Source organism: Oncorhynchus masou, chromosome 32 (assembly GCF_036934945.1).
Source record: "Oncorhynchus masou masou isolate Uvic2021 chromosome 32, UVic_Omas_1.1, whole genome shotgun sequence".
NCBI classification, from domain to species: domain Eukaryota; kingdom Metazoa; phylum Chordata; class Actinopteri; order Salmoniformes; family Salmonidae; genus Oncorhynchus; species Oncorhynchus masou.
In genome coordinates this window covers 38,535,342-38,679,520 of record NC_088243.1, presented here as the reverse complement: position 1 = coordinate 38,679,520, position 144,179 = coordinate 38,535,342, and the positions used below count along the sequence as shown (strand labels likewise).

Sequence of the window (144,179 nt, the reverse complement as noted above, 5' to 3'; positions counted from 1 at the left end):
TAATTACAGCATTTTAACAATGACAGGTTTGTTTAGACCATTAGTGAAGTGTTTACTCACACACAGAGAAACACACACAGACACCAATTCATTGGAAACATCAATAACACACACACCAATCCACTGCCCTGCAGGGTTAGAGGCTTGGCTTAGGTTCAAGTGAAACTCCTCTGTTTTCCTCTGGCTGTTGTCTCGCCGTAAGTGCATGGGTTGTCCTGACATTTTCCGCCAAACATTTTTCACTTCAAATTAGCACAGACATGGCAGTGGTATTTGATCTAATCCCGTATGAAGATCCTTCTTACCAGAGGGATTTTAGACAAGTTGGACAAGGGGTTAATTAGATGACATTGCAGTAAAATGGTGTCTCACACAGGAAGACTGTAAGTATCTTGAGAGGGGAGGAGAAAGAAAGAAGTTGAACTTGATGGGTCATCGAAAGGTCTCCATAAGTTTGTTTTTTTCCCATTTTTTTTTCACAATCAACATGAAAGGTCAATGGTCATCCACCTGGCTCATTGTTATGGCCTGTAGTTTTCTTTTACTAATGAGGACACAAGGTCAAGAATGCATTTTTTAAATCATTTTATTTAAACCTCATTTTACCTGGTAAGTTTACTTCGAACACATTTTCAATTACAGCAACAACCTGGGGAATATGTGAGAAGAGGGGGATGAATGAGCCAATTGGAAGCTGGGGATGATTAGGTGGACATGTTGGCATGCGGGCCAGATTGGGAATTTAGCCAGGGCACCGGGGTTAACACCCCTACTCTTACGATAAGTGCCATGGGATCTTTAGTAACCACAGAGAGCCTGGAATCAAGTTCTTAGTTTTTCCTAGAATAGGATTAATGAAGATACAATATAGGCTCTCTCATCATGGGTATTTTTCCTATAGAGAATACTACTTCATTCTAGAATTCTCAGGGATCGTGGGAAAAATTCCCAAGCTCACATAATGGCATGAGACATGGGCTGTTGATAACTACAGTATGTATGGAAAAACACTTGACTTTACTGAAATGTTTAGTCTGTTGTGAAACGAGTGACACCTTGATCGCCCTCTGTTTAAACCACACTATTATGTTAAGGGATGAGTGGTAAAGGCCTCTATAAAAGCCCTTTATGAGTATGTGGTTTAGCTCTCTGTCCTTTTGACAGTTGCTTTCTTCACTCTGCTACACCCACATGGGAAGCAATAGACTGAGAGTAAAGGATAAATGGCTTTCGGAGCACCGTTGTGGTTCCTTTCTCTCCACGTGAAGATGACAGTAATCAACAACCTGCTGAGTTTGGCTGTGGAACAACAGAAACTCAGCTAGGCTTGTTCCTACCTGCCCTGAGATCTTTTACGAACTGGATCCAGTCTGTTCTCTCTCTCACCTGCCTCCCAAACCCTGTCCCGACACACACACACACACACACACACACACACACACACATGCAAATGAACAAGCAAGTACAAACACGTTGCACACACACGTCACGCAAATACACACACAGACCTACAGTGTGTGTGTCTGTGGTTAATGTGATTAGGGGGGATATTGTAGGGCAGGGAACAACCAAAGCGCCCCTCTTTTACACCCTCTCAGTCAAATGAATATAAGGACTGCTGGTAGCAAAACTGATATTTTTTTGTTTCGCTTCTGCTGTTACCTTTCATTCACCTTCGCCCAGAATCTGGTGTTGACTGACTGACAAAAGTGTGACTCCCTTTGAGACTTACGGAACAGTTTTTTTTTCTTGATTTTTGATTGGCACGTGAGAGTCTCTCATTTAAAGTGGTTGTAAAGCAGAGATGCAGAGAAGAAGACTGTAAAGCTGCTTTGTAAGCAGGAAACATGTTGATTTGTAGACAAATTCAACATCATCCGTTAGTTCAATCTTGTTCAACCATAATTTGTTTCAGCAGTAAAGAAAGACGGTGAAGGGTTCTTAAAATGGATTCTGAAAAAACGAATGTAACCGAGTGCTTTTGCCATAACAAAAAATGAGTTCCAACTTCCTCTAAGATAACTTCAGGTTTGATAACAAATCTGTGTACTGCACGCGCGCACACACACACACACACACACACACACACACACACACACACACGTATTTCATAAATCTAATCGCACAAGACAAGGTGAACTTTTTGGTGGCCTCCCACGCATACCTAACACAAACCTACCCTGACACAAACCTGATTATTTGACCCAGCCTGATGAAATGATAAATTCTCCAATAGTTATGAATATTCATTGTCTGTAGGATGTCATGTTTTGCTCTCCTAAGTAGCCTGTGAGTTAAAAAGAAATCAAGTTTTGTAGTAGATACTGTATGCTATGGCACACAGAGTATGTCAATATTCCACACAGAGAAAAGAAAGAAAGGGTTAAAAAATTGCCTTGTGTGTCTTTCCACCTCTGGAACAGTTAAGTGATAATGCCCTTGAAGCTACGGTTGGAGGATATGCTGGCAAGGGTGTTGTTAGGCCCGAGACTAAGTCGAGGGTCGAATAATAATTATTGAGATGTTTTCATTAAAAACATTTTTATGAATTTACAGTGAGTTTGGAAAGCATTCAGACCACTTGACTTTTTCCACATTTAGTTACGTTACAGCCAAATTCTAAAATGGATTAAATAAAACATTTTCCTCATCAGTCTACACACAATACCCCATAATGACAAAGCAAAACAGATTTTTTATTTTTTTTGCTAAGTTATATATGTGTGTGTGTGTGTGTGTGTGTGTGTGTGTGTGTGTGTGTGTGTGTGTGTGTGTGTGTGTGTGTGTGTGTGTGTAAAAGATACCTTATTTACATACGTATTCAGACCCTTTGCTATGAGACTCGAAATTGAGCTCAGGTGCATCCTGTTTCTATTGATCACCTTGAGTCCACCTGTGGTAAATGCAATTGATTGGACATGATTTGGAAAGGCACACACCTGTCTATATAAGATCCCTGATATGACAGTAAATGTCAGAGCAAAAACCAAGCCATGAGGTTGAAGGAATTGTCCGTAGAGCTCCAAGACAGGATTGTGTCGAGGCACAGGTCTGGGGAATTGTGACAAAACATTTCTGCAGCATTGAAGGTCCCCAAGAACACAGTGGCCTCTATCATTCTTAAATGGAAGAAGTTTGGAACCACCAAGGCTCTTCCTAGAGCTGGCCGCCCGGCCAAACTGAGCAATTGGGGGAGAAGGGCCTTGGTCAGGGAGGTGACCAAGAAAGCGATGGTCACTCTGACAGAGGTCCAGAGTTCCTCTGTGGAGATGGAAGAACCTTCCAGAAGGACAACCATCTCTGCAGCACTTCACCAAACAGGCTTTTATGGTAGAGTGGCCAGACGGAAGCCACATTTATACATTTTCATCTTCCAAAGAACATAATACAAAATGTACCTAAATGGGTGTGAGTTTTCAAACGAACATGTGAAAATCCCATGATCAAACTGGAATGGACTACGTTCTTGTTTGCTTGCTTTCTGAAAGAAGGCATCCGTCTCGAAACATTAGCGAACCAGTTCCCTTACAAATTACATGACTGTCACCTCATCTACAGGACATTGTCACTGGTGGTGTCACCATATGATCACAGATAGTGTGTCAACAATTCATGGTCATATTTTTGGGTAAGTTCCTCACAAAGGTAGCCTAGTTCACACCGCAGAGTCACAGAGAGAGAAATAAATGGAACGCAGCAACTTTATACCATTGGCGTAGCAAGATATCCCAAACCTTGTAAATGTTATAACCTGAAAGAGATCTCATAGCATGTTCCACCGTGATGACGTTTCAGTCATAGGCCAGAGAGTGCCATGATCGTCACGGCGATAATGATAGGTCCGGTGCAGTGGGGCGGCAGGGTAGCCTAGTGGTTAGAGAGTTGGACTAGTAACTGGAAGGTTGCAAGTTCAAACCCCCGAGCTGACATGGTTCAAATCTGTCGTTCTGCCCCTGAACAGGCAGTTAACCCACTGTTCCTAGGCCGTCATTGAAAATAAGAATGTGTTCTTAACTGACTTGCCTGGTTAAATAAAGGTAAAAAAAAAAAAAACACATACAGTTTGTAAGGACACAGTGAAGTTTACAAGGACCAAGACAATCTCAAGTCTCTTCCTCGAGCATTTTGAGCTGATCTATTTGCCTCGGCAGCTGGGCCCATCAAGCCAAAAGAATATCAAGCTGAAACTGATAATAATGGATTGCTTCTATGGAGGTCTTTTCAGGTCTCATTACACTGTAAGAAAGCTTCAATGTATAGCAACCTGTCTAAAGTCCTAAACACTTGACATGACTTGTGAGGTAGTTTAATTTTCTGTCAGTGTTCGAGTGAGATCAGGGGGCAGAGGCTGATTTTTGGATAAGTCTGTCAGCCGCAGCAGCGCCACGTTTACCCACGGAAATGTCTGGGCCTGTAGCACTCCACTGCTCCGGTTACTCTGCTGTTGTCCCACCTCACCCTCTGATGGTTGGGGCGCTTGCCCGTCGTCTTTCAACGTTCGTCTCACATGCTGAAATCTGTATATATTTCGGGCCGCCATGTTTTGTTTTTTTTAGTAGGGCCATGAACAGACGAAAACAAGAACTCCTGCAATAGTATAGCAAACATACTTGTGTATATACTGTACGGACCATACAGTTACCTGTAGCTAACTTAATAGAGGTACTGTTGTACCTTAAGTTTCTGTATATAACTGACTTTCACAGACACTCTGTTTTGATTATATTGTGTAAAATACATGCACGAGTCAATATTAGAGAAATACTTGCATTCATAGTACAGCATAACCTAGGGCCTGAACAAACAATGTAATCCAAGTTTGACGTGGACCAGCACTCTTTGAATAATAATGTGTAATAACGTTATAAAGTTGTTTACTTGGTAAACTCCCTTTCCTACAGGATTCTGATTAACATAACCACCACAATAGCATCCTGGTCCTATGGGATCTGTGCCAGGGTTAAGATGGTGCTTTCGGAAAGGATTCAGAACCCTTGACTTTTTCCACATTTTGTTACGTTACAGCGCTATTGCAAAATGGATTAAATAAACAAAAATCCTCATCAATCTACACACAATACCCTATTATGAAAAAGCAAAAACAGGTTTTTAGACATTTTTAACGGATTTATTACAAATAAAAAACTGATACCTTATTTTGTCACATCTGCTCCCGCTCCCCCTCTCTGGTGCGCGAAGGCACCAGGCTGCCCATCAATACGCACACCTGTCACCATCATTACGCGCATCAGTGCTCATTGGACTCACCTGGACTCCTTCACTTAGTTGATTTCCCCTTCTATATCGGTCTGTTCCTTAGTTTGTTCCCATGTCAGCATTATTGAGTTGGGCATCTCCGGCGCGGCCCACGCTTGGATTGCGTCCTACCTGACAGGTCGCTCCTACCAGGTGGCGTGGCGAGAATCTGTCTCCTCGCCACGCGCTCTCACCACTGGTGTCCCCCAGGGCTCTGTTCTAGGCCCTCTCCTATTCTCGCTATACACCAAGTCACTTGGCTCTGTCATAACCTCACATGGTCTCTCCTATCATTGCTATGCAGACGACACACAATTAATCTTCTCCTTTCCCCCTTCTGATGACCAGGTGGCGAATCGCATCTCTGCATGTCTGGCAGACATATCAGTGTGGATGACGGATCACCACCTCAAGCTGAACCTCGGCAAGACGGAGCTGCTCTTCCTCCCGGGGAAGGACTGCCCGTTCCATGATCTCGCCATCACGGTTGACAACTCCATTGTGTCCTCCTCCCAGAGCGCTAAGAACCTTGGCGTGATCCTGGACAACACCCTGTCGTTCTCAACCAACATCATGGCGGTGGCCCGCTCCTGTAGGTTCATGCTCTACAACATCCGCAGAGTACGACCCTGCCTCACACAGGAAGCGGCGCAGGTCCTAATCCAGGCACTTGTCATCTCCCGTCTGGATTACTGCAACTCGCTGTTGGCTGGGCTCCCTGCCTGTGCCATTAAGCCCCTACAACTCATCCAGAACGCCGCAGCCCGTCTGGTGTTCAACCTTCCCAAGTTCTCTCACGTCACCCCGCTCCTCCGCTCTCTCCACTGGCTTCCAGTTGAAGCTCGCATCCGCTACAAGACCATGGTGCTTGCATACGGAGCTGTGAGGGGAACGGCACCGCAGTACCTCCAGGCTCTGATCAGGCCCTACACCCAAGCAAGGGCACTGCGTTCATCCACCTCTGGCCTGCTCGCCTCCCTACCATTGAGGAAGTACAGTTCCCGCTCAGCCCAGTCAAAACTGTTCGCTGCTCTGGCCCCCCAATGGTGGAACAAACTCCCTCACGACGCCAGGACAGCGGAGTCAATCACCACCTTCCGGAGACACCTGAAACCCCACCTCTTCAAGGAATACCTAGGATAGGATAAGTAATCCTTCTCACCATCCCCCCCCTTAATGATTTAGATGCACTATTGTAAAGTGGCTGTTCCACTGGATGTCAGAAGGTGAATTCACCAATTTGTAAGTCGCTCTGGATAAGAGCGTCTGCTAAATGACTTAAATGTAATGTAAATGTATTGTCGTTATGTTTCCCCTGTTCAGACGCTGTACTTGTCAGTTATTTATTACATGTTCACTCCCTGTACTTGCTTCTTGTCTCCCAGCGTCTGTCCTTACAGAATGCTGACACTAATATTTGAAGCATCAGGGATTCTTTTGTTTTGTTGGTGACGTCGGGACCAGGTGCCACTGCTGAAGGATCCAGGGTGCCACAGCTGGCTCGTCGGGCTTCCACGCCTTAGCTGGCTCGGGAGGTTTCTTTGCCTTGGTTGGCTCGGCAGGCTCCCATCTCACGTCATGCCTCAGCCGGCTTGTCAGGCTCCCGCACCTCAGTGGGATTGTCAGGCTTTCACGCCTCAACCGGCTTATCAGTCTCCCGCACCTCAACCGGCTCATCAGTCTCCCGCACCTCAACCGGCTCATCAGTCTCCCGCACCTCAGTGGGATTGTCAGGCTTTCACGCCTCAACCGGCTCATCAGTCTCCCGCACCTCAGTGGGATTGTCAGGCTTTCATGCCTCAACCGGCTCATCAGTCTCCCGCACCTCAGTGGGATTGTCAGGCTTTCACGCCTCAACCGGCTCATCAGTCTCCCGTACCTCAGTGGGATTGTCAGGCTTTCACGCCTCAACCGGCTCATCAGTCTCCCACACCTCAGCTGGCTCGTTGGGCTCCATGTCAGGAAGGGTATCAGAACAGTTCTGCAGCATTGAAGGTCCCCAAGAACAAAGCGGCCTCCAACATTCTTCATCATCCATCATTCTTAAATGGAAGAAGTTTGGAACCACCAAGACTCTTCCTAGAGCCGGCCACCCAGACATACTGAGCAATCGGGTGAGAAGGGCCTTGGTCAGGGAGGTGACCAAGAAGCTGAGGGTCACTCTGACAGAGCTCCAGATGGAGATGGTTGTCCTTCTGGAAGGTTCTCCCATCTATGCAGCACTCCACCAATCAGGCCTTTATGGTAGAGTGGCCAGACAGAAGTCACTCCTCGGTAAAAGGCACATGACAGCCCGCTTGGAATTTGCCAAAATGCATCTAAAGGACTCTCAAACCATGAGAAACAAGATTCTCTGGTCTGAATGCCAATCTGGAGGAAACCTGGCACCATCCTTATGGTGAAGTATGGTGGTGGCAGCATCATGCTGCGGGGTTGTTTTTCAGTGGCAGGGACTGGGAGACCTGACAGAGCTTGAGAGGACCTGCAGAGAAGAATGGGTGAAACTCCCCATATACAGGTGTGCCAAGCTTGTAGCGTCATATCCAAGAAGGCTCGAAGTTGAAATCGCTGCCAAAGGTGCTTCAACAAAGTACAGATTAAAGGGTCTGAATACTTATGTAAATGTGATATGTCAGGTTTTTATTTCTAACACATTTGCAAAAATGTATAAAAACACATTTTTGCTGTGTCATTTGGGGTATTGTCTGTAGATTGATGAGGGGGGAAAACGATTTCATCCATTTTAGAATATGGCTGTAACGTAACAAAATGTGGAAAAAGTCAAGCGGTCTGAATACTTTCCGAATGCACTGTAGCTTCGTTGTGGTTGGTAACGGTCCTTTCTTTTAGTCCGTTAAGAGCCCAGTTAACTTCCACACAGCTGAGGGCATTAACATCTCCTCTGTTGTGTAAAGCAACAACACACTCCGTTAAGGATCTCAGCGTCTCTGACACACACACACACACACACACACACACACACACACACACACACACACACACACACACACACACACACACACACACACACACACACACACACACAGGTCATTGTGAAGAGGGCTAGGGTGGAGAAGGGGTTAGTATACAGGCCTATGGCACCCTCACTGTCTCCCAGTGTTTGCACTGTCAGCACAGAGAGCAGTGTGATAACATCTAAGCCGAGCCTCAGCAAAACACCTCCTCAACTCATCATATCCGTATGCCCTGCCTTAGTCATCATGTTTGTGTGCACCAACTCTCTGTGTTATTTCTCCCTGGCCAAACGTGGAATATTGTGCATAGATGATTGCTATGGTTTACTTCTACAGCTTTTCCTACCTGTGTTTTACCATAGGTGATCGTGTCTGTTGTGACTATATGGGTTTAATTCCTATTACCTGCTCCCCTCTTGAGGCTATTGGATGTGTGCCATTCATTTTTGTGTGTGTCTTAAGTAAATTAAGTATGTTATCAAAAAAGGCATATTTGGAAAAGGTGTGTTAATTTGTCATTTGGTATGGTTGAGGGCAGAGCATTTGGCTTGTTTGGGGGCAGAGCTCATTAAACTAAAAGCCATATTTCTACCTTTGTGTACCTATTTAGGATACATCACCATGAAGAGAATAACATTCATATGCATAATTATGCTTTGCTGTGTAGTACAGATCAGGGATCCATGATGAAATTATGTTACTGCAATTCCGTTACTGGGTGTTAATCCACTTCACTTACTGTAGTTCAATAACCACAATATCATTTTTCAATGTGTCATGTCAAATCTTAATTCGGGAACAGACATTTAACAGAGTTTGGGGAAAAGGTGGACATTAAAAACTGAGGGAGATTTTACAGAAATTATATTATCAATCTTTGTGTCTGTTCTTCCAGTAAATGTGTTTTTGTCAAATATTCAGTGTAAATTGTTAAGTGTTTAGAGTTGTATGGTTTGTTCAACTTTGAAATGAATGGTTTTTTGTTTGGCACACATTTTTTTGTGACAAATCTGAGTCTCAGTATAATTCTGTTACCGTGGCCCTAAGAGGAATACTGTCTGATAGAGATCTTCAAACAAGCATACCGTTGCTTTGTTCAAATAGGAAACTCTATTAAATAAATAGTCATACTCAGGTTTACTTAGTTTCATCTATAATACAGGAGAATTTACATCCACCCTCGTGTCAGGGACAACGTAACATAATTCACTCACTACGGTATAAGGCTCAGCTAAGATGAGCTAACAAACCTGGATAAAGAGGATTCATTTGCATGTCATTTCCATGAGATCCTGGTTAGCTGTCGAGTGCTAGGAGTGTAGAGCAGGCTGTAAGTGCCAACGGTCAGGGATTCCAGGATGAACCAATGGGAAAGGGGGTGTGAGCGTGAACGGGATATGAGGCTTTTCCCGAACAAAACAGATATATCATCCCAAACTCACTCAATAAATAGACCGTTTAACAGATAAGGATCAGGCAAGCACGGTGAGCTGGTAACTGTTGGAAACCTCAGACAAACTCATGAAGAGATGATGTTATTTCTGATTTCACAAAGATAACATGATTACACTCTTCACTGATTGTGCTTTGTGCCTTAGACAGACTCAAGCCCAGACAATTCCCAATAAGACACTGAGAGCTTATAATCTATGTCAATACTTGGTGAGGTAAACGAAACTATCAGATGTTGCTAGTGAGCTTTAAATGGGCTCCCCAGGATTCCGAGCGGTCTTTTTAGACGGTTTTGGTGTTGCACTAGCAAAATAACTATCTGATAATAATTCATATCAGAGATGCTGGTTTGGTGATTGATATAAATCAAGCGATTTGCCTTTTGATCTGCTGTATAGTACTGTATTTGGTCTGAATTTTCCACATGCAGTATGTACAGTAGTCATGCGAAGCAGCAAAAAGCACCTAGTAGCGTATCCCGCGTCTCTCTCCACCAATCAATATGACATCCCTTTTGTTGGTTCAGTTGTTTTGCGGCAGAGCATTCTTTATCAAAGCTTGCCAAGACTTAATCCTTGGAACAATTTGAAAGTCTTCAAAAGAAAGAAACAGTTCGCTTCTCTCGCTGTCAATTCCTGGTTATACTCTAGTGACTAGTCATCGTCTGGGGGCCTTGAGTTTCTCCTCACCACAGTCATACCGTATGCTAAGGAAAAACCCCAGGGACTAAGTTCTAATGAAAGCAACGTGTCTGTTACTCAACTGAATTTAGACGTTGATGTTTCATATAAATTGTTATACATTCGCGTTGGAAACAGTAATAGATTTGATTCTATTTGTCTGAAAACAATGTCTCAAGGTAGGATCACCTTATGTGTAACCTATACTCTCCTCATGAGTCCTATAGGTTGATCCCATGGGTTTCTCCTGCCTATTTCCCCCACCATGCTTTCACTCTAGTCTACACGCGCTACTACTTAGTCAACACCCAGTGTGTCTACGGCCAATCTCCAGACCTGGCTGCATGGCGGATATTCCTAGCTCTCTCCCTGCCTCTATCCCTACCCTCTGGTTCTATCCCATGCCCCAAGTGCAAACAAAAACAAACACGGCTGTCGGGAGAAGCAGGTGTCTTTCCAACGGGATAGATAAACAATTAAACAGGACGTGGGTGTGTGCATTCGGGGAGGGGGGAGGGTGTTGATCCCAACAGTGCGTCAACTTTGCATCTTGCTGATAGCATCTTTAAAGCCTCCTCAGACTAAGAAGAACTGCTGTTTATTTTCTCTCTATATGTTTCTTTTTAACTCTGATCTGCGTAAAAGCTGGGTATTGACGATTAGGGGAGAAATATGTTCTCAGTGTGGAATTCCATGTGAATGACGTACTGTATGGAGCCAACAGTGTAAATGGTTGTCACGTTATAAATGCATACAATTCATTCATTTATTATTCACAAATGGATTGGTGGCAACATATTACATTTCAGTGCTTTGTGTAATATCAGGAGTAAATCGGCCATAAAATAATAATATAATAAAGACCAAAGTAACTCCCTTGTATTATTATGACGGTGGTAAATGGTACAGATGTTTTGTTGTTTATGAATTAGAATTTTGGGCTTTTCTCTCAAACAAATTCCATTTCCAATTGGGTGTCATGTAATTGGTAATATCCAGGGCTTGGGCAAGAGCTCACTGAAACTGAGTATCTGACCGCACCTCTACTACTTGAGTTCCTGCACCTCTACTACTTGAGTTCCTGCACCTCTACTACTTGAGTTCCTGCACCTCTACTACTTGAGTTCCTGCACCTCTACTACTTGAGTTTCTGCACCTCAAGTACTTGAGTTACTGCATCTCTAATAGAATATTAGCTAAAAGGTATTGTTGAATTCCTGCACCTAAATATAAACTATACCAGCACCCAAAATGAGTACCTCCACCCATTTCAGTCCAAGTCAAGCCCTACTAATATCCCATCAGGTAGCTTTGAGGTTAGAGCGTTGGGCCAGTAACCTGAAAGGTTGCAGGTTTGTTTACCAGAGCCGACAAGGTAAACAAACAAAACATCTGTCTCTGTGCACTTGAGCAAGGCATTTAACCGTAACCCTATTGGTGTCTCAGGGAGAGTTAGGATATTAAAAAACAAACACACATTACCATTACACACTTGTGTGTAACAGGACAAATATAAGCACCCCAAAAATTATAGTATTATCACCCTACAAGCCTTTGGTGAGCTTGACCCCAGACACTCTGATATGCCTTTTATGTTGCCTGCTGTTAGCTAAAGCAATCAATCACTTTACACAAGTGAGGTCTAATTAAGTGCTGACGCTGGTTGCACCTTGTAGTTCTTCTATAGCTTGATGGTTATCTTAAGCCAACATGTATGCAAACTAGAATTGAGCGTTTTCTTATCCTAAAATAGTACAAATAGTGATAGATAGTATAGGCTACAATAAAAGCACTGTATTGTGGGTCACCTTTAATTCTGTCACGTTCTGTGTCACTCTCTTCCACATTGTCTTACTCTCTTAATTAAACAAGCCCACAGGTAGAGCAATACAAAGTACCAACACATGTTATTGAGTATTGGGCTCCACCCCTTACCGCGTTGTAATCCAATCCGATGCCCTGTCACAGGTAAAAACCGGCCTCATATTCTCACACTATACCCCAAAAGCGAGAAAAGCCGACAAAACCCGTTCAGGACATTTTTACTGTGGCCCTCATCTCAAGTCGTAATTTAGTTTTTCTGGGGAAAGAAGACCGGATCGGATTTACAGTACTAACTAGAAAGTCCAGTTCCACCAACCGAGATGTCACAGGAGCATGACAAGTAAGTGTTTTTCAATCACGACTGGAAGTCCAGCGGAACCAACGTGTTGAACTCCTACAGCATTCTCTACTCTGGTGCAATAATGACCCGTCGATATTTGACTGTTTTTTTAGGGGGTTTACCTGGTGCATGTCGATTCTAATAAGAGTTCCCTGGACTGTGGGAAAGTGTACTTTTTGCCTGTCTGCCAAAACGAGTATGATTCAATATCTGTATTTATCGTGCTTGGGATCCGTGAGAGCGCCATTGAGAGCTTTACAAGCAGTTTCACTTGTCGTGTTCCAGCCTGTACCGTACAGGTGTACTGTATCTCTCCACCTGTCGTGCGAGATCAGGCGCCTGTTCCTAGCAACCTTCTGCCGTTCCGTGTGTGTTATTGTTGTGCGGTTCATTATTTGATTATGTGGTTAGACTTTAATTTGAAGAAATTCGCCTTAATACCCCTGGAGGTGTTTGATTTGGCTTTACCTTAGCGAGGCATACGTTTTACCTATTGTTTTAGGCTACTTTATTGAAGTTGAGGCATTATGCATATATTTTCCTATTTATTTTAGGTTTGAAATGCACTGTGATTCCTAATCCGTGCTTGTAATGGCATTTTTAATCAGAAATTGCATTTTAATCCAAAACAATATGAATAATTCTTAATATAATTTATTTTTAATTTTTATATTTGCTCAAATGTGGATGTATTTTGTCTGAGGGCAATGACAATGAGACTGACTCCAGTGAAATCGTACACCTGTTAGGCGTTGGCCACCATAGTCAAAGGAACAATGTAAGCAAGCTTTCTCTCCGCTGTAAATTGCAGACAGACATACAGTCACTGGACGAATAATTTCTTCTGACAGAATTATTTAGTTGATTGAGATGGTGAATGTATTTTTTTTTTGTAAAAATAAAGGATTTTGATATTCACAAACAGGCCATTGTTGAAAGGGGGGAGGGGGCTAAAATATGTTTTTAATGTAATTCCAAATTTTAAAATGTGTAATTTAGGCCAGTTTATTTCCTGGGACGTCCAAATACGATATGAGAGGAAATTAGGGTTCCTCTTCAACCTTTCTGGAAAAGCAATGTAGACGACGCTATTTATCCAGTGTCCAATTCAATAATTTTTTATCCGAGTATAAAATCGCTCATGCTCCTTTTGTTTTAACAATGTAACGTGATTGCGTATCCTGTCAATTATCTTGCCAGTTAATAGTGAATCTATCGGGTTGCAAATCACTAACGCCTCAATTTTACCCGGGAAACAGCTCGTGAATGAAACAATTATATATTAGATTATTAATAATACATTGACTTTAACCAGCCATAATAAAAGCATTTGTTGTAGCAACTATAGCTTAGAAGCTAAAGGAAATCAAACCGTAAATTCAACGTGTGCCACTCTGGAGAAGCGTTCATGTGAATTGAAGATAGAAAAGCTCTAGTTGTCTTATCTCACACTACCCTTTTATTTTCTAGGATCATAGGAGACCTTTTTTTTGTATTGTATTTTTATTGAAAGAAAGAAATATGCCTAGTGTAGCCTTTAGGTCTGAGAAGACTGTCTTTCTTTGCACTCTCAATGTTGTTCCCACATCCCACTTGAAAGATCTAGGGTTCTGTTTGTGACTGTAAAATAATGTGGCTAGAAATAAAACTACTGAATAATTGTGTGACCATGCCATATAACACATACTGCACTATTCCAAGTTTGGCCTTCACCCGCAATTGACAGAAAGCCTGCATTGCTTCTGATAATACAATGGTGTAGTCCGAAAAGGTGCCTTATCAAGTCCTAGAAGAATAAGATTTGTATTGATTTCCCCCATCCAACTCTAGCCCCTTCACTAAATGCTAGAATAAGGTGTCTTGTTCCTCTTAGACCCTGACTGTCTGATTTTAAAGGATGTGTAATTTGCTTTCTGTGGGAGAGTATTCAGTTAAGTTTGGAGTGATGATGATGACGACGACAGCGACAGCGATACAGGTTCTCTAGATATTAAACAACAACCCAGTCTGGTAAACCCTGGAATGTTGCACTAGATCCTTCTGTGTAGATAACAGACAGGTGACCAATAGGAAACACTTAACGGCAGACGGATAACCAATAGGAAACTGTTGATCATCATGAGCTGTCACACTGGAAGAGCCAGTAGAGGTTCTCTCCTCCGAGAGACGCCATAATCTCACAAGTTGCTGAGATTTGTTGCGCAATCGTCTTGCTTGTACAACAGGTCTGGAAGATAAAGTGTGACACTGTTGATCTCTCCAACCTGTTAGTCGGTTGTGAACAAGGCATTGATTGTTGCTCTGACTGTCTGGTGATTTATGTGCTGTTAGTCTGGCGTATGTCTGATTTTTGAAAAGACCAGGTAGAAAAACAGGGCCCTCTTAACTACATATTTATAACTCAGTCCATCTTTAATGTGTAGCTTTTTATTATGATTATCATGCAGCTCCTGGTTTTGCCATGTACAGTATGTAGCACGAGTTTCTCCCATTTCATTGTGACGGCACTCCTCCTAACCCCCCCCCCCCCCCCCCGCCAGTAAGAGGGCAGTCCTGGTGCTGCAGAATGAGCCCAGCTATGGTCAGCGCCGGCCATTCACCAACGAGGACGAGGCGTGGAAGTCGTTCCTGGAGAACCCCCTGACGGCCGCCACCAAGGCCATGATGAGCATCAACGGGGACGAAGACAGTGCCGCAGCCCTGGGCCTGCTCTACGACTACTACAAGGTGACATAGAAGTGACCGAACCAATGCTGGTTATTACCGGTACAGGTACTGTGTTCCCACACAGGTGTCATGACACTCCTGTAAGGTTACGGCTGCACTGTGATTGATTATTATCAATTGACTGTTAAAAGCAGCACAGCCACAAATAAGCACCCTCCTTCGCAAGCATCAAAATGACAATCACACAATTCGAACCAATGTGTTTATTAATGTTTTTTAAACCCATATCCACTAGTACTATAAACTAAATGACTGAAGTAGCTTTACTTAAGACCTGTGTCTTACAGACTTCATTTGTGAAGCAGCCACAGCACAGACTGATTTGTCATTTAGTTTTCCATGCAGACAGAGATGGTGCTTTTGGATGTGGTCAGACTCACACAGCGGCTGTGTTTACCTTCCCATGCAGGTTCCCCGGGAGAAGAGAACAATATCTCAGACCAAGACAGAGTCCCTGGGCTCTGATGTAGATCCCAACAAAAGGTACATGTAGGTATAACATCCCTTTTACAAACCAGAATTTGCCGTGTGTGTAAGTGAGTGTGATACCTTGCCACCACACTGTCTATGGTCCTTATTTCATATTAAATTAAACCACTGACATTTTACCTGCCCTGTTTTTTAATTGTTCTTGATCAGGCATTTGATGACCCCCCTGCAAGAGGCTTCAATGGTGTCAGCGGAGAGCAGGATCCAGGTTTTGAAGGGCCCCTTTAACATTCTCCTGCCCAACCAGCTGCATGGCCAGGACAACAAGAGGGGAGTCCCTTTCCCCTCCCCGGACACCACTGTCACCGTCTCCATCGCCGCCGTCCCCAACTACCCCAACATCAAGATGGAGGGCTCCTCCAATGGCTTCTCTGTCACAGTCCCCAACCACTGCTCTGAGTCCGACAGCCACACGGTGGAGTTCGCCCGGCAGCTCACCCACAGCCAGTTCAGCCCCAGCACCCAGACCCGCACCCCCGACTCCACCTTCCCAGAGAATTATAAGGACAGTTCCCAAGAGGTGTGTACACATACACAACAGCAAGAATCCAATAGCCTCTTCTCGAATCTAAACCCCACCCCCCCTCCCCCACTTTCAGATATCTCTCTCCCCCGTCAGACATGACCCTTTTTACCTGAGCCTCTGGAGCCTACAACGGTGGGTCTCAGCCCTCCCTGTTTTATTTCAACATGCCAAAATAGCAGACCAGCGTGTTATTATGCCATTGTCTCGCCCACACAATAAAGTGCTGTACTATTTCCCTCCTACAATAGCCCAAGCCCTTTCTCTCTTCTCTCCTCTCGCTCTTTCTCTATTTAACCTGGAGGGGGATTACCTTGGAAAGGGATAACCCAACACAAACCCCTTCACACAGGGGAGGGAGGGATTGGAAGGGAAGAGGGCAAGCGAGAGGGAGGGAGGGAGAGAGAGCTCCCTAGACTCCCTTTAACACCTGAAAGCACTAGCTACAGCCTCGTCGTGGATGCTTGTCTAAATCCAGCCCCTCTCCCTCTCTCCTCTTTGTGTTCCGCAGGTGTTCTCCTTCCCAGGGGATCTCCAGTTACGCCTGGCCTCCATCGCGCCGGAGGAATACAGCGCTTTTGACACCGTGCCGGGGTAAGCCCGCTGTCCGCCCGCCGTCGCCATTTAGGCCCTGATAGAAGACTCCCGAGAATAGCCTCATTCACTACAGTTACCTGGGAGTCACCAGATTCTCCTCAGTGTAAAAGGCACAATGCCAAACCCAATGTTAACAAGGGCCTCTGTGACACTATGAGGACTTGGTCAATGGGAAGGGCTTGATGAGTGTGGCCTAAATGTGTAGGCCTTCCCTTTCCCTAGCCTGAAATCCAGACCTGTTTTGTGCCAAACATATGACAGAGTACAAGTAGTGGAATGTCAACACAAAACAGGTCTGGATTTCAGGCTACTCTTTTCCCTAAAGGAAAATACATATGTACTATTGTAACCAATACTTATTTTTCTATTAGGAATAATTTTGAGTACACCGTGGAGGCTTCCAAGTCGCTGCGTCAGAAGACCGGTGACGGCACCATGACGTACCTGAACAAGGGCCAGTTCTACCCCATCAGCCTCAAGGAGATGGACAACAGCAAGCTGCTCCACCACCCCATCAGCAAAGTCAGGGTAAGACCACGCCACCAAGCTAGCTCGTCTAGCCTCATCGTTCAACTACCAATACATGATATGAGTAGGTCTCTCGTTTTAAAAGATGCCTCTAGTGAAAAGTTATACGGAACAAACAGCGAAATCTTAGGCTCGTTGTTAGCTATTATGCTAATAGTAGCTTTTAGCTACTAACAGGTCGGATCTCGTTAAATTGAATGTGTCTGTTGAGCTAACATGTTTGATGGCTCTGGGATTGTGTGCTCCATTTTAGAGTGTGGTGATGGTGGTGTTTGGGGAAGAGAAGTGCAGAGACGACCAGCTGAAGCACTGGAAGTACTGGCACTCCAGACAGCACACAGCCAAGCAGAGGTGTCTTGATATTGGTGAGAGCCCATACTGTAGTCTACATCACACAAATCTCCACGAACTCTTAAAGGGGAGTTTAAAGGCCTAACGAATACATTCAAGGCCAGATTTACGGTGCGAAGCACAAGTTACGACAAGTTTTCAAAGAAAAGCCAAAAAAACTGGCTAAAACATGAATTGCTTTACCCTTAAAGGTTGTTCATGAACCTGCTTTTATTACCACGGGGAAATAACAGGTGCAAAATTCGCATTACAACTGCTTATTAAATCAGGCCGTAGTTTCTTATGTCACATAAAGTCTCCAGAAGTACTGCCTGAATGGTCATGAATGCATTTGATCATATCTACCTAACACTCTTTACCATACCTTCCTGCACTGCCACTGGTGTGATTCACTGTTGTTCCCTGACTTGTTGTGCAACCATCACCCTCCATTTCCTCCCTCCTGTCACATGCTGTCTGTCTTAGCTCAAGGAGAGGGAGCCAGACAGACAGATCCACCCAAATGAGGATCAACTGGGCCTGTATTCAAAAAGTGTCTCAGAGTAGGAGTTCTGATCTAGGATCAGGTCCTCCCTTACTCCATATAATCTTCATCTTATTCATGAATAATATTCTGAGACTCTTTATGAATACAGTCCATGTTCTCATTGGTTGAATCTTAACAAACCTCTTTAGAACAGTACACCTGATTTGGATGAGAGTGTGGGTGGAAATGGGACAGGGCCAGTTGCCCTGTTTGTTAGTGATACCTGTGTAAACTGGGACCCACGGTGGCTCCCTGTCAGGACAATACAGCAACTTAGTTCTCTGGAGGTAGACTGATCAACCTTACTCTGCATGCACACACAGTGAAAAGAAAGGTTTGTTCTGCTTGACAGAGGAAAGTGCATTGTTTCACTTGCAATCTGACTTTGATGGAAGGACTATGGGTGAAAGGTAACTGTTGGTACTCTGCTTTCTTTGGATTAAAGTAGTCAGTCAGAAGCGTAGAGGAACCCTACTTAAAATAGTGTGGTTTGTCGTATAGGGCTATAGGCCAAGGTGTGAAAGTGTATTGGTGAATCCTAGTTAGGAAGTTGGTTGGGATTGGTCAGAATGTGAAGTTGGAGAACCAAGCACCTAGATTTCCCAATGTATTGTGTTATTTGGAAAACATTTCTGAGAGACTTAGAAGTACGATAATGCGAGACAAGAAGGCCAATGCCACAGTTTTATCCACACCTTTGAGGACAAAAAGCTTGTTTGTTTATCAAACAGCTAAGTTGTGGGATGGGTCTTCACCAGGGCAGGAGCACATTTTCAGTAGTTGTATCTAAAACAAGCTACTGACCTGCACTTCACTCTTATGCAACTCTCCTAAGACAATGAAATCAACCTTATCCTTAAAATATTGCCATCCCTTCCTCCAATAAAATATCAGAAGTCTCCTTCCGCCTCTCCATACATCCACTTAGCCAACTTAGTTTCATAACTTAGCCACCACCACAGCCCTTTTTCATTTAAGTCTAATGTCAATGCTAACAGTACAGTCCATTATGTGTCCTGTGCTTCCCAGCTGACTACAAGGAGAGCTTCAACACCATCAGCAACATTGAGGAGATCTCCTACAACGCCATATCCTTCACCTGGGACATCAACGAGGAGGCTAAGGTGAGACAGGAAATGCGAGGAAAAAGGGAGTTGGAGAGAAAGTTGTAGGGCAACTTGAATTTACTTAGAACACATCAAATCTAATTTTATTGGTCGCACACACATATTTAGCAGATGCTATTGCGGGTGTAGCGAAATGGTTGTGTTCCTAGCTCCAACCGTGCAGTAATATCTAACAATACACACATCTAAAAGAATGGAATTGAGAAATATAGAAATATTAGGACGATCAATGTCAGAGTCCGGATTAATCCTAGATTTAATCCTAGTAAGATTTCCCTGTTTTAGGTCAGCTAGGATCACCACTTTATTCTAACAATGTTTAAATGTCAGAATAATAGTAGAGAGAATTATTTCTTTCAGCTTTTATTTCTTTCATCACATTCCCAGTGGGTCAGAAGTTTACATACACTCAATTAGTATTTGGTAGCATTGCCTTTAAATTGTTTACCTTGGGTCAAACATTTTGGGAAGCCTTCCACAAACTTCCCAGAATAAGTTGGGTGAATTTTGGCCCATTCCTCCTGACATAGCTGGTGTAACTGAATCAGTTTTGTAGGCCTCCTTGCTCGCACACACATTACATTTACATTACATTTAAGTCATTTAGCAGACGCTCTTATCCAGAGCGACTTACAAATTGGTGAATTCACCTTCTGACATCCAGTGGAACAGCCACTTTACAATAGTGCATCTAAATCATTTAAGGGGGGGGTGAGAAGGATTACTTTATCCTATCCTAGGTATTCCTTGAAGAGGTGGGGTTTCGGGTGTCTCCGGAAGGTGGTGATTGACTCCGCTGTCCTGGCGTCGTGAGGGAGTTTGTTCCACCATTTTCTATGGGATTTTCTATGGGATTGAGGTCAGGGCTTTCTGATGGCCACTCCAATACCTTGACTTTGTTGACCTTAAGCCATGTTGCCACAACTTTGGAAGTATGCTTGGGGTCATTGTCCATTTGTAAGACCCATTTGCGACCAAGCATGAACTTCCTGACTGATGTCTTAAGATATTGCTTCAATATATCCACATCATTTTCCTGCCTCATGATGCCATCTATTTTGTGAAGTGCACTAGTCCCTCCTGTAGCAAAGCACCCCCACAAGATGATGCTGCCACCCCCGTGCTTCACGGTTGGGATGGTGTTCTTCGGCTTGCAAGCCTCCCCTTCTTCCTCCAAAACATAATGATGGTCATTATGGCCAAACAGTTCTATTTTTGATTCATCAGACCAGTTGACATTTCTCCAAAAAGTACAATCCTTGTCCCCATGTGCAGTTGCAAACCGTAGTCTGGCTTTTTTAGGGCGGTTTTGGAGCAGTGGCTTCTTCCTTGCTGAGCGGCCTTTTAGGTTATGTTGATATAGGACTCGTTTTACTGTGGATATAGATACTTTGTACCTGTTTCCTCCAGCATCTTCACAAGGTCCTTTGCTGAAGTTCTGGGATTGATTTGCACTTTTCGCACCAAAGTACTTTCATCTCTAGGAGACAGAACGCATCTCCTTCCTGAGCGGTATGACAGCTGCGTTGTCCCATGGTGTTTATACTTGCTTATTATTCTTTGTACAGATGAACGTGGTACTTTCAGGTGCTTGGAAATTCCTCCCAAGGATGAACCAGACTTGAGGTCTACAATTTTTTTTCTGATGTCTTGGCTGATTTCTTTTGATTTTCCCATGATGTCAAGCAAAGATGTACTGAGTTTGAAGGTAGGCCTTGAAATACATCCATAGGTACACCTCCAATTGACTCAAATTATGTCAATTAGCCTATCAGAAGCTTCTAAAGACATTACTTAATTTTCAGCACTCCGGGATGCTGGCCTTCTAGGCAGAGTTGCAAAGAAAAAGCCGTATCTCAGACTGGCCAATAAAAATAAAAGATTAAGATGCGCAAAAGAACAGACACTGGTCAGAGGAAGATTGGAAAAAAGTGTTATGGACAGACTAATCTTAAGTTTGAGGTGTTCGGATCACAAAGAAGAACAGTTGTGAGATGCAGAAAAAAAATGTAAAGATGCTGGAGGAGTGCTTGACACCATCTGTCAAGCATGGTGGAGGCAATGTGATGATCTGGGGTGCTTTGGTGCTGTTAAAGTGGGAGATTTGTACAGTGTAAAAGGAATCTTGATGGAGTGCTATCACTCCATTTTGCAACACCATGCCATACCCTGTGGACGGTGCTTAATTGGAGCCAATTTCCTCCTACAACAGGACAATGACCCAAAGCACAGCTCCAAACTACGCAAGAACTATTTAGGGAAGAAGCAGTCAGCTGGTATTCTGTCTATAATGGAGTGGCCCGCACAGTCACCGGAGCTCAACACTATTGAGCTGTTGTGGGAGCAGCTTCATCGTATCGTAAAAAGTGCCCATCAAGCCAAGCCAATTTGTAGGATGTGCTTCAGGAAGCATGGAGTGAAATCTCTTCAGATTACCGCAACAAATAGACAACGAGAATGCCAAAGGTCTGCAATGCTATAATTGCTGCAAATGGAGGATTCTTTGACGAAAGCAAAGTTTGAAGGACACAATTATTATTTCAATTAAAAATCATTATTTATAACCTTGTCAACTTCTTGACTATATTTCTTATTCATTTTGCAAATTATTTTATGTATGTTTTCATGGAAAACAAGGACATTTCTCAGTGACTCAAACTTTTGAACTGTGTGTGTATGGACATTGTGGACAGTATATGGATAGAATATGTAGTATATCTGAAGGATACATAGGATAGAATAGTAGTTATATAGGATGGCCTTGACTAGAATGCAGTATGTACATATAAAATGGGTAAAACAGTAAGTAAACATTATTTAAGTGACCAGTGTTCCTTATCTATGACCATAGGGTAGCAGCCTCTAAGGGGCAGGGTTGAGTAACTGGGTGGTAGCCGGCTACTGACAGTTACTAAGTTCTGGGCAGGGAGGAGACCGGCTAGCGATGGCTTAACAGTCTGTTGTCCTTGAGATTGAAAAACAGGTTGTATCTCTTTGCCCCAGCTTTGATGCACCTGTACTGACCTCACCTTCTGGATGATAGCGGGGTGAACAGGCTGTGGCTCTTGTGGTTGAGGACCTTAATGATCTTCTTGGCCTTCCTGTACCAACGGGTGCTATAGATGTCCTGGAGGGCAGGCAGTGTGCCCCTGGTGAAGTGCTGGGCAGACCGCCCCACCCTCTGGAGAGCCTTGCGTTCGATGCTGTTGCTATACCAGGCGGTGACACAGCCCAACAGGATGCTCTCAATGGTGTATCTGTCAAGGTTTGTGAGGGTCTTAGGGGCCAAGCCTGATGTTTTTCAACTGCCTCCTGTGGTTGACGAGGCACTGTTGCGCCTTTACCACATTGTGTGGGTGGACCATTTCAGATTGTCAGTGATGTGTACGCTGAGGAACTTGAAGCGTTCCATCTTCTCCACGGCGGCCCCGTCAATGTGGACAGGGGCGTGCTCCCTTTGCTGTCTCCTGAAGTCTACGATAATCTCCTTCATTTTGTTGACGTTGAGGGAGAGGTTATTTATCTGGCACCACTCCACCATGGCTATATTGTCGTTGTAGGTAATCAGGCCTACCACTGTTGTGTAGTCTGCAAACTTGATGATCGAGTTGGTGTGTCATGGGTGAATAGGGAGTACAGGAGGGAGCTGCGCACGCACCCTTGTGGGGCCCCTGTAGTGGAGGTGTTGTTGCCTACCTTCACCACCTGGGAGGCGGCCTGTCGGGAAGTCCAAGACCCAGTTGCACAAGGTGGGATTCAAACCCATGGCGTCAAGTTCAATGATGAGCTTGGTGAGTACTATGGGGTTGAAGGCTGAGCTGTTGTGAATGAACAGCATTCTTACATAGGTATTCCTCTTGTCCAGATGGGGTAGGGCAGTGTGCAGTGCGATGGAAAATGGCATAATTTGTGGATCTATTGGGGCATTGTGACAAATTGCAGTGGGTCTAAGGTGTCGGGTAAGGTGGAGGTGATATGATTCTTAACTAGCCTCTCAAAGCACTTCATGATGACTGAAGTGAGTGCTACAGGGCGATAGTCATTTAGTTCAGTTACCTTCGCTTTCTTGGGTACAGGAACAATGGTGGACATCTTGAAGCAAGTAGGGAGAGCAGACTGGAATAGGGAGAGATTGAATATGTTCGTAAACACTCCAGCCAGCTGTTCTGCACATGCTCTGAGGACGCGGCTCGGGATTATGGGGAATGTGAGGACAGATCTTTGTCCTAGACAATGATAAGTGTTTTTGAAGGATTAGGTGTAAACCTGATCACTACTTCCTTAATAAACCATAAACATTCTTTGTGACAGCGGCAGAAGACTCTTCCAAAAATAGACTGCATTTCCTTGATCTAAAGGTAAGGATGTGTCCTGGCCATCAAAGGTGTCCAGGTGATTCAGACCAATTTGTCAAAAAGATATTGTCACATTTTTATTTATTTTACCTTTTATTTAACTAGGCAAGTCCGTTAAGAACAAATTCCTATTTTCAATGACTGCCTAGGAACGGTGGGTTAACTGCCTGTTCAGGGACAGAACGACAGATTTGTACCTTGTCAGCTCAGGGATTTGAACTTGCAACCTTTCGGTTACTAGTCCAACACTCTAACCACTAGGCTACCCTGCCGCCCCGAACACTTGCTTTGTCCTTTTATTTTCTTCTAAATGCCCATTATGGAAGTGGTCCCTCGAGTTTTGATCGAAGAATAAATACGTTTATTGTGCTTAAGGGAGTTTTTCCTGTGTGCTTCGGTTGCATAGAGACCATAGACACAGGTCGGAGGTAGTCTATAGCTGCAGAGGTAGGTGTTTGTCTGCCCGTTGAGGCCACATTCTTGACTCGTTTTACCTGTCATCCCCATTGTTGAGCTGAAGTGATGCGCATACAAGGGAGGCCTTCGGGGCGAAGCCGAGCCTAACAATGGGAGTTGGAATGAGGAAACGCAGCAGGGGGGCAGAAAACTGGATTTGACAGCTAGCGATGGAATCCTGTCCGACCGGGTTCAAGGCAAGAGCAGTATTTCACTGTCCCTGACCAGTTTGTTTGGTTGTGAGGGATGGCGTCAACTGTCAACCTCCCGGAGGTTTTAGCTGGCGCTTTGTGTTCGTGTGGTGCTATGACACTGTTACTGTTGACCGTTCGACTGTTAGACTGGGATGCTAACAGAATTAGGCTAACAAATAGACGGGTAGACACGACAATTCATCTATCCCCCTCGATCCCCTGAGGGAGACACACAGACACACACACACACACACACACACACACACACACACACACACACGCATAACCAGGATGTGGGTCTTCTCATCTTGTGACCCGAGGCCTGTGTCCATAGGATAGAGGATGTTCATCCTTGTGTGTGTACTGTGTATAATCACCTGTTTGTACTGTGTACAATCACCTTTGTGTACGCACCACACTGCCTGTTTTGTAAGAACCACTGATGAGCCAGGTGTAAGGTTTCGCACTAAGGATGATGTGTAAGACTGATGGGACACTTAGTCACTGCGTTTTGTGTACGTGCGTGTGTGTGTGTGTGTGTGAGACGCTTTACCTTCTCTCGCTGTGCCCTCTGGTGATTTGAAACGTTGGCTCGCACACCGTTTACTCTGAAGACGGAAGTGAAACAAACAGGAGCAGCCTTTCCCAAATGTTCACACTTTTTGAGTTTCTTGATAGGACATACTCCTAGGATCATGAGAATAGCTCATTGTACGATGAGATCATCTTTACTGGAGATTGAGTAATAGCAAAAACGTTGAAATGGAACATGTCGCTCATGAGACTATGTTGCGACAGACATGACTTTATATGAAGTCAAATAATGACTTACTACATTGGTTAACCAGTCGGCTATTTGATTAAGCCAAGCATCATATATAGAAAACAAGTCAAATTCGGCTTAAAATGAACTACAAAATGTAGTTAGTTACTATGTCATTATAGAAATGAACAGTTGTGACGACATGATATTTGTGCAACCTTTTTTAAGTTAAAATGTCTGTGTAGTGGTTAGAATATTAAGGAAGCATATCGAAACGGTACATTCCAAAGAAAGCCACGTATTGAAATTGCTTTCAGTAAAGCCTTGTTTTAGTGGTTGTCAGTCGAACTGAGTGGACGTGTAATTACCGCGGTCTGCCAAACGAGGGAGACGCACACTAGTTCAGTGAAGACGGCGCATAAACAAGGAACCGGACAAAGAGATCCTGTGCTCCTTAGAATTCAATGGGAGTGGAACCAGTGGGAATGCTCTTGAATAAATATGACCTCATTTACTGTGCATGGAACATCAGTCAGGTTTTATACCGACTGAACAGGGTATAAAAGTGTAAGATACTGTACCATGCATTGTGCACAATCACTATGGTGTTTAACATAGTGAGGCAATGTTACACCCCCCCGAATTACCTGAATTACCCAACAACTAAAATGACCACTTAAGACAACGTCCTTAATCTTCTTCCTCAGATCTTCATCTCGGTCAACTGCCTCAGCACAGACTTCTCCTCCCAGAAGGGGGTGAAGGGCCTTCCCCTGAACCTGCAGATAGACACCTATAGCTACAACAACCGCAGCAACAAGCCAATCCACCGAGCCTTCTGCCAGATCAAGGTGTTCTGTGACAAGGGAGCTGAGAGGAAGATCCGAGACGAGGAGAGGAAGCAGTCTCGTAGGAAGGGCAAGTGCACTGACCTCGGCGCCAGTATGGGAGCATGTGAGTGCCCACTGAGCATAGACTCACGTAGGCACACACACACACACACACCAACTTTTTGTGCATATGGAAAATTTTACATGGGACCAACCGTTTACATGTTACGTTTATTTTTGTTCAGTGTTATAAACTCAGCAACAACAAAAAATGTCCCTTTTTCAGGACCCTGTCATTCAAAGATAATTTGTAAAAATCCAAATAACTTCACAGATATTTATTGTAAAGGGTTTAAACACTGTTTCCCCTATTTGTTCAATGAACCATAAACAATGAATGGACATGTACCTGTGGAACGGTCGTTAAGACACTAACAGCTTACAGACGGTAGGCAATCAAGGTCACAGTTACGAAAACTTAGGACACTAAAGAGGCCTTTCTACTGACTGAAAAACACCAAAAGAAAGATGCTCAGGATCCCTGCTCATCTGCGTGAACGTGCCTTAAGCATGCTGCAGGGAGGCATGAGGACTGCAGATGTGGCCAGGGCAATACATTGCAATGTCCGTACTGTGAGATGCCTAAGACAGCGCTACAGGGAGACAGGATGGACAGCTGACCGTCCTTGCAGTGGCAGACCACTTGTAACGACACCTGCACAGGATCGGTACATCCGAACATCACACCTGCGGGACAGGTACAAGATGGCAGCAACAACTGCCGAGTTACACCAGGAATGCACAATCCCTCCATCAGTGCTCAGACTGTCCGCAATAGGTTGAAAGATGCTGGACTGAGGGCTTGTAGGCCTGTTATAAGGCAGGTCCTCACCAGACATCACCAGCAACAACGTCGCTATGGGCACAAACCCACCGTCGCTGGACCAGACAGGACTGGCAAAAAGTGCTCTTCACTGACAAGTCGTGGTTTTGTCTCACCAGGAGTGATGGTCGCATTCATGTTTATTGTCGAAGGAATGAGTGTTACACCGAGGCCTATACTCTGGATCGGGATCGATTTGTAGGTGGAGAGTCCATCATGGTCTGGGGCGGTGTGTCACAGCATCAACTGACTGAGCTTGTTGTCATTGCAGCCAATCTCAACGCTGTGCGTTACAGGGAAGACATCCTCCTCCCTCATGTGGTACCCTTCCTGCAGGCCCATCCTGACATGACCCTCCAGCATGACAATGCCACCAACCATACTGCTCGTTCTGTGTGTGATTTCCTGCAAAGCAGGAATGTCAGTGTTCTGCCATGGCCAGCGAAGACCCCGGATCTCAATCCTACTGAGCATGTCTGGGACCTGTTTGATTGGAGGGTGAGGGATAGGGCCGCCACCCCCCCCCTCAGATATTGTCCCAGTTGTTGAACCTTGTTATGTTCATACAAATATTTACACATGTTAAAGTTTGCAGAAAATAAACACAGTTGAACGTGAGAGGATGTTTCTTTTTATGCTGAGTTTATGATCTATTCTTGCAACAAGTCTCATCATTTGTCATTTTCGACCCCCCCACAGATGATGTCAAAGTCCCTATCCTTCAGAAGCGTAATGATGTCACATCCTTCAAGATGATGACTGACTTTGAGACTCAGCCGGTTCTCTTCATCCCTGATGTCCACTTCTCCAATGTCCAGCGTCATGTGAGTACCCCTATACACTGATCTATGGTCCGTCTTGCATTTGACCTTCTGTTGGTTAAGGTTTTGGGCAGGGTAAGCTGACCCTAGATATGTATCAAAAGGCAGCATCCTGGGCCAGGTCACCGACTGCAGGGTTATGCAAAGTATGCATACCACACAAATCATATTATGAAATGGTACCTGTGACATTCGAACTGATATTAAAACAGTTTTGTTTTCCTGATATACTGTAGGTGTGGTGATAAGGCTGTTAACAGATTAATTGGGACAAAGTGATTAACGCCAACCCTTGTTTTTATTTTGCTGATTCCAGAAAATTGCTTTGCATTTTAACATTGGGCTATATGTAGGCTGCACAAGTGGACCACACCAGCCATGCATGCAATGAGAGTACATCGTAGTTATACAGTTGAAGTTGGAAGTTTTATATACATGCATACATGAGGTTGGAGTCATTTAAAATTTGTTTTTCAACCACTCCACAAATTTCTTGCCAACAAACTATAGTTTTGGCAAGTCTGTTAGGACATCTACTTTGTGCATGACACAAGTAATTTTTCCAACAATTGTTTACATACAGTGAATTATAAGTGAAATAATCTGTATCACAATTCCAGTGGGTCAGAAGTTTACATACACTAAGTTGACTGTGCCTTTAAACAACTTGGAAAATTCCAGAAAATTATGTCTTTAGAAGCTTCTGATAGGCTAATTGACATAATTTAAGTCAATTGGAGGTGTACCTGTGGATGCATTTCAAGGCCTACCTTCAAACTCAGTGCCTCGTTCCTTGACATCATGGGAAAATCAAAAGAAACCAGCCAAGACCTCAGAAAAGAAATTGGAGACCTCCAAGTCTGGTTCATCCTTGGGAGCAATTTCCAAACGCCTGAAGGTGCCATGTTCATCTGTACAAACAATAGTACGCTAGTATAAACACCATGGGACCACGCAGCCGTCATACCGCTCAGGAAGGCGACTCGTTCTGTTTCCTAGAGATGAACGTACTTTGGTTCAACAACAGCAAAGGACCTTGTGAAGATGCTGGAGGAAATGGGTACAAAGGTATCAATATCCACAGTAAAACGAGTCCTATATCAACATAACCTGAAAGGCCACTCAGCAAGGAAGAAGCCACTGCTCCAAAACCACCATTAAAAAAAGCCAGACTAAGGTTTGCAACTGCACATGGGGACAAACATCGTACTTTTTGGAGAAATGTCCTCTTGTCTGATGAAACAAAAATATAACTGTTTGGCCATAATGACCATTGTTATGTTTGGAGGAGAAAGGGGGAGGCTTGCAAGCTGAAGAACACCATCCCAACCGTGAAGCACAGGGGTGGCAGCATCATCTTTTGGGGATGCTTTGCTGCAGGAGGAACTGGTACACTTCACAAAATAGATGGCATCATGAGGGAGGAAAATTATGTAGATATATTGCATCAACATCTCAAGACGTCAGTCAGGAAGTTCAAGCTTGGTCACAAATGGGTCGCCCAAATGGACAATGACTCCAAACATACTTCCAAAGTTGTGGCAGGTGCCATCACAAAGCCCTGACCTCAATCCTATAGAAAATCTGTGAGCAGAACTGAAAAAGTGTGTGCAAGCAAGGAGGCCTACAAACCTGACCCAGTTACACCAGCTCTGTCAGGAGGAATCGGCCAAAATTCACCCAACTTATTGTGGGAAGCTTGTGAAAGGCTTCCCAAAATGTTTGACCCGAGTTAAACAATTTAAAGGCAATGCTACCAAATACTAATTGAGTGTATGTAAACTTCTGTGATGAAAGATATTAAGCTGAAATAATTCTCTACTATTATTCTGACAGTTCACATTCTTAAAATAAAGTGGTGCTCCTCACTGACCTAAGTCAGGGAATTTTTACTCTGATTAAATGTCAGGAATTGTGAAACTGAGTTTAAATGTATTTGGCTAAGGTGTATGTTAACTTCCGACTTCAACTGTACCTACTTAATTGCCATGCAATTGCAAGGTAGAATTTACTATAGAGTACCGGTAAAATGGTGGGCTCCTGAGCGGTACAGCTGTCTAAGGTACTGCATCTCAATGCTAGAGGTGTCACTACAGTCTCCCTGGTTCGATTCCAGGCTGTATCACAACCGGCCGTGATTGGGAGTCCCATAGGGCGGTGCACAATTGGCCCAGCGTCATCCGGGTTTGGCCGGTGTAGGCCGTCATTGTAAATAAGAATTTGTTCTTAACCAACTTGCCTAGTTAATTTAAGGTTAAATAAATTATGCAAATGCTATGTTTTGTGATAAGATTAGAGCACATACTGTAATTGGTGCAGATTCAATGATACTAAAAATCTTATCAAATGGCATTTAAATGCTTCTTCCACCAGCCCCTGACTACCAAAGAGTCCAAACCACCTCCTCCAATGTTTCCTTCAGACTTCTAAGAGCCCCTCATTCTGACATTCCTTCACTAAATACCAGGTGTTCTTTAGTGGCTGGATATCCCCCTAAGGCTTTCTTACTTTAAAGTGTAGAGGTTCTGCCTATGCGTTGTTAAAAGTCCAAGCTCTGAATACCATTGATGTCCCGGGGATCTGCTGTGCATTATGGGGATCAGGGTTGCATTATTCCAGAAACATTCACAAAATTCCCAGGTTTCCCAGAAATACTGGTTGAAATTCCAGACGACTTGAACATTTCGGGAAAATGTATGAACTTTTGTGACCCTGCAGGGGAATGTGTTATGTCTGTACTGTTTTGTGACCCTGTATACCCAGTGCTCCTCCTATCGGTCACTCCTCCCCAGCTGATTGGGTCAGGGTGGCATTCAGAAGACATATTCCAGACACCACACTGGATCGTTGCACTCGAGCTTGCTGCTCAGAGAGTGGTACTTAGCAGGGTTTAAAACCAAAAAATGTTCTGGGCATCTTGTTGTTATGACATGCATTACCTGAATTAGGACCAAATAATTATACCTACGGGGGAACCGCTAATATGAAGGGACTTAAAATGTCTTTGAACTTCAGAGAGTTGACTTAACATTGGACCAGCCAGCTAGTTAACGAGCTTGTGTGTGCAGAGCGGCACTAGAAATAAAATAAAAAACATATTCTTGGTCGTACTGATGGTGAGTTGACGCTGACAGTGGAGCGATTAAGGCTAGCTGCCAGATAGTGCTTGAGGTGGCTGGCTTGTCGACCCCGGCTGACCTTTTACCTTTTTGTAGTTAATAAATCCAATGTGGAACTTTAACTATAGTATCCTTAGCTAGTATTGAAAAGGTTAATCCATTTTTCTCAAAAAAAAAATCTCTCCCTAAATTTATAAATTAAGCTTGTAAAGTCAGTAGGCTACTAGAGGCACACACACAAGATTTTCAGCTGGCAAGCAGCCAGACACTGAAATACATTTCTGAGTGACAGAGTGAGGGCTTTGCATAGGTGATTTGTTGCATTTTGTGGGACTGGAAAAAAATTCCCAGAACCTAAAATAATGTTATTAACCGGTTCCCATGCTTTTAAAATAACGGTTCTGTTCCGGAACAGTATAGATTATTTTCATTTGCGGTTCTGATTCTGTTCCTCAAATGTTTGTTATTTTCAGGTTTTTGATTCTGTTCCCTGAACCAGTTCCAACCCCTGGTAGTTAGTGAGACTTGTTTCTCTCTCAGGGCTGTAGATGAGATCACCATGGACAAGTAGCTGTTCATGCTTAAGAGCCTATTAAAGAGAAGAGTGCTTGAATTTGGTGCCTGGCCAATGTCATTGTCACTTTGCCAGGCCACTCCTGCCATGTTAACACAGTATGAGATCCCTATTCCCTATGAGGTGCACTACTTTTGACCAGAGCCCTATGGGCCTTAGTAGAAAGAAGTGCATCTATTCCCTATAGAGTAGACTACATTTGGTCAAAAGAAGTTCACTATATAGGCTATAGGGTGCTGTTTCAGATGCTCCCATAGTTTGTTTTGGTAGATTTAAGGTAAGATGTGGGTCACATCACATAGTTCCTGGTGGGTAAACAGTTCCACAACTCAGGGCAAGGTGACCTCAAGGCAACCAAAACTCACAGGATAGACTTGCCAATTGGCCAGGACTTTGCAGTCCTGTAATATAATGGGATTGGGGGTTATACAGACTGGGACTTTCCAGTGTGTTCTGATAGGGGTGAGTTAGCCTTGGGATTGGCTGATGTTTATGTGCTAAAGATCTTATACGGTGCTTCAGTGAATCAACACATGTTTGGATTCACGCTTATGCATGTATAGTTTCTTTTTTTTATTATAAAAAAAAATGTAAATATACTTTCAACATAATTGATTATTTTATGCCCGGTGCTCTTTGAATAAATAATGCAACCCTTATCCCCCATAATGCACAGCAGATCCCCTGGACATCAATGGTATTTGTATGTCTACAGTAGACTGCACCTGTGACTTGGTTTGACCCCAAGGTGAGAGGAGACAGAGGGTAACGTAGGTCTGTCTGTATGCGTGTGGTATGTCAGGTCTCTCATCATTACCCAAGAGCACACCTCTGGCAGTGCTCCCTTCAGCGTGACATCACACGGCCCTCAGGTTGGCTGCAGGAATCCTAGAGTGAAGCATATTGCCTCTCTTTTTAGAGAAAAGAAGTCCATCTAACATGTTTTTAGGTGTGTTGAGACACAACATTCCAGGGCCCTGTTTGAACACGGTCAATGGATTCTTCCTTCCTTCCTGCTGTGAGGTCATCAGAAATCAGACCAAATTGGTGAAAGCCACCTTTTTTGCTTTCACTTATTCATCCTCACTAGATCACTGATATCTCAAGGAAATTGGTAAGGAATGATGCTTTAGTATATAACAGGGCCCAAGTCATTGCAAAGCTCTGAGAATGTTGTCTGTAAAGTGGGTCTGGGGCCAACATTGAAGATCAGGATAGACTGTTGTTTTGCTGAACCCGTATGGCTCTGTGGAATGTTAACTTTGACTGCCCCCTGTTGGCTACAGTGGCACCAGGGTCTTGTTCATTAGGTTTAAATGTTTGAAAACATTATTGCAACAGAAAACTAAATCTGTTTTTCATTGGTAGTGTTCCTCCCTGTTTCATTCTGTCTGTTACCTAATGAACATGACCCAGCTCAATGAGTTCGCTGGTTTCTGGGCCACATGGCGCTACTGAGCTGCAGAGTGGACTGAGCTGGAAATAAAGCTTTCCTGTTTACTTTTCTGATCCAGCCTGGAGGGAAACATTTTATTTTGGTGCACAATTGGCAGTTGGATCCAAATTAGCAACCCAGTAAACCTCCAGCACTTTTAGCTGTTACTGATTAGCAGGGTGACTGGGTTTCCTCTGAGAATGATTTAGCTCTGGTCCAAGTCGTTAGTGCGCGCTGCTCCACACCACAGTAGAGGAGTGTACAATAACAACCTGGACCAGAGCTAATATTGACTATGGCACAAGTTGCCGGGTTTATGTCAGGTTCAGAGAGATCACTCCTCTTGTGCTGCAATAATGGCCTTCGTGAAGGAACTGAACAAGAAAATCCTAAAAGTGTGACTCAAAATACTGTAAGCATAGTATATCCAAAACGGTCATTACATTTGATTGAAGAGTTCCCCAAGGATTGTTTTAACTGCCCACAAAATCCAGTCAACCTATAGACCTATTTCCCAATGCGGTCAATATCAAATAAAATCCCGTCTTTGATATGTAGGAATGTGTGTTTTCACCTTTGACCCATACCTCTCTCCCTCTTCTTTCTCTCCATGCAGCCCTTCTCACAAGAAGATGGGGAGGAAAGGTGAGTTCTTGGAAACACTAATTTGACACTTGTTTGTCTGTAATTTGATTTAAGGAAAACGTCTGGAGAAAATTAAGACTGTATGGCTTAGGACCTTCCTGCTACTTCTCTGGGAGAGGGCCTCACAGGCTTAACAGGTGTGTGTGTGTGTGAACCCTCTAAGCCAACTTGTCGTGTGTGTGTCCGTAGCAGCTCGGGCATGAAGAAATTACCCTACGCCAACGAGGATGAGTTTGGTTCCCCTCCCAATAAGCTGGCCAGAATAGACGAGCCCAAGAAAGGTATGGTGTCTGTATGTGGGGTGTTTGTCTTCTGTGTGTGTGTCCACCAATACACTGTGTATGCACTACTGATAAGGTGTTTCACACTCGCTTACCATCCTACCTGGTATGAGACCAGAGAGAGGGGGAGGTATGCTGAGGGAGGATTATGTTATTGTGTGTGTGTGTGTTGTGAATGTTATGGCTTGCTCCCTGAAGGCCACCTACCCTCCCTAAAAATCACTTCCCATAGACAGACACATGACTCATTAAGGCATTCACATGCTTCCCAGCCGAAACAGTTCGGTAGAGTTCATGCATATATTATGACAACATTTTGTGACATTTTTGGACTTTTTTCGTCTATTTGGAGCCGACGTCTATGCCTCTTTGTCGGCGATTGGTCAACAGTAGAGATTCTTCAATTAAGTCTTTGTTGTCATTCAACGAGACACGGCTCGTTTTCATACACATTTTTTTCATTGGGAAATACTGCACCAAACATAAAATTGCGTGACTAAGATCTCCTCTGTAAAAATGCATGACAGATTTCTTGAGTTATCTTTGATTAATTCAGACTATTTTGAGGAAGCGTATACTGACTATGGCATCTCAAAAGTGGACAAACGGTACTATTGACGCTTTATTTCAAAAAAATTTCAAGCGGAGGTCTTTTAAGCGAGTTCAGGAGCACACTGTTGTTCGGCTAGCCGAGTACGGCAAGGCACCAACCGAACTGAAGCATGCTGACGCCTTTTCACCCAGTCCCTGAAACACACACACATGCTGTATCCCCTCCCCCGACGACACAACCCAATATCACTGTTCATTCTCACCTCTCACTCACAATTCACACACAAGGACACACACTCTTCAACCCTTATCAGCATATGGACACGCTTGCATGCACGCACACGCCTCTTTGCACACTGTTTGCATTGAGAAGCTTTTATTGCAAAGTGTTTTTTTTTGTGTAGTAGGGGAAGCTTACTATAGCGAATGATGTCCTAGTCACCATTGCAGAAAGTTGAAGTCAGAACACACACGGGCCAGGCCACCCGTGATACAAGTCCATTTTTGACGTCTATCCATGCCTGAGGACATCGGGAGATGACGTGGATACCCGGCAATTAGGGGCAACTCTAAGCGCTGTTACCTTGAAGTAGGTTTCGGTTTTCCTAAGGTGTTGTGGACGGGGATGGTGGATGGGTGTAAGCATCTGCCTCGGATTCCAAAAGTTGTTTTTGAGATTTTTGTTTTAAGCTTATCCTAAACCTTAACCATTCAGAGTTAATGCCTAACCTTAAGAAGTTGCCGTTAAATGCCTAAACTTAACCCGAACCTTAAATTCTGAGTTGATGCCTAAACTTAATCTTAAACACTTTGAAATTTGATGTTTGGAACAACTTTGAAATTTGACGTTTGAGAAACATGGCTGATGTCTAACGTGAAACTTTCTGACGTGAAACTGTGAGACCTGGTAGAGACACACACCCTTGGTCAAAATGCCCTTTGTAGTCACTTGTAACAGGGCTGCCAAATTCCCTTTAAAGCCAATATATCTATTTAGAGCACGTCTATTCTGAGTATCATGTTGGAGTGAATGTGGGTGGATAGTGGGCAGCATGATGAGTGCCCGAGTGTCCTCCACGTGTGGGAAGTTACACTGCTCAGGGAGGGCTGGAGTGTGCTGCCTGGCTCAGGATGACCGGACCGACTGGGGCTGAGTTTGACTAGGCATCCTGCCAATGCTAACCCAGAGGTCTGGGAAGGGGCTGGACAGACGACAAAATCTCTGGTCTAGAGAATTACTTAGTCTTCCCGGTAACAGAGGGACCAAAGCCTTGAGTTTGGCCACTTCCCAGACTGGAATGTCCTGGGCTTGGGCGACATGGCCAGGTGGTTGTTCGTTAGTCATTGTGGTTTGTGGGTCAGACTGCTGTGTGTGTAACAGGAGGAAGCGGAACTCGCTAAGAAACAGCGTGACGTCCGTTGCACGTGTGTGTGTGTGCGCGTGTATGTGTGTTTGTGCGCATGTCTCAGATGTGATAGAACACTGTGTGAGGTATGAGTCACTTGAGACAGGGACCTAGTGAGACTCTCAGTCCAAACTCGCATAAAGAGCCTCACCGCCAGTCAAGCTGCTTAGCTTCAGCAAAACATATCTGACTCTGCCAACAAGTTCATGTGATTTGGGGATGTGTCCTGCTATGACTTTTGTTTTGTGAAACCTGTCCCCATTTGAGTGTTTCTGTGTGCATGTATTTGTGATCAATATGTCTCACTGTACCCCTCCTCTCGCCTATGTAGTTCTGCTGTACGTGCGTAAGGATACTGATGAGGTGTTTGACGCTGTCATGCTGAAGAACCCCACGCTGAAAGGACTGGTGGAAGCTGTAAGTTTCTACGCAATGCAACTAGAGCAGTCATAATATTATAGTAATAACACCAGTAATATTGTCATTTAGCAGACAATTTTGCCCTAAGTGCCTTGCAGTTAATCGTGATTGTATGTGGCCCTTGCAGGAATCAAACCCACAACCCTAGTGCAAAAACATGCCTCAAACAACTGCGGGTTCTGAACCACAATCCACTCAATTTTACTCAAACATCACACCCACAGAACCACCATGATAGTGGCTAGATACAGGGTTAGTCTGTCCCTAGTGGGGTTTCATAGGGACAGCCAGGGAGGGATACACAGGGAGACAGCCAGCCATATGGTGTCCGTTATGTGAGGCAGGTCACATCGCATCACTCCAGTGACACTAGTGTGGGTGGCTCTGTTTGTGTCACAGCTCATTCTGCCACACAAACTCCTCTCCCGTTTACCCTGCAATTACCCATGGCCACGATCTCTCTCTCAGCTTGACGATCCTAATTCAACCCAGCATCTCAGAGAGAGCGAGAGAGGAGACACAACTCAACCTCAACGAAATGGAGGGTCGGAAAGAGAAAGGGTGCTCGAGGAGGGCCGGGGCATTGCCACGTGTAGGGTCTCTGTCTGTATAATCATTAAGTCTTTGGTTCTGATTAGGGGGTCTGTCTGGTATAGTGCACTAACGGTATAGGGGACATCGCTCAGCAGGGGCCACCGGGCTGTGGGGAACTCGACATGGGTCCACAACAGGCCAAATGAGTTGTGACAGGGCCTGGGCTGGGGGGCAAAGAGGCAAAGATACCATACCTATGTCTCTTCTCTTTCCTGGTTGAATTTTGCTTCTGTGTAAGTGTTTCTGTCACTCAACCTGATTTCATTTGTTTAAAGAGTAAATTTTCATTGAAGATGGGAAAACAAAACATTTATGGCATTGCAAAATGCCCCTCCCCAAGTCATTGAGTTGCCTTACAAATAATACAAAATAAAGAAACCAGTATGCAAGGTTGTCACTTCAATACAACGCAAGCATCAGACATAGTATTTGAACCTATTTCAAACATCTCAACCACCCTCACATACTGTCCATTGTCTCTGCTTGCAAACGAGAGACGACTGGATAACAAGTCTTTGTTGCTCCGCTTCTTCTAGATATCAGAGAAATACAATGTGCCGCTCCAGAAAGTGGGGAAAGTCTACAAGAAATGCAAGAAAGGGTAAGTGGTTCACGTCCATGGTCAAGTCAATTTACCATGATTTTAAGATCTTTCTACAACGAGTCAAGGTAATATTTGTGGCGAATCGGGCTTTTTATGTATTACATAATAACATTGGAAATAGACTGACTAGACTCTCTTTCTGTGATACTGACATCCATATGTGTCCCTCTGTTAGGATTCTAGTCAACATGGATGACAACATTATCAAGCACTACTCCAACGAAGACACCTTCCAGATCACTGTGGAGGAGCTAGGGGGTGTGTACAAACTCACCCTGACTGAAATCTGATTGGCCTAAAGGGAGGGGTGGGGAGTGATTGACACTGTCACCGCCCAGTCCACATAGAGTGTGGACATAGGGCAGCTTGTAAAGTTGTAAATGTAAAGACTTGTGGTTTACACATGGCCTTAACCCAGTCACCGAACGGGAGCAGGATGTCTCTGACACTATTAGCAATATCTTAAGTCCAGTCTAGCATAGTCCCAGATCTGTTGTTATCAGTCATGCCAATGATCATTGCCGTTGTCGAGACAGCAGAAACAGATCTGGGACAGGGCTTAACTGTCCACCTGTCTGAGAGATGGTGTTCTTTTGTTATCTGTAATGTTACAAAGCCACTGCTCTTACCTGATGACATTGTGTCGATGGCTTGATATAGACTTTTGCTACATTTTTATTTTTTGTATATAAGAATCGAGTTTAACAAGAAGCGCTCTTTGTTTTGTAATATATATATATATATGTGTATGTAAAGGCCATTTGAGAATCTTTGTTACAGTATGTACTTGTTGCGTGGCTGTAATGCCCCACGCTATGCAGACAACTTTCTCTCTGTATCTTTGTGTTGAACATGGAATACGTAAGAGAAACAGGCTAATAATGCACTCCTTTTTACATTAGCATTAGCATCAGAGTAGAGTGGTTGGAGATGCATGCTATCCTTTACCCTGGTCCCAGATCTGTTTGTGCTGTCTTGCCAATTCCTTTGGTGATTGTCTTGCCAAACATAGCAAGACAGTACAAAAACAACTGGGACCAGGCTAGCTATCCTTATGCCTCAGACTGCGTTGTCTCTGCCCCCTTGGGACTCCATATAGCACTGATGGCGCTTAATTGATTGAAAGAGGATATTTAGCACACAAAGTACGGATTGCAAACACTAATTGTATTGTAAATGGAGGGGATGGTTGGCTCACTGTATTGATACTAAACATCCTGGCAGTATTTAGTATGTATGTACGTACACTCAGTCTGGCAGTTGATATGATATGATCTGTGTTTGTTGCTACTGTATGTGTCGAGTAAGAGCATGTACTGCATGTGGTTTTCACATGGATTTTCACATTTTCCCTTATACCGCTTTAGCATGTGGCCTCTTCATAAGTATTACATGTTTTTTATTAAGTAGATGAAAAAGTAATCAATCATTCACTCACTCGGCTATGGCCTGAATAGGTTGCAACAACAAAATTAGATTTGAGAATGTCTATTACTGCATAGAAAGTCCAGATAGTTAAGGTCAAACACATTCAGATTGACAGATTCTGCCGCTGTTTCTGTATCTACACATCAGACACGGTAATAATGCCATAACATTACATTTGAAAATGTCTGAAAAAAGTGTACTGTAGATGCTCCTTTTGTACCAGAGTACTTCATGTGTATATATTTATTAAGAGAATGGGAAATGGGTTCTTTTTTTACCGTACGTAACAAACCGGAATGTTACAATATTAGGAATGATAACGTTTGTTTTTGTATGAAATTATTCTAACATAGTATTTACAGTACATGTCAAGGGTCGGTTGAAATATTTGTACGTCTTTTGTTTTTTTAAATTACATGTCTTTTCTCAGATTTTGGGAGTATTCTCTGGTGTATATTATATAGTGTCCAATAAAACCAGCTCCGGTAGCTGTACTGGTGGTTTGTGTGTGGGTGTCACATGTCCCAAATTGAACCCGATTCCCTATATAGTGCACTACTTTTGACTAGCGGCTCTGGTCAAAAGTAGTGCACTATATAGGGAATTGGGTGCCATTTGGAATGTAAGCCTCTGTGTTGGGCCTTGGCTTCATTAACATTCCCCTTCAGCCCTAGAGCAAACTCAACCGTGGCTCGAGCCCCAGTCTTCCACAGGTCCATATGTCTGGGCACCAAACCCAAAGCCCAACTGACAGGGAAACATTGCTCCGAAAACACGCCAATGTCCTCTCTCCATCTGCCTGGCTCCACAAAAAATGTAGTGGTAAGGCATTTATGGTACAGTACATCCACACTATTCAGACTGAAGTATATTTGGGTACTATAGTACCATTTTCAAACATGTTTGGCTAGAGAAACAGGGGAATGCAGCAGAGACGTAGGCACACACAGTAAGGTACAGTAGGCCTACTGCTAATGTGACAGTTGAGATTATGTGTATTAGAAGTAAGGATAGGGGTCTTTCCTTTTTCTAGCTCAGTGATGTAGAATCCTCAGACTTCTGAAGACTGGATACTTCCATGGCATCTATGGCATAGAAAAATAATCATGATTCTATGGCCTATGGTATTATCAAACTGTACCTAGGCCTACACTCTAAAAAGTAGGGGTTCAACAAGGGTTCTTCAAAGAACCTTAGAGTTCTTGGCACTGAAAATGTCCCCCAGAAATGTCTTCCAAGTACCCCAAAGGACATACTTGGTATTTTGGGGGTATTTTATTACAATGTTTCTAATATAAAGAAGTGATGCAGTCAGTCTCTCCTCAACTCTTAACCAAGAGAGGCTGGCATAGTATTTATATCAGCTCTCTGATTACAATGAAGAGCAAGACATGCCGATCTGTTCTGGGCCAGCTGCAGCTTAACTAGGTCTTTCCTTGAAGCACTCGACCACACGACTGGACAATAATCAAGATAAGACCAAACTAGGGCCTGCAAGACTTGCTTTCTGGAGTGTGGTTTCAAAAAAGCAGAGCATCTCTTTATTACGTACAGACCTCTCCCGATCTGTACAACCAGTGATTCTACAGTTGAAGTCGGAAGTTTACATACACCTTAGCCAACTGCATTTAAACTCAGTTTTTCCACAATTCTTGACATTAAATTCTAGTAAAAAATCCCTGTTTTAGGTCAGTTAGGATCACCACTTTTATTTTAAGAATGGGAAATGTCAGAATAATAGTAGAGGGATTTATTTCAGCTTTTATTTCTTTTACCACATTCCCAGTGGGTCAGAAGTTTACATACACTCAATTAGTATTTGGTAGCATTGCCTTCAAATTCTTTACCTTGGGTCAAACGTGTTGAGTAGCCTTCCACAAGCTTCCCACAATAAGTTGGGTGAATTTAGACCTATTCCTCCTGACAGAGCTGGTGTAACTGAGTCAGGGTTGTAGGCCTCCTTGCTCACACACGCTTTTTCAGTTCTGCCCACAAATTTTCTACAGCATTGAGGTCAGGGCTTTGTGATGGCCACTCCAATACCTTGACTTTGTTGTCCTTAAGCCATTTTGCCACAACTTCAGAAGTATGCTTGGGGTCATTGTCCATTTGGAATACCCATTTGTGACCAAGCTTGAACTTCCTGACTGATGTCTTGATGTTGCTTCAATATATCCACATAATGGTCATTATTGCCAAACGGTTCTATTTTTGTTTCATCAGACCAGAGGATATTTCTCCAAAAAGTACGATCTTTCTCCCCATGTGCAGTTGCAAACCGTAGTCTGGCTTTATGGCGGTTTTGGAGCAGTGGCTTCTTCCTTGCTGAGTGGCCTTTCAGGTTAAATCGATATAGGACTCATTTTACTGTGGATATAGATACTTTTGTACCTATTTCCTCCAGCATCTTCACAAGGTCCTTTGCTGTTGTTCTGGGATTTATTTGCACTTTTCGCACCAAAGTATGTTCATCTCTTGGGGACAGAAGGTGTCTCCTTCCTGAGATGTATGATGGCTGCGTGGTCCCATGGTGTTTATACTTGCTTACTATTGTTTGTACAGATGAACGTGGTACCTTCAGGTGTTTGCAAATTACTCCCAAGGATGAACCAGACTTGTGGAGGTCTACAATTTTTTTTTCTGAAGTCTTGGCTGATTTCTTTTGATTTTTCCCATGTCACACAAAGAGGCACTGAGTTTGAAGGTAGGCCTTGAAATACATCCACAGGTACACCTCCAATTGACTCAAATGATGTCAATTAGCCTATCAGAAGCTTCTAAAGCCATGACATCATTTTCTGGAATTTTCCAAGCTGTTTAAAGGCACAGTCAACTTAGTGTATGTAAACTTCTGACCCACTGGAATTGTGATACAGTGAAATAATCTGTCTGTAAACAATTGTTGGGAAAATTACTTGTCATGCACAAAGTCTTGTTAACAAGAAATTTGTGGAGTGGTTGAAAAATAAGTTTTAATGACTCCAACCTAAGTGTTTGTAGACTTCGGATTTCAACTGTATATGTTTTGACCATGACACTTTATAATCTAAGGTAACGCCAAGTAAATTAGTCTCCTCAACTTGTTCAACAGCCACACCATTCATTACCAGATTCAGATGAGGTCTGGAACTTAGGGAATGATTTGTACCAAATACAATGCTCTTAGTTTTAGAAATGTTCAGGGCCAGTTTATTACTGGCCACCCATTCCAAAACAGACTGCAACTCTTTGTTAAGGGTTTCAGCGACTTTATTAGCTGTGGTTGCTGATGCGTATATGACTGAATCATCAGCATACATGGACACGCATGCTTTGTTTAATGCCAGTGGCAGGTCATTGGTAAAAATAGAAAAGGGCAGAGGACCTAGAGAGCTGCCCTGCAGTATACCACACTTGACATGTTTGACATTAGAGAAGCTTCCATTAAAGAAAACCCTTTGAGTTCTATTAGATAGCTCTGAATCCACAGTATGGCAGAGGTTGAAAATCCATAACACATGTTTTTTAAACAACAGGTTATGGTCAATAATATCAAAGGCTACATTGAAATCTTAACAGTACAGCTACCACAATCTTCTTCTTATCAATTACTTTAAACCAATCACCAGTCATTTGTGTCAGTGCAGTAAATGTTGAGTGCCATTCTCTATAATCATGCTGAAAGTCTGTTGTTAATTTGTTATAAGAGAAATAGCACTGTATTTGGTCAAACACCATTTTTTCCCAAGGTTTGCTAAGAGCTGGAAGCAAGCTTACAGATCTGCTGTTAAACCAGTAAAGGCCACTTTTCCAATCTTGGGTAGTGGAATTACTTTGGCTTCCCTCCAGGCCTAAGGAATAAAGATATGACTGATAGGAGTGGCTATAGAGTCAGCTACCATCCTCAGCAGCTTTTCTCCTAAGTTGTCAATGCCAGGAGGTTTATGCATGAATACAATGGCTCGCTGTTCATTGTTGGCATTTCCTGTCTAAGTTTGCCCACTTTGCCAATGAAGCAATCATTGAAAAAATTGGCAACATCAAATGGTTTTGTGATGAATAAGCCATCAGATTCATTGAAAGATGGAGTTGTATTTGTCTTTCTGCCCATAATACTCACGTTTTTATTATTTATCTTGGCTTCATAATACAGTTTCTTCTTCTTTTTATTGAGTTTAGTCACATCATTTCACAATTACATTTGCAGCAAGTCAGCCAATCAGATGTGCAGCCAAAGGTAGCCACATCTCTTTCAACCATACAGTTTTAAAATTCCTCATCAATCCATGAAGCCTTAACAGTCCTAACAGTCAGTTTTTTGACCTCTTGAGTGTAGGGGGCAGTATTTTGATGTTTGGATGAAAACCGTACCCAAATTAAACTGCCTATTTCTCAGGCCCAGAATCTAGAATATGCATATCATTGTCAGATTAGGATAGAAAACACTCTAAAGTTTCCAAAACTGTCAAAATATTGTCTGTGAGTATAACAGAACTGATATTGCAGGCGAAAACCTGAGGAAAATCCAACCAGGAAGTTCTGTTTTTCCTGAAAGCTCTCTGTTCCATTGCATGCCTTCCCTCCATTTAAAGTGATATCAACCAGATTCATTTTCATATGGCTTCCACATGGTGTGAACAGTCTTTAGACATAGTTTCAGGCTTTTATTGTGAAAAATGAGCGCGAAAGATCACATCGCACCATTGGATGGCTGGGTGCCAGCAGCGTTTTAGGCATTTTCTCTCGCTCTCGCTCTCGCTCTCTCGCTCTCGCTCTCTCTATTGAAGAAGCTACAGTCCGGTTGAAATATTATCGATTATATATTTTAAAAACAACCTGAGGATTGATTATAAAAAAACATTTGACATGTTTCTACGAACTTTACGGATACCATTTTGAATTTTCGTCTGCCCCGTTGTGACCGCCCGAGCCTGTGGATTTCTGAACATAACGTGCCAACCCAATAGAGGAATTTTGGATATAAAAATAATCTTTATGGAACAAAAGGAACATTTATTGTGTAACTGGGAGTCTCGTGAGTGCAAACATCCGAAGATCATCAAAGGTAAGCAATTCATTGTATTGCTTTTCTGACTTTCGTGACCAATCTACTTTGCTGCTAGCTGTTTGTAATGTTTTGTCTGCTGAGAGAGATGTCCTTACATAAACGCTTGGATAGTTTTTCGCTGAAAAGCTTTTTTGAAATCTGACACGCCAGGTCGATTTAACAACAAGCTCAGCTGTGTTTTGCTATATTGCACTTGTGATTTCATGAAACTTAAATACAATGCTCAAAAATAAATAAAGGGAACACTTACAATGTGTTTAACTCCAAGGCAATCACACTTCTGTGAAATCAAACTGTCCACTTAGGAAGCAACACTGATTGACAAATTGCACATGCTGTTGTGCAAATGGAATAGACAACAGGTTGAAATTATAGAAAATTAGCAAGACACCCCCAATAAAGGAGTGGTTTTGCAGGTGGTGACCACAGACCACTTCTCAGTTCCTATGCTTCCTGGCTGATGTTTTGGTCACTTTTGAATGCTGGCGGTGCTTTCACTCTAGTGGTAGCATGAGACGGAGTCTACAACCCACACAGGTGAGTCAAGTAGTGCAGCTCATCCAGGATGGACCATCAATGTGAGCTGTGGCAAGAAGGTTTGCTGTGTCTGTCAGCGTAGTGTCCAGAGCATGGAGGCGCTACCAGGAGACAGGCCAGTACATCAGGAGATGTAGAGGAGGCCATAGGATGGCAACAACCCAGCAGCAGGACCGCTACCTCTGCTTTTGTTCAAGGAGGAGCAGGAGGAGCACTGCCAGAGCCATGCAAAATGACCTCCAGCAGGCCACAAATGTGCATGTGTCTGCTCAAATGGTCAAAAACAGACTCTATGAGGGCCCGACGTCCACAGGTGGGGGTTGTGCTTACAGCCCAACACCGTGCAGGACGTTTGGCATTTGCCAGAGAACACCAAGATTGGAAAATTCGCCACTGGCGCCCTGTGCACTTCACAGATGAATGCAAGTTCACACTGAGCACATGTGACAGACAGAGTCTGGAGACGCCGTGGAGAACGTTCTGCTGCCTGCAACTTCCTCCAGCATGACCGGTTTGGCGGTGGGTCAGTCATGGTGTGGGGTGGCATTTCTTTGGGGGGCCGCACAGCCTTCTATGTGCTCGCCAGAGGTAGCCTGACTGCAATTAGGTACCGAGATGAGATCCTCAGACCCCTTGTGAGACCATATGCTGGTGCGGTTGGCCCTGGGTTCCTCCTAATGCAAGACAATGCTATACCTCATGTGGCTGGAGTGTGTCAGCAGTTCCTGCAAGAGGAAGGCATTGATGCTATGGACTGGCCTGCCCGTTCCCCAGACCTGAATCCAATTGAGCACATCTGGGACATCATGTCTTGGTCCATCCACCAATGCCACGTTGCACCACAGACTGTCCAGGAGTTGGCGGATGCTTTTGTCCAGGTCTGGGAGGAGATCCCTCAGGAGACCATCCGCCACCTCATCAGGAGCATTCCCAGTCATTGTAGGGAGGTCATACAGGCACGTGGAGGCCACACACACTACTGAGCCACATTTTGACTTGTTGTAAGGACATTACATCAAAGTTGGATCAGCCTGTAGTGTGGTTTTCCACTTTAATTTTGAGTGTGACTCCAAATCCAGACCTCCATGGGTTGATAAATTTGATTTTCATTGATCATTTTTGTGATTTTGTTATTACATTCAACTATGTAAAGAAAAAAGTATTTAATAAAAATATTTTATTCATTCAGATCTAGGATGTTATTTTAATGTTCCCTTTATTTTTTCGAGCAGTGTATTTTTTTTAGTAATTTCATTTGAATTTGGCGCTCTGCAATTCAGCGGATGTTGACGAAAAAGATCCCGCTAAAGGGATGGGTGCGCCAAGAAGTTTTAACAGGTGCATGTTTATCAATAATTGGAAGAAGCAATTTCATAATTCATGAAGTGCAGAGCCTGGATGCTCCTTGATAATCACATCAGACCAACAAATATGTTTAACATCATCCACATAAGATTCCCAACAACATCTTTTGTATGATATCTTATACACTATTTTAGGCCCAGCCTTTGGAACTTTGGCTTTTTTAGATATAGCCACTGTATTGTGATCACTGCATCCAATGGATACGGATACAGCTTTAGAACAAAGATCTACAGTATTAGTAAAAATGTGGAGGATCTTGTTCCTTTAGTGTTTGTAAACACCAAGGTTGGTTGAATAATAACCTAAACCAGATTACAGGCACTGGTTACAGTGACAAGCTTCCTCTTGAGCGGACAGCTTGATGAAAGCCAGTCAATATTCAGGTCCCCAAGAAAGTAGACCTCTCTGTTTACATCACATACACTATCAAGCATTTCACACACATTATTTAGATACTGACTGTTAGCACTTGGTATATAGCAACACCCAAAAAGAAAAGGCTTTAGATGAGGCAGCTGAACCTGCAACCACAACACTTCAATAACACTTGGCATGAGATCTTCTCTGAGCATTACAGGGATATGGCTCTGAATATATACAGCAACACCTTCCCCATAAGCATTCCTGTCTCTTCTATAGATGTTATATCCTTGTATTGCTACTGCTGTATCATCAAATGAATTATCTAAGTGAGTCTCAAATGGTTCATATATGAACGTTATGAAACTATAAACCCATAGTCTTGGCTCTCTCATCGCTTCCAGGCTTCTGGGAGGGAGGGTGGACAATGAGCCTGTCATAGCAGATGTAAGCACTGTCCCCACGCGCTCTGGCTGCTTTCATGGCTGGGATAAGTTCTTTCCTCTTCTAGCACACAGCTTCAGGATATTCCCCGTTGAGGAAGATGTACGTTCCTCTCTAGTTCTTGGCTCTTTCCAGAACAGCTAGCTTGTCCTTGAACCTCAGGAACTGGACCACTATCGGCCTGGGCCTGTCACCTGGGACGATGGTGGGGTTTCCAGTCCTTTGGGCATGCTCCACCTCAATCTTCCTGTGGTCCATGTTCAATTTCTCAGAGATAATTTCCCTCACTTTGTCCTCAGACCGTACAGGTCTCATGTGGAGATTCTGCAATTCCGTCCACAACCATGTTATTCAGCCTTGATTGTCCCCTGAGATTGTCTGCTTTATCCATCATTGTTATCATGGATTCACACACAGAACTGATGTCCTCTCTCAATGACTTACAGATTTCTGTCATCTTGCCGGGAAGATTTAAAACAACAAACAAAGATCTAGACAGCAACAAACCTGGGACAATCCGCCACAATGGCTAACTGCATCGCGGCTACGTTCAAGCCCTCAAGAAATACCGCTAGCTTGATAGGCAGCTAGCTAGCAGCTAGGCTAGCTACTACCTCAAAAAGCTCCTCAGACCCAGCCTTGGTCAGATCACTGAACAGAGAGTAGCAGTCCCAGCAACGAATGCCAAACTAAAAAGTTAGCTAGCTACTAATAAACATTTTAAATACACTTTTAAAAAAAAACTTTCCAAAACAACAAACTGAGCTCATTCAACAGGTAGTGTGGTGTTCATCAAGGAACCTTCTTAGTTGGTGGGGGTTCTTGCAGGAACCTAACTGCTCAACTGAAACAGGCACTTAACTGAAAAATGTAAAGATCTCCTCAATTTAAGGTTTGTCTCTTGTATGATCTCAATTGGTATCATCAAACAACAATATCATCTGTCATTTCATAATTGTGCAAATCTTTCTAAAAACAGAAGATGGACACAATTCAATGGATATCAATCAACAAAGAGGTAATAATATGTAGGCTATAAGAGTATGTTGAAGGATGCACTCAAAAAATTAGGGGTTCAACAAGCGTTCTTCTAAGATCCTCAAACTTTTTCGAACAACCTTAGGGTTCTTGGCACTACAAATGGCCCCCTTATTCCAAGAACCCCATAGGAGGTTGGGTTCATCGAGGGAACCTCCTTAGCTGGTGGGGGTTCTTGTAGGAACCTAAATGTCCAACAGAAACATTTTGATTTGAAAGTACAGCCGGTGCAGGCACTTAACTCGAAAATCTAAAGATTTCCTCATTTTAAGATAACGTTTGTTCTCAATTGATATTGTTTTATGATGATACTGTCTATATTTTCATATTTGTGCAAATCCTTCTAAAAAACTGAAAATGGACACAATTCAATGGATATCAATCAACAAAGAGGTAAGAATATGTTGAAGGCTAGCTGTATTGGGTGCAGATGACTGAACTGCTCACTTTTGTGTCTGCGTCTGCAGGTATACAGACGAGGAGGCATACAATGGTATGTCAATTGTTATTGGTATGTTTTGCAGATCACATTTACCATCTTCCTTCCTTACCTAATCAATGAATATCCCATAGGCCTTTACATTATTGACAAGGTATGCGTATGAAAATCATTATTGTCACACCCTGATCTGTTTCACCTGTCCTTGTGCTTGTCTCCACCCCCCTCCAGGTGTCGCTCATCTTCTCTACCGTTCCCCTGTGTATTTATATCTGTCTTCTGTCTGTTTGTTGCCAGTTCGTCTTGTTCGTTCAAGCTAACCAGAGCTTTTCCTGTCAGCTATCGTTTCCCAGCCTCTCTTTCCTTGTCCTCCTGGTTTTTGACCTTTTGCATTTCCTCACCCTGTACCCGCCCGCCACCCCGAGCCTGCCTGCCGTCCTGTACCTTTGCGCCACCTGGATTACTGAACTCTGCCCGTCCCTGACCCTGAGTCCACCTGTCATCCTGTACCTTTGACTTACCCTGGATCTTTGACCCCGGCCTGTCTTGACCTGTCTTTGCCTGCCCCTGTTGCTACAATAAACACTGTTTATTGGGTTTTACCTTGATTCCTGATAATTATCAAAAGTTTTTTTTCATTCACATTTACCACAAAAACCAAGGTATGAATACTGTCGTGTGCATGTTTTGTTAATCATCTGTATAATTACTATTTTTTTTCTTTTTACTATTTTTACTATAATTACTATTTTTTGGGATACACAGACTTCACCCTCCCTACACTTCTGATGAGTCTAACAGGAAACCTGTTCGATCACCATGCACCGCAAAATCATTCTGGCTATGGATACGGAGAACATCAAGACATTAACATCAACACGCCAGAGGATATGCCCATTGGACTTGGGGCTCTGCTGGGAGTTTACCTCATATTTAGATTTTTTTATTCTGCTTTGCCACAAATCATAATAAACACTGACAACTAAAATATTGTGTTATTGTTACGTGTAGTTCAAAAATTAGCCCCAAAAGGTTCTTCAAAAGGTTCTTTTGAGGGTCCATTAAAATGGGTTCTTCAAAGAACTTATAGGGGTTCCACCACAGTTTCAATTTGAATAACCCCTAAATGACTAAATGATACTCCAGGAATCTTTTCTTTTTAGTGTGTATGAAGTGTCTCATTGGATCCTAGACTATCTTTAAGTACACCATTCAACAAGACAGACCGACAGAAACCCCTAAATGGCTGGGGATGTGAATGGGCCTGGCCTGCTATAACCAAAGCATGATTCTGTGAGCAATCTAAATCTGAGGCTGAGTGGGTGGACAGAATGGAGGTATACAGCCAAGACCGAGTCACTAACTGAGATTTCTGGATATGGAGATCAGAGGCAAGGCAGCCAAATGTAGTTCTACTTCCACCCAGTCGAGCTTCAGGCGCTACCCTTGAGCCCTAAACCATCTGCTCTCTTCTCCCTCCCTTTCTCTTGTCTGGCACAGGTCTGGGTAGAGGAGGAACACCCGAGAAGAAAGGCAATCTCCTGTAAAGTCCTTATTGGCTGGGGTCCATAGACTCTGCCCTTATATGGAGAGAGAGACAGACTTGAATAGCTTGAGGGAAGTAGTACCAGAGACTGACTGGGCCTGGCTGTAGACTGGGGGATGGGGAAGACATGGTGACATGGTTGCTAAGCAACTCGAGTGGCATTTTCTCAGAATGTTCTGCTTTTTACCCCAAAGACTCTTTTGTCTCACCTGTGGCCAATCACATGTTTGTTTTGAGTCTTTATAGCCATATCAAGTCATTATTTGCTCAAAACACACATTCAGGTTGAGTTTGAACAGTTCAGTATGTACATTATGTGGGCTATTAATACTCATTATTAATTACTATTAGTAATAATAACATCTTGTGTAATCCTGCCTACAATTTCATCAATATATTAAGTGTGTGTTTTAATTTCAGCTCTTTGGATTGTATGTCAAAATGCTAAGGGAGTTGAGCAACGTGTTTTCGAGAACTATGTTTAGTTTTGCTTCCAAGGGCTTGTAACTCTGGAATGATCTACTGTGAGAAAACCCCCAGGGAAAGCCTGGCTGTATAATGTTTCTTTGTTTGGACAGTAAGACAGACTTTTGGACCTCCAACGGGGGTCAACTTGTGTGTTTTTAAATCTGTGATGGTTCTGTTTTCGTCTGTGTCTGTGCGAGATTGAAGAGATGTTTAGAGGGAGTCCTATTGGAGTCGACGTCCTGTATCAGTTGTATAACGTTGTTGTTCTGTCTATCCTCGTGTGTGGACTCAATTGTGAGGACTATTGACTCTGTGAGAGGCCTTCATTAATGATTGGTTGGTTCTTAGGTGTTCGGTCATGTTGCAGGAGGACATTCTCGATCACACAAGTCATGGTTAACAACGCTGGTTGAAATACTGCCGGAAAATGGTGACTAACAAAGTAATGTGGAAAGAATTCCCGTATACAGTATACAATGTAGTTTCTCAGAACCCCCGCAGACTGCTGCAGCCATACTTCAAGATATAAACGAGCCCCCCGCACTTCAAGTCCTTTTTAGTCTTGGATGGGGAAGGGGATACCTAGTCAGTTGCACAACTGAATGCATTCAACCACTTGTGAGGTCATCTCACTCACTCACCCATTCACTGACTCACTCCTTGAACATTGTTTACATTTGTACATTTTAGTCATTTGGCAGATGCTCTTATCTAGACCAACCATACAGTTAGTGCATTCATCTTATGATAGCTAGGTGGGACACCACATAGATGGATATATAGATATCATCATAATGTTTTACATAATATATCCAATTTAGCAGACGCTTTTGTCCAAAGCGACTTACAAGTCGGCTGGGGCCACTACTGCATATGGGTGGCCCCAGTGGGAATCGAACCCACGACGCTTGGCGTTGCAAGCGCCATGCTCTACCGACTGAGCCACACAGGCATGTACAATGATTATTTAGTTGGTGGTAATTTGACCTACACAAAAAAAACACAACACAAAATCCTCAAATGAACCCTGTGTTTGAGATGCTTTCCAAACCTGTCTGTCATGGGAAAGTCCTGACTTTTCCAACTCACTGTTGATCTGCTTCCTTAAGTCTGCAGGCACTTAACCTGGGGTGAAGATACAGTATATCTGTCACACGCACACATGCACATACAGATATATATGTATACACACACACACACACACACACACACTGTTGAAAAGCAGAGATGAAGACTTTCACTGTCTCCAGCAAATACATCTGCAACCCTATGTATGTGATTAATAAACTCGTCCATCTATCTATCACACACATATCACTCCTATTCGTGAGCGTCTACAGTATATCCAGCACATCGATCCGGATGTGTACATACACAGCACAGGTTGCTGGCAGTGGCGGTCCAGTGGACATCCATATGTGACATTATTGGGCTTAAGTGCACTTGGCCAAGGAGGGATCTTCACAGAGTGGAATCTGAAAAAGGCCTTGAATGTATAATTGGTTAGTGGGCACAGTTTGTTTGATTATTAGAGTGTCGAATTAGATTCACCTTTCGGGAGAGCACCCATGAAGAATGAGAAACCCCATTTTTCCAGTTGTCATGGAGCTAGGACCATAGCATACATCAATATCTCTTCAACCCGATGGTTCCATCAGAGCACGTATCAAACTCATTCCACAGAGTGCCAAGTGTCTGGGTTTTTGCTCCTCCCTTGTACTTGATTGATGAATTAAGGTCACTAATTAGTACTCTCCTCACCTGGTTGTCTAGGTCTTAATTTAAGGGAAAAACAAATAACAGACACTAGGCCCTCCGTGGAAAGTGGTTGACACCCTGGAGTTAGAGGTTTGGTTCATTCATTTGTTGCGTACATACAAGAACCACCACAAATATCAATGCAACTGCAGATTCAGCTTGAGTTTTGCTTAATAGGGAGAGATGAGGAGCACAGATGGATGGTAGATGCTGCTATCTTTTTATTGATCCTGGTGCCAAAAGCCCATATCTTCCAGGACTACACACAATAAAACAGTGGATGACAGATCCCAATAGCTTGTTCAAATGAAAATACCTCCTGTTCCCTTCCACTGCAGAGGTAATCATCAGACACACCACACATGCCCAGACCGTCTCAATGGAGCACCACTAGTGAACAGCCAAGCCTTCAAACCTGCCTCGCCACCCGCCGTTACCTAGACAACAGCCGGCAAATTAGCAGCTAATGTAACAGATTGGCTTTGGCATCCAATATGTACCAGTCCTGAGTGAATCCTGTTGTGAATTGCTGTGTCGGTGGGAGGCGTGGCCTGTTGTCAGGTGATAGACAGTACTCTCCCAAAAGGAAAATGGACGACTTTAACGGACAGCCTAGTATGGAATATGGTTCAGCTGAACATTTAGATTGTTGCTTAATGAGCATTGCATGTTTAAATCTGGTGAGAACTGCGTATTACCATTCATTTGCCATTTCCATTCAATTTTGAACTTGATTTTTATCCTGATTTTGTACTAATCTAATGGACAAAGAAATAGAATATGGAGGGACAAAGAAGCTTGGGGTCAAATCAATCAGTCTTAAAGGTAAGACTTTATGAGCGCCATGGAAAAATGACATAAGCCAAAACTATTTTCCAGGCTAACACACTGATTGACATCCAAGTAGAGCATAGGCCGACAATTTATCAACGACGTAAAAGGAAGAAGTACTACTAATCCCCTACCTATGACAGGCATGACAGGTATGGCACAGGGATATGTGCCACACAGTGGCACAGTAGACTCCCATGCGGGTGTCCTTTCACCCAGATGCCAACTCCCCTGTGGCGACCATGACTGTCATGGCCGACTGTCAGAGTGACATGTCATCTCTCTGAGGTATTTTAAGAAGGACTCCCTCGGGACCTCATGGTCCCATGCCCAGTGAAGCTTCCACTAGGGGACGGGTTCAGCGTTCCTCCTGGCTGCCTGTCTGGAATGACAGAGCAGAAACACACCAGTGCAGGTGCAGACAGGTGTGTATGTAGATGTCAACAGCTGCTGTTGGTGTACTTTCCAGGAGACTGGAACCCAGAGCCATAAACAGTTCTCACCTTTGAACTAGATGTTGATATCATATGAACTGGACATAGTGTTAGAACACACATTTAATTTACTATGAAAAATGAATTATAACACATAGTAGTTAGTCCTAATAAGGGCTTTGAATTTATGGTCACACTTTATTTGGATAGTCCCATATAGATGATCTACAGATGGTCATAATATCAACAAACTATTATTTATTAATCAACATTAGGGTGTTGGTTAAAATTAGAACTCTAAGTCATCCATGTAATTTGTGCCTGTGGAATTAACTTTACCCCAGTAGTAGTTTGTTATAATGCTGTCATACACAATGTTGATAAGCTGATCCATCATTTTGAGGGCCCCTTGTCTGTGTGTTCCATTGAGGCATTTGATAATTATTCTCATGTTGCTACCAAAACAAAATTCCTGTCCGTTGTGCCATCACACCAGCTGATTAAACCATACCATCTGTTGTGGCTCTGACTCCTGAGTCTTGACCAATCCAAGCATGTTTGTTATGGTTAATACACACTATTTGGAGTGTAGTCAGCCCAAGTTTTCGATAACGCATATCTGAGAGGGCTATTCCTGTGTGAATGTCATTTCCTCTGCATATCGTTGCTAAGGTGTGGCTGGGATTCAATTATGGCCTTGGGGTTGCATGCTATATTTAACTCTAGCGAGGCGACTACCCCCAACTCCCCCTTCTTTAGTCCCCCTTGTGGAAGTTCGTAAGAAGAGGAATTGGCAGGCGAGGGGAGGGGAGGTATGAGCCTAGATATGACCAGCGTTAACCTTTCCTCCAGTTTCCTTGTTGGCCGAGTTCATGCTGTTCTACCCCACTTATATCACAAACCGTTTCTGCTGCTGCTGCAGTCTCTCTCTCTAGCCCTCCTCCTCCTCCCTTCACACCGCTCCCTACTTACTGCTTGCTTCTGCACTGCTGGCACTGGGCTGCATTGCACAACCAAGCCCTAGTCAGTCCTGTTGCCTGAGGTCATGCTTATGTGACTCACATCGGGGCACTGCCTCCCCTGCAATTCCTGCCACGCCGGATGCCAGGCGGGCACACCTGCCACATTCCCGTTGGCCACGGGGCAGACTGAGGACTGTATCATTTGGGTGTGAAAAGTGGTTTATTGAATTACAAAGAGAATGAAGATGATAAGTTTAATTTTAAACTCTTTCCTAAGATTTTACTGAGTTGCATGTGCCGTGCTGAGCTTTCTTCTCAGGGGTGGCTTCCGTATGGCCACTCCCCCATAAAGTAAATATTGGTGAAGTGCTGTAGAGACTATTGTCCTTCTGGCAGGTTCTCCCATCTCAGTCAAGGAACTCTGTAGTTCTATCAGTGGTCAAGGTCCTTCTTGCCCGGTTGCTCAGTTTGGTCGGAAGGCCAGCTCAAGGCAGAATCTGTGTAGACATTTTTTCCCCAATGTTTCAGACCACTGTACTCTTTGAAACTTTCAGCACTCACGAAAATGTTTTATACACATCCCCAGATATATGCCTCGTCAAAATTTGAGTTCAGAGATCTACGCACAGTTCCTTGGACTTCATGGTATGGTTTCTGCTCTGACATGCACTGTCAACCTTCTGGAAGGTTCTTCCATCTCCACAGAGAAACTCTAGAGCTCTGTCAGTGACCATCGGGTTTTTGGTCACCTCCCTGACCAAGGCCCTTCTCCCACGATTGCTCAGTTTGGCCAGGCGGACAGCTCTTGGAAGAGTCTTGGTGGTTCCAAATTTCTTCCATTTAAGAATGATGGAGGCCACTGTGTTCTTGTGGATCTTCAATGCTGCAGAAAGTTTTTGTTACCCTTACACAGATCTGTGCCTCGACACAATCCTGTCTCTAAGCTCTATGGACAATTCCTACGACCTCATGGCTTGGTTTTTGCTTTGACATGCACTGTCAACTGTGGGACCTTATTTAGACAGGTGTGTGCCTTTCCACATCATGTTCAATCAATGGAATAACACAGGTGGACTCCAATCAATTTGTAGAAACATCTGAAGGATTATCAATGGAAACAGGATGCACCTGAGCTCAATTTCGAGTCTCATAGCAAAGGGTCTTTACATTTCAGTTATTTATTTTGAATACATTTGCAACAATTTCTAAAACCTCAGGCCTAACAACACTCGTACCAATATATCCTCCGAACAATGGCTGCTTGGGCATTATCATTTAAATACCACACCCCCTTGGGCCTTATAGTTTAATTATACAACATCCTGCCATTTTGAGATTATACACTGTATATACAAAAGTTTGTGGACACCCTTCAAATGAGTGGATTTGGCTATTTCAGCCACTCAGCTGACAGATGTAAAGAATTGAGCAATCATTGGCAGTAGAATGACCTTACTGAAGAGCACTGAGCCCCGGTCAACTGTAAGTGCTGTTGTTGTGAAGTGCCAAGCATCGGCTGGAGTGGTGCAAAGCTCACCGTCATTGGACTCTGGAGCAGTGGAAACGCTTTCTCTGGAGTGATGAATCACGCTTCACTATCTGGCAGTCGAATGGACGAATCTGGGTTTGGCGGATGCCAGGAGAACACTATCTGCCCCAATGCATAGTGCCAACTGTAAAGTTTGGTGGATGAGAAATAATGGTCTGGGGCTAGGCCCAGCATACAATGACATTCTAGACAATTCTGTGCTTCCAACTTTGTGGCAAAAGTTTAGGGAAGGCCCTTTCCTGTTTCAGCATGACAATTCCCCAGTACCCAAAGCGAGGTCCATACAGAAATGGTTTGTCGAGATTGGTTTGGAAGAACTTGACTGGCCTGCACAGAGCCCTGACCTCAACCCCTTCGACTACCTTTGGGATGAATAGGAAAACACCGACTGTGAGTGAGGCCTAATCGCCCAACATCAGTGCCTGACCTCACTAATGCGCTTGTGGCTGAATGGAAGCAAGTCCCTGCAGCAATGTTCCATCATCTAGTGGAAAGTCTTCCCAGAAGATAGGAGGCTGTTAAAGCAGCAAAGGGGGGAACAACTCTATATTAACGCCCATGATTTTGGAATGAGATGTTTGACGAGCAGGTGTCCACATACATTTGGTCATGTAGTGTGTATCATACTGTGTTAACTAACCTTCAGACAAGCTTCAATGCAAGTAAAACTAAATCCATGCTATTCAATCGATCACTGCCCACCCGTCCAGCATCACTACTCTGGCCGGCTCTGACATAGAATATGTGGACAACTACAAATACCTAGGTGTTTGGTTAGACTGTAAACTCTCCTTCCAGACTCACATTAAGCATCTCCAATCCAAAATTAGATCTAGAATCGGCTTCCTATATCGCAACTGGGCATCCTTCACTCATGCTGCCAAACATACCCTTGTAAAACTGACCATCCTACCTATCCTCGACTTCAGCGATGTCATCTATAAAATAGCCTCCAACGCTCTACTCAACAAATTGGATGCAGTCTATCACAATACCCTCGCATAACTTGGCGGAAGGTCTGGGGTCCTCCCATATTTTGGGGGCATCTGGTTAACCATTAATTGAAAATACATTAGATCGGTCATGCTTATTGTCTATATGGGATAATTTGTATAATTGTGTGGAATTAAATTGGCTTGCGTGTATTTTCGTTAGTCGTCATTGAATTGTATTTATCACAGGCATACAGCATAAAGAGCCTAGTTTGAGGAGCAGAATAGCCTACCACCTGTCAGACAGTGCAAGAGTGTCTCTCCTCATAAAGCCTGCAGGCTACAGGAGCGAAACCTGCTTTTGTAAGCATTTCAGCCAGTCCGCTCAGCCATCCTGAGCCGTCTGCACGCCCGACCCCCAACAGTCTAGTCAAAACTTCAACTCTCTCCCCAAAGCAACTTCCTTCCCATTTTTTTTATGTCTCAAGGTAAAGGTTTGGAAAACAAAAGTTAAATAACAACACATATGCACCTACATATTAAATCAGAAACAGTACACACATATAATTCATATCATTGGCCTAATAGTACTGTAGAACTCTTTTTAATTGCACACAATATAGATGGCTGGGTCACCCTGTCCTGCCCCTAGGGGTCCAGGGCCCTGCAGCACACCAACCCAACACACCCCACTTAGCTTTAGGATCTTAGTGAAACATTCAATATTGGAATCAGGTGTGTTAGGCCAAGGCCAAAGTGACAATCAACAGGACGGGAGACCCCCAGGGCCAGGAATAATCTAAATAGGTATCTCCCCTGATGTGGGCATGTTTTCAATACAGACTCCTTTTATCTTACAGTATTCCATATAAGGCATCCAGGCCTTGTGAAAGTTGCACAGTACACCCTTAATCTTGTAATAAATAAATTCTAGTGATACATAACTTGACATTTCTCCCATCCATTGTGGGAGGATAACCAACCTTCGGATTAAAGGCAATACATTTCTTAGCTGCTATAAATGCTAGGTTACACAGTTTCTTCTGATAACAGTCTCCAGTATCAACATTTCCACGCAAACCAAAACAGTGAGAAGGGAGAATCTGTAGACATACTGAGGTAAAATAACATAATCTCTGACAGAATACAGCCAGCCTTCCCAAGACCATAACATATGCAAATATGTTCCTTTTTGTGTTTTACATCTCCAGCAGATATTCAGTTTCCCTGGCATATAGTATGTTCTATGGATGGTATTAAACTGCACTAATTTATGTCTGAGATGATATGAACATGACTGGGCATTCTAACATATCTGTATCCATTCATCAATAATGTCTCCCAGGTCTTCATCACATTTTTGTTTTAAATATTTTGTGTCATTGTGAAAAGTCTCTCAACCATTGGTACAGTTTGGAAATCAACTTTAAGAGGTTTGCCTGACTGCCTTAAAATAGTTTCAATCTTTGAAGCTTCTGGTTGTCCAGTGTTTGCTGCACAGAGAGAATAAAGTGTTGTATCTGCAAAAATTCACCTCTGCACTGTCACAGACTGGTCTTCCCTGGTTGCCTGACCCTGATGAGACTCCTGTCACCATCATGTCATCATCTGCTCAGATGAGGCATGACAAAGAATGAACTTGGTGTACATTTATACATTATATTATCCATGAATCGAATCAATGGTTCAATCATTTAAATGACCATTGTTCCCAGATCCCAGACTGCAGCCAACCCATCAGCTCAAGATGGAGCTTTGTATCCATTCACTGATTGTTAGAATATACTGCAAAATTCACCTGCGCTCCATAGACTAGTATTCCCTGGCTGTCTGACCCTGTAGGGACGAACACCTGTCACCATCTGATCCTGCTAAGACATGATGAGCATAGTGTTGTATACTGACTTGTACACCATGACGTTGAGGCATGTAGAGCTGTATATACTGTGTCAGTGTGAAAAGTAGGGAATTAGTTAGGGAAACTGACAGATCGATAATTTTTTATTGCTATACTTGCTAATAAAACTCACATTGCATTGAAAAAATGTCAGAATATCGCTCTTCAATCATTTGGCTGCTGATTTCATCATTTGATTCAGGTCTAGTGTGATTGAAGCAAAAATAATAGCTAAAGTTAGTGAGCTAGCAACGTTAGCCAACTTTTGTCTAGCTCTAGCTAATGGTACAATGGTATATGGTCAAATTTACCTCTGTTTAAACAAGAAAAAACAAAGGCTACAAAACACTTCCATATACACAACAGCTGTTTGATACTGATACCTGACATATCGCTAGAGGCTAGCTAGAGCTGAACTGCCTATGATGGCTACTAGCTAGCTAACTGGCTGCTAGTAGTTCACTTCAGCCGAGAGGGGATTGAAACATTAGCTAACGTAACATGTCAGTTACACTACTAATTCAGCACTGGGAATAAATATTTTTTTTTATGTCAAACAGCAGTTACTTTGCCAGCTAGATCAGTCAACTAAAGAATAGCCCGTTTTGGCTCTACTTTCTTTTAAAACTTGGAGAAAAAGCACAACATAGACACCAGCTGTCTCCCGTGCTGGTCCTATATGGCATCCTTTTTGAAGCTTTGCCTTCAAACAGACTGTCGGCAAGCTCTGCTCTGCTCTGTGATGTCCTAAATCCAGCTGTCTTAAACCGGAAAACAACCTATCTGACCACTCCGAGGCATCCGCATGTTCCTAAAGCACACCGCTGCTGCGTTTTGTATCACAGTGCAATAATGCAACTGGGAGTTACCCCCTCCGTCCACAATGAAAGTTGCGCTCCTGCCTAAGAACATCCCTTAGCCATGGTATATTGCCCATATACCGCCTCCCGGGCCTTATTGCATAATTATAAAACATCCTGACGTTTTGAGATGCTATATCTTACCTACTTTGTTTTTCAGTACCATGACAAATGATGGTGGGGTGTAACGGATGTGAAATGCTAGCTTAGTTAGCGGTGGTGTGCTCTAAATAGCGTTTCAATCGGTGACGTCACTTGCTCTGAGACCTTGAGGTAGTCGTTCAGCTTTTGTGGAGCAATGGGTAACGATGCTTCAAGGTCTCAGAGCAAGTGACGTCACCAATTGAAATGCTATTTAGCGCGCACCGCTAACTAAGCTAGCATTTCACATCCGTTACACTCACCCCCCTTTTGACCTCCTCCTTTTCCGCAGCAACCAGTGATCCGTGTCAACAGCATCAATGTAACAGTATAACTTTAGACTGTCCCATACCCGGGCGCGAACCTCTGCACACATCAACAACAGTCACCCTCGAAGCATCGTTACCCATCGTGCCACAAAAGCCGCGGCTGAGCAAGGGGAACTACTACTTCAAGGTCTCAGAGCAAGTGACGATTGAAACGCTATTCACCGATTGAAACGCTGTTTAGCGCGAACACCGCTAACTAAGCTAGCATTTGACATCCGTTACAGGGCCAAAAATGTTGCCTCTATGGACTAAAACAGAGAAGTGAGGTTGATTACAAGCGCCACCCTAGAATTCCTTGAAAGATGTTATTTACAATGGAATTCATTACGATTTTCTATTGTTACATACACCGACCGAATAGGTGCAGTGAAATGTGTTGTTTTACTGGGTCAACCATAGTAGAAGTCATGGAGTTCAAGACCATAGGCCAAAATTTGAGGTTGAGGGGGAGGGTATGGATCTAAAGTGGTCTATCCTATGTCTAAAAACACTCTTTAATTCCAATATAACTAAACAATGTGTATACTATTGTGGGGTGTTGAATTTCCAATAGTCTTTAGATGAATAGTTGTTTTTTAGTTATACATTTTATGCTTTAGGCATCCTGAGGCCTCTGTAGTTCATGTTGGTCTTATAGTAGTCGAAAAATGACATGTAAGACGTGCTAAACATGTAATATATAGTAACATATATATTATAAGTAGCAATAAGTAGCAGCTAGAGCATGAATGTAACTGTGATCTGATAGAATGAAACACAGTTGTATCTTGGAATGCATATCATTTTGGAGTGAAATCATAAGAGTAAAATAGAGCATGGCGCTTTACATTTCACAAGCACGACTAAATAGCAGTTTACCAGCTACTCTAACTGACAAAGAATGTGTGCCTTCATTGGCCAACTCTAAAAGATAAGATAACCTGTAAAAATGTTTTTTTTTTAAGTACGCCAAAAACACATGGGAGAAACTCAGGTTTCGCCTAATTCGGCACTACGACCTTTCGCCTAGTTTTCAGACTTGCAGTTCATCAGGTTCTTTCTGACACGAATGACTCCCCCTGCACGCCCACCAACAGCCACGCACCCTATTTCCTCCAATCCTCAGGCGACCATGCACTGATCACGCGTCATATCGCCTGCCATTGGCTAATGTCTCACACACATTTGTTTTTCATTGGTGGCATGTTGCCTCCCGCCAATGTGTTGTGAATGTTGTTTTCCTTTTTTTATCCTCATGTTTTACACAGCTGAGAGAGGACCTAGTGAAAGACGAATTCAACAGCCAGTTAACTGAGCTGGGGCAGTGTCATCGCTTTTTCTGTTCTTTTGTCGGCTTGACACTAAACAGAAATAAAATATATCTCAACAATGCCTTCACGAAAATGTTCAGAATTTGAAGTCTCATGTGGGGTAAGAAGATTATTATTTAAAGTGTGTTATTTCATATGAATTAACGTCCAGCATTCGAATAATGAGTGGGCTACTAACTGTATTTGTTTTTGTTTGTGGCTCCAGTTTATTAGTAGCACTTTACTTTTTAGGTTACAGTATTATTTAATTTGTAAATGAATCATGTCAAAAAAAAAATCTTAAGATTTTTAAAATGGTTTTGAGACAGTTATTTGTTATTACAGCTGGTAAATTAACACATCCAATGACTTAACGTTACCAATGATTGACTGTCTAATATCTTTAAATCAACTGTGACCAGTTGACAGAATTTTGCAATTATTTATTAATGTTACCCAGCATCAATTGATGGTAACCATTTAAGCCTAGTAGAGTAGTCGTGTTTTGCCTTGGTGGGCTACTCTTTCACTGTGTGAAGCTGGTCACATTATTTTATCTGGGGAGTGGCCATGGGACGGGGATCATCAACTAGATTCAGCCGCGCCGACGATTTTTTTTTCTTGAGCGGATGATCAGGGGGCTGGAACATAATTGCAAATAATTTGTAGACCGCAAGAATACTTTAAAGATATGTTTTAAAACAATTTTATATATATATGTTTTTTTTGCTCATTACTTGGGGGGCCAAATAAAATCCCCAACTGGGCTTCAAGTTGGGGAACCCTGCAATAGGACCACTGATAAGTGTCAGTGCAGACAAGGCACTTCCTGATGCAGTGTTAACACTGGTTTTACGTGCCCTGTGCATGGGGGTGTCACGTGGCTAGTGGTAGGGAGATATCACTAGTTGGTCAATATGACAATGGGAGATGGATTGGCGCATTGCCTAGGGTAGATGGGGTGTAGTCTCAAGCCTGCTCCATCTACCCTCTGAGACTAACATCTAAGCAACAGGTGCTTGAGCATTAAGCCAGTGACTGGTGAGAAAATAAACTTCAGATGTTCATTTGATGTAATTTTGGAAGCTTCCCTTGGTATGCTAATGTGTATCTACCAGTATGGTCTTGATTGGATCTCCCTTATCCATTTCCCAGTTTTTGTGGTGATTCGTCCTTCTGGTAACTCACCAGTCTTTTATTACGTGATGTCATCATCAGACCTAATGTTCTTTCCTTTTCTCCATTTGTTCTCCCCAGGCAAAGGGGATGGTGATGGACCAGTGTGGCTCCTATCTGAAGAGGAGGAGACTTGACAGTAAGCAGTCCTCCCCAGGCTGCAACCTGGAGTACACAGACCTGGAGGCTGCTGAGGCTCTGGTTTGCATGAGCTCCTGGGGCCAACGCCGCCCCAGCCCCTGCAAGCCCAGACCCCTTACACCTGCCTCGGACTCCTGCGATTCCCTGCTGCCTCAGGACCCACTGGAGCCCCCAAAGGACTTTGTTTCGCTCTCCTCCTTGGTAAAAGTGCATCCTGTCTTGGCAACCGTAACCACCACACATCCCAAAACAGCCATCACTAAGAAGCATCTGTGGGCTGTGTTTGATTAGTAAATACAGTAGTACCAGCTTTTACTTACTGTGTAAACTCCTGTTTTTTTTAGCACTTAGCATGAAGATAGTGTCTTTATCTCAGGAAAACTTTGCGAGGGTTTATAGGGGTTGGAAGGGTTAGGAAGGTTGCTGCACAGGTGGTAGGTAGGATAGAGAGTTTGAACTGCAACCCATGCTCATCTCTCTCAGCTGCTGGTTGTCAACATCGCTGTTTTACAGCCACCCAGCTCTAAGTAGTTATTTAGTTTAGTGTATGTACCTGCCTACTGTGGCCACTTATCTCTCCCAATAGCTGTATTGAACATCCATTTTGAAACTGAACACACCCAAACTAAGACTTATGTATTAGTACACCACATACAGTGGTTGTTCTACTTCCTGGGCACACACTAATTCTGTCTTCTCTTTGGTTTCCAGTGTATGACTCCCCCTCACAGCCCCAGCTTTGCTGAGACCTCTACCACTGCCATCCACACCATCACCTCCCCTCTGAGCCGGCCCAGCTCCAGCCTCTCTGTAACGGTCTGTGGGGTCCCACAAATGCCCATGGCATCCATTTCGGAGTCCCCAACCAACGGAAAGACCCCACCACCGCCACTCTGCAGAGCCATGGCAACCAGTGTTATTCGCCACACCGCAGACACACACCTCTGCCAGCACATTCCAGCGCCCCCCACAAAGCAACACAGAACTTCCGAGCTGATGGTCTGTCAACAGCACACAGCAAAGACTGAACAGAGCATCACACCTCCATCGGTCTCCTTCACACCCAATCCTGCCCTCCTCTCCTCCAGCAAGAAAGAGGCGGTCAAGACTGAGAACGAAGAGCCACAGGCTATCCACTGTAAAGAGAGCCACTCCCACCTTCATGCTAACACCCAACCACAAAATAGCCTGCCTACATGCCTCTCCCCACCACCCACCTCCAGCCCTCCAATCATCTGCCAGATGTTCCCGGTGGGTAACCAATCAGGGGTGATCTCGGCATTCATCCAGGGCCCTGTACAGACCTCGAGGACCCCCACATCCATCCTGCCCCAGTCTGGTCCTAACGGGGCACTGCAGCAGCCTTTCCTTATGAGCCAGGCTATGCCGCAGGGCACAGTGATGCTGGTTCTCCCCCAGTCCCAAGTCTCTCAGGCCCCCCACTGCTCTCCACAGACTGTCATGACCCTGGGGCACACTAAGCTGCTACCTCTGGCCCCAGCCCCGGTCTACGTGCCCACCGGACCCTGCGGCGGCACCAAAATTGACTTCTCCCGCCGGAGGAACTATGTGTGCAACTTCTCCGGGTGCAGGAAGACTTACTTCAAGAGCTCTCACCTCAAGGCACACCTCCGGACACACACAGGTAAGAGAGAAAAGTGTTCCTCATGGATGGCTGGGAATGAGAGTGAAAGAATGTTACATTTTATGGGGATTAAATTCTAGGATCTTGATATTGTATCGTGATTTTAACTGAAGACTATGAGGTCGTTTATCTGACTTGGAGCATGTGTGGGTTTTCTGGTGAAAAAATGATGAATTGCAAACTCATTATCGCTCTGTCTCCCTCTCTTTCAGGTGAGAAGCCCTTCAGTTGCAGTTGGGAGGGATGTGACAAGAAGTTTGCGCGCTCCGACGAGCTCTCACGCCACCGGCGGACCCACACAGGCGAGAAAAAGTTTGTGTGCCCCGTGTGCGACAGGCGCTTCATGCGCAGCGACCACCTGACCAAACACGCCCGCCGTCACATGACCACCAAGAAGATCCCCTCCTGGCAGGCCGAGGTGCGCAGCCTCAACAAAATGGCCTTTCCCAAGTCGCCGCCATCAAACCCCGCCCCACTCTCCCTCAGTATGCTGGTACCTGCCTCAATTTAGATTTGAGCCCAACATCTACCCACTAGTGACTTCTTACCCAAAACCATGACAGGGATAGGGACAGCCAAGTGCACAAACTGCCATTTTACTAATGGAAAATTTCTAAAGACATGCACTGGACTCTTTCCTCTACTGCAGTTTTTGTTGTTGAAGAAATGCATTATTTTTGTTTACTTTTCAGGTATTTTATGAAATTGTATGTATGCACTCTTTTGCCAAAGCCTTTGTAATGACGTTTGTCTCACACATTTCACTTGTCTTTTTTTTTGTATGTATAGTATAGTATCTATGTGAATGTATTCGTATCGTACTCTGAACTGCATGTATTAATTTGGGAAAATGTTGTACTTTGTACTACAATCTACGTGGATAGTAATCTATACTGTGATAATTACTTACTCTTTAACCTTTTCATATTATTTAATACATTTGTAATAAAGAAAAATATGATTAACTTGTGTTTAAACTCTCCCATTGCCCTAAACGTAACCTTTGAAAATAACAAGATGGTTCTCTTTTTCTGAAAAACATGACAAATCAGAACAGCACTCTAGTTGTTAGTCAGCATTCCTTTCCAGTCACTCCCCTAGTCCTATGGTAGAGGAATAGTGGTGTCTTGCCACATCCTGTGTGAGTCGGTGGGATTGTGTCTGACGGTCAGCTGAAACACTTCCTGCTCAATGTGCTGACTGACCACTGCTCTGGACTGGACCACATCCTGTTGGCTTAGTGGAACGTGCAGGCAGGGGACTTTGTCCCATTCAGCAGCCTTAATCCAAACTATGCTATGAGGCATCTGGGAAGTAAAGGCACTCATATCCTTGCCTCTGTACTTACAAGATCATGGCTCATCGTTTTTTCCCCTGTAATACCGGTAAGACCTCGCAAGTATCATTATTAATAAGTAACATCACATTTTTACTCCTGTACCAATTGATAACTGATGTCATCAGTCCTCGGGCTCATTTAATAATACTGATTTATGTCTAATGATCTAATATATGCCTTATCTGGAATAGCTTATGGCAAAGTAGTCATCCTTGAATGTTGGAAATTCCGTATTACATAAACACACACTACCATCATTATCTGTATTCTCTTATGCTGCTGTGGTTCCACACCCGGTAACAACCGTCCTCCAATCAGATTGTGAGAAAACCGAACTGTAGGGGGGTGCGACCAATAGACTGGATTCCTGAATTACCCACCCCTTTGCCTTACTGACCGATTTACACAATACTTCCTCTCTGGGTTGAATGGGTTCATGCTTTCTGGGACTGTGTCTAGCACTGACACCTTGTGGGCAAAAGCAACATCATCTGACTCCACAAGTGACACCTTGTGGTCAGACCAAGTTACAATCCAAAAACATAGCTACCCTATTACATGCAATTCTATGGCTAAACTTCCAGCATTCTTAATGTCAATGGCACAACATGAGTGATTTTTAAAGAATAATTGTAGCTGGTGCTTTCAAAGTTGGTTATGTTATATATCATTTGAAAGGTAATTTCATGACCTTTCCGAACCACTTGTCAAAGTTTAAAATGTATCAAGCTTTCCTTTTCAAAGCAATTTATACAGGTAATTATGATATGTACCCTAGAGGTCAAATTGGGTCCACATTTTGTTGACCTGAACATGCCCGAAAATGTGTCTGACAAATATCTGTGAGTCTAAGCATTCCAATGATATATGATTAAATGGTATAAGTGAGCAATAACTTGTTGTATAAGGGATGGAGGGATGAAAGAAAGAGTAATAACACCCTGAAAGCTACCATTACTGCTGCACTGCTGTCACACATTTTCCAACTCTAGGGACATAGACCAACAACAACAAAAATTTGCTATGAGACATCATCACCCAAGTGACAGATCCCTTGCTCATGGACTAATAGGCCAATTGGACTTTTGACTTGAGACATTATGACGTCATAACAGAACGATGTTAATGTTTGGCGTGCCTTGCGTCATAATGACCAAGGCTATAAAAGCACGCGGCATCATTATTGTTTCAAATGAAACACTGATAACTCCGAGAGCCTGCTACAAAAACAGATGACCAAAGTTTAGGCTGAATATATACTCCAAGATGCCGCGCAAATACTCTTCTCCTCACCTGCGGCTCACAGTGTCTGAGCATTCCCTGAACTCGTCAAGGGTCTCCACTTTCCCGGCCGAGTGGACCCGTCAAACCTCCGAAGACGAGTTTGAGGACCAGGGTGACCAGCTCATTACTGCACCTGCCCGCCACCGGCGACCCCCCGGCAGAAGGTCGAAATCAAAGGCCGGCCGAAAGGGTTTCGCACCGGATGACTACAAGGATAAGGTGGCCGCTGAAACAGACAATGGACCCACTCCGCAGAGAGACAGTGCGGATAAAACCAAGAAATACAATTTTACAAAGAGAGGCACTGTGGATGAGGCTAAACATCCGCTGACAAACTCTATGGATGACACAATGGATGGCGCAAAGATGCTCAAGACACCTGTGAACAACAGGACAAGCGACCTGATTGCAGAACTCAACTACAGTAAAAACCTGAAGATGATGGAAAACGCAGAGCTGCAAAAACTCAAAGTGTATGCCGAGGAGAATACCTTGTCTCTAAATCAAGAGAACATTGAGTTAAAGAAACAGGTGAAAAATCTCAGGAGCACCATAGATTATTTGGACACCCTGCGTGACAATATCCGGGAGGCGCGTAAAGCCCTGCATGAGCGTAGCCACGAAAGCGCACAGCTGGAGTCTCGGCGCCTGCAGCTTGAACAGCAGAATGACTCCATCAGGGATAAGATTGAAATGATGAAGGATGATCTATCCATCCTTAAACCCGAGGGAAAGAAGGGCAAGACTACAATAAAGCACCTAAACCGTTTTGTTGGACTGTTACAATATCAAGACGAAGAGGCCCAAATCACTATTCTTCAGAAAGATACATTGATCCAGAGAAAAACCTCCCAAATCGAGGAGATGCAAAGCCACTTCGCTGAATCGGTATCCTGCGTCCAGGTGTTTCAGGAGAGGTTGAAAGACTTGGCGGAGAGAATTGACGAAGCCAAGAACGCTGGAAAAAAGGATGAAGACTGCTCCGGCGCGGATAAAGACGGCGACAGTACCGTTACGCACAGGACAAGTTGCCCTTCCACCCTCGCAGAGGAAATTGCGCAGGCAGAGCAGTATGCCGCGCAAATCGTTAAGCAGACGAAGAAGGAGGAGGTGGCATCTCCACCTGCTCCGACCGAGAGTTGGTTCAGGACAAGTATATTCGGGGGTCTGAAGAAGGCGGCCTACCGCGCAAGGGTTCTCGCCTTGACCGTGATGGTTCCACTCTGCGTAATGGCCTCCATGGCTACTGCATGCCAGGATGGACCCGGCATACCCTGTGGTGACCTACTGCAGGACGCAGCCAGTGGCTTTCTGAAACCATATTGTACTATGGATTTCACTGCCCTCCCTCCATTCTGAATGACATTCATGTGTTATTAATGTGTTATTGTCCTCGATAAAGATGCAATATTTTACCTAAGAAAAATCTCATGTTGATTTATTTACAAGCGTTTGTTTATCATCATGTATTAGGTCTACCTTTTGTAAAGATGTTTGTTATAAGTGGCAACTGTTGTATTGACAACTACATCGATTAGGCTACATGGTTGAACAACAAAAAATGACACGAGAAACTGATCAAACTAGTGATAAACTATGAGTTTCGGTTACTGGTTGATTTCATTTGGATTCATTCAGCTTGGTCGACATAATAACAACAATAACACTATAAGGTGAGACAATGGTGGTGCATTCATAAATCATTCATCTCTATGCATTAATTCAATTAAAGCAACGAAAAAGGATAGGTTGTTTATCAAAAGATTATCAAGTGAGGAAAAAAATATGGCTAAACTATGTTTACCATTTACTGATTATTATCACTATATGGGTGATTGATGTGATGATAGCCTACATTAATATTGAATAGATTGTGTTTCTATTGTAGATTGACATTGTAAGGGATTTAAATCACATATTGATTTTTTTTGTTTTTGTCATGGAATAATGTCTCTCTCTAACACACACACACACACACACACACACACACACACACACACACACACACACACACACACACACACACACACACACACACACACACACACACTCCAGATTTTGTGCTTTGACAGCTCTGGGAATTCTTCTTGTATGAAGCAAACATTAAATCGTCGGATATTTCACTCGTTGTCTGAGGACGGTGGAAAACATCCACACAAAACATCCACCTGTCCTGGTTGAGAGAGAAAATAGGTAACCTCCCTGTAATTATGGAATTCAATACTGTCTAGCCAATGACCCATGTGTTTTTGATGACTGGATTGTAAAGTTAAAGATTGGTAAGTATAGTTTTGGTCTTCAAGTGCTTCAGCTACTTATAATCTTTGTAAAAATGTTTGTTTAAGAAAATGTACAATAGACATAGACAAAAGACAATAAACAACTGAACATTCCACAGGCAGGGATCTACTAAACGAGACATGGCATTGGCTGGAACTTATAGTTGTTGTTTTTTTACAATCGCTAGAACCCATTTCGCAATACTTATGTCACTTTTTCAAAACTCCTCACACAGTGAGCACAACAGCAGTCTGTGGAATAAACTGTGGATAATTTTTCATTGCTTTGGCACAAAATGCATTCAATGTCTACATCTTTCAAATTTCATGAATTATTTTCTCACTCAGACACAACCACCACCAAACTCTATGTACCTACAGGCCAATTACAGGCCAATTTGCACATGTTTACATCCTCTTTTCAAAACTGTTCAACTTAAATTTAAAAAATAACATAACACAAAATTGAATAAGACAGCAATTTGCTTATAAAGCTAACAGAAATATTGCTAGCGATATACCTTGAAATGGAAATTGGATTCCTCCCTGCCAGTTGCAATGTGGCTATCGGAAGTTACAGTTTTTCTCAGTCGCTTTGGTGCATTTCTCACATCATCCCTAACATGTGCAAAATAATAAGTGCATTTCTCAGAACAATTTGTACAAACTGTAATATACAATATATATGTTTCTAAAGCTAGTCAGTCACTAAAAACCCTTAGTACATCTCTCAAAAGTAAATATTCATGCCAATGATCATGTCAGTGTCATCAGAATGATAAGTCATTGAGTCATTGTTCACGAACAAGGTCGTCATAATGTTTAGGCATGTTGTCAATGTAACTGTGTACTTTGACAGTATTACCTGATGTAAACTTAGGCTACAGTTTGGATGACAGTTACTGTATTGAAAATGCACAAGGCTGCACTTCTATGGCATATATCAATTTCAACAGTACTATTTACATATTACTGTATGTGGGTTATTGATTGAAAGAGACTGGACAACCCAAGGGGCACAAAGGGAAAAAAAACTAAATTAGAAAGAAACACAGGAAACCACCCCAAAGGCATAACTTTGCCCGCAGCACTGTTGTGCTGTCTCTACACATCCAGACATTCCTGTCTGCGGGCCCACATATTCTCATCCACATCACACCGGATATTTTCCCTTCCAATGCAACGTGGAAAGAATCTTTTGGAATGCCTTATCCATCCTCTGCAGACATCTACTGTGATATGTCCTCACATGCTGCATCCATTGCAGCCAGCAGGGTCATCTGTGTGTGTGGCTGACGATCGTACACCTTCCACCTCCATGCTGAAAATAACTCCTCAATTGGGTTAAGGAATGGTGAATATGGTGGGAGGAATTCTATGAGCATCCTCGGGTGGGTCACAAACCATTGCCTTATGATGTTTGATCGAGGGAAACTCACATTATCACAAATGACCACATACTTTGGCAAATCCTCTCTAAACAGACCCCTCTCGTCATCAGGGATGAGAGCCCTGTAGAGAGTCTCTAAAAAGTTGAGTAGATGCTGGGTGTTGTATGGTCCCATATGGGTTAGGACACCATGCTCCGAAATAGCAGCACACATGGTGATATTTCCTCCCCGTTGGCCTGGCAAATTCACAGTAGCTCTGTGACCGATGATATTCCGACCCCGCCTTCTGCATTTGATCAGGTTGAAGCCAGCCTCATCCACGTATACAAAGTTATATCCCAGAACACACAGTTTAATTTGTTTTGGTAAGGAAGAGTGACATAAAATGTACATATATTGCATGTTCCTTTCACAGCAATGGAAATGTGTGCAGTTTATGCTTACTGTACTATGTATCACTATAAAATGTTGCTGTAAAGTAGTTACATAGATATATGTTTTACCTGTACATACTGGTACCGTAGCTCCTTAACTCTGTCCTCATTCCTTTGGAATGGTACACAGTACAGCTGTTTCATACTCATCTGGTTTCTATGCAGCACCCTGTCGATGGTTGAGATGCTAACCGTATGTGTCACGCCCTGGCCATAGTTTACTTTGTATGTTTCTATGTTTTGATTGGTCAGGGTGTGATCTGAGTGGGCATTCTACGTTGGATGTCTTGTTTGTCTATTTCTGTGTTTGGCCTGATATGGTTCTCAATCAGGGGCAGGTGTTAGTCATTGTCTCTGATTGGGTACCATATTTAGGTAGCCTGGGTTTCACTGTGTGTTTGTGGGTGATTGTTCCTGTCTCTGTATTTTGCACCAGATAGGGCTGGTTTCGTTTTTTTGTAGGTTTGTTATTTTGTTAGTTTATCGTGTATAGTTTCCGTATTTAATAAAATGAATCAAAACTACGCTGCATTTTGGTCCGCTCCTCCTTCCCACAACGAAAGCCGTGACAGTATGGATGTTTTCAAAGACATCGTTGTCTTCTATAATGGTCCTTTGTATTTCCCTGAGTCTCATAGCATTGTTTGCTAGGACCATGGTGCAAATAGCCTCCTCCTGTTGAGGTGTGAAAAGGCATCCTCTGCCATCGGTTTGAGGTCATCTTGCAGTCCTATGTGGGGAAAAATGCAGTGATGCATCACAAACTTTCACATAGACAAAAACTATGCAAAGACACATTTTACTGTAAAACATACAGGTGGGTGCATGTAAGGTGCAGTATGTACCTGTATAGAGTATATTTCTGTATCCTGTGAAATACAAGTGGACTACTGTAATATGAAGCATTGTACGAAGTATACAGTATACTGCTTATATACAGTAACAGTGCACTGTACATTGGTGGACATACCTTTTCTCTCTTCAAAACGTTTGAACTATTGAGGACACGGTTGATCTCCCAATATTCGACTGCACCCTTCGACCCAACTCAGCCATTGTAAGGCCATGATTGACAACATGGTCTACAATAGTGGCCCTTATGTCATCAGATATGCGCCTATGTCCTCTTCAACCTCTTCCTGTGTTTTGCCTTCCACGCATCCTTGCTCCTCTTCCTCCTCCCCTTGGCTGTTGACCCTGTTCATTTCCTGGTCCATCCATTTTTGGAAAATTGCAACTTTGTTGTGGTCTGTCTGTATATGATTGCTAATTGATTCTTCATGAGATGCACATTTGAGCAATTTAAACAACTGGTTGATTGTTGGTTGAACTAACACTTTACATTCCTTCATGAGTGAGGGTCAATTTCACCTGCACGATTCATCAATTCAAGTTTTTGTACAAAAGGTCTAACAGAAATGTGTAAAACCATGCTTGACAGTTTATGACAAATAGTTCAACAATTTTGCATGTAATGGCTTATGCAAGGAACTAATGCCTAGATGTTTTGAGGGGTAAGAATATTCAATAGAGAACCATCTACTATATTTTGATCAACATGACATGAGCAATTGATAATGTAGAAAAAAGCTGACACTTGTACATTATCAATTGCAATTTGTTCAAAGGAATAAGAAATTGCTTTAATGATGTGCACAAGTGACTAGATGATTTGGAATTTGTACAAGTAGTATCAAGAATTGCATTTTTGATCTAAGAACTGCACCAAAGCGACTGAGAAACTGTAATAGTTGTATCCCTTTGGAGAAAATCACTTACTGCTTGAGGAATAAGTTAGACATTTTACAGAATTTGGCAACCTTTTATTGACTATATGGAGAATCTCCCCCCACATCTCATTGATTGAATCTATATATAATCCTCACATAATGTTTCACACGTAATGTATAATATGTAGCCTACGGCAGGTGATCCAATGTCTCGTTATTATTTTTTTCTTATTGTATGTTTGTATATCTAATTATAATTATTTATTTATTTTGTTAAGCTCGTCTGTTACTGTCACTTTGTCCCATCGTTGTCTAATATCTTTTCACTTTTGTATTGAATGTTCTTAATTGGAAAATGCAAAAATAAAATATTCAACAAAAAAAGAGAGCAATTTGCTATATTTCTACAGTAATACAGTGTTGAAATATATTCCAAATCCAAAAAATGAAATACTATCAAAATAATTAGACCAACCACAGCTGTTTCCCATTGTAGCTGAACACCTACCCAGGTGTTGGTCTTTCAATTTCATTACCATCTATACAAAAGGGGACATCTTAGGAATAACGCTGTACTGTAATGTAAACATGGACCCAGCTAGAGATAGAGAAGTGGCTGACAGAGGAAGAAGGGGGCTGGGAGAAGGAGAGGAGTACGTATGCGTGGTGGAAGAAGAATGAGGGGAAGATCAAGAGCCATTGTCTCAGATGAGATTAGGGCTACTATAATTGATAATGTAATAAATCATGGTCTATCAAGGGGAGAGGCTGGTCTGAGAGTGTAGCCAAATGTGCAACACTCAACATGGCATCTATTGTGAGAAATTTCTGTCAAAACAACAGGTAAGATGTGCATTCTGTAAAGGCATCTGACTGAACTGCACATTACAGAAGTAATTGAGCATAGCCTCCAAACCTACTTATGCTATTGTTTCTGATGACCATATCAACAATTGCAGTTTCCTGCACAGCAGTGAAAATCCTACCTCTCTGTGGGAGGTAAACGTTGGGTCCTAAGCAGAAAAACAAAAACAATGACACACAAAACTCAGAGGGATTCGGGACAGAGTGTTGGCAGACAACATTACATTTGGAAGTATTCACAATGTAACGATAACAACTATTTCTAGAGTCCTGAAACAACATCAAGTCAGGATGAAGCAGTTGTACACTGTCCCCTTTGAGAGGAACTCTGAACGAGTCAAGCAACTCAGGAACCAATACGTCCAGGTAAGATGACTATAAAATTCCGAACTGGTTTTGAACAAAACAAAACAGGGCAGAGGCAGACAATGGCATGTTTTCAGGTATAATGTAAACTACCGTAGTAGCCTAACTCTTATGTTGCCTTGTAGATTTATTTTAGAGAATCATGGAGATTGAAGCCAGGCAAGCACCCCACATATTCATCTTTGTGGATGAGGTTGGTTTCAACTTGGCCAAAACACGGCGGAGAGGAAGGAATGTGATTGGAAAAAGAGCCACAGTGGATGTCCTGGGCCAGAAGGGACAACATCACAATGTGTGCAGCAATATTCTCTGATGGATTTCTGTTACACAAACCACTAATTGGGCCATACAACACCAAGCTTCTCATTTCATTCCTGGATGACCTCTATGGAAGGGTTGTGCCAGGTGAGTAAAGGGTTGCAGTGAGGCGAAATCGGCCAACGTTTGTAATTGTATGGGACAGTGTGACATTTCACCACTCCCGTGCAGTCACAGTGTCACGCCCTGGCCTTAGTATTTTGTGTTTTCTTTATTATTTTGGTCAGGCCAGGGTGTGACATGGGTGATTTATGTGTTTGTCTTGTCTCTGGGTTTTTGTAGATTAATGGGGTTGTGTTTAGTAGAGTTATCTAGGAAAGTCTATGGTTGCCTAGAGTGGTTCTCAATCAGAGGCAGGTGTTTATCGTTGTCTCTGATTGGGAACCATATTTAGGCAGCCATATTCTTTGAGTGTTTGGTGAGTGATTGTTCCTGTCTCTGTGTTTGCACCAGATAGGGCTGTTTCGGGTTTATTGTTTTTGTATACTGTTTGTATTTTTCATCTTTATTAAAGGTGTTTACAAATAACCACGCTGCATTTTGGTCCTCCTCTCTTTCGACGGAAGAATCCCGTAACACACAGAGTGGTTTGCAACCCATCCCAGGATGGTGTCACTTTTCCTCCCACCTTACTCTCTATTCCTCAACCCCATAGAGGAATTATTTTCCTCATGGAGGTGGAAGGTTTATGATCACCATCCACGTGATCAAATGTCCCTCCTGGACGTAATGAATGCTGGATAACTGGACATATCTGCAGAAGATTGCCAGGGATGGACCAGGCATGTCCAAATATTCTTTCCTACGTGTATTGCCCAAGATGACATAAGAAGTGATGTGGTTGAGAACCTGTGACCAAATGCAGATGACAGGGTTGACTTGCATTGCAACTGTATTTGTATTGGTAGATGGTGTATATACAAATTCTTGTATTTTGGAATCACTCAATGCCATAAAATGACATAAAACATATTGAAGCATATTACATCATGTCTGATTCATTCCTGTAACATATACTGCAGTGAATTCTAAACAGTAGACAGGTGTCATTCTTGATTTGTAAAGACATTTTACAAAAGAAAACATTATGTAATGCTACCTGTTATTAGTGTTTTTTAGGTGATTGTTTTGAGTGACAAAGTGTGCTTGTCGGGTGACAACCTTTGCGAGTGTTATGGAAGAATTAGTTGATTTGAGACTTGTATGAAGTGTTTTGGTAGTTTTCGTGCATTTTGGATGTGAAATTAACTGCTGTGCCAAGCTGAAAGTTGATTAGGAGAACTGTGTGAAGGGTTTTGAAAGAGTGACCTAAGTATTGAGAAATGGGTCCTAGAGGTGGTAAAAAACTGTAATGCCCAACCTTCAACATAAAGAAAAATTACAAATAAAGGCAACAAAAAAAAACACCAACTCAAGACACATGAATTCCAACAAACATTAATGACATCACACTTGCTCAAACCTACATGTTGCTACTATGTCCATACCCATCTTGTTTGTTCTCATAATAACATTTCTCATGATAACATATAATAATAGGCTATTTGATTTGATATGAGTATGAACTATGAATCTGAGATGTGATATAGAGCCCCACAGTGGACGTGTCATAATACCCATAAAACCTAGCTGGGGGGTAAATACAGGCGAATATATTGATAAACGTCACCTTGTCTGAGAGGGATTTACACGGTTATCAAAACACCACACCAGGGTAAGCCTACAGGAAACAGCCCTTAGTTGAAGTGTTTCCCCTATTGGGAAAAAACTATTGGAACCATTTCCATGTTTGACCGCTAGGCTTTATGGGTATTATGACTCATATGGTGGTACTCTATTGTGGATAAGTTAAATCAACTGAAATGTTACGCGTTTACCAGCAGATGGCAGAAACATATAGGCCAAGTGTGACTGTCTGCTGCTACTGTATGATCAGAATGGAAAATCAGTTGTGTTGGTGGATTGATTGCATCAGTGTGAATAATTGGTACCCACTCTCAGATTCATCTATCAAAAACAAGGATTTGCTATCAGTTGTTGCAGTATTTAGACTATACTGTGTGTTAGAGCAGGGCTGGAGCAAAAACATTGTTGTCGCTATACATTTTTTGGTGATCTTGCATTGCGCTTTGTGTATTACTGAAATAGAATAGGTAGAATAGATTTAGGCCTATGGTCACGTCTTGTAGTTCCCTCCCCTATTTATCTCTCTCTCTCGCTCTCTCTCTCTCTCGCTTTCTCTCGTTCTCTCTCTCTCTGTCTCACTCTCTTGCTCTCTCTCTCTCTCTCTCTCTCTCTCTCTCTCTCTCTCCCTATGTGTGTGTATGGACACACCAACATTTCTACTACCCTTATGTTCTTCTACAACATTCTTGTCTCTAATGGGGCAAGTAGATCAAAAGGAAAAATCTGAAACCAAATTCCAAGAAAACATCTCTGAATCACTGATTAAAAGTAATCATTAAAATATTTTTTTGTTATATGTGAGTATTAATGTGCTGGTGTTTTGAAACCTTATACCGTAGGTAACTCTCCACTCCAGATGCCTCGCAGATTGCCAACAGGACTCACAGAGCTGTAACCATAGCCGCTAATATCTCCCCCTGTAGCAAAGTGAAATTGTTTACCAGTAGGCAGACAGAGCAGCTGTAGCCTTGACTTTGGATCAAACACTAGGCTACATGCATCGAATAGTGTGTTGGGCTGAGCTCACAAAGGGTATATTCCCAAGCATAGAGATGGCAAAGGCCTTTGCATTATGAGTGAAAAAAGGGGTTCAGGTTTAGTTAATGCCTTGAGTCATTTTTTGTATACTTTGAAGGGTTCATGAGAAGTATAGTCAACAATACGAAATATATACAGCATTTTGGATTCATTGGCTGTCACAATGACCACTTGGTGTCTGTATTTTCATTGGGGTTGTAACATATGGAATTGTTTTAAGATGGTCATACCATGGATCATTTAGCTATTTAATTTGGGAATTTTAGGTCCCCTTTAGGTATTAAAAATATATATAAAACAATAGGCCTTTACTATTATACCCCATAGAAATGCATTGAATAACACATTCATAAACGGCAAAAAAGACAGTCAAAAAATAAATCATTGTGACTAAGGTTTTGAAGTGTCTGTCCAATATCTAGGAGACATAAGAAAGCTCCAAAAACATTTTTGTTTTTTAGGACACATACAGTGCCTTCAGAAAGTATTCACACCCCTTGACTTTTTCCATATTTTGTTGTGTTACAGCCTGAATAAAACATTTATTAAATAGATTGTCTTTCTCACTCACCTACACACAATACCCCATAATGACAAAGTTTACAACATGTTTTTAGAAAGTCTTGCCACAGATTTTCAAGCTGATTTAAGTCAAAATTGTATCTAGGCCACTCAGGAACATTCAATGTCGTCTTCGTAAGCAACTCCAGTGTATATTTGATCTTGTGTTTTAGGTTATTGTCCTGCTGAAAGATGAACTTGACTCCCAGTGTCTGTTGAAAACCAGACTGAACCAGGTTTCCCTCTAGGATTTTTCCTGTGCTTATAGCTGTATTCTGTTTCTTTTTATCTTAAACTCACTAGTCCTTGCCGACAACAGCATACCCATAACATGATGCAGCCACTACCATGCTTGACAATATAAAGAGTGGTACTCAGTGATATGTTGTGTTGGATTTGCACCAAACAAAAAACATTTTTTTCTCTGAATAAATGGGGACAAATGTTTTTATTGCAATTTTCTTTGCAGTATTACTTCAGTGTCTTGTTGCAAACAGGATGCATGTTTTGGAATATTTTTATTCTGTACAGGCTTCCTTCTTTCCACCCTGTTATTTAGGTTAGTATTGTGGAGTAACTACAATGTTGTAGTTACTTTTTAAAGTCACTATTGGCCCCATGGTGAAATCCCTGAGTGGTTTCCTTCCTCACAGGCAACTGAGTTAAGAAGGACGCCTGTATCTTTGCTGTGACTGGGTGTATTGATACACCATCCAAAATCTAACTTTATAACTTCGCCATGCTCAAAGGGATATTCAGTGTCTGCTTTTTTTTACAGAAGGGTGTATATCCACAAAACTCAAAATATGCATTGGAAATGGTCTGTATTCTCTAGAATACAGCTGAAGTCGGAAGTTAACATACACCTTAGCCAAATACATTTAAACTCAGTTTTTCACAATTCCTGACATTTTAATCCTAGTAAATATTCCCTGTCTTAGATCAGTTAGGATCACCACTTTATTTTAAGAATGTGAAATATCAGAATAATAGTAGAGAGAATGATTTATTTCAGCTTTTATTTCGTTCATGTCACTTTCTGACCTTAGTTCTTTTGTTCTGTCTTTGTTTTAGTATGGTCAGGGCGTGAGTTGGATGGGTTGTCTATGTTAGTTTTTCTATGATTTGCTATTTCTGTGTTTGGCCTGGTATGGTTCTCAATCAGAGGCAGCTGTCAATCGTTGTCCCTGATTGAGAACCATATTTAGGTAGCCTGTTTTCTATTGTGTTTCGTGGGTGATTGTACATACACTCAATTAGTATTTGGTAGCATTGCCTTTAAATTCTTTAACTTGGGAAAAATGTTTCGGGTAGCCTTACACAAGCTTCCCACAATAAGTGGGGTGAATTTTGTCCCATTCCTCCTGACAGAGCTGGTGTAACGGAGACAGGTTTGAAGGCCTCCTTGCTCGCACACACTTTTTCAGTTCTGCCCACAAATCTTCTATAGGATTGAGGTCAGGGCTTTGTGATGGCCACTCCAATATCTTGACTTTGTTGTCCTTAAGCCATAACTTTGGAAGTATGCTTGGGGTCATTGTCCACTTGGAAGACCCATTTGCGACCAAGCTTTAACTTCCTGACTGATGTCTTGAGATGTTGCTTCAATATTTCCACATAATTTTCCGTCCTCATGATGCCATCTATTTTGTGAAGTCCACCTGTCCCTTATGCAGCAAAGCACTCCCACAACATGATGCTGCCATCCCTGTGCTTCCCGGTTGGGATGGTGTTCTTCGGCTTGCAAACATCCCCGTTTTTCCTCCAAACAAAATGATGGTCATTATGGCCAAACAGTTCTATTTTTACCTTTATTTAACTTGGCAAGTCAGTTAAGAACAAATTCTTATTTTCAATGATGGCTGAGGAACAGTGGGTTAACTGCCTGTTCAGGGGCAGAACAACAAATTTGTACCTTGTCAGCTCGGGGATTTGAACTTGCAACCTTTCAGTTACTAGTCCAACGCTCTAAGCACTAGGCTACCCTGCCTCCCCGTTTCATCAGACCAGAGGACATTTCTCCAGAAAGTACGATCTTTGTCTCCATGTGCAGTTGCAAACCATAGTCTGGCTTTTTTATGGCCGTTTTGGAGCAGTAGCTTCTTCCTTGCTGAGCGGCCTTTCAGGTTAAATCGATATAGGACCCGTTTTACTGTGGATATAGATACTTTTGTACCTGTTTCCTCCAGCATCTTCACAAGGTCCTTTGCTGTTGTTCTGGGATTGATTTGCACTTTTCGCACCAAAGTACGTTAATCTCTAGGGGAAAGAACGCGTCTCCTTCCTTATCGGTATGACGGCTGCGTGGTCCCATGGTGTATACTTGTGTACTATTGTTTGTAGAGATGACCGTGGTACCTTCAGGTGTTTGGAAATTGCTTCCAAGGATGAACCAGACTTGTGGAGGTCTACAATTTTTATTTGGTGGTCTTGGCTGATTTCTTTTGATTTTCCATTGATGTCAAGCGAAGAGGCATGGAGTTTGAAGGTAAGCCTTGAAATACATCCACAGGTTCACCTCCAACTGACTCAAATTATGTCAAGAAGCTTCTAAAGCCATGATATTTTTTTCTGGAATTTTCCAAGCTATTAAAATGCACAGTCAACTTAGTGTATGTAAACTCCTGACCCACTGGAATTGTGATACAGTGAATTATAAGTGATATAATCTGTCTGTAAACAATTATTGGAAAAATTACTTGTGTCATGCACAAAGTAGATGTCCTAACCGACTTGCCAAAAGTATAGTTTGTTAACAAGAAATTTGTGGAGTGATGGAAAAACAAGTTTTAATGACTCCAACCTCAGTGTATGTAAATGTGTCGTGAAGATTTCCCCTGATATGGATGGACCCTTTTCACACAGTGACAGCACAAATATCCAGCAACACCCTTTCCATTGTATGTGTCACTGATGGACTCTACCTCAACTCTGCCTATTTCTACAGATGGACTGGAGGTGCTTTTGCCAGATGGCAGCCTCAGTCGTTTGATGGGAAGACAGTAATTGAAGACCGTAATTGAAGACCGTAATTGGCTAGGTTTTATCGGACCTGTTCAAACTTCAACATTGTACCTGTTTGTGTGTCAGATATGACCTATCCTATCTGCCATTGGTAGAATAGTGACTGTGTGTATGTGTTCACAGAAACATTTATGGCACCAGCACATGGAGACTTGCAAGATGATGCACTCGGCATAACATTTTTACTAGACACAACTTTTACTTGTATTGTCTTATGTACTTATGTAAAGAAGATATCTGTTTTTTATGGGGTATTGTGTGTAGATTGATGAGGGGGAAAATATTTAATACATTTTAGAATAAGGCTGTAACATAACAACGTGAAAAAAGTTAAATGGGTCTAAATACTTTCTGAATGCACTGTATTGTAGGTAAAGTAAAAATAGAGTTGTTGTTTCTAATTAAAGCATTTGTATCTTTAAGTTTTAAAATTATAACTGGTTTGGCATGTATTCATTTTGTGAGGGCTGCAAGGTTTTCAGAAATGTAATTTACCTTGTAAACATTTTTTTATGGGCATTTTCTAAAAAAATATATATATATTTTGATTTATTTTTCTTTTCATTGTAATTTCTAACTCAGATTTAACTTTTGGCTAAAATAATAGTTCATGTCTGGGTTTGACGTACTATAGCTTGAATTCTACATAAAAACACCAGGTTTGCCCCTGGTGTCACGACTTCTGCCGAAGTCGTTGCCTCTCCTTGTTCGGGCGGTGCTCGGCGTTCGACGTCACCGGTCTTCTAGCCATCATTGATCCTTTTTTCATTTTCCATTGGTTTTGTCTTGTCTTCCCACACACCTGTTTTCAATCCCATTCATTACCTGTTGTGTATTTAACCCTCTGTTTCCCCTCATGTCTTTGTCAGAGATTGTTTTGTTGTCAGTATAGTGTGATTGTTACATAGGTGCGCGTTGGGTCCTCGTACCCATGTTTGGTTTGTTTATTTATTGTTATGGAGCATAATCGTGGAACTTTATTAAAAGACTCCATTTTACACTCAGCTTGACTCTCCTGCGCCTGACTTCCCTGCCACCTATTACACCTATGCATGACACCTGGGGGGATATACTGTGCCTTCAGAAAGTATTCAGACCGCTTGACTTTTTCCATATTTTGTGGAATTTAAAATGTATAAAAAATTAGATTTTGTGTCACTGACCTACATACAATAAATACCCCATAATGTCAAAGTGCAATTATGCTTTTAGAAATGTTTACAAATTAATTCAAAATGAAAGCTTAAATGTCTTGAGTCAATAAGTATTCAACCCCTTTGTTATGGCAAGCCTAAATAAGTTCAGAAGTAAAACTGTGCTTAACAAGTCACATAATAAGTTGAATGACTACTTTAGATTTGTACTCCACACATACAATTATTTGTAAGGTCCCTCAGTCGAGCAGTGAATTTCAAACACAGATTCAACCACAAAGACCAGGGAGGTTTTCCAATGCCTCACAAAAGGCACCTATTGGTAGATGGGTAAAAAATAAAAAAACGTAGACATTGAATATCCCTTTAAGCATGGTAAAGTTAGTAATTACACTTCGGATGGTTTATCAATACACCCAGTCACTACAAAGATACAGGTGTCCTTCCTAACTCAGTTCCCGGAAAGGAAGGAAACCTCTCAGGGATTTCACCATGAGGCCAATGGTGACTTTAAAATAGTTACAGAGTTTAATGCCTGTGACAGGAGAAAACTGAGGATAGATCAGCAACTTTGTAGCTATTTCACAATACTAACCTAACTGACAGAGTGGAAGGAAGGAAGCCTGTACATAATACCAATATTCCAAAACATGCATCCTGTTTGCAATAAAACTGCAGAACAAATGGCAAAGAAATTAACATTATGTCCTGAATACAAAGGGCAAATCCAACACAACACACTCTTCATATTTTCAAGCATGGTGGTGGCTGCATCATGCTATGGGTATGCTTGTCATCGGCAAGTACTAGGGAGAAACGGAATAGAGCTAAGCACAAGCACAATCCTAGAGGAAAACCTGCTTCAGTCTGCTTTCAAACAGACACTGAGAGACAAATTCACCTTTTAGCAGGACAATAACCTAAAACACAAGGCCAAATCTACACTAGTTGTTTACCAAGATGAAATTGAATGTTCCTGAGTGGCCTAGTTACAGTTTTGACTTAAATTGTCTTTAAAAAATGTATGGCAAGACTTGACAGAGCTTGAAGAATGTTGAAATATTGTACAATCCAGGTGTGCAAAGCTCTGAGTGACTTGCCCAGAAAGTCAATGGTGATTTTAACATGTATTAACTCAGAGGTGTGAAAATGTATGCAAATGAGATATTTCTGTATTTAATTTTCAATACTTTTACAAAAATGTCTAAAAACGTTTTCACTTCGTCGTTATGGGGGAAAAACAATTGAATAAATGTTGAATTCAGGCTGTAACACAACAAAAAGTGAAATAACGGGTATGAATACTTTCTGAAGGCACTATACAATAAAATCAATGTGTATTTGTCCCCATGTAAGGTACAATTCAAAATGAGAAAATATTCTTCTTGGTCCGTGTGCTGGGATATATGGGAAAAAGGTGTATTCTTATTTATCAGGATGCCTACATCTCTGCTGTTACTACAGTAGATGGCAGCATAGGCCTCTCCAACCCATCTCCTTTGTGAATATTCAATTTCTCCTTTTGTAAAGGGAAGCTCTTGCAGGGAAAACCACATCTGCTGACAATCTCTTTAAATGTTCAAGAACCTTATTGTCACGCCCTGACCTTAGAGAGCCTGTTTATTTCTCTATTTGGTTAGGTCAGGGTGTGATTTGGGTGGGCATTCTAGTTTTCTATTTCTTTGTTGGCCGGGTATGGTTCCCAATCAGAGGCAGCTGTCTATCGTTGTCTCTGATTGGGAATCATACTTAGGCAGCCTGTTTTCCACCTGAGGATCTTGTTTTTGCACAGTTGCTGTATAGCCCTGCAGAACTTTATGTTCGTTGATCTTTTGATGTTTTTTGGTGTTCCTCTAAAATAAAGTAAGATGTACACTTTCCACGCTGCGCTTTGGTCTCATTATGACGACGGACGTAACACATATGGTTGTTTTGTTGCCATCGTGAAGCCTACGAGGGCGTTGGACATCCCATGTATATGGAAACGTCCTAATATGAATATATTGTTATTGTACACATTACATATATATAACGTGTGAACATGTAGGCTGAGCAAACATTTAACAGAAAACACACAAAAAATTAAAGTAAGTACTTCTTTGTACTTTGAGGTGCTATGCCTTTTTAGGGCATTTAAGCTCCTACTCATCCCCTAATGTACCACAAATCTGTGGATTATGTCATTGTAAATACATTGGAGAATGACTGCCACTTAAATAATGTGGTCAAAGTATAGTGGTTGGTGGGGCTCTGCTTGGGGAGAGTGGATCCACCGAGAGACCGAAGTGAGATGAGTGGGAGCATCAGACATACTTCCAGGAAATAGCCAATAGCCACCATTGGATCTTAACTATAATGGCAAACAAGGAAGTATAATGACCTGACTTTCTCTCCGATATTCATTTGACGGTAGGTTTGCAAGTCACAAATGTTTTTTTTATTACATTGTAGTGTCCGTAAATCCTTCTTTTCATCTTGTCCAAGCCAAGCGTGTCCCTCTCCACCACCCCTCCAAGTTTCCCTCCCCCCTTTACCCACCTAAGCCAAGCTTTGGCGACCCTCCCATCCTTGTCCACCCAAGCCAAGCTTGTCACAACCTCCATTCCTTGCCCACCCTTACCCACCCAAGCCAAGCTTTGGCGACCCTCCCATCCTTACCCACCCAAGCCAAGCTTTGGCGACCCTCCCATCCTTACCCACCCAAGCCAAGCTTTGGCGACCCTCCCATCCTTACCCACCCAAGCCAAGCTTTGGCGACCCTCCCATCCTTACCCACCCAAGCCAAGCTTTGGCGACCCTCCCATCCTTACCCACCCAAGCCAAGCTTTGGCGACCCTCCCATCCTTACCCACCCAAGCCAAGCTTTGGCGACCCTCCCATCCTTACCCACCCAAGCCAAGCTTGTCCCAACCTCCCGTCTTTTCCCACCCTCCCTTCTTCTCAGGCACATTTATACCCATCCATACATCGACTTACTCGTCCATTCTCCTTCCTTCACATGCAACGTACAGCCAATGCAACCACACATCCATTCTCTCCCGCCCGCCCGCCCGCCCTCCCAAACCATATCAAATCAAATTTATTTATATTGCCCTTCGTACATCAGCTGATATCTCAAAGTGCTGTACAGAAATCCAGCCTAAAACCCCAAACAGCAAGCAATGCAGGTGTAGAAGCACGGTGGCTAGGAAAAACTCCCTAGAAAGGCCAAAACTTAGGAAGAAACCTAGAGAGGAACCAGGCAATGTGGGGTGGCCAGTCCTCTTCTGATACCTCCCAGATGTGAGGTATCACGATCTCTTTCAATAATGACAGGAATGGAGTAGATCTTTATCCTAGTCTGATTGCTAAGGCAAACACTGCCATGTTTAGTTTTGCCCAACCCAGGTCGAGGCACAGACACGGTCTCAATGGGAATAGCTGAGCTGACTACACTGACTGTGCTAGTGGCAGACTCCACTATGCTGGCAGGCTGCCTAACAGCCTGCTGCCTGGCCTGCAACCTATTTCATTGTGGAGCTAGAGGAGTTAGAGCCCTGTCTATGTTGGTAGATAAGATGAGAGCACCCCTCCAGCTTGGATGGACTCCGTCACTCCTCAGCAGGCCAGGCTTAGTCCTGTTTGTGGGTGAGTCCCAGACAGAGAGCCAATTATCTACAAATTCTATCTTTTGGGAGGGGCAGAAAACAGTTTTCAACCAGCGATTGAGTTGTGAGACTCTGCTGTAGAGCTCATCACTCCCTCTAACTGGGAGGGGGCCAGAGACAATTACTCGATGCCGACACATCTTTCTAGCTGATTTACACGCTGAAGCTATGTTGCACATATTCACATTCAACCTCCCTCACACTCCTATTCATGTGCACAGACACACACACACATACACATACACTCACACACATACACTCACCCACACCTACACCCACCCCATCCATAGAACAGTTATTGACGGCTACTTCTAACGTTACTTCATAGAGAAGAACAGTTACTTGGGGAAAGTAGAGATTGTATTTGGGGGTGGGGGAAAGAATATTGTCTCAATTTACGATAAGCTGGTTTTGGGACACTACTGTATGTCACCTAGTGTGCTTATCTTCCCCCCTCCCCCCGCTTCTGCCTCTCCTCAGAGCAGGGGGACATCCATCTCTCATTATCACCTGTTGGCATTGAGGTCATTGTCTTGACATTTCTGAAATTCGCTGGGAGCGGCTGAAGTATCTGTTGCAATCAGAGGCAAGAGCATAACATGGTGAGAAGTGGAATTTGTCTTGTGATTTGTCAGCAGTGTGTGAACGAACAGTGTGTGTCTGTGTAGTGTGTATGGGTGTGTATGTGTGTCTTTGTGTGTGTGTGTGTGTGTGCGTGTGTGAGAGAGAGAGAGAGCGAGAGAGAGGGCGAGAGAGAGGGCGAGAGAGAGAGAGAGAGAGAGAGAGAGAGAGAGAGAAAGAGAGAGAGAGTGTGTTGTGGGGGCTTGTGCATGCGCCTATGTGTGCGTTCTAGGGACTTTACATCTCGCTACTGCTAGACATTTAGTCCATTGTGGTCACATTACACCTCGGGGAGAGTAGTAAGGGGCGTGATAGGGCTGGGGTGGACAGAGGACACAAGAATGGGGGATGTCCACTCCAAACCCAACACACACTTGATGAGAGTACTTCATGATACTAAATGGAAATAGCACTTTTTTCAAAATGTATTATTTAGTTTTATGCTTTACCCAAACCATAGCTCTAACCTTAACCACTATGAATGAATGCTTAAACGTAACCCTTTTGAGTCGTTTCTGTTTTAACCCTGTGACCTCGCGGAATTAACCCTGTAATCACGTGGAATGAATGGGTCAAAAATGTACATTCATCCAATTACGTGAAATCCGAAGTGAAACTCTGAGATCATGAGGTTGGTATTATAATATGGTTCATATGACATTATAAGGGGTCATATAGGCTCATGACAGGTCTTAGTTACAATGTATTAGAACTGCATCACAACGTGTTACCAAGTCCTCCTATTTGTCTGTAACGTGTAGGTTGTAGGCTACATCCCAATGAAATAAGCCTTTAGTTTGTTTTTCAACAAGGGGACTAAAGAGGCTCATAGGAGGCCCTTTACTGTCCAACAGCCGAGGGATGAACAAGTTTTGGGAGTGTGCTTACTTGAGACTACTGTATCAGGGTGTTAGTGAGGTAACACCGCAACCTCAACTTGTCAGGTTTTGTCCCCGGCTTTATAGTTTTGAAATAATCACTAACTAATCCATTCTCCTGATCTCAAACAGTGGGCACGGAGCTTTTCATGCATGCCCATGTGTGCTCTCACGGCCAGAAGGCCTTGACTCCTGCTTATCATAATAGGAATGGTATTAGAGACATATGCACTAATCTGTATAAAAAGGTTTTGTGGGTTAACAGATTGACATGTACAGCACATATAAGTTAAGGATTAAGAGGATATGCATACAGTTGAAGTTGGAAGTTTACATACACCTTAAGCCAAATACATTTACATTCAGTTTTTCACAATTCCTGACATTTAATATTCGTAAGAATTCCCTGTTTTAGGTCAGTTAGGATCACCACTTTATTTTAAGAATGTGAAACGTCAGAATAATAGTAGAGAGAATGATTTACTTCAGCTTTTATTTCTTTCACCACATTCCCAGTGGGTCAGAAGTTTACATACACTCAATTAGTATTTGGTAGCATTGCTTTTAAATTGTTTAACTTGGGTCAAACATTTTGGATAGCCTTCCACAAGATTCCCACAATAAGTTGGGTGAATTTTGACCCATTCCTCCTGACAGAGCTGGTGTAACTGAGTCAGGTTTGTATAGGCCTCCTTGCTCGCACACACTTTTTCAGTTCTGCCCACAGCTTTTCTATAGGATTGAGGTCAGGGCTTTGTGATGGCCACTCCAATACCTTGACTTTGTTGTCCTTAAGCCATTTTGCCACAACTTTGGGAGTATGCTTGGGGTCCTGACTGATGTCTTGAGATGTTGCTTCAATATATCCACACAATTTTCAGTCCTCATGATGCCATCTATTTTGTGAAGTGCACCAGCCCCTCCTGCAGCAAAGCACCCCCACATAATGATGCTGCCACCACCGTGCTTCACGGTTGGGATGGTGTTCTTCAGCTTGCAAGCCTCCCCCTTTTTTCCTCCAAACAAAACAATGGTCATTCTGGCCAAACAGTTCTATATTTGTTTCATCAGACCAGAGGACATTTCTCCAAAAAGTACAATCTTCCTCCCCATATGCAGCTGCAAACTGTAGTCTGGCTTTTTTATGGCGGTTTTGGAGCAGTGGCTTCTTCCTTGATGAGCGGCCTTTCAGGTTATGTTGATATAGATACGTTTGTTGTTGGGTTTTGGTGGGTGATTGTTCCTGTTCCTGTGTTAGTTTGCACCAGTTTAGGCTGTTTCGGTTTTCATGTTACGTTTATTGTTTTTGTATTGATCGTGTTTCATCTTCATTAAAGATGTATCTAAATAACCACGCCGCATTTTGGTCCAACTCTCCTTACCCTAAAGAAAACCGTTACAGAATCACCCACCACAACAGGACCAAGCGGCGTGGTGACAAGCAGCGGCAGCAGGAGCTACGAAGTCTGGAGTATACGACTTGGGAAGAAATAGACAGGTGGGCGGTCGACCCAGGGAGAGTGCCGGAGCCCGCCTGGGATTCGCTGGAGCAGTGCGAAGAGGGTTACAGGAGAATGGAGTTGGAGAAACAAGCACGGCGGCGCGGATGGAAGCCCGAGAGTCAGCCCCAAAAATTTATTGGGGGGGCAAACAGGAAGTATGGCGAAGCCAGGTAGGACACCTGCATCAACTTCCTGTGGTTACCGGGGGGCTAGAGAGACCGGGCAGGCACAGTGTTATGCTGTGAAGCGCACGGTGTCCCCAGTGCGGGTGCATAGCCCGGTGCGGTACATACCAGCTCCGCGTATGGGCCGGGCTAGAGTGGGCATCGAGCCAAGTGCCATGAAGCCGGCTCTACGCATCTGGTCTCCAGTGCGTCTCCTTGGGCCGGCTTACATGGCACCAGCCTTGCGCATGGTGTCCTGTCACACCCTGACCATAGTTTGCTTTGTATGTTTCTATGTTTTGTTTGGTCAGGGTGTGATCTGAGTGGGCATTCTATGTTGAATGTCTTGTTTGTCTATTTCTATGTCTGGCCTGATATGGTTCTCAATCAGAGGCAGGTGTTAGTCATTGTCTCTGATTGGGAACCATATTTAGGTAGCCTGTTTGGTGTTGGGTTTTGTGGGTGATTGTTCCTGTCTTTGTGTTTGCACCAGATAGGGCTGTTTTAGGTTTTCACGTTTATTGTTTTGTTAGTCTGTTCATGTGTAGAGTCTTTATTAAAGTAACATGAATAACCACCACACTGCGTTTTGGTCCACCTCTCCTTCAACTAAAGAAAACCGTTACACACGTCCTGACCTTAGAGATCCTTTTTATGTCTCTATTTTGGTTTGGTCAGAGTTGGGCTGGGTATTCTATGTTTTCTATTTCTGGGTGTTTGGCCGGGTGTGGTTCTCAATCAGAGGCAGCTGTCTATCGTTGTCTCTGATTGAGAACCATACTTAGGTAGCCTTTTCCCACCTGTGTTTTGTGGGTAGTTGTTTTCTGTTTTTGTGTCTGAACCAGACAGAACTGTTTCGGTTGCGTTTGCTATTCAGTGTTCAGTTCTATTAATAAATCATGAACACTTACCACGCTGCACCTTGGTCTTCTTCTTCAAACAGCCATTACAGGTACACCTCTAACTGACTGAAATTATGTCAATTAGCCTATCAGAAGTTTCTAAGGCCATGACATAATTTTCTGGAATTTTCCAAGCTGTTTTTAAAGGCACAGTGTATGTGAACTTCTGACCCACTGAAATTGTGATACAGTGAAATAATCTGTAAACAATTTTTGTAAAAATTACTTTTGTCATGCACACAGTAGATGTCCTAATCGACTTGCCAAAACTATAGTTTGTTAACAAGAAATTTGTGGAATGGTTGAAAAACGAGTTTTAATGACTCCAACCTAAGTGTATGTAGACTACCGACTTCAACTGTACATCTGCTTTGCAAACTGATATCATGCAGATTAACAAGCAGTCTTCTATTATTTTTACAAGTTATTTTTAGTTTGAATACTTTAAAGTGTAAAGTCCGATCCTTGCATCTCCATGTGGAACATTTGAGTGCATCAGCATTATAAGCATTATAAATCTGTTGGCACTCTCTTCCATTATATATATATATATATGAAAGAGAATCAGACATGGCACCGATAGGGTAACTGCGACACACCCACGGAGTGGACCAATAGTAGGAATGTGGGGAGTGGGCTATAGGGAACCTCAGATTCTCATAGTCATGGGAAACACACATGAGAGAAACAGCAGGCGAACATCACCACCAACCTTGGCCTAATCTCAGTTAACCCAGAACTAAAAATGTAGTTTTCCTGTCAGTCCATGAGCGATTAACCTAGGCCTGCATGCCCGATTTTGTAATGGTTAACGTGCAGAGGTGTGTGTGTGTGTGAGAGAGAGAAAGAGAGAGATGATTTGCTGGAGTGAATAGACTATGCTTGTATTCATTTTTTTAGGGAATGGAGCACTTATTTTGGCATGATTGAGATGGGTAATTTAGTAGCCAGGTGGATGAAAACTGAGAAGGGGGCCCATGTATAATACTCCTGCTGTATCTGGGTCATTGGACCAGTGTTTCGCAACACCAGTCTCTAGAGCGCCAATGACTCACCCACACAACCACGGTGCGTTAGCCTATGCTCTCTCAATGCAGCTGTTCAGTCTGTGTGTGTGTGAGTGAACGCGTTCGGCAGTGCGCGCATATATATTCGCCCGACCGACCACATGTTCACCCGAACGTAGAGCATGCGCTTGCCATGCAGAGGCGGCATGGGGATGTTAAATCTTTCTCCGGCTCAGTTGGGGAAGGTGAAAAAAATGAAAGACATACAAACATCATCCCTGCATCTATATTGCTGTACAAACGTCATCCCTGCGTCTATATTGCTGCTGTAGCCTATGTTATGTAATCCATATTGGGGACTCCCCGCCCACACAAGCAATCCGCATACCAAACAGCACATACAGTAGGTATTTGTTGTTTTCACCTCAAGAAAAGGAAAACTCACAACCCCTTATCATTAGTGTAAACGGAGGCAGTGTGGGCTGCATTTAGCCTACTGTGTCAGTCACAGCAAATCTCGCCCGACTCGTTTTGTCAAACGCTGCAATGTCTTGTCGAACGCTGATCAATACTGAGATTATGATGACGTCGCTACATACAAGTAGCAACATTGTTCATGTTGTGGAGGGGTATGATGTGACAATAACAACACTGTAGGCCGAATAAAAATGACATATATTTATAATCAGTAGGCTTGTCTTTCTCCATTCATTCATGTCAAACATCCCCAGCTTCCCTATTGCAGCCTATGACAAGCTAGCACTGAAGCAACGTTAAACGTAGTTATTTGCTTTCTGCAGCATGGCAGAGATGCAACAATGTAACCTGGTTTAGTTACTGTACGTCCATTGTGAGCTCCGCTCCACTCAAGCACGCCCAACTACAGGCCACTGTAAACAAGTGAGATTTGTGGGACGTGTGTCTTGAAAAACAGGGTTTGACCAATGAACGCGGACATCTTTACCACATGGTTAGCTTGTTTACTAGAAGACCTGAAAACCCCGCTGAATATAGAGTTTAAGAAAACCCGGAATTGAATGTCGTGTGTTAATATCAAAACTTGACACCTACAGCTATATTTCCACACTAAAATTGCTTCACCGCCGCTGATTTATCTATCCGATTGAGGCTACATGTAAAGTACACGGTTATTTGCGTCCAAGGGCATTGTATGGTATTTACTTGAGACTGTTTTAGCAGAAGAAAAGCTCCATTCCAATCCTGCCCCTGACTCCATATCGGGTTTGGATATAACCAGCATACAACCCTTTTTCCAGGCACAGAAAATAGCATTTCAAGTTACAGCCGGTTAAAGCGAGCTTGAAGGAAGGGGGTGTGTTAAAAAATTGGCGGAGGTAAGTGCACTGTACCCATTGAAACTTTGGGTTGTTTTTCTCAAAGAAAAGTGCTGTTTATGATGCATTTTTCACCGATGCTTGTCAACGTTCTAGTAGATTTCTTCTGTATTGCATAAGGACTCGATTGTAAGGGTATATGTTTCATTGTAAACATGAACAAAAAAAAAACGTGTTGATCTGATCGCTGCAAAATGTATAGGGGCTCATTTTTATATGACCATGTTGATCAACTGTCGAGTGGCAAAGAATATTAGGAGGACGCAGTCAAAACAGAGTCACTGTTTTTATTTGTGGGCCATCAATCATTCTTCAATGAAGCAATGCTATACGGACGTTTTCTTTCAAAACATAACAGAGTATCAGAATGTAGGCTGGGCTACTGTAAAAGTCATGTTTTGCATCCTAAACTCTCTTGTGCGCAGTGCTCCTTTGTTACAATAACCCTGTTAATGAATTTATTCCTTTTAACTTCCAAGATGATCCTATTATTGTGGAACCTGTAAACATGCAAAAAACATGTATACTAATAAAATAATTATTATGCATTATAGTGAATAAAATATTTACATTAAAAGTGTTGTAGTGAGGATATTGCTGCATTAGGGATAACATGGTGGTATTTTCATGGTATTTATTTGATGTAACGCCATGGTTAGTAAGCTCACCTAGAAGTTGTTTTGGTAAGGGAAATGCACAATGGGCAGTTAGTGCGGGCATGCGTGGTTATACCACTCTTTACCGATAGGGGGTGGACACTCCTTCAGAGTGATGTTTTTGTAAGCACAACGCTTCTTAATGCAATGATGATGACATTGATTGACACCTTGAATTAAAGCTTCCCATTCACCCCCTGGTCAATGTTATTATGCTGCGTTGTTATTATCATGTTATTGCATTAAGTAATAGTAAAGATGTGGAGATATACACTGATGAGAATGATGACGATGATGATGATGACAGTGATAATAAAGCTATTTATTTTATTTAACCTTTATTTAACTAGGCAAGTCAGTTAAGAACACATTCTCATTTACAATGAGGGGCTACCAAAAGGCGAAAGGCCTCCTGCGGGGACAAAAGCCAAACTTTGGGGGGCTCTAAATAATGCTAATTTGCCGATTCCATTTCTTTAAAATGCAGTGTTGAACTGTTACGGTGGTAAATATGAATATAATACAGTACAGTCGCCTACAAGGACATACTCTTCAGAGCAAACTGATTTGAAATAAAAACAATATTACTTTCCTGAAAATAATATTTAGAAACAAATATTTTAATTAAGTAGAGGATTACATTACATTTGCATGCACATGCATAGGTAGTTAAATAAAGGTTAAATAAATCAAAATAAAAGGGGCCTCATCTCATTCAAGGGGATTTGCGCCCCCCTTGCCCCCCTAAGTATCCTTGTGGCGCAGCAGTCTAAGGCACTGCATCTCAGTGCTAGAGGTGTCACTACAGACACCCTGGTTTGATTCCAGGCTGCATTGCAACTGGCCGTGATTGGGAGTCCCGTAGGGTGGCACACAATTGGTCCGGGTTTGGCTGGTGTAGAACATCGTTGTAAATAAGAGTTTGTTCTTAACTGACTTGCATAGTGAAATAATAATAATCACATTCTGGTCAGAATTACAAACACCTTTTAGGATGTGTTTTTTCCCTAGTATTCCTGACAGTATGGGGTGGCAGGTAGCCTAGTGGTTAGAGCATTGGGGCAATAATCCAAAACTTGCTGGATCAAATCCCCAAGCTGACAAGGTAAAAATCTGTTGTTCTGCCCCTGACAGTAGGCTGTCATTGTAAATAAGAATTTGTTTTTAACTGACTTGCCTAGTTAAATAAAATTTGATTTGATTTGATAAAGGTCAAAAAAATAAAGTATGCCGTCTGTAACTGGCGATTGTGGCATGTACAGTAGAGAGCTACTGTAACACAGAAGGCCAATGTTGTGCAATCAAAGGAAATGCTGTTACGATCAGATCAGTTCACTATTACAACAATGAGTCAACCATTACTGGAATCAAGGAGGGGGATGGAGAGAAAAAACCTGACTGTAATTTGAGTTTTTTTTTTTATGGCAGTTACCAACCAGACCTTCAGAGACGTCTCCTTCTCACTCTCATTCTCCTAGTCTCTCAAATGTTTTCTTTCATACAGATTTGGATCTTAATTTGAGCCAATGTGAAATGTGAATTATTATGCGGATTATAATTAATGCACATTTTTGTAGAGGTTGATCAACTTTTCATTCGGTCAAATCGAGTCTGAAATTTCAAAGTGGAAATTACAAACTTTAGAAGCCTTTTAAAAACTAAAATACACTACAAGTTTGCATTTCCTGCAGTGCAGGAAAATTCTCAGCAACAGACCCCTACCCACATGTACATACTGTATTACCTCAATTACCTCAGCTACCTCGTACCCCTGCACATTGACTCAGTACTGGTACTCCTTCTATGTGCAGTTTTATACACTTTTATTTCTTTCATCACATTCCCAGTGGGTCAGAAGTTTACATACACTCAATTAGTATTTGGTAGCATTGCTTTTAAATTGTTTAACTTGGGTCAAATGTTTTGGATAGCCTTCCACGAGATTCCCACAATAAGTTGGGTGAATTTTGACCCATTCTTCCTGACAGAGCTGGTGTAACTGAGTCAGGTTTGTAGGCCTCCTTGCTCGCACACGCTTTTTCAGTTCTTCCCACAAATATTCTACAGGATTGAGGTCAGGGCTTTGTGATGGCCACTCCAATACCTTGACTTTGTTGTCCTTAAGCCATTTTGCCACAACTTTGGAAGTATGCTTGGGGTCATTGTCCATTTGGAAGACTCATTTGCGACCAAGCTTGAACTTCCTGACGGATGCCTTGAGATGTTGCTTCAATATATCCACATAATTTGGAGTGGTTGAAAAACACGTTTTTAATGAGTCCAACCTAAGTGTATGCAAACTTCTGACTGCAACTGTATAGCCTCGTTAATGTTTTTATTGTGTTTGTATTTCCTTTTTATTTTGAAAATATTTGTCTTACTTTTTACCTCTGCATTGTTGGAAGCATTTCACTGTAAAGTCTACACCTGTTGTATTAGGTGCATGTGACCAATACATTTGCTTTGTAATTAGTATCTGTACTACTCAGTCTTCAGCTTCCCTGGTGGCGTTGGTGTTTCTTACACACACACACACACACACACACATACACTCCCCTCCTCTCTCCCCTCCCTGCACTCCACTCCACACTCCCCACCCCAAATCTTTCCCACCTGTAAATTCTTCTTCTGTACTCTGTAGAAAGGATGACTCTCTGTGTCTGTCTTGCTCTCTGGTATTGAGACTTACATCAGTTTCATGATGACATCCAAATAGTGATTTTATTGACTACGTGAGACAGGAAGCGTGATTGGTGGTAGAATGAGTCCTCCGCTTTGCACGGGAATGTTCAGTAATTATTGCGAGAGTATTATTGAAGAATCCCACCTCAACTTATTGGAGACTGTTTGGAAACTGATTGGAGACTTATTAGGGACTTATTGGAGACTGTTTGGAGACTATCATTGGAGCAGTGTCTTGACTTTTAGCCTTTTTCCTAAGTAGGGTAAATACAAAGTATTTTGACATAATCATGTATTTTGAATATGTGCAGGGTAACTTGAATAACATGAAATTCAACAAGTGGAAAGAGTCATTAGTAGTGCACTCTTTTGTAATAACTATGTAATTAATATTCTGTCTGGTTTGAAGAGAATATTTACAGGCTACTGTTACGTAATTGTATGTTAAAACCTAAGGTAGGCCTAAACATTCCATTGGGATGTTGAATTGCAGCTAACTTTAGCTCTGTGTGTAGGTGGTCTGACCAGCAACCAGCCCTTCCTCTCTTTAAATAAGTATCAAGACAAATCTAATGATGAACAACAGTGTCCGAAATAGAAGGGCTCTAAAATAGGTCATCATGGGACATTTTTGTGTTCTAATTAGTGTTGTCACAATACCGGAATTTTGACATCGATACAATGTTTAGTATCACAATACTCGATACCAAAACGATACCACGACAATCTTTGGGCATCTTTTGCATTGAAGTAGCCTCTTTTATCAAAATGTGCACTGTCTCTTTAACCAGTAATGACTTCATTTGCTGATATTCTTTGGGAGAGATGTGAGAGAGAGACCAAATAAGTGAATGACTAATGCTTTTGGTGGCAATCGTCTTTGAAATAAGCATATTTAGCATTATGGTTTGCACATTTTTTTAAGTGCTGAGAAAAGTCCTAAAATAATATTTCAGCCTATCAAATACTATTTTTAAGAAATGTATCATTTTTGTATAGTTATGTGATTCACAACCAAACAGTGGTGGAAAAGTACTAAATGTTCATACTTGAGTCAAAGTAAAGATATCTTAATAGAAAATGACTCAAGTAAAAGTGAAAGTCACCCAGTAAAATACTACTTGAGTAAAAGTCTAAAAGTACTTGGTTTTAAATATACTTATGTATCAAAAGTAAATGGAATTGCTAAAAAATGTACTTAAGTATCAAATGTGAAAGTAAAAGTACAAACCATTTCAAATTCCTTATATTAAACAATGTTTTTTAAAATTTATTGGCAGATAGCCAGGGGGCACACTCCAACGCTCAGACATAATTTACAAACAAATCATTTGTGTTTAGTGAGTCCGCCAGATCAGAGGCAGTAGGGATGACCAGGGATGTTCTCTTGACAAGTGTGTGAATTGGATCATTTTCCTGTCAAAATGCAACAAAAACTTTTGGGTGTCAGGGAAAATGTATGGAGTAAAAAGTACATTATTTTCTTTAGGAATGTAGTGAAGTAAAAGTTTTCTACATTTCTATTATACAACCAATGTTTATTTTGTCTCGGAAACAGGAGCGGAGAAATATGATTTCTTTCTTTCAGGATCGCTTGAGAAAATGGGAATGTGCGTGTAATGTGTTATCTCTGACACTATATCAGCAGACAGTATTTGAACCACATAAAATGTGCACCCAAGATGAATGGAAGCCTTATCAGAAATGTGTTTTGTCCTTTTCTCAGCTTTTCATTTCCTCATTTCCGTTTTCCACTGTTTTGTGGAGTTTTTGTGTTTTCTCCCTGGTCCCTAAACGAAACAGACAACTTTACCAGTGTTAACTAGATTACTAATGCATTCATTCTGTCAATGTAAGATATTATTCTTTATTTAGTCTTCTGGGGCAACAAATGATGACAGAAGAGAAGCTGCATTTATCAAACTATAGTTGACAAACAAATGGCCTACCAAATGTTCGAAATTATAATATGGCCTAGCAAATGTCGGAAATTATCCGAATTATTACCCGAATAATAACGGGATATGGATGTGAATGTAAACCTGGTCACTGTAAAGTGAACATTTCTACATGCTGTGTCGCATTATTCTATTAGTCTGCAATTCAGGGCGTTTCTGTGTGTGGGCCTTCCCTCAAGCATCCCATTGGTTCCTTCATAAATTCCCCCGCGAGCATCCCATTGGTTCCTGCATGATCGCCCCCCCCCCTCCTCTTTGGAATGTGTCCTTCACATTCAACAGTGTCCTTTGCTCCTGCCTGCTGAACACCTTCCCTCACCTTCGTTCACAGAACAGTGGGAATACTGTATCCGACAAGCAGGGGCAAAGGACATTGTCTACCTGTCGACTCCGCCTTCCGCCAGCTACTCTAGTGCACAGCAGGCGGGGGTGACACCATGTGCTAGCTAGCTTGCTAGTTAGCTAGTTAGCGACACCATGTGCTAGCTAAATAGCTAGTTTACTAGTTAGTGACAGCATGTGCTAGCTAGCTTGCACACAGTGTCTCCCCTGCCTCCCGCATTTGTGTCCCGGAGTCCTCCTAGGACTAGCTAGCTAGCACACTGTGTCCTTCGCTCCCATTTGCCGAACACCTGCCCTCATTGTTGTTAACAGAACTGCAGTGCCCAACAGCCAGGTGCGAAGAACAACAGGCAGGTGCAGGTGGTGCGAAGAACACCGGGCGCATTGAAGCAGATCACTTTTGTCAAGATGTTGACCAATGTTGGTCACCACCTTTCAAATGTGTTGCATTATGGGTATAACATTTTTCTGACTTGCAACTACATGTCGACTGCATTAACTTTACAAAAATCATGTGATCAAAGGTCATACAGTTTTTTATGAAGTCGCCTTCAAGTCACTGTAGTTGCTTCTCACCAATTACACCATGCAACCATCACCTGCATTGTGGGAGGCACTATTTGTCAACCAATCATTAGGGTGTTTTTGTTTGACCCACACGAACGTGGCCAAAGACATGACTGTGAAACAGCAAACAACTTTGCCACGATTCTAAAGCTACAGGGGATAGGCTACAAATGAAAGTGATATTTGATATCTAACCAATTAATTGTACACACACGCTATGTTTTCATTTTGTGAGTGTGGAATATGGGGTGTATATTTAGTTTATTTCTACATGTATAAAGAAAAACTTTTATAAGCAATAGCATCTATGTTGACACTGCCATGTTGAGTTGATCCGAGCCTTGCTGTTTGAAAAGCACTACAGCTTTCAACTCGGCTATCGCAGATGCACCTCCCTGACATCATTCGCCAACTTTTGTCTACAGTCGGCTTCATTAGGCTTACCGCTCAAACACACCCACTGTCTACTGGTGTTGCCCCTGCTTCCCTTTAGCTATTCCGGTACACAGCAGGCGAGAAGCGGGAGTTACACCGTGTGCTAGCGAACTAGCTAGCTTGCTCGCCACCTCCCACCTGCTGTGTAGCAGAGTCTTACGTAGGACTAGCTAGCACACAGTGTCCTTTGCTTCAGCCTTCCGAACACCTGCTCTTGCCGTCAACAGTTCCCGACGGGCAGGGGCGAAGGTCGCTACTGGGAAACACTCTTTTCACGCCACTTCGATACTGAAGTTACTTTTTTGTAGCAGGTTAGGAGAACTTACGCATCAGGTTAGGATAATTAACGTAGCAGGTTAGGAAACTGTGGTTAAGGTTAGGAAAGGGGTTACGGTTAGCGAAAATGCTCTCCTAACCTGCCACTAAAATCACTTTGTATCAAAGTAGCGTGAAAAGACTATGTCCCTTATGATACCTACTGTACTGGAGCGCCCCCACGCCCCACCTGTCCCAGCTTAAAAATTTACCAATACAAGTATCAAGAGGTGTTCCTGCAGATGCGAGAATGACCACATGCAGGAACGCCCCGAATTTCTCCCTTCTCCAAGACTGTTAACTTCTGTGCAGCATGAGTGTGGTGCTAGCACAATGCAGCCCAGACTCCCAGTGCAGGCTAGCAGTGAGTGAGTGGAGCTAACATAAGGCAACTCAGACTCCCAGTGCAGGCTAGCAGTGAGTGAGTGGAGCTAACATGATGCAGATCAGACTCCCAGTGCAGGCTAGCAGTGAGTGAGTGGAGCTAACATAAGGCAACTCAGACTCCCAGTGCAGGCTAGCAGTGAGTAAGTGGAGCTAACATGATGCAGCTCAGACTCCCAGTGCAGGCTAGCAGTGAGTGAGTGGAGCTAACATGATGCAGCTCAGACTCCCAGTGCAGGCTAGCAGTGAGTAAGTGGAGCTAACATGAGGCAGCTCAGACTCCCAGTGCAGGCTAGCAGTGAGTAAGTGGAGCAGGCAGGGTGAGCTATGATAAGGTGTTGGCTGCACTGATATAGACAGGCTTGATCCATGAGACACATTTGACAGAAATACCTAAAGTAACAAATATTCTAGTACCGAACCGTTTTTCGTGTTCTAGTTTCGGAAAAAGTACAGAAATTTCAGTATACCGTGCAACACTAGTTGTAGCTTTATTAGCTTGAGCCATCTAATCCCAAGCCTCTACACATACAGTATATAGTCAGAGGGCGGTGTAAAAAAGGGGTAGCTTCTACCCACTGATTTGGGGTCAAATTTGTTTTTATCCCTCTAATGGTCAAGGATAGGGTTGGCGGATATGGTAATCTTATCCAAGATCAGGAGCAATTTCAACCAAGAGCTTTTAAGGAGAGGAGGACGGGAGAGGGGTACATTGTGGTCTGAGACGGGTGTTCAAAAATGTAACCAAAAATGCCTTCCCCGCACATTTAAACAATCCATCAAGGCTCATGGCATCAACACATGCTTCTGGACAGATATGACTATGTCAATGAAGGCAACTTTATAGGGCTTTGAAGTGTGAAATACAATAGGAAATGGAGCACAAAGATTTTCTCTGTTATATAATGTATTGAAAGCAGATGGTCAATTTCTAAGGGCTGGATTCAATTCGCATCGCAGAAGTATCGCGGAAGACGTTTTCTCCAATCTTGTTTCTTCTCTTTCAGCTGTACCTCTCTCTCACTCCGTCCTATTCTACGACCAGTCTTTGCCATTGTTCCAGAGAACCAAACCTCAATAGATCTTCTGAGTCTACAGACAAAGTGTTACTCCCAACCATGTTACCCAAGACTCGTCTGGGGAAGCGTTCCCCCCTAGGGGCATTGCTGTGTACCTCCTGCCCCTCCATGGAGAGCACACTGGCGACAGGGGCCCACGGGGACCCTGAGGGGGGTGTGGGGAGCCCAACTATGGGACCACCAGGGCCCCAGCATCTCAGCAGGTTCAACTACAAACTACACCCTGGACAGAAGGTGAGGGAGAGGGGAGACAGGGAGCGGTGGGGAGAGAAGGGGGATGGAGGGAGAGAGGGTGAGAAGGGAGAGTGGGAAAGGGATGAGGGTAGAGGAGAGAAGGGGCTAGATCGACAGAGTGTAGGTGAGAGAAGAGAGGGAGGGAGGGAGAAAAAGTGGAATGCACTGTTCTTATGTAACTTTTCATAACTACTACAGATGTAGGATCTTCATTTGAGCCAATTTAAGAATCCTGCAGCAACAGGAAACCACTTTAGTTAATGGACATTTTTGAAAGGGTTGATACATTTTTCGTAAGGGAAAATCATGTCTGAAATTTCAAAGTGGAAACTACAAAATTCAGAAGCCTAAACCTCAAATACACTACACGTTTTCAATTTCCTGCATTGCAGGAAAGTTCTCCTGCAACAGGGTGATCTGTATCTATCCCCATGTGGTCTCAGCCTTCTGTTTTCTGCTTGAGAGAAAAACAGCCAATGTGTCTGTCTGTCACTGTCTGTTCCCATTTATCTTTCCCTCGTTTTCAGTGTTGATGTAAATCAGTATCTCTTGGCCTTTATCCCATCTCTTCTCATCTACAGTATTTCACTCCTCTCTCAGGTGAACAGGCTGGGCAGCAGTCCACTGTCATTCTGTCACTGTCACTCTGCCTTTGTCCACTGGGCTGTTTGATGGCCACAGTGGCACGATTACCTCAAGGCATCGCTTTCTCTCTTTCTTTTATGTCGGTCTCTCTTTTTCTTTCTCTCTATGTCTTTCGCACCACTCTCCCCCTAGCTTGACACTAACTCTGACTTGTTGTTTTTGACTTGTCGTTGTACTTCTCTATCCCTCTCTCTCTCTCTCTCTCTCTCTCTCTCTCTCTCTCTCTCGCTCCCTCCCACTCCCTCCCTCCCTCCCTGATTTAACATGTCACTGTCTCTAAACCCTCCCTCCCTCCACAGGTGTATGTGTTGTGTGGAGGGCGTGAGTGCACAGGGGTGGTGGAGCAACACAACCATGTGGATAATGAGGTGGCCATCCTGCTGCCTGCTCTGGGACAGCATGTCCTGAGGAAACTACAGGACGTCTGGACCTCCCCCACCGTCCCTCCTCATCCTCCTGCTGCAACACAGAGCACAAGCAAACCATACCAAGTGTCCTCCTGCATCGATGTTCCCAATGTGCCCAGGAGGTAAGGGTAGTGTAATGTAGTGTATGGAGGTAAGGTTAGTGTAATGTAGTGTGGGGAGGTAAGGGTAGTCTAATGTAGTGTGGGGAGGTAAGGGTAGGGTAATGTAGTGTGTGGAGGTAAGGGTAGTGTAATGTAGTGTGTGGAGGTAAGGATAGTGTAATGTAGGGAGGGAAGGGTAGTATAATGTAGTGTGTGGAGGTAAGGGTAGTGTAATGTAGTGTGGGGAGGTAAGGATAGTGTAATGTAGGGAGGTAAGGGTAGTATAATGTAGTGTGTGGAGGTAAGGGTAGTGTAATGTAGTGTGTGGAGGTAAGGGTAGTGTAATGTAGTCTGTGGAGGTAAGGTTAGTGTAATGTAGTGTGTGGAGGTAAGGGTAGTGTAATGTAGTGTGTGGAGGTAAGGGTAGTGTAATGTAGTGTGTGGAGGTAAGGGTAGTGTAATGTAGTGTGGGGAGGTAAGGGTAGTATAATGTAGTGTGGGGAGGTAAGGGTAGTGTAATGTAGTGTGGGGAGGTAAGGGTAGTGTAATGTAGTGTGTGGAGGTAAGGGTAGTGTAATGTAGTGTGGGAGGTAAGGGTAGTGTAATGTAGTGTGTGGAGGTAAGGGTAGTATAATGTAGTGTGGGAGGTAAGGGTAGTGTAATGTAGTGTGTGGAGGTAAGGGTAGTGTAATGTAGTGTGGGAGGTAAGGGTAGTGTAATGTAGTGTGGGAGGTAAGGGTAGTGTAATGTAGTGTGGGGAGGTAAGGGTAGTGTAATGTAGTGTGGGAGGTAAGGGTAGTGTAATGTAGTGTGTGGAGGTAAGGGTAGTGTAATGTAGTGTGTGGAGGTAAGGGTAGTGTAATGTAGTGTGGGGAGGTAAGGGTAGTGTAATGTAGTGTGTGGAGGTAAGGGTAGTGTAATGTAGTGTGGGAGGTAAGGGTAGCGTAACACAGTGTGTGGAGGTAAGGGTAGTGTAATGTGTGGAGGTAGGGTAGTGTAATGTGGGGAGGTAAGGGTAGTATAATGTAGTGTGGGAGGTAAGGGTAGTGTAATGTAGTGTGGGGAGGTAAGGGTAGTGTAATGTGTGGAGGTAGGGTAGTGTAATGTGGGGAGGTAAGGGTAGTGTAATGTAGTGTGGGAGGTAAGGGTAGTGTAATGTAGTGTGGGAGGTAAGGGTAGTGTAATGTAGTGTGGGGAGGTAAGGGTAGTGTAATGTAGTGTGGGGAGGTAAGGATAGTGTAATGTGTGGAGGTAGGGTAGTGTAATGTGGGGAGGTAAGGATAGTGTAATGTGTGGCGGTAGGGTAGTGTAATGTGGGGAGGTAGGGTAGTGTAATGTAGTGTGGGAGGTAAGGGTAGTATAATGTAGTGTGGGGGGTAAGGGTAGTGTAATGTAGTGTGGGGAGGTAAGGGTAGTGTAATGTAGTGTGGGAGGTAAGGGTAGTATAATGTAGTGTGGGGAGGTAAGGGTAGTGTAATGTAGTGTGGGAGGTAAGGGTAGTATGGGGAGGTAAGAGTAGTGTAATGTAGTGTGGGGAGGTAAGGGTAGTATAACGTAGTGTGGGGAGGTAAGGGTAGTGTAATGTAGTGTGGGGAGGTAAGGGTAGTGTAATGTAGTGTGGGGAGGTAAGGGTAGTATAATGTAGTGTGGGGAGGTAAGGGTAGTATAATGTAGTGTGGGGAGGTAAGAATAGTGTAATGCAGTGTGGGGAGGTAAGGGTAGTATAATCTAGTGTGGGGAAGTAAGGGGAGTTTAATATAATGTGGGGAGGTAAGGATAGTGTAATGTGGGGAGGTAAGGATAGTGTAATGTGGGGAGGTAAGGATAGTGTAATGTGTGGAGGTAGGGTAGTGTAATGTGGGGAGGTAAGGGTAGTATAATGTAGTGTGGGAGGTAAGGGTAGTGTAATGTAGTGTGGGGAGGTAAGGGTAGTGTAATGTGTGGAGGTAGGGTAGTGTAATGTGGGGAGGTAAGGGTAGTGTAATGTAGTGTGGGAGGTAAGGGTAGTGTAATGTAGTGTGGGAGGTAAGGGTAGTGTAATGTAGTGTGGGGAGGTAAGGGTAGTGTAATGTAGTGTGGGGAGGTAAGGATAGTATAATGTGTGGAGGTAGGGTAGTGTAATGTGGGGAGGTAAGGATAGTGTAATGTGTGGCGGTAGGGTAGTGTAATGTGGGGAGGTAGGGTAGTGTAATGTAGTGTGGGAGGTAAGGGTAGTATAATGTAGTGTGGGGGGGTAAGGGTAGTGTAATGTAGTGTGGGGAGGTAAGGGTAGTGTAATGTAGTGTGGGAGGTAAGGGTAGTATAATGTAGTGTGGGGAGGTAAGGGTAGTGTAATGTAGTGTGGGAGGTAAGGGTAGTATGGGGAGGTAAGAGTAGTGTAATGTAGTGTGGGGAGGTAAGGGTAGTATAACGTAGTGTGGGGAGGTAAGGGTAGTGTAATGTAGTGTGGGGAGGTAAGGATAGTGTAATGTGTGGAGGTAGGGTAGTGTAATGTGGGGAGGTAAGGATAGCGTAATGTGTGGAGGTAGGGTAGTGTAATGTGGGGAGGTAAGAGTAGTGTAATGTAGTGTGGGGAGGTAAGGGTAGTATAATGTAGTGTGGGGAGGTAAGGGTAGTGTAATGTAGTGTGGGGAGGTAAGGGTAGTATAATGTAGTGTGGGGAGGTAAGGGTAGTGTAATGTAGTGTGGGGAGGTAAGGGTAGTGTAATGTAGTGTGGGGAGGTAAGGGTAGTATAATGTAGTGTGGGGAGGTAAGGGTAGTATAATGTAGTGTGGGGAGGTAAGAATAGTGTAATGCAGTGTGGGGAGGTAAGGGTAGTATAATCTAGTGTGGGGAAGTAAGGGGAGTTTAATATAATGTGGGGAGGTAAGGATAGTGTAATGTGGGGAGGTAAGGATAGTGTAATGTGGGGAGGTAAGGGTAGTGTAATGTGGGGAGGTAAGGATAGTGTAATGTGGGGAGGTAAGGATAGTGTAATGTGGGGAGGTAAGGATAGTGTAATGTGGGGAGGTAAGGGTAGTGTAATGTGGAGAGGTAAGGATAGTGTAATGTGGGGAGGTAAGGGTAGTGTAATGTGGGGAGGTAAGGGTAGTGTAATGTGGGGATGTAAGGATAGTGTAATGTGGGGAGGTAAGGATAGTGTAATGTGGGGAGGTAAGGGTAGTGTAATGTGGGGAGGTAAGGGTAGTGTAATGTAGTGTGGGGAGGTAAGGGTAGTGTAATGTAGTGTGGGAGGTAAGGGTAGTATGGGGAGGTAAGAGTAGTGTAATGTAGTGTGGGGAGGTAAGGGTAGTATAATGTAGTGTGGGGAGGTAAGGGTAGTGTAATGTAGTGTGGGGAGGTAAGGATAGTGTAATGTGTGGAGGTAGGGTAGTGTAATGTGGGGAGGTAAGGATAGTGTAATGTGTGGAGGTAGGGTAGTGTAATGTGGGGAGGTAAGAGTAGTGTAATGTAGTGTGGGGAGGTAAGAGTAGTATAATGTAGTGTGGGGAGGTAAGGGTAGTGTAATGTAGTGTGGGGAGGTAAGAATAGTGTAATGCAGTGTGGGGAGGTAAGGGTAGTATAATCTAGTGTGGGGAAGTAAGGGGAGTTTAATATAATGTGGGGAGGTAAGGATAGTGTAATGTGGGGAGGTAAGGATAGTGTAATGTGGGGAGGTAAGGGTAGTGTAATGTGGGGAGGTAAGGATAGTGTAATGTGGGGAGGTAAGGATAGTGTAATGTGGGGAGGTAAGGATAGTGTAATGTGGGGAGGTAAGGGTAGTGTAATGTGGTGAGGTAAGGATAGTGTAATGTGGGGAGGTAAGGGTAGTGTAATGTGGGGAGGTAAGGGTAGTGTAATGTGGGGATGTAAGGATAGTGTAATGTGGGGAGGTAAGGATAGTGTAATGTGGGGAGGTAAGGGTAGTGTAATGTGGGGAGGTAAGGGTAGTGTAATGTAGTGTGGGGAGGTAAGGGTAGTGTAATGTAGTGTGGGAGGTAAGGGTAGTATGGGGAGGTAAGAGTAGTGTAATGTAGTGTGGGGAGGTAAGGGTAGTATAATGTAGTGTGGGGAGGTAAGGGTAGTGTAATGTAGTGTGGGGAGGTAAGGATAGTGTAATGTGTGGAGGTAGGGTAGTGTAATGTGGGGAGGTAAGGATAGTGTAATGTGTGGAGGTAGGGTAGTGTAATGTGGGGAGGTAAGAGTAGTGTAATGTAGTGTGGGGAGGTAAGAGTAGTATAATGTAGTGTGGGGAGGTAAGGGTAGTGTAATGTAGTGTGGGGAGGTAAGGGTAGTGTAATGTAGTGTGGGGAGGTAAGGGTAGTATAATGTAGTGTGGGGAGGTAAGGGTAGTATAATGTAGTGTGGGGAGGTAAGAATAGTGTAATGCAGTGTGGGGAGGTAAGGGTAGTATAATCTAGTGTGGGGAAGTAAGGGGAGTTTAATATAATGTGGGGAGGTAAGGATAGTGTAATGTGGGGAGGTAAGGATAGTGTAATGTGGGGAGGTAAGGATAGTGTAATGTGGGGAGGTAAGGGTAGTGTAATGTAATGTGGGGAGGTAAGGATAGTGTAATGTGGGGAGGTAAGGATAGTGTAATGTGGGGAGGTAAGGGTAGTGTAATGTGGAGAGGTAAGGATAGTGTAATGTGGGGAGGTAAGGGTAGTGTAATGTGGGGAGGTAAGGATAGTGTAATGTGGGGAGGTAAGGATAGTGTAATGTGGGGAGGTAAGGGTAGTGTAATGTAATGTGGGGAGGTACGGGGATTGTATAATGTAGTGTGGGGAAGTAAGGGTAGTGTAATGTAATGTGGAGGTAAGGGTAGTGTAATGTAGTGTGGGGAGGTAAGGGTAGTGTAATGTAGTGTGGGGAGGTAAGGATAGTGTAATGTAGTGTGTGGAGGTAAGGATAGTGTAATGTAGTGTGTGGAGGTAAGAATAGTGTAATGTAGTGTGGGGAGGTAAGAATAGTGTAATGTAGTGTGGGGATGTAAGGGTTGGGTATGTGTGTGTTTATGTCTGTCTGTCTGTCTGTCTGTCTGTCTGTCTGTCTGTCTGTCTGTCTGTCTGTCTGTCTGTCTGTCTGTCCGTCCGTCCGTCCGTCCGTCCGTCCGTCTGTCTGTGTACCTAATCCCTCTCCCCTTTCTTCCTGCTCCAGGAGTCCAGAGTCAGTGGATATGGATGAGATGATGGCAGCCCTCGTTCTGACCAGCCTGTCCTGCAGCCCTGTTGTTCAGAGCCCACCTCACAGAGACACAGTCATAGGTAATTCATTGACATATTAATTGATTGATAAGCTCTTAATTATATTTTTCCTGTACATTTGTCATTAATCATTGCAGGTCTAATCTAATTATGTGTGTGTGTGTGTGTACACAGCAGGTTCTACTGGCATGGAGTGCGGGGCTGGGGAACTCTCAGACAGCAGCAGCAGTGGCTACTGGAGCTGTGACCGTGGCTACAGAAGCCCGGCCCCATCTCCGCCAAACACAGAGACAGAAGGTCACAGCCTGGCCACGCCCACTGATGAGGGATTGGACATGGAGCTGGAGCAGGTGCTGTTTGATGAGCCTGCGCCACGGAAACGCAGGGTGAGTAGGGTAGTCACGGAAATAACCTTGCTAAAATTGACCAGAATTGACTGGCAAACACATTAGCTATTATCTATTTGTTCTTCATTTAGAGTTGAGTCAGTTCCATCAACCTCGCTTAACTGTGAACTTGTGTTCCCTCTCTCCAGAACTCAGTGAAGCTGGCCTACAGGTGTCTGTGGCCCAACTGTGGGAAGATTCTGACGTCTGTCGTGGGGATGAAACGTCACATCCGTACCCTGCACCTGGGGTAAGTGACAATTACATTTCCAATTGTGTATCCACAAAGCTTTATAAAATACTTGTATTGTTAGAATGTGGGAGTGCTTCTACTAGCAGTGGTAGTGGCAGAAGAATACAAAAAAACAACAGTTGCATTAATCTATGTACCATATGTGTTTTCCCTTCCACAGCCAGAGTGTTGAGCATGAGCGTTGCTCCCGCAGCGAGGAGGACTTCTACTACACAGAGATCCACCAGCGGGAGCTGCAGCCCCTCACCCCACCTCCTGGGGTCTCCACCCACACCCCTATCCCTACCACTAGCACCAGCACCCCCTGGGTGGCCTGTGCCTCCCCCTCCAGCCCCTCTACCTCTGGGGTAGGACCAGGAGAACCAGGGGTAGGAGCAGGAGCTGGAGGAGACTCCCCAACAGAAGTGAATCCCCGGCCCAGCCAGCTCAGCCAGTCTGCCCCCTCCATCCCAGGGTGCTTCGGGCAGGTCCACTCTGAGCACTCCTACCAGGTAGGCACTAGGACAGGGTTCCCCAACTGGTGGTGGGTGATTTGTTGGACAGAAAAGACTATAAAAACACCAGCAAATCAGATCCAAGTGATTTTAATTTGTTCCCAAAGTATTCCTACACATAATAGAGATACACTCAGTAGCCAGTTTATTAGGTGCACCCCCCATCTAGTACCGGATCGGATCCCCCTTTGCCTCCAGGGACAGCCTGAATTCTTTAGGGTATGGATTCTACATGGTGTGGCGTTCAAACGTTGCTCAATTGGTATCAAGGGACCTCACATGTGCCAGGAAAACATTCCCCACACCATTACACCCTCGCCACCAGCCTGTACCATTGACACCTGCTTACACCAATCCTGGCTCTGCCATCAGCATGACGAAACAGGAACCGTGATTCGTCAAACCAGGCAATGTTTTTCCACTCAATTGTCCAGTGTTGGTGATCTTGTGCCCCCCGGAGCCGCTTCTTGTTGTTTTTAGCTGATAGGAGTGGAACCCGGTGTGGTCGTCTGCTGTAATAGTCCATCCGTGACAAGGACTGACAAGTTGTGCGTTCTGAGGTGCCGTCCTGCACACCACTCTTCTATTGCGCCATTATTTGCCTTTTTGTGGACCGCCTGTTAGCTTGCACGATTCTTGACAGATGTTTTTTGTTTGGCGGACCATTCTCGGTAAACCTTTGACACTGTCGTGCGTGAAAAGCCCAGGAGGCCGGCCGTTTCGGATATACTGGAACCGGCGCACATTGGCACCGGCGATCATACCGCGCTCAAAGTAACTGAGTGCCTCGATGCCCACCGTCTGTAGGAGAGAACCATTTCTATGAACATGATGGTGCACTGTACCTAATAAATGTTTACATTTTCTCTGTTCTGGACATAAAAAGTGGAAAACAAATGTTTCTTGAGTTGAACACATTACAAGCACCTCTATGAGCAGCTATTGAAACCTCTGTATTGTTTTGCAAGTGGTTGTACAGCCTTTTGTCTTGTATTTTGCATTTAATGCTCCAACCGGATTGCGACCATTGACCCCATTGTTTACGTCTGCAGGCTACTGCTTCAGTCCAGGTGGTGGCATCACCCGTCTCTGTTTCCTCCACCTGCCGTTGGACCAAACCCACCTCCACCCCCCAACCAAGTCAGGTAGGATTGCATTAGAATTTAAAACTGAAAGTATGCATTCATTTGACCTTGCCTGGTGGGTCGTTACACGAAATGAGTGCCTTTTGCATCCCTTTGATATTTTAAGTAGAAATTGTGCACAAATATTGAATTTTAAATGCCTGTTATATTTAATGAAGTGCCCTTTAATATAGACCACATGGAGACTTCAATAAAGCAGATTTTTTTAAACATGAATAAATACTTTTTTTAAATATGCATTTTGACATGTCCCCCGTGTACCTTCTATGACTTCCAGGAAGATTTTAATCCCAATCCTTAACCCCAACATTTCTCAAAAATGTCACCATCATTCTAAAGCCCTAGTTATTTTGTTGCTTTTGACAAAGTAATTTCTGAAGATTATTATTGATTTCATGTGATTATTGATTAATTTTAAGGTACACATTTTTACTTTCCCTCATTTTACGGTCAACCCTGTCACGTGAACTAAACTCTCATTTTAATATAGTATTCCTTTGTAAAGATTTTTTTTCAAAAGAAAAATGTACTATCTAATAGACAAATATTTGCATTCAATTACCCTTCCCTGTTGCACACAACAAGCTTCCATTTCACCTGTCACAAGGAGATTTATGGCTGATTTAAGCTGAAATCGTCAACCCTGTTACTTTATTTGGGATTTAATAGGCACGTACTTTAGTTATTTTATTATTTAACCTCTTTAGATGGGAAAACTTGTTGAGTTGAACATGTTTTCTTTATGACAGCATGTTAAAATCCAAATAATCCACCAAGTTACACATCTCAAAAGGCCCCCGAATTCATGTAACAACTCTGGTGTACCAGGTGGGTAGAGCTGCACTTTGGGACCAAAGGAATGTTCTCAAATGCGCAAACTCCGCCCATCCCGCGTCTCAGCTGATAATTAATACAAATGCACCTAGAAAGAACCCCTGACTCCTGAGGCTCTTGAAAGCAACCCTGACTGTAGAATCCAATAGAATAATCTGAAGGGAAATTCCCATAGATAATTTGCGTATAAACACTCAGTTAAGAACACCACAATTGCTGTTCATGTTTCATGCTGTATGTCCAGGTATATGCTATTTTCACTTCATTTAAACACAGAGCTTTCCATATCTCCAAGCTTTCTGAATTCATCACGTATTTTCTTGAAAAGCGTGCATTTGCATAAACATTTCACCCTACAGAGCCTTTGCCAGTATGTGTTTGTGGAGTAGAAGTCAGTTCATCAGGGACAAAGGATAGATTTATAACCCTGCCTCCAGAGCTGCTCTATACTGCCAATAGTGTGTCGTGGATATTTACCAGGCAATCCCCTTGTTGATTTGATAATATTTTCCATTACCGAACATCGCCTTTGTCTCCACTGGCCCATAGACTCCCGTTCTGTGGTGCTACATCACCGCCACCTATCGATCGTTAGTAGGAACTGGGGCCATTTTTATGTGTTGTAAACAACACGTGGTCAATGGCACGATCAAGTCACTGCAGTAGATCAGCTGCAGTGCACACACAGAACAGTCATTGCACATACCCTTTCAGCAGTAAATATGGATTGTTCAATTTGATGTGCACTAAATATGCATTAGATTTTGACAATTTGGACAGATCGTTTTCATGAATGCTAAAATAGTGGATAAAGAGTTTCCTTGCTAATTCATCTGTGTTGTTTTGCTGGACTTTTACCTTGCAGTATTGTTAGATGTCCACATCAAATGCAATATGTCCTAATTTATTTGATTAGTATATTTGTCAAGGGACCATCCACAAAAAATGTATTGCACCAGATTTATCTTCCCCCTTCAGTTCACATCTGCAGCAGTTATGTGCAGTAGTGTATACAGAGATTTTACTACAATTTACTACAAATTAAGTGTTTTGAAAGGCTGGTCATGGCTCACATCAACACCATTATCCCAGAAACCCTAGACCCACTCCAATTTGCATACCGCCCTAACAGATCCACAGATGATGCGAACTCTATTGCCTCTACACTGCCCTTTCCCACATGGACAAAAGGAACACACCTATGTGAGAATGCTATTCATTGATTACAACTCAGCTTTCAACACCATGGTGCCCTCAAAGCTCATCACTAAGCTAAGGACACTGGGACTAAACACCTCCCTCTGCAACTGGATCCTGGACTCCCTGACTGGCCGCCCCCAGGTGGTAAGGGTAGGTAACAACATATCCGCCATGCTGATCCTCAACACAGGGGCCCCTCAGGGGTGCGTGCTCAGTCCCCTCCTGTACTCCCCGTTCACTCATGACTGCACGGCCAGGCACGACTTCATCACCATCATTAAGTGGTCCAAGCACACCAAGACAGTTGTGAAGAGGGCACGACAAAACCTATTCCCCCTCAGTAGACTGAAAAGATTTGGCATGGGTCCTCAGATCCTCAAAAGGTTCTACAGCTGCACCATTGAAAGCATCACTGCCTGGTATGGCAACTGCTCGGCCTCTGACCGCAAGGCAATACAGAGGGTAGTGTGTACGGCCTAGTACATCACAGGGGCCACGCTTCCTGCCATCCAGGACCTCTATGCCAGGTGGTCTCAGAAGAAGGCCCTAAAAATTGTCAAACACTCCAGCCACCCTCGTCATAGACTGTTCTGTCTGCTACCGCATGGCAAATGGTACCGGACTGCCATGTCTAGGTCCAAGAGGCGTCTAAACAGCTTCTACCCCCAAGCCATAAGACTCCTGAACATCTAATCAAATGGCTACCCAGACTATTTGCTTTGCCCCCCCTCTTTTACTCCACTGCTACTCTGTTATTATCTATGCATAGTCACTTTAATAACTCTACCTACATGTGCATATTACCGACATTTCCTCGACTAATCGGTGTCCCCACACATTGACTCTGTACCGGTACCCCCTGTATATCGTCTTGCTATTGTTATTTTACTGCTGCTGCTTACTTGTTATTTTTGTATTTTTTATACTGCATTGTTTGTTAGGGGTTTGTAAGTAAGCATTTTACTGTAAGGTACCTGTTGTATTCGGCGCATGCTAATACATTTTGATGTGATTTGAAATCCCTGGGCGGGCCGCTTAGTCCAAATAGTGGAAAAATTCCAGTTTTTTTTTTTTTTTTTTTTTTTTTTTTTTTACTGTTTTCTGCGTTATAGAATAATATTGAAGACATCAAAACTATGAAATAACACATATGGAATCATGTAGTAACCAAAAAAGTATTAAACAAATCAAAATATATTTTATATTTGAGATTCTTCAAAATAGCCACCCTTTGCCTTGATAATCAGGGCAGCAGGTAGCCTAGTGGTTAGAGCGTTAGGCCAATAACGCTCTAATAAGGTTCTACCCCCCACTGTTCCCTTGTAGGCTGTCATTGAATTTGACTATTTTTTGGTTCCAACCGCCGTGAGACGCAGAGTAGGTGAACGGATGATCTCCACATGTGTAGCTCCCACCGTGAAGCATGGAGGAGGAGGTGCGATGGTGTGGGGATGCTTTGCTGGTGACACTGTCAGTGATTTATTTAGTATTCAAGGCACAATTGACCAGCATGGCTACCACAGCATTCTACAGCAATACGCTATCCCATCTGGTTTACTTTTAGTGGGACTATCATTTGTTTGACCCGAAACACACGACCAGGCGGTGTAAGGGTTATTTGACCAAGAAAGAGAGTGATGGAGTGCTGCATCAGATGACCTGGCCTCCACAATCACTTGACCTCAACCCAATTGAGATGGTTTGGATAAGTAGGACCGCAGAGTGAAGGAAAAGCAGCCAACAAGTACTCAGCATATTTAGAAACTCCTTCAACACTGTTGGAAAAGCTTTCCAGGTAAAGCTGGTTGAGAGAATGCCAAAATTGTGCAAAGCTGTCATCAAGGCAAAGGGTGGCTACTTCGAAGAATCTAAAATATATTTGGAATTGTTTAACACTTTTCTGGTCACTAAATGAATCCATATGTGTTATTTCATAGTTTTGATGTCTTCACTATTTTTCTACAATGTTGAAAATAGTAAAAATAAAGAAGTGTGGCTCAGTCGGTAGAGCATGGCGCTTGCAACGCCAAGCGTCGTGGGTTCGATTCCCGCTGGGGCCACCCATATGTAAAAGTAGTGGCCCCAGCCGACTTGTAAGTCGCTTTGGACAAAAGCGTCTGCTAAATGGGATATATTATTATTATTATTATTAAAAACCCTAGGTGTATCCAAACTTTTGACTGGCACTGTACAGTTTTTGAAAAAGTACTCAATTGTCATACTTGAGTAATAGTAAAGATATCTTAATTGAAAATGACTCAAGTAAAAGTGAAAGTCACCCAGTAAAATACTACTTGAGTAAAAGTCTAAAAGTATTCAGTTTTATATATACTTAAGTATCAAAAGCAAATAGAATTGCTAATATGTACTTAAGTATCAAAAGTTTAAAAAACCAATTCAAATTCCTTATATTTTTATTTAACCTTTATTTAACTAGGCAAGTCAGTTAAGAACAAATTCTTATTTACAATTACAGCCTACCCTGGCCAAACCCAGACGACCCTGGCCATTTGTGCGCCGCCCTATGGGACTCCCAATCACAGTGGGATGTGATACAGCCTTGATTCGAACCAGGGACTGTAGTAGAGGTTGACTGATTATGATTTTTCAATGCCGATACCGATTATTGGGGGACCAAAAAAGCCGCTAACGATTAATCGGCCGATTTATTTTATTTTATTTGTAATAATGACAATTACAACAATACTGAATGAACACTTATTTTAACTTAATATAATACATCAATAAAATCAATTTAGCCTCAAGTAAATAATGAAACGTTCAATTTGGTTTAAATAATGCAAAAACAAAGTGTTGGAGAAGAAAGTAAAAGTGCAATATGTGCTATGTAAGAAAGCTAACGTTTCAATTCCTTGCTCAGAACATGAGAACATATGAAAGCTGGTGGTTCCTTTTAACATGAGTCTTCAATATTCCCAGGTAAGAAGTTTTAGGTTGTAGTTATTATAGGAATTATAGGACTATTTCCCTCTATACCATTTGTATTTTATTAACCTTTGACCATTGGATGTTCTTATAGGCACTTTAGTATTGCCAGTGTAACAGTATAGCTTCCGTCCCTCTAGTTAGCGCGCTAACTAGCTAGCCATTTTACTTCGGTTACACCAGCCTCATCTCGGGAGTTGATAGGCTTGAAGTCATAAACAGCGCAATGCTTGACGCACAACGAAGAGCTGCTGGCAAAACGCACGAAAGTGCTGTTTGAATTAATGTTTACGTGTCTGCTTCTGCCTATCACCGCTCAGTCAGATACTTGTATGCTTGTATGCTCAGTCAGATTATATGCAACGCAGGACACGCTAGATAATATCTAGTAATATCATCAACCATGTGTAGTTAACTAGTGATTTTGATTGATTGTTTTTTATAAGATAAGTTTAATGCTAGCTAGAAACTTACCTTGGTTTACTGCATTCGCGTAACAGGCAGTCTCCTTGTGGAGTGCAACGAGAGAGAGGCAGGTCGTTATTGCGTTGGACTAGTTAACTGTAAGGTTGCAAGATTGGATCCCCCAAGCTGACGAGGTGAAAATCTGTCATTCTGCCCCTGAATAAGGCAGTTAACCCAACGTTCCTAGTCGTCATCGGAAAAATAAGAATGTGTTCTTAACTGACTTGCCAAGTTAAATAAAGGTATAAAAAAAAATATCGGAAAATCTGCGCCCAAAAATACAGATTTCCGATTGCTATGAAAACTTGAAATTGGCCCTAATTAATCGGCCATTCCGATTAATCGGTCAACCCCTAGACTGTAGTGATGCCTCGTGCACTGAGATGCAGTGCCTTAGACCGCTGTGCCACTCGGGAGCCCGGGTGGTGCAGACGGCAAAATTGTATTTTTTTAATTAAGTGGCGGATAGCCAGGGGCACACTCCAACACTAAGACATAATTTACAAATGAAGCTTTTGTGCATTTGTGTTTAGTGAGTCCATCAGATTAGAGGCAGTAGGGATGACCAGGGATGTGAACTGGACCAATTTCCTGTCAAAATGTAACGAGTACTTAAGTACTTTACACCACTGGTGCTGTGTATATATATATATTTTTTTTTAAATTGTTTTATACATTTTCGGTATGGAAAAATGCTTTCAATGTAAACGTAAATTACTTAAACCAGATATAAAGTATGTAGGACAGATAATGTAATTGTTGAGAACTAACAATCACCAAAATAAAAGCGAGATCATCTGGGAGATTTGAAAATTATTCCCAAAACAATGAATTTAGCAATGAAAATGTTGTTGAGTTGCAATGAAAATGTTTGAGTACAACAACAGCATTAGCCATGGCCAAATGCATAGAATTGAAGGAAATTTCAGTTGAAGTCGGAAGTTTACATACACCTTCGCCAAATGTTTTTCACAATTCCTGACATGTAATCCTAGTAAAAATCCCGTCGTAGGTCAGTTAGGATCACCACTTTATTTTAAGAATGTGAAATGTCAGAATAATAGTAGAGAGAATGATTTACTTCAGCTTTTATTTCTTTCATCACATTCCCAGTGGGTCAAAAGTTTACATACACTCAATTAGTATTTCGTAGCATTGCCTTTATATTGTTTAACTTGGGGCAAACATTTTGGGTAGCCTTCCACAAGCTTCCCACAATAAGTTGGGTGAATTTTGGCCCATTCCTCCTGACAGAGCTGGTGTAACGGAGTCAGATTTGTAGGCCTCTTTGCTCGCACACGCTTTTCAGTTCTGCCCACAGATTTTCTATGTGATTGAGGTCAGTGCTTTGTGATGGCCACTCCAATACCTTGACTTTGTTGTCCTTAAGACATTTTGCCACAACTTTGGAAGAATGCTTGGGGTCATTGTCCACTTGGAAGACCCATTTGCGACCAAGCTTTAACTTCCTGACTGATGTCTTGAGACGTTGCTTCAATATATCCACATAATTTTCCGTCCTCATGATGCCATCTATTTTATGAAGTGCACCAGTCCCTTCTGCAGCAAAGCACCCCCACTACATGATGCTGCCACCCTCGTGCTTCACGGTTGGGATGGTGTTCTTCGACTTGCAAGCCTCTCCCGTTTTTCCTGCAAACATAAAGATGGCCATTATGGCCAAACAGTTCTATTTTTGTTTCATCAGATCAGAGGACATTTTTCCAAAAGTACGATGTTTGTCCCCATGTGCGGTTGCAAACCGTAGTCTGGCTTTTTTTATGGTGGTTTTGGAGCAGTGGCTTCTTCCTTGCTGAGCGGCCTTTCAGATTATGTCGAAATAGGACTCATTTTACTGTGGATATAGATACTTATGTACCTGTTTTCTCCAGCATCTTCACAAGGTCCTTTGCTGTTGTTCTGGTTTTGATTTGCAATTTTCGCACCAAAGTACGTTCATCTCTAGGAAACAGAACGCGTCTCCCTCCTGAGCGGTATGACGGCTGCGTGGTCCCATGGTGTTTATACCAGCGTACTATTGTTTGTACAGATGAACGTGGTACCTTCAGCCATTTGGAAATTGCTCCCAAGGATTAACCAGACTTGTGGAGGTCTACAATTTTCTTTCTGAGGTCTTGGCTTATTTGTTGGACCTTTCCATGATGTCAAGCAAAGAGGCACTGAGATTGGAGGTAGGCCTTTATCTGCAGATCCTTTCAAATCAGTGCAGATGAAGGAGAGGAGACTTGGAAAAGAAGCCTTTTGATTGGATGGGATTTGCGATTCTGCTCAAATCCCTCTTCATTACCTCTACCGCAGGCAGTAATAATATGTGTATGTTCGGTAGTTTTTCTCTGCTCATCATCTGTGTGTTTCCCCCTCTGTCCACCAGGGCGCACCATTCCTTGTGCGGTCAGTCAGTGTGGGAGAACAGTGGCTGCAGCAGCAGAATGCCCCAATTAGGCCACACCCTGCCAGCACCTCTCCCCCACGCAGCCACTGGACCACAAGGTGAGCTATTATACTATACTACATACTATTACTACTGTATTGCTATTGATAACATATCTGCCTCAGTCAATTTGAGTCTACGGTCATTTCCCTTCTCGCATCCCTCTATGCATCCCTCTCTACACATGTCTCTCTGTCCAATTCCATTCATACATTTACTGTCAACTAACTCAATCTCTGAATCTCTCCCTCTTCCATCTCCTCTCTCTTTCCCTCCCTCCCTCCCTTTCTCTCGACAGGAGGATCCGTGGCGAGGCGAAGAAGTGTCGCAAGGTCTACGGCATCGAGCACCGGGATCAGTGGTGCACCGCCTGTCGCTGGAAGAAAGCCTGCCAGCGCTTCCTCGACTGAACTCCTCACCGAAGAAGAGAGGGACGAAGAGAGAAAAAGAGGAGAGAAAGAAAGTGAGAGACTGCCAGAAGAGAGGAGCAGTCACCTCTTCAAGTGAAGACCGAGGAAAGATCTGTGGGTCAACCAGTGGAGCAACATGTACGTTGGTGTTTATTTCTTTTCTTTTTTTATTCGTTTTTTAAAATACTTTTTACAACTTTACTAAACTTTTTTTTATGTACTTTGTTCATGTCTTTGAGAACTTCGAGTTCTTGTGTGTTGGTGCTCACGGTGAACTTGGCGGGTGCAGCTTAATGACCTATGACCGGTAACCTATGATCTATACCTGCAGCATAGTCCCGCATCTCAGTTCCTCTGTCTTCCTGCCCAGTGAGGGGCTATACAGGAAGCAGACTTCTTCTCTTCTAAATCTTTGGCCGTATCCTATAACCAGCAGCTCTTCTATACCCAGCAGCTATATAGGGGATGCCTATTGCTCTATGACATCATGCCGTCCATAACTTGGCTTGGGAACAAGGCTTTCTGCTTGTTGCCAAGGGTGGACATGAGCCAGGCATGCTGAGCAGAATATCTGATCTGTAAATCAATCCAACTTCCAAATGCCTGGGCAAGAACAGATCCATATGATACAAAGATTAACCGATACATTCACACTTTGGCTTTCTGTCAGTGTAGGTGGTGGAGAATGAACGATTGGGAGAAGAAAGTAAAGTGATACAAGGAGGGAGTTCGCCCTAAGTAGCAGAGGTGAAGCTTCATTAAATACTTAGTAACAAGCATGCTAAATACAGGACCTATGTCAGAGAGGAGAGATGCTGGCCATCAACTTGTTCAGTTATTTGTTAATAATGTATACCATCTGTTATCAATTCCATAAAGTGCGCTGATTGGCTGGGAGAATCCCCCTTGACCTATAGGATTCCATCTGCTCATGATCTACCAATCAGTAAGTTGTAACCAGTAAGTTGTGTCTTAAACATTGAGAATTGATTGGAGAGTTGTAATTGGAGGAGATGTAAAATGCAGATTTGGAATTCATATGCCCAACCCGTCTGATGATGTGTTTATAAGCCATTTATTCCTGCAAATTCGTATGTAGCTTTTTTATTGAAATGGGCTTTTTTAAGGAAACAAAAATAATGTTTTGTCGACGTCGACTATGTCATTTGTATTGTGTGTTTTGTTATATTATCCAGCAATGTTGTGTCTATATTTTGCAACTTGTCGTTTTTTTCTAAGATGTGTTAAATACAATGTTCCGCCAAGAATTACCATGTTGTGGGATATAGGAATCAATTCACATACTTTAGACCAATCAGATGTCATACACACTGATTTTCACTTCTCTGACTATGATGCAAGCAACTGTTAAAAGTTAAAGACTCAGTATCTCGTCCTTGTTGTTAGCAGCTACTGCAGCTGTCCTTCCTGTTTTGTCTTAGTCTTCTTTGTTCGGGTCAACAGATAATCTGTAAGAGCAGCCATTTTGTAAGAGCAGAGTCTTTTTTGGGGGGGGGGGGTTACACCAGAAATGGTCTATAATATAGCCAAGTAACAGGCTTTAGTTACACTAACATATCATTTTAAGCACTGTAGTTTATTGTTAAAGAGACACTATGACAGAATAGGACATGGAGGGATAGGGTCCTTTTACAACATGGAGGTCATTGGCAGGTTGTGTCTTACATCATTGTAATAAAATTAAACATTTGTATAATATATTTGGGCAGGAATCTATCTCCGTACATTTGTCCAATAACCCATACCGCTCTCAGTAGTGGCGATACACTAATTTAATTTAATTATCGCGGTTCCTGGTTAGATGTGGATTGTACTACATAATACCAATAATAATATCTTAAATATGGTGCCAGCATTGAGTCTGAATGCATTTAACAGGCTAAGTTAGGCTTATTTTAAAATTATATGCTGCTCGGGGGCATTGTGGCCCTAACCCAAACCCTTGTCACTCTACCACCTTTTGTAAATGAACATGCATACATCTCTGTTGAAAAAGCATTTAATGAACGTTCGGCATAAACAGATGTTTCATATGTTAAGACCCAAAATATATTCATGATTGTTTATTGAAACTCATGTTTCCTTGCAGTAAGCCAATGAATCCACAGAAGCAAAAAAACTAAACAATTGTATTTATATATATTGTCCTATGAGAGAAAAAGAGAAAAAACAACTGTTGAATAAAGTATAATTTGTATTATGATGCACTCATTTTATATGGAATCTGAAATGTTTTTGTCTTTTTGATGTTGAAATATACTTGATAAAGATTTATCCTGTCGAAAGTAGTCTTCTATTTTGTGGTGTTTAAAAAAAATTGTGTCCTGGGCCTTTTAAGTTAGATGTAAAGTTATATTTAAATATGCTCCAAAATATGTGACGGAAACTACTCTAGGCTTTCCATTTTGGCTTATGAGCCTGTATCTATACAGGAGATTTTATTCAAGAGTACATGATGATGATAATGATTATTATTATACAAGACAATATTGGTCTGGAAATGTTCTGTGTAATAAATGGGGTGTTGTGGGATTGACACAGTATAAACTGATGTCATCATCTTGTGAACATTCTAGAACATTGGAACAAAACACCTCAAGACACAGAATCATTTGCTGCATGACAAGCCACAAAAGAAATAGTAAACTATCTTTATTGATATGTTCAATTTCTGCTATTTACAGGTTTTATACTGCACAACAAAATAGTTTCACATAATAACAATGTAAAGAAAAAGAACACTGTTGATACATACAGTAGGCTACATCTGTGTCTGCTTCAACAAACACACGCCAAGGTTAATTTCAAATCGGAACATTAGTTTTGCCAACAGATCATTGGTATATGAGCATGGATAACCTCCTGCAGTCTTATACAATAGGAATAGTTTGTTGTGATGTTTTGTACCAAATTATAGTAGACACTATCAGGGTTGATATTGAAGTTTGGAGAATATTTAGAGAATATTAAGAAGTTCTGAACATGTCAATAGGTTACAGATTGAGCCATCCACACACCCAAGAATGAGTTTGTGTTATATATCAAATAGTCATGAACGTATACTAGCACATTTTCAATTGGAAATCTGAAAGATCATTTTTGGTCAGCCACTAGAGGGTAGCACTATAAAGAGTGACGCCCTGATCCGCCAAAGACAGTCTCCCTCTCTCTCATGTACTGATGTACCAAAGGCAGTACAGTAGCCAATCGATAGGCAGAACCTGCTTCTCCAAGACATCCCCGATAACGCTTGTAGGCGATGTCATGGCGACGTTAGCTAGCTAAACTCCGGCGGAGAAACACGCCATCGGGGCTAACGGTCTTCTCGCGCAAGTGCAACCTGTCAAATTAAAGGCACTCCTTCGATATACAGTTGTTTTTGACGAAAATAAAAACGTGCCAGTTTGTCACTTTTACGAGGTTGGAGTAATAGCATGTTCAACGACTTATGACATTGGCTCGAATCTAGGTTGTGCCTTTAGAGTGTTTAAATGAACATCTAAGGAATAATTTTTCACTTATCTCATTATTGACTTCTCAAACCCCAAACCTTGGTCTGCTTGGTCTGTTTCGAAAGTGTTTACCGAAGTCTCGCGATGTTGCAGCTCTGGGTTTAGAAACTTTGTGGATGGTTCAGAAAATCAATGAAAACTTCACTAGTAAGTCATTGAAATCGATGAAGTTTCCACTGAATTTACCCATGTAATACTAATAGCCAAGATTGATGAAGGCAAAATTTGTTTGAAAAGTTACATTACAGATAGGGTATGGAAAAGCAAAGCAAATAAAGTGTGTTTGTGTGACTATAATAATAATCCAGAGTGATTATCTGATAAACCATTAATAGCTGTATACATTGTATTTTTTACTTTTTTTTATATTTTTTTAGCTTTTATTCATGATATGTTGATATCATGAGAAATATATTGATATCAATGAGAAATATACAAGACTGAATCTATAATGCTCCAGTGTGGATTTTCATGAGAGGTTGTGTTCAGAACAGAAGTTTAATCATCACCGTGGTGATGGATTTGAATATTTAGGGGAGGGTCTGGGGTTTGCTAGGTTATGGCAGGGATACGGTTGCTTTGGGCATGGCTACACCTCGTTCTGTTGGGTGATGTCAGTGGAGTAGCTGTTGTAGGACTTGCTGGCTCGGGTGCTCATGCCCAGGTACTGCTTCAGGAACTCACTGAAGCGTTTCTGGTTGTTCCACTTGCGGGCAGATTTCCGGACGCCTATGAACCCGCCGTAGCGCTTCTGCAAGGGCCTTCCAGGGCCCATCAATTTCCTGTAGCCGTGCCTTCCCTTCAGGAACCCCCCAAAGCGCTTTGACAGACTTATCCCTGCCACTCCGTCCTGCTCTTTCTCTGTCGCGCTATCCCCCTCTTCCTCGTCCATTTCCTCCATTTCCCGGGGCAGCTGTGAGTTGTAGGCAGCATCGGCGAGGGTTAGCTGTCTTTCACTGCCCAGCTCGTCTGTCCCCAGAGCACGGGCCACATGGTCAAACCTCTGCAGGGCTGCTGGGTACATCAGCCCCTCATCCCCCTGTTCCTCTTCTTCCTCTGGCAGCATGGCCTCCACCTCCTCCTGGGCCCGTTTCAGCATGTCAGCGCCCCCTATGGACAGGAATGGTAACTGTGGCGGTGCCAAGACCTTGCGACACAGGTCCCAAATGAAGGCAGGGGAGACGTTACTGTCACACTCCACCAGACATACCTGAGAGGAGAGAGGGAGGAAAACAGAGCACATGATCGTTAGATAGAGAGAGAGAGAGCGAGAGAGAGAGAGAAAGAAAGAAAGAAAGAAAGAAAGAAAGAAAGAAAGAAAGAAAGAAAGGACAAACCAAAGTTATGATTAGTTAGTTATTGGTTCATTCCCCAGTCACCACTTTGTCCAGGGGCTGTACAGAGCAGAGGAGGCTGCTGAGGGGAGGATGGCTTATTATAATGGCTGGAATGGAGTTAATGGAATTGTACCAAACAGATGAAAACCACGTGCTAGATGTGTTCGATACCACTACATTTTTTCCGTTCCAGCCATTACTATAAGCCCGTCCTCCCCAAATAAGGAGTCACCAGTATACTTTCTGTCAAATGAAAATGGCTTTATGCATTTCATTGAGATAGACGATGATACACCATCAGACACTGGGATTCCCATTGTGAGGGTGGCATGCTAGAGCCGAAAGGTTGCTGGTTCGAGAACCCGAGCCGATGTGCCCTTGAGCAAGGCACTTTACCCTAATTTTCTCCAGGGGCGCCGTACTACTATGGCTGACCCTGTACAACAACACATTTCAACCCACCTATTTGGTGTATGTGACAATAAAACATACAGTATATGTATTTTTTAAAGAATGATAGCAAAATGTTTATGATGCCCATGAAGACATCATACTGTTCTTCTCTCGCCCAAACATAGTCCTTCCTTTGACTTACAAATACCTCACCTTGAATTAGTATGGCGTCCATGCTATCTAAATGGTCTTTGTGTGAATATATATCTAGAATCAGTCAGTGGGTTTTGGGTTTCTCTGAACGCATCACAGTCTAGTCTCGTAGTCTCTCAGTGGAGATTCTCCACATCAGAGCTGAACCTGCTATCAATACATACACACACAAATATTATCCTTATCTCAGGGTGCCGAGTCATACCAAAGAATATAAAACATGGGACCCTATGCGTCTCTGATAGATCTGGGGTAAGGCCCTGCGATAGACTTGGGTCCTGTCCATAGGGTGTACTTGTACATCAAGCTGCCTCACGCTACAGAAACAGGAGATAAGCTCCTGCTCCTATGAGCCGTTCCGGCTTGTACAAGCCAAGGCTAGTCACTTACATAGGATAGAACGTAGCAGAATACACTGAAGCCACTAGACAAAGAGGGGGGTCGGTGGTGCGCTAAACCTCCAGCAGTGAGATGGAGAGAATGGAGAGGGCAGAACACTCACTTCTATCCTCAGGAATCAATTAGCCAGCGCAAATTAAAAGCCAGATGCCGGGAGGCTGGGAGGGCATAATGCTAAGAGTCAGATATCGTCAACAATATAGGAGATAGATTGTGAGGAGAATGACTGTGGTGAGGGAAGGGTCGTTTTAGAGAAGGATGAGGGCAGAGCGTGATGGATGCAGGGGTGCGGGGAGTGAGGGAGATGGTAGGTGCGTCTGTGTGCGCATGCATGCGTGTTTCTCTATGGGGGGGTCCCAATCTCTCTTCGATGACGACGAGCACTCTATTTGTGACATCATCAATCTCTCCAGGCGGCGGCAGTGGGCCAACCAGCTGCTGTTTATTGTGTGTGCATAATTAGCCTACGCTCTAAGTTAACTGAATCACCAAAGCTGTTTAAAGCCAAAGGAGCATCTCCTGAGTGAATTAGCTCTATCACCCCACAGACAATCAACCTATTAAAGAGGCAGTGTTTTTCCTGTTTTTTTATATTTCCATACTATGAGGTTGGAAATAACACTCAGAAGTTGTGAAAATGATAATTCCTTTTTAGAGTAAGAGTTTGTTACAAATTTGAAAAAACACGTGGATTTTAAGCCTGTTCAGGTGGAATGGAGTTTTTGGCCCACAAGCATGACATCACAATCTGATGTGATTATTCTGACCAATGACCATTTGTATCTTATTACTTTGAAGGGTTAAACAGTTAGGCTCTAGAGTCTAGACGATCCTATCCGCCAATCATGGTTGTGTATGTAAATATTTTACATTTGCATCAACACTCCCACACGATCAGACTGAGTATTTTAAGAGCACAAGGAGACTCAGGGAAATAAATGATCACAGATATATTTTGAGTTATTTTTATGAAATAAACACACACACTAATTTATCAGACATATAGTGATGATCTAAAAATACAATTTAAAACACTGTTAGATTCAGTCAGTCCACTGGTAACACAGTCAGAGTTCCTTGAGATAGTACCCCTTTCCTGCAGTCGAGTGACCAAAAGCGCCCTCTAGACGCCTCATGGGTGGAACGTTGATATTTGTAATAATTTCATAATTAATAAACATTATATATAGTGTATATACAAATATTTAGAAAATCCGGTGTTCCTATGGTAAACGATTTTGTTATATTTTAGTCTTATGTGATGTATATAAAGTGAAATATTGAAATGCAAACTCAGAATTGAATACAATTCAACTCTATATCTGACATAGTACAGGTGTCATAACCAGATCTAGATTATGACAGCGAGATGGACAACAGGGGATTTAATCTGTGTTGAAGTTGATCTCTTCGGGCATTATGTGACTGAGGCAGGGTTAGGCATAGACAGATAAGAGGAATAGAGACATATACTGAACCAAAATATAAACGCAACATGCAACAATTTCAAATATTTGACTCAGTTACAGTTCATATGAGGAAATCAGTCAATTTAAATCCATTCAGTAGGCCTTAATCTATGGATTTCTCATGACTGGAAATACAGATACGCATATGTTGGTCACTGATACCAGAAAAATATGGGCCTCACGATGGGCCTCAGGATCTCCTCACTGTATTTCTGTGCCTTCAAATTGCCATTTTGCTAAAATGCAATTGTGTTCGTTGTGAATGCTCAGTAACAGAGATGTAAACAAATGTGTGCACATAATTTGAGAGAAATAAGCTTTTTGTGCGTATGGAACATTTCTGGGATATTTTATTTCAGCTCATGAAACATGGGACCAACACTTTACATGTTGCATTTGTATTTTTGTTCAGTATAGAAGAACAGAGTGATAGACGGACGGAGGATAGGTGTTGTTGGTGGCTTTAGAGACCCTTACCAGTGTGTTAAAGTTGATCTCCTGGGGTAGGATGTGGCTACAGGCCAGACAGTCCTCCTGGCAGTCACTACAGTGTCCCGGAACACAGAGACATAGCAGCAACAGGGCCCATAGGGGGGTCTTCATTGTCCTCAGTATCGATAGGACAACCTGGGACAGGACACAGGAGAGAGGTCAGAGGTCAATTCACGGTCTTCTGCACAGTCATCATTCACAGTGAACAGCCAGACTGAAAGAGGGGGAGGGAAGGAAGGAGTGAGAGAGAGAATCGGGGGGACAGACAGACACAGACAGACATGGCCGACCGACCGACAGACAAAGATAAGTGATAAACACTAAAGCTTTTGTTTATCTGGGAGTTGTATCGACCTTGGCAATGAACCAGTCCGCTGTTTTGTGACAACAACGACGTAAGACACACAACAGCTGTTTGTACATCATTAACCAAACTCATCATCGGCTTAATTGAACCCTGAATTCTTCTGGCATGATGGGAGGGAGCACTATGGCCAAAAGAAACGGGGTGATTTCAGAAGCATTGAAGCATTTCGGAAGCATTGATGCATTTTGGAGTCTTTGTTTTGCTGGATTAGTCATCAGGAAGAGATTGGAGAAATATGGAGAGAAGAATCCGAAGCTGTGTTGCACTTGTAACAAACAGAGAACAAGGAATATGCCCATGCACTGATAAACACACACACACACACACACACACACACACACACACACACACACACACACACACACACACACACACACACACACACACACACACACGCAAGCATGATATCACTGACCACACCATGTATATGTCAATGACACACACACAAAGGCATTAATGCCCAAAAACTGCAATTAATAGATGTGTATCTATTATAGAATTAAAATAATTAGAGATTAAACTTGTTTGTCAGGGACAAATTACATTTGAATTGTACTGAACTATTTTATTAACTTGCAGTAACGATGATTCAATATTATCATTCATATCCTGAGAGCAGCTTACCTACACTCTTTAAAAACTGCTTTAGTATAGATAAACGGTAGTTGGAAAATGATGAGTGCGATTGTAGAACATCATGTGTGAATGAACACAGAAAGGGAAAAGTAGTTATCTTGAAAGTAGTTTCTCTCCTTTTGAAAGCAGTTCATACCCCTTTTTATGTTTTCAGTTTTTCAAGTACTTCATTGAGTCTAGTGCCTCCAATGCAAAATGCAGGTCCCAGTGCAGCATCGCAAACCATTCCTATTTATTTTTCATAGAAACTAAATGGATACAACAAATTAAGTCTCTACTGTATGAGACATGGAAATACACTGAGAACATTACATACCCAGAAAGCGCTGACCATTCACGTGCGACTCCAAGGGGAACTAGTACTGCAAAGTATCAGAAAGTACAATGTGTTGTCCATTGTTGTTACTCTACGTCATTCCCTTGAGGGAAGTACAAGAGAGTGCCTGTATTTCATGAACAATCTGTAGTGTTTACTGGTTATTATTCCCCATTGCAGTGAACTTGGACACTTCCAATCACCTCTCTCTATTGTAGAATCAGCACTTCTACTACAAACAGTAGAAACACATCTCTTTCACGTCCAAAACTGTGACATGTTGTTCTTCTCGGCCACCCTCCTCTAACTCAGTCAAGACACAAAAGCCACTTCACCACTTCTCATCAAATCGATATCCTCCTTGAGTGAGTTTCTACTTAATGGTGTCCCGTGGAACAGCTAAAGAAAGGCCGGCAGGTGGCGAGTGATTATAATGTAGGGGAGTGAATTACAAATACGATACGAGGGGATCGGGCAGGGAGGACAAAGGAGGGGTTGCCGATGGTGTGGTTTTAAAACCACCTTATTAAGTTACATAGATTTTTGCAGGAGATAGCTTGGTTCGTTCCTCATGGCTAGACATTGGAAGGCCGGTTGAAGGGAAGGTAATGAGATTGGGGCTGAGGTATGATGTTCTCTGTGTATCCCAGGAGGTTCTATAGACTATCTACAGTACATGAGTCCCTCCAGCATTCCGCCATTCTGCGATTGCAATTTGTTTAGCAAAATCAACCATTCCCTGCATATTATGCGAGGGCTTGCAAATTTGACCAGTCATGGCACAAAACAATCAAATCATTGCAACATTATCACATAAAACGGACCCATCACCGCAGTACAAAAAGAGGGCTCACAATTTCAACCAATCACTGCAAATTTACTGTATAATATAGTTCAATCAAGCCACACTTAAACAAACACCCTCGTCAGCGCATTTTCGCGACAAATTGGATAAAATAATTGCGCATTGCCATGCAAAATGTCAGAATCTCCATAGCAAAATCAAGCATTTTTACTCGCAAATGTCACAAAGAATCAGCCTGGAGGTCTGGAGTGTCCTACTGTTTTTTCTTCTTCTTCTACTTGATTAATTGATTAATTGATTGATATCACTGGTTGGCCAGAGAGTCTTCTCAACTGGTGTCCCAGGTCTGAAATCAGTCCTTGATTATCTGGCTCGAAGGAACACGTTGAATTAGTGAAGGCACTCGAAAAATTCTAGAAATGCACTTAATTAAGAATGAAAATCAGCAGTGTTTCTAGCCTCAAAGCCTCTGGATTTGAGAAAAGGGGATATGGGATTGATATGAGTTAAGAAAAGCCCAAGGCTCAGAGGTAACACTGCACTTGAAATGTTCAGCAAGTGAAATGTTCAATATATTTCCTTAAACATCCTCTGTGTTGTGTGCTTATTCTTTAACCCGTGATATGTTCATTTTGACACCTGAAGGAGCATCAGGTTCTGATGGAATCTCTACCAATTGCATGTCCATCTTTTTGTGAGAAATTACACTGGTCACTCAAAACATTTATGAATATTTAAATTAAATTAAATGTTATTTGTTACATGCGCCGAATACAACAGGTGTAGATCTTACCGTGAAATGCTTACTTACAAGCCCCTAACCAACAATACAGATCAAAGAAATAGAGCTAAGAAAATATTTACTAAATAAACTAAAGTAAAACATTAAATGAAAAAGGAGCACAAGAAAATTCAATAACAATAACGAGGCTATATACATGGGGTACCGGTACCGAGACAATGTGCAGGGGTACAGTCGAGGTCATCTGTAAAGTGACTATTCATTAATAATAAACATCGAGTAGCAGCAATGTAAATAGTCCGGGTGGCCATTTGATTAATTGTTCAGCAGTCTTATGGCTCGCAGGTAGAAGCTGTTAAGGAGCCTTTTGGTCCTAGACTTGGTGCTCCGGTACCGCTTGCTGTGCGGTAGCAGAGAGAACAGTCTATGACTTCGGTGACTGGAGTCTTTGACATTTTTTGGGCCTTCCTCTGACACTGCCTAGGATATAGGTCCTGGATGTCAGGAAGCTTAGCCCCAGTGATGTACTGGGCCGTACGCACTACCCTCCGTAGCGCCTAATGGTCAGATGCTGAGCAGTTGCCAAACCAGGCGGTGATGTAACTGGTCAGGATGCTCTCGATGGTGCAGCTGTAGAACTTTTTGAGAATCTGGGGACCCATGCCAAATCTTTTCTGAGAGGGAAAATGTGTTGTTGTGTCATCTTTACAACTGTCTTGGTGTGTTTGGACCATAACAGTTTTTTGGTGAGGTGGACACCAAGGAACCTGAAAAACTCTCGACCTGCTCCACCTCAGCTCCGTCGATGTTAATGAGGGCCTGTTCGGCGCTCCTTTTCCTATAGTCCACGATCAGCTCCTTTATCTTGCTAACATTGAAGGAGCATTCTCACATAGGTTGTTCCTTTTGCCCAGGTGGGAAAGGGCGATTGAGATTGCGTCATCTGTGTATATGTTGGGGTGGTATGGGGCATTGGAGTATCACTAGGTTTTCCGGTATGTTGATATTGATGTGAGACATGACCAGCCTTTCAAAGCACTTCATGGCTACTGACGTGAGTGCTACGGGGCGGTAATCATTTAGGCAGGTTACCTTTGCTTTCTTGGGCACAGGGACTGTGGTGGTCTGTTTGAAACGTAGGTATTACAGACTCAGTCAGGGAGAGGTTGAAAATGTCAGTGAAGACACTTGGCAGTGATTAGTGATGATTAGTAAATGGTTTATAAGGAATTATCCTTTGAATCATTAATACAGAATTTAAAAGTTGTTTATACACGCAAGAATAACTAGCTTACTAACATTTACAATTGTGAGAGCAATAATGAATAAATAGTGAGAACTGTTTGTTCATTACTTTTAAATGGTTTATTACTGAACGTTATTATAACTTGCTCTTACCTACCCACAAATACTGTTTATTGTATGCAGGGGTACCCCATTCAGAAACATCCATGATATAAAATACAGAGACCAACTCTATGAGGGTTCATTATAAGACCAAAGCAGCCATGCCAGTACCAGTGTAAATACCACTGGGTTTGAGCCACTGATATGATTGACAAATGAGCCTTGTGCTAAAAGCACCATTGGGTTCTCAAGCTCCATTGAGCACTCGTGTGTGTGTGTGTGTGTGTGTGTGTGTGTGTGTGTGTGTGTGTGTGTGTGTGTGTGTGTGTGTGTGTGTGCGTGCGTGCGTGTGTGATAAAGAAAAATATTTAGAGAAATTTCAGCTACTGCGCAAAAGCCCTCTACAGCTATTGTCAGAAAATTCTCTACAAGCACAGGAAAACTATGATAAGAGAAAACAAAGACATATTTGCAATTACGTAGCATTTATCACTTTGCCTTGAAATAGGAGGGAGAGGCCTAGACAGACAAATTGCTGTAGGAGAATCAGCCATGGGTGAATAATCCGGATTTAACACTTTCCTTGAGATTAGTAAATTATTTTACATTTCCTGGCCTTGATGAGGACACTGCAGTAATGAGGAAAGTGTTGAGAGAACAACGGAGAGATACAGAGAGATAGTGGACCAATGATGTGGCCGGAACACTAACTCATCCGGAACCATAGAATCAGAATGGGTTCAAATTCAAATACTTTGTCCAGAACATTCTTCTGTGGAACGACATGATGAACATTCAAGCTGGACTGAAATGGAATTAAATGTTAGATACAGCAGCCAGAGAGAGAGTGAAGGATAGATGAACTGTTTGCCAATATTGGCATAGATCATTCAACACTTTTGAGATAGGGGCATTTGGATGTCTTCTGACGTACACTTCCAAAGTCGAACACCATATGAGCCTCATACTTTACAGTTGAAACTCAAGCCAGCTTCAGTGTTCCACAGAGAGAGAGGGAAAGGAACCACAATCCCACACATTTATTTCTCACCCCATCCTTTTCACCACATAAGTGGTGTGCGAGAAGGGCCGGCACTATCTCTCTCGTGTATTTTTATTTCATTTAACCAATTTTGAATTCAGTCTGTAACACAAAACATGGAATAAGTCAAGGGGTATGAATACTTTCTGAAGGCACTGCAGCTGAGTGAGAATAACAAAGTCAATACGGGCTCCCGAGAGATCGGGGCTCCTGGGCACGTGCCCTGCATGCTGACTAGACTAACTACCAATCGAAAAATTGTTAGCTGACATGGATGATTGAAGGACTGTCATTGACTGACATAATAAGAAAAAAAAGATAAAAACTGCTGATTCACAACCAAATTTCAAAATTGCACCGGGTTAACGTAACAATTTTTGGGGGGGGTCGGGGGCCCTAAGCGACCGCTTACGTTGCTTATGCCTGGAATCGGCCCTGTGTGTGAGGCAAAGAGAGGTAATGTAAGGGATCAGAGGTTAAAATGGCTACGGCTGCCACTACCTAAGAGGTGTTTATATCATCCCTCAATTAGAAAAGGAATGTACCACAGGAGCAGAATGCGCACACACACACACACTCACACACACACACACACACACACACACACTCACACACACACACACACACACACACACACACACACACACACACACACACACACACACACACACACACACACACACACACACACACACACACACACACACACACACACACACACACGATTTTGCCAGGCACAATACTGTATGAAATATCATTTTCCCAGTATCTGCAGAGTTTTTCCCTCACGCTCTCATTCCCTCCTTCACACCTGCAGCTCATCAGCAGGTCCCCCTCTCCAGATAGCCCAGCTATAATTGTTTAATTAACCGACTTATTGCTGAGTAAATCACTTAATTAAACACAGTAATTGGGTTATCAAAGTCCTCTGGTGAATCTGACTGCTAGACCTGCTAATAATAACCAAAAAATGATCCATGGGGTCTGTGTCTTTCTTGACTCTGTCTGTCTGCTCCCACTACAGTCAAAGGAATAGGACCAGTGTTCTGGGGAAGGCTGGGATTCAATCTGATGGCGCATTGTCTGCTATGCACCATTTGAAGGTATTTTCTGATGAAGCCAACATATTCAGCGAATACCATAAATGCGGTCTCCGCGAACATAGAAACATTGCCTTTACATACCACATAGTAGACGAAGAAGATTATGATTGAAAATCATAATAGCTTGTAAACAAGGTGCTTCAACTTGATATCCTGTGTGGTCCGTGTCGAGAACATTTCAAGCTCATGACTTCAATGGATACAATAAAGACAAGCTATTAGGAGAGAATGGTACTGAGGGAAATTAACAACCACAACCTCTACCGAGAATGCCAGTCACGACAATATTCTTCAACACTTTGCAACTTTATCGATGAACGAGGGCGGATCAGTGATAAACGTCAGCCTCTGTATCAATAGTATACATCACTAAATGTATCATCTTCCACCCTGTAAAACCACATCAGTATTTGTCCCACAGCACCAGGGATCAATATAGCGATAGATTGATATTAACTTAGAACAGTGGAGGCTCATCAGAGGAGGAAGGGAAGGACCATCCTCCTCAGTGAATTTTATTTAAAGAACAAATAATTCAACATTAAAAAGTCATCATTGTTATATAAAACTGTACTAAATATAATCACATCACCAGATAATTGATTAAAACACACTATTTTGAAATTAAGGTCTACTTTAGCCTCAACAGCACTCTGCAGCGTAGCACTAACAGCCCCTTCCATAGACTTACACGGGAATTATGACAACTTCCGGAGGACGTCCTCCAAACTATCAGAGCTCTTGCAGCATAAAATGACGTTGTCCACCCAATCAAAGGATCAGAGTATGAATCTTGTACTGAAAGCATAAGCTACAGCTAGCTAGCACTGCATAAAACGTGGTGAGTAGTTGACTCAAAGAGAGAGAAAGACAATAGTTGAACAGTTTTGAACAAATGTATTTCATCCAAAATTAAGGAGAAGCAAGAGAGAGAGATCGAAAAAAAATCACTTTGAGATTCACTTAATTACTTAGCTAGCAAATACAGCTAGCTAGTTTAGCCTAATCAAACACCCTGCTCAAACAGAAGGATGCTACGTTAGCTAACTGGCAACCCAACACATTGGAACTCTTCCAAGTCAAGGTAAACTTTTGGGCCAGCCGGTTAAAGTGCTAAACTACTTACTGACTGTACACTAACGTTACTGCATGATTGTAGCAGGATTACTAACACATTATTTCATTAGGTATGTTGACTATTGTCACGTTCGCTGGAATAAATATCGGACCAAGCTGCAGCGTGATATGGTTTCCACATATTTTTTCATTGAAAACGCACAAAAACAACAAAGAATAAATTAAACAAACAACGAACCGTAACAACAGAGGTGCAAACATGCACTAACTCAAAACAATATCCCATAAAACACAAGTGAAAAATATGCTACTTAAATATGATCCCCAATTAGAGACAACGATAACCAGCTCCCTCTAATTAGGAATCATACCAAACACCAACATAGAAAAACTAAACTAGAACCCCACATAGAAAATAACTAGAAAACCCCCCAGTCACGCCCTGACCTACTTTACCATAGAAGAACAAAGGCTCTCTATGGACTGGACATCAGTGCAGAGGAAGGCTCCTGTCATGGAGCAGGACTGGACGCCGTATCTGGACTGAGCACCGGCGCAGGAGAAGGTTCCGCCCATGGAGCTGGACCGGACGCCGTGCCTGGACTGGGCATCGGCGCAGGGGAAGGCTCCCGCCATGGAGCTGGAAGTCCCGGACCGTTGACCGTCGCAGGAGGTTCCGGACCGTTGACCGTCTCAGGAGGTCCTGGACCGTGGACCGTTTCAGGAGGTCCTGGACCGTGGACCGTCTCAGGAGGTTCCGGACCGTTGACCGTCTCAGGGGGTTCCGGACCGTGGACCGTCTCAGGAGGTTCCGGACCGTGGACCGTCTCAGGAGGTTCCGGACCGTGGACCGTTTCAGGAGGTTCCGGACCGTGGACCGTCTCAGGGGGTTCCGGACCGTGGACCGTCTCAGGAGGTTCCGGACCGTGGACCGTTTCAGGAGGTTCCGGACCGTGGACCGTTTCAGGAGGTTCCGGACTGTGGACCGTCATTGGAGGTTCCAGACTGTGGCCCGTTGTTGGAGGTTCCGGACTGTGAAACGTCGCCGGAAGCTCTGGACTGTGAACCGTCGCCGGAAGCTCTGGACTGGGACTCGTCGCCAGAAGCTTGGACTGTGAACCATCGCCGGAAGCTCTGGACTGGGACTCGTCGCCAGAAGCTTGGACTGTGAACCATCGCCGGAAGCTCTGGACTGTGAACCATCGCCGGAAGCTCTGGACTGGGGACCGTCACGGAAAGCTCTGGACTTGGGACCGTCACCTGAAGCTATGGACTGGGGAGGCGCACTGGAGGCCTGATGCATGGGGCCGGTATTGGTGGTGCCAGATTGGTGACAAGCACTTCAGGGCGAGTGAGGGGAGCAGGCACAGGACGTACCGGAGGGAGAGTGCGAGAAGCAGGCACAGGACGTACTGGACTGGGGACACGCACTTCAGGGAGAATGCGAGGAGGAGACACATGAAGTACCGGACTGGAGAGGTGCACTTGAGGCCAGAAGCGTGGAGCCGGCACAGGTCGCACCAGACTGCTAACTGGATCCTCTGGTTGGATGTTGAGCAGAACACACTTGCACAACATCTCTCTCATCTCACTCTCTCCCAACTTCGCCATTGCCTCCCTGACAGTCTCTGGCTCTTCCCTCTGCTCAGCCGCCAGCTCCATGTGCTCCCCCACCAAAAAAACGGGGTTGTCCTTGGCCTTTCTGTAGCTGCGAACCCTGTCGTCGTCGCTGTCCTCCATAATCTCCTTCTGTCTGTCGCCAAGGAAGGGTTTTGCATCTCCCCATCACTTCTTCCATGTCCAGAAATCCTTCCCTCTTTGGACACGCTGCTTGGTCCTGGTTTAATGGGATATTCTGTCGTGTTCGCTGGAATAAATATAGGACCAAGCTGCAGCGTGATATGCTTTCCACATATTATTTCATTGAAAATGCACACAAACAACAAAGAATAAATTAAACAAACAACGAACCGTAACAACAAAGGTGCAACATGCACTAACTCAAAACAATATCCCATAAAACACAGGTGGAAAAAATGCTACTTAAATGTGTCAGTGTCTAGGGTTACCCGAGAATGTTGCAAAAAAAAAAAAATCCAGTCATTGGCAGTCCTGAATGTACCTGTCACAACTTCCGCCGAAGTCGGTCCCTCTCCTTGTTCGGGCGGCGTTCGGCGGTCGACGTCACCGGCCTTCTAGCCATCGCCAATCCACTTTTCATTTTCCATTTGTTTTGTCCTTGTCTTACACACAGGCACTATTACATTACCGCCGTCCAATCTGCAGCAACAGCATGATGCCATCGCATTAGTATGGACCAACATCCTTGTAGAAATGCCCCGAAGAATGTCAGGCTGTTATGGAGGCAATGGTACTAGACCCGGTGCTAGATGGGTGTACCTAATAAACTGGCCGATGGGTGTATATATCAATAATAGCATGACACACTTCAGACCTGTGATGCAGTGAGGCAGCAGCAGAGTTAATTTGCTGCGACAACCATGACGTGGCAGAGGCTAATCTAATGGAGAAGGCATTAAGAGATACACATGGACCTAAATCAATCTCTCTCTTTATTGAGATGAATTCACTTCACTGGAGGTTAGGAGTAGAGGTGTAGCAGTTCAGAGGTGTTACACACATGCGCACATATACGCAAACACATGCACACAAATGTGTATATGCATGTCCACACCTACGCACGCACACAGCCACACACAAGCACACATATTTGCAAACACCTCATCCCTGACTGTAGAAAGGGATAATAAACGGGACAGAGAGATCTCATAAGATCCTGGAAACACACAAAGAGAGAGAGAGGAGCCCAACTGAGTTGTGGCATTATGATTGGATTAACACACTGTGAGTTTAGACTAGTCCTCACCAGGTGTTCACCACCACACACACGACCTCCGACCCCTTATCAAAGAACACCCCATGAGCTGTCAATAATGAGGGGAATGGAGAGATACAGACCTCTGATTTTCCCTCCAAACACATGTCATTGCGTGTCATTCTGTTCAGCTCCCAATTGATCCAACAAGGATGAGCCACTTAGCAAGAAGAGGAACAATACTTTTTTTTAAATCCATTTTTCTATGTCAGATTTAGGACACTGTTCCATAGGGCACAACGTAACGAAGCATTTGCAATTGAAAACTAATATTAGAAAAACAGTCAAATAATTTCTTATTTCTCCCTCAATTGATCAAACATGTAAAACATGTCTACATGGTATCCAGCTGTGTAGGGGAAAAACATGTAAAACATGTCTACATGGTATCCAGCTGTGTAGGGGAAAAACATGTAAAACATGTCTACATGGTATCCAGCTGTGTAGGGGAAAAACATGTAAACGCCATTTACACACCTTTGTAATTTTGCGTGAGCTTTTACACACCTTTTGTGAAAAAATGTATTGAAAGTATTGAAGCCACAAATAGTATACCATACTGTCTAAAATACTGTATATTCACGACTTCGGGTCCAAGGCATTGAAGAAAAAATGTAATCCAAATGATTCTCAATTCCATTTGTATTTCGGAAAATTTACACCATAGAACCAATACCACCAGGCACCCCTATTTGGAATAACCCCACCTTACCTCTAGAGTTTAATGACAACACCTTTAAGTCCTGCTTCCAAAGTGGCATCATTCATTGTTTACATGTGTACTATGATGGATCTCTATTGTCATTCAATCAATTACAAGAAAGATTTGGATAATCCAAGGTCAATTTCATTCAGTTCTTACAACTCAGAATTCTTATTCAATCACTTCAACAGAATCTGGATGGACGTAAGGGATCCAACATAGAACAAAATACTGAAAGAAGCTGCTGCACCAGAAGATGTTGATTGCCACGTTATATTAAGTGTTGATTGAAACTCTACCTGGAAAAAGGAAGAACTTGGAAACAGATTGTGAGTGGAAAAACCATTGGTCATATACAGTTGAAGTCGGAAGTTTACATAAACCTTAGCCAAATACATTTAAACTCAGTTTTTCACAATTCCTGACATTTAATCCTCGTAAAAAATACTCTGTTTTAGGTCAGTTTATTTTAAGAATGTGAAATGTCAGAATAATAGTAGAGAGAATGATTTATCTCAACTTTTTTTTCTTTCAACGCATTCCTAGTGGGTCAGAAGTTTACATACACTCAATTAGAATTTGGTAGCATTGCCTTTAAATTGTTTAACTTGGGTCAAACATTTCGGGTAGCCTTCCACAATCTTCCCACAATAAGTTGGGTGAATTTTTTTATTTTTTTTATTTCACCTTTATTTAACCAGGTAGGCTAGTTGAGAACAAGTTCTCATTTGCAACTGCGACCTGGCCAAGATAAAACGTAGCAATTCGACACATACAACAACACAGAGTTACACATGGAATAAACAAAACATACAGTCAATAATACAGTAGAATTCAAGAAAACAAAAAGTCTATATACAGTGAGTGCAAATGAGGTAAGTCAAGGAAATAAATAGGCCATGGTGGCGAAATATTGACAAAATAGCAATTAAACACTGGAATGGAAGATCGGCTTGGGGTCATTGTCCATTTGGAAGACCCATTTGCGACCAAGCTTTAGCTTCCTGACTGATGTCTTGAGATGTTGCTGCAGTATATCCACATAATCTTCTTTCCTCATGATGCCATCTATTTTGTGAAGTGCACCAGTCCCTCCTGCAGCAAAGCACCCCCACAACATGATGCTGCCACCCCCGTGCTTCACGGTTGGAATGGTGTTATTCGGCATGCAAGCCTCCCCCTTTTTCCTCCAAACATAACGATGGTCATTATGGTCAAACAGTTCTATTTTTGTTTCATCAGACCAGAGGACATTTCTCCAAAAAGTATGATCTTTGTCCCCATGTGCAGTTGCAAACCGTAGTCTGGCTTTTTTATGGTGGTTTTGGAGCAGTGGCTTCTTCCTTGCTGAGCGGCCTTTCAGGTTATGTTGATATAGGATTTAGGTTTTACTGATATAGGTTTTACTGTGGATATAGATACTTTTGTACCTGTTTCCTCCAGCATCTTCACAAGGCCCTTTGATGTTGTTCTGGGATTGATTTGCACTTTTCTCACCAAAGTACGTTCATCTCTAGGAGACAGAATGCGTCTCCTTCCAGAGTGGAATGACAGCTGCGTGGTCCCATGGTGTTTATACTTGCATACTATTGTTTGTACAGATGAACGTGGTACCTTCAGGTGTTTGAAAATTGCTCCCAAGGATGAACCAGACTTGTGGAGGTCTGCAATTTATTTATTTTTTGATTTCTTTGGACTTCTCATGATGTCAAGCAAAGAGGCACAGAGATTGAAGGTAGGCCTTGAAATACATCCAAAGGTACACCTCCAATTGACTCAAATTATGTCAATTAGCCTATCAGAAGCTTCTAAAGCCATGACATCGTTTTCTGGAATTTTCCAAGCTGTTTAAAGGCACATTCAACTTAGTGTATGTAAACTTCTGACCCACTGGAATTGTGATACAGTGAAGTAAAAGTTAAATAATCTGTATGTAAACAACTGTTGTAAAAATGACTTGTGTCATGCCCAAAGTATATGTCCTAACTGACTTGCCAAAACTATAGTTTGTTAACAAGAAATTTGTGGAGTGGTTGAAAAACAAGTTTTAATGACTCCAACCTAAGTGTATGTAAACTTCCGACTTCAACTGTATATGTGAAAGTGTTCATACCTGCTCTTACAACGTAAGACATAAACTACCACAATTTAAGATAACTCATACGACTTACTACACTCCTGCCTAAATGAATGTAATGCACACAGAAATGTCACATGTCTGTTGGAGATTCAAAAAGCACAAACGAACCCTATTACATATGCTGTGGTCCTGTGACCTACTGACACCATTTTGGGATAATGTATGTGTTATCATTTCATTAGGTCTAGGAATTTATATCCATTCATCTCCACGATTATGTTTGTTGGATATGTAAATACTGGTGATCAATATCAGAGAAAGTTTTGTAACCTAAGTCTAATTGCAAAAAAATAAATTATGGCCAAGTATTGGAATGCCTCATATCCACCCTCAATAACAAACTGGAGGACGGAACTATCTACGTATTCAAGAGTTTTCTTTATTTTTACTATTTTCTACATTTGAGAATGAAAAAATATGAATGAACGCGTGTGGAATCATGTACTCAGCAACTTTATTTTCAACAAACTTAACATGTGTAAATATTTGTATGAACATAACAAGATTCAACAACGGAGACATAAACTGAACAAGTTACACATATGTGACTAACAGAAATGGAAAAATGTGTCCCTGAACAAAGTGGGGGTCAAAATCAAAAGTAACAGTCAATATCTGGTGGCACCGATTTGCCAGTTCTTGCTGTGAGATGTTACCCCACTCTTCCACCAAGGCACCTGCAAGTTCCCAGACATTTCTAGGGGGAATTGCCCTAGCCCTTACCCTCCAATCCAACAGATCCCAGACGTGCTCAATGGGATTGAGATCCGGGGTCTTTGCTGGCCAGGACAGAACATTTCCTGTCTAGCAGGAAATCACGCACAGAACATGCAGTATGACTGGTGGCATTGTCATGCTGGAGGGTCATGTCAGGATGAGCCTGCAGGAAGGGTACCACATAAGGGAGGAGGATGTCTTCCCTGTAACGCACAGCACCGATGATGCTGTGACACATCGCCCCAGAACATGACGGACCCTCCACCTCCAAATTGATCCAGCTCCAGAGTTCAGGCCTCGGTGTAACGCTCATTCCTTCGACGATAAATGCGAATCCAACCATCACTCCTGGTGAGACAAAACCACGACTCGTCAGTGAAGAGCAATTTTTGCCAGTCTGGTCCAGCGACGGTGGCTTCATGCCCATAGGCAACATTGTTGATGGTGATGTCTGGTGAGGACCTGCCTTCAATCCTTCAGTCCAGCCTCTCTCAGCCTATTGCGGACAGTCTGAGCACTGATGGAGGGATTGTGCATTCCTGGTCTAACTCGGGCAGATGTTGCTGCCATCCTGTACCTGTCCCGCAGGTGTGATGTTCGGATGTACCGATCCTGTGCAGGTGTTGTTACACGTGGTCTGCCATTGCGAGGACAATCAGCTGTCCGTCTTGTCTCCCTGTAGCGCTGTCTTAGGCGTCTCACAGTACGGACATTGCAATTTATTGCCCTGGCCACATCTGCAGTCCTCATGCCTCCTTGCAACATTGAATGTTTCTTCAAGTGAAGTCTCAAAAACCATCTAGCGCTATGATGAAACTGGCTCTCATGAGGACCACCACAGGAAAGGAAGAACCAGAGTTACCGCTACTGCAGAGGATAAGTTAATTAAAGTTAACTATATTTCAGAAATTTCAGCCCAAATAAATGCTTCATAGAGTTCAAGTGTTCAGAGGAGACTGTGTGAATCAGGCCTTCATGGTCGAATTGCTGCAAAGAAACCACTACTAAAGGACACCAATAATAAGAAGAGATTTGCTTGGGCCAAGAAACATTAGACCGTGGAAATCTGTCCTTTGGTCTGATGAGTCCAAATTTTAGATTTTTGGTTCCAACTGCCGTGTCTTTGTGAGACGCAGAGTAGGTGAACAGATAATCTCTGCATGTGTGGTTCCCACCGTGAAGCATGGAGGAGGAGGTGTGATGGTGTGGGGGTGCTTTGCTGGTGACAATGTCAGTGATTTATTTATAATTCAAGGCACACTTAACCAGCATGGCTACCACAGCATTTTGTAACGATACTACATCCCATCTGGTTTGCTCTTAGTGGGACTATCATTTGTTTTTCAATAGGACAATGACCCAACACACCTCCAGGCTGTGTAAGGGCTATTTGACCAAGGAGGAGTGTGATGGAGTGCTGCATCAGATGACCTGGCCCCCACAATCACCCAACCTCAAGAGATTGTTGAGATGGTTTTGGGATGAGTTGGACCACAGAGTGAAGGAAAAGCAGCCAACAAGTGCTCAGCATATGTGGGAACTCCTTCATTACTGTTGGAAAAGCATTCCAGGTGAAGCTGGTTGAGAGATTGCCAAAAGTGTGCAAAGCTGTCATTCTAAAATATGTTTTGATTTGTTTAACACTTTTTTGGTTACTACGTGAATCCATGCGTTATTTCATAATTTTGATGTCTTCACTATTATTCTACATTGTAGCAAATAGTAAAAATAAAGAAAAACTGTTGAATGAGTATGTGTGTCCAAATTTTGGACTGGTACTGTACATGCCATTAGACTATATATATATATATTACAAAATCAAACATAAACCAGACACATTTGACAGAATTTGAAAATTGTCTGTTGACCATCTGTCACGCCCTGACCATAGAAAGCTTTTCTTTCTCTATGTTGGTTAGGTCGGGGTGTGACTAGGGTCCGTCATCTAGGTGATTTATATTTTTATGTTGGCCTGGTATGGTTCCCAATCAGAGGCAGCTGTCTATCGTTGTCTCTGATTGGGGGTCATATTTACGCAGCCATTTCCCCTTTGTGTTTTGTGGGATCTTGTTTTTGTGTAGCTGCCTGTGAGCAGCCCAGAACGGCACGTTTCATTTTTCTTCTGTCTTGTTTGTTGAGTTGATTCATTATTAAACACGTGGAATTCTACGCACGCTGCGCCTTGGTCCAATCATTATAACGATCGTGACACCATCTTTGAGAATGTGTTTTGTTTTGTGTTGTATATTAAAAAATAAAACTCACACAAAAAATATTAAGTATGGAGAGTGTTACTTTTTTCACATAACCAACCATATGTTTTATCACTACATCACTGATGGAGTCCATATTAGGAATGCAGTTTGACGACTTCCTGATATGGATGCCGTTAGTCTTGACTCTCTTTTCTCCTCAGACTGAGTGGCTGCCTAGTACTGCCGGTAGTACTACACAACTGATCCACAACTATATTTGAGGGTTTCCAACAACTTTTCAACTATTACAACATAACATAAACCGTGTCATTAACATGACTCAAGAGTAGAACGTATTTTGTGTCTATCTGATGCTGAGGCCCATTCAAACAGCTGCGCAGAAGAACAACAAGAGAGGGCTAATTTCACAGTTTCCGCAAATCTGTGTCGTGCCGGATGGGGAACGCTTAGAATTATTCTGCCCGCAGGTCTGAGGAGACAGCGTTTAATTGTCTTGGAATCCCTTTAAAATAACATTTATACACTCCTCTCGCTCTCTCTTACATGCACGCGCAGACAAGAAAATATGCATGCAGTCATGCAGACACACAGGCGTGGGCAAGCAAGTAAGTACGCAGATGCACGCAAACACACACACACACACACACACACACAAGCGCACAAGCGCACAAACACACAGACACATTCTGAGTCTAATCGGTGTAGTGAAGACGTAACGGCAGAAAAACCTGGTCCCTGAGACGATAATATTGGTCACGGCTCATATGTGACCGACTGGATTTTTAACCAGGGTCGTCTGTGTGCCATGAAGCTGTACATGCCCACTGAGCTAAAGCCTAAACATGTGTTTTGGGAGCTAACGCAAGTCTTTAGGAATATGCTAAAAGGAAATAATACATTATTTCATTCATTTGAGGAATTTCAAATGAAAAAATGTCATCCTAAAAAAAGCCTATTTGGATTATGTTCAGGTTCACAGTGTTGATAAAGAGTATCTTTTGAGAAATATATAAAGATCATTTGATTATGTAGAGTCTTGCTGTGCTCTCAAATATCAGCCTGTAATGAAATTTGACCGATAGCATCTCTGGTCGATGTGCAGCTTTAAATCTGACCTCCTGGGTCCCTCTGTGTCTTCACCACTCTGGAAGCACCAGTATTAGCCCATCAACTGGCCTTTATCGCCCAAGAGGCTGTTAGTCATGTACAGTTTAAGCCAATAATCAGTTAAAAGCTCGTTAAGAGCTGGGAATCCTGATTGACTCCTTTAAAGAAACCCAAATTGATATTGACTGATATTCAAAGGAAAACCCCTCCATCAAACAAACCACTGTTAAACCAGGTTTGGAATTTACCTTTAAAATAATCAAGTTTAATCAAAGCCAATTAAAAGGCAGGAATTAATTAATCGTAGATAGCCACTAATTTAAGTGGTGGTGGTGTTCCATTAACAGAACACACAAACTGAGTCCTGGAAAGCAACAGAAACTGCCCTCAAGCTTTTGCAGGCATTATAGGCAGCTATGTGGTTCATCCTCTACCGTCATTAGATCATCAACAGTAAATGTATTTGCAGCGAGTATTTTGCACCTAAGCATAAAGATTGAACGTTTAATCTTCTCCCTCGGGTATTAACTGTGTAAAATAATAGTCTTGCATCGTCTCTGTGGAGATGCATTGATTTGAGGACCAATAGGATAATAATGAGAGTAATGGCAAAAATATGCTCCTGTCATGGGTCAGGACTTTAACTGTGCCACAAGCACCGGGAAGAGATAGAAAGTGCACAGAAAGGAAAACAACACCGAAAGACATTGAAGAAAGATAGCAGCGAAAGAAAAGGGGGGAAGAAAGAGAGCACCCAAAGAGAAAGAGCACAGAAAGAGAAAGAGCACAGAAAGAGAAAGAGCACAGAAAGAGAAAGAGCGCAGACAAAGGGAATAAACGAGAAAGAGAAAGAGCACAGAAAGTGAAAGAGCACAGAAAGAGAAAGAGCGCAGACAAAGGGGATAAACGAGAAAGAGAGCTTGGCTTAAGCGGCGAGTGTTTACTAGCAATTACTCTTGATACACATCGCAAAACTCCCCGAGGTATGTACCGTACAACCCCAATTAAATCGCTAAGAAGATAACACTAACAAGTTACTGTAATATATTGCCATGTTACTTCACATTCTCAGGGAATTAAATGACAGTATGAGCAACATTATTTTCTGCTTTTCTCCTTATGTGTTTGTGTCACATCAGATACATCTATCAGTCGAATTCAACCAACTTATTGTTGTGGTCTTACCATTTCCCTCTTTTCAGTTCTTCTCATTTGTTTTCAGGTGCAATGTACATGCCTCGCATTTTAAATGACAGTGTGGAAAAGTCCACCCAACTTCAACGAAAACCCAGAGAGAAATGATACGCTGCTCAAAACTAATGAACCCTAATAACCCAATTCCCAACACATGCCATAAATAAACTAGCCGCCATAAGATATGCCAAACGGCACTAAGCCGTTGGCAACTTCTCGGGTTTAAAGCTGAACCCAAACTCCTTCAGTGGCAGTCAGGGAAGGGTCCCATCTCAAACCAAGCCAGGTGAGTTCTCCTCCACCCCCACACCTTAAGCCAAAGTCCGAAGGTCTAAGGTCAGACTTACCTGTGTATGAGGCGTTTGGCCGTAGGTCTTTTGGGTGATTTAGGTCTACAGTACAGTAGATCTAGTAAGTGTCCTGTCTTCTATCTCAGTGTATTTCATCTATACATACAGGCTGTTGCTCAGACCTCTTATAGAGGGACACACCCCTCCCTTTGGTGCAGCCCCCTGCATCCCTCTTTTACTTTCATCACAGAGAGGAGGGGGGCTGGAGAGAGGGGGGAGAGGGTGGAAAGAGAGAGGGGGAATGGTTGGAGAGTTAGAGAGAGAGGGAGGGTTTGGAGACATGGGGAGAGGGAGAGGGTGGATGAGGAAAGAGAGGGGGCAATTGAAAGCTGATGAAAGATACAGAAGGAAACAGAAGAGAGGGGGCTTATTATTTATGATGGACAGACACATCAGTGTATCAATGCGGCTATCTAACCTGCGGTCTCCTACGTCATCTGACCAACACACTTCCTGGGAACAAACTGTGATGGGCTAAAAATACAGACAAACTATGTACTCAGCACCAATAGCACCCCAAGACC

At 42.9% G+C, this 144,179-nt stretch overlaps 4 protein-coding genes across 8 annotated transcripts; 3 read left to right on the top strand and 1 right to left on the bottom strand.

The window, feature by feature from the left end:
- The first annotated feature begins 12,342 nt into the window (after positions 1-12,342).
- On the top strand, positions 12,343-39,243 carry LOC135526048 (grainyhead-like protein 1 homolog). 5 transcript variants are annotated; one of them, XM_064954086.1, is made up of 15 exons: positions 12,343-12,527; positions 15,068-15,254; positions 15,664-15,743; positions 15,894-16,263; positions 16,778-16,860; positions 17,235-17,391; positions 17,645-17,756; positions 19,298-19,392; positions 25,871-26,081; positions 27,576-27,700; positions 33,442-33,470; positions 33,660-33,751; positions 36,041-36,126; positions 37,260-37,324; positions 37,503-39,243. In XM_064954086.1, the coding sequence occupies exons 1-15, from the start codon at positions 12,508-12,510 to the stop codon at positions 37,615-37,617; spliced, it is 1,827 nt and encodes a 608-aa protein (XP_064810158.1). In that variant the 5' UTR covers positions 12,343-12,507; the 3' UTR covers positions 37,618-39,243. The 5 variants fall into 5 exon arrangements, with proteins under 5 accessions (XP_064810158.1, XP_064810155.1, XP_064810154.1 ...); XM_064954083.1 differs by having other exon boundaries at positions 12,344-12,527; positions 25,871-26,117; positions 33,663-33,751; XM_064954082.1 differs by having other exon boundaries at positions 12,344-12,527; positions 25,871-26,117.
- A 21,671-nt stretch (positions 39,244-60,914) lies between these two features.
- LOC135526047 (Krueppel-like factor 11) lies at positions 60,915-64,908 on the top strand. The gene is made up of 4 exons (XM_064954081.1): positions 60,915-61,102; positions 62,239-62,499; positions 63,010-63,943; positions 64,156-64,908. The coding sequence occupies exons 1-4, from the start codon at positions 61,061-61,063 to the stop codon at positions 64,452-64,454; spliced, it is 1,536 nt and encodes a 511-aa protein (XP_064810153.1). The 5' UTR covers positions 60,915-61,060; the 3' UTR covers positions 64,455-64,908.
- Positions 64,909-91,126: 26,218 nt separating this feature from the next.
- LOC135526045 (zinc finger protein 395-like) lies at positions 91,127-119,367 on the top strand. The gene is made up of 10 exons (XM_064954079.1): positions 91,127-91,487; positions 99,834-100,139; positions 101,084-101,313; positions 106,430-106,536; positions 106,651-106,862; positions 107,012-107,112; positions 107,276-107,606; positions 108,662-108,754; positions 116,592-116,710; positions 116,950-119,367. Exons 2-10 carry the CDS (start codon positions 99,945-99,947, stop codon positions 117,059-117,061), a joined length of 1,500 nt encoding a protein of 499 aa, XP_064810151.1. The 5' UTR covers positions 91,127-91,487; positions 99,834-99,944; the 3' UTR covers positions 117,062-119,367.
- Positions 119,368-119,717: 350 nt separating this feature from the next.
- Positions 119,718-143,745, bottom strand: LOC135526046 (prepronociceptin-like). Its single transcript, XM_064954080.1, has 3 exons — positions 143,653-143,745; positions 124,883-125,032; positions 119,718-121,804 (listed from the first exon to the last, which is right to left on the bottom strand). Exons 2-3 carry the CDS (start codon positions 125,006-125,008, stop codon positions 121,184-121,186), a joined length of 747 nt encoding a protein of 248 aa, XP_064810152.1. The 5' UTR covers positions 125,009-125,032; positions 143,653-143,745; the 3' UTR covers positions 119,718-121,183.
- Between the last annotated feature and the right edge of the window lie 434 nt (positions 143,746-144,179).

Excerpts from the sequence above, each read along its gene's own strand:
- LOC135526046 (XM_064954080.1), bottom strand. The coding sequence starts at position 125,008 with ATGAAGACCCCCCTATGGGCCCTGTTGCTGCTATGTCTCTGTGTTCCG. Across the intron at positions 121,805-124,882 it reads AGATCAACTTTAACACACTG|GTATGTCTGGTGGAGTGTGA; the intron begins GTAAGGGTCTCT and ends CTCTCCTCTCAG.
- LOC135526048 (XM_064954082.1), top strand. The coding sequence starts at position 12,508 with ATGTCACAGGAGCATGACAA. Across the intron at positions 15,744-15,893 it reads GATCCCAACAAAAGGTACAT|GCATTTGATGACCCCCCTGC; the intron begins GTAGGTATAACA and ends GTTCTTGATCAG. Across the intron at positions 37,325-37,502 it reads TACAAGAAATGCAAGAAAGG|GATTCTAGTCAACATGGATG; the intron begins GTAAGTGGTTCA and ends TCCCTCTGTTAG.
- LOC135526045 (XM_064954079.1), top strand. The coding sequence starts at position 99,945 with ATGTTACCCAAGACTCGTCTGGGGAAGCGTTCCCCCCTAGGGGCATTG. Across the intron at positions 100,140-101,083 it reads AACTACACCCTGGACAGAAG|GTGTATGTGTTGTGTGGAGG; the intron begins GTGAGGGAGAGG and ends CTCCCTCCACAG. Across the intron at positions 106,863-107,011 it reads CTGCGCCACGGAAACGCAGG|AACTCAGTGAAGCTGGCCTA; the intron begins GTGAGTAGGGTA and ends CCCTCTCTCCAG.
- LOC135526047 (XM_064954081.1), top strand. The coding sequence starts at position 61,061 with ATGCCTTCACGAAAATGTTCAGAATTTGAAGTCTCATGTGGG. Across the intron at positions 62,500-63,009 it reads TTGTTTCGCTCTCCTCCTTG|TGTATGACTCCCCCTCACAG; the intron begins GTAAAAGTGCAT and ends TTTGGTTTCCAG. Across the intron at positions 63,944-64,155 it reads ACACCTCCGGACACACACAG|GTGAGAAGCCCTTCAGTTGC; the intron begins GTAAGAGAGAAA and ends CCTCTCTTTCAG.